The 144,179-nt window shown below is 33.7% G+C and overlaps 5 protein-coding genes across 6 annotated transcripts in view; 2 read left to right on the forward strand and 3 right to left on the reverse strand.

The window, feature by feature from the left end:
* Window positions 1–2,901, reverse strand: part of LOC123671513 — a 7,267-nt gene extending 4,366 nt beyond the window's left edge. Inside the window, exon 1 of the mRNA XM_045605395.1 lies at window positions 2,676–2,901. Within this exon, the coding sequence (XP_045461351.1) occupies window positions 2,676–2,820 (145 nt within the window). The 5' untranslated portion in view covers window positions 2,821–2,901. The remainder of the gene's footprint in view (window positions 1–2,675) is intronic.
* A 16,537-nt stretch (window positions 2,902–19,438) lies between these two features.
* On the reverse strand, window positions 19,439–24,832 carry LOC123671514. The gene is made up of 2 exons (XM_045605397.1): window positions 24,563–24,832; window positions 19,439–20,375 (listed from the first exon to the last, which is right to left on the reverse strand). Exons 1-2 carry the CDS (start codon window positions 24,705–24,707, stop codon window positions 19,810–19,812), a joined length of 711 nt encoding a protein of 236 aa, XP_045461353.1. The 5' UTR covers window positions 24,708–24,832; the 3' UTR covers window positions 19,439–19,809.
* An 18,206-nt stretch (window positions 24,833–43,038) lies between these two features.
* On the forward strand, window positions 43,039–100,302 carry LOC123671515 (putative phosphatidate phosphatase). Of its 2 annotated transcripts, none has more exons than XM_045605398.1 (6): window positions 43,039–43,410; window positions 57,392–57,543; window positions 74,194–74,507; window positions 78,390–78,447; window positions 78,507–78,683; window positions 97,793–100,302. In XM_045605398.1, exons 1-6 carry the CDS (start codon window positions 43,341–43,343, stop codon window positions 97,901–97,903), a joined length of 882 nt encoding a protein of 293 aa, XP_045461354.1. In that variant the 5' UTR covers window positions 43,039–43,340; the 3' UTR covers window positions 97,904–100,302. The 2 variants fall into 2 exon arrangements, with proteins under 2 accessions (XP_045461354.1, XP_045461355.1); XM_045605399.1 differs by lacking the exon at window positions 97,793–100,302 and adding an exon at window positions 90,598–90,749.
* A 12,424-nt stretch (window positions 100,303–112,726) lies between these two features.
* On the reverse strand, window positions 112,727–114,056 carry LOC123670654. The gene has a single exon (XM_045604166.1). It carries the CDS (start codon window positions 113,852–113,854, stop codon window positions 113,216–113,218), a length of 639 nt encoding a protein of 212 aa, XP_045460122.1. The 5' UTR covers window positions 113,855–114,056; the 3' UTR covers window positions 112,727–113,215.
* An 8,429-nt stretch (window positions 114,057–122,485) lies between these two features.
* Window positions 122,486–122,752, forward strand: LOC123686100 (60S acidic ribosomal protein P2-like). The gene has a single exon (XM_045626117.1). The coding sequence runs from the start codon at window positions 122,486–122,488 to the stop codon at window positions 122,750–122,752; it is 267 nt and encodes an 88-aa protein (XP_045482073.1).
* Window positions 122,753–144,179: the final 21,427 nt, after the last annotated feature.

The following is a 144,179-nucleotide window of genomic DNA, read 5'->3' on the forward strand; positions in this document are numbered from 1 at the left end:
TGAACTTTGCACTGTTACTCAAAGGGCTCAAATGAGTTATGTTTATACAAAGGTACGGTGTACAGGGTGGGCAAATAAGCGACGTAAGCTGCTATACTCTGGATCCACTACTCATCGTAGAGACTTGCGGTAAACATTTTTACCACTGAAATGTACAAGAAAACACACTGGAAATTGTTTTGAAGTTCATACCTCTACCGCTAGTGGGCGTAATAGCTATCGTTGAGTAGAAAAAAGAATTTTACTCGAAAATGTTTCATATAGAGTTGAAGAAAAAAAATCATCACTGTAATCCTTGGAAAATTCTCTATCTTTTTGAATTGTCACTTTCGATTCAACGACATCAAATAAGGGTAGGGGAAAGGGAGAAATCTGACTGATTGAAATGCCTGTACCTTCAGTTTGGATTAACATTTTTGAGCGAATTAGATCTCCTCTAAGAGACAATATCTTGTTGATTGAGGACGAAATATACTCATGATAAATTTGTTTTTGCTGCTTTCGATAGGGGGCACTAAGTCAGAAGTTCATTGTTTTGTTCATTTTACTTCGAAATTTCAAATGTAATGATAGGATTTGCTTAACAGAAACAGAAATTCCATCAAATTTGCTTGAAAAAACCTACAGGTCACAAAGCGATAGTTTCAGGCGTTCTGAAGTTATGGCCGAAAGAAGATATTTTTCAACTGATGCACAGCGAAAAACCAAATTGTATCTTTAAGTTCTGACATAAACAGAAATCCCATCAAATTTGTATGGAAAACCCAAAAGGTCGCAAAGCAATAGCTTCAGGCGTTCTGGAGTTATGGCCGAAAAAAGATATTCTTCAACTGATGCACTGAAAAACTAAATTGTGTCTTCTTTCGGCCTTAACTCCAGAACGCCTGAAGCTATCGCTTTGCGACCTTCTGGTTTTTTCATACAAATTTGATGAGATTTCTGTTTTTGTCAGAACCTAAAGACACAATATGGTTTTTCGCAGTGCATCAGTTGAAGAATTTCTTCTTTCGGTCATAACTCCAGAACGCCTGAAACTATCGCTTTGCGACCTTCAGGTTTTTTCATGCAAATTTGATGGAACTTCTGTTTCTGTTAAGAAAATCCTATTATTACATTTGAAATTTCGGAGTAAAATGAACAAAACAATGAACTTCTGACTGAGTGCCCCCTATCGAAAGCAGCAAAAACAAATTTATCATGAGTATATTTTTTGCTTAATCAACAAGATATTGTCTCTTAGAGGAGATCTAATTCGCTCAAAAATGTTAATCCAAACTGAAGTTACAGGCATTTCAATCAGTCAGATTCCTTCCTTTCCCCTACCCTTATTTGATGTCGTGAAATCGAAAGTGACAATTCAAAAAGATAGAGAATTTTCCAAGGATTACAGTGATGATTTTTTTCTTCAACTTTATATGAAACATTTTCAAGTGAAATCCATTTTCTACTCTACTCGACGATAGCTATAACGCCCCCTAGCGGTAGATGTATGAACTTCAAAACAATTTCCAGTGTGTTATCTTGTACACTTTAGTGTTAAAATTTTTTACCGCAAGTCTCTACGATGAGTGGATCCTGAGATATAGCCGCTTACCTCGCTTATTTGCCCACCCTCTACATAGGTACACCGTCTAGTTTCTAGTTTCAATCTTCATCAGTACCTACTCACCAAGCTAAAATGTGGAAAAAGAATCGTCGTTTTCATAAGTGAATTGATATTTTGTGCGAATCAAGACTTTCAAGTTAATTTTTTATTTTAAATTTGAATTTCACTAAGTGGAGGTCGAATACCTCAACTTCAGGATAATAAGACATGATTGGCTGAAGGACTCAGGTCGATGGCCACAAATACATTTATTATTAAGACATGAGCTAAAAGCGCATCCACCAAAATATCTTCATTCATGTTCCTTTTTATGATATAATTATTGAAAATGATTGGTGGAGGTTGTAAGGAGTGACTTTTTGTACCAAAAATTAGATGTTGAGTATTTTATTTTCAAAAATAATGCCTGCGAGGCATACATAAAAAAATTCTTTTATATAAATTTTTATGAACTTGATGCCTGGTTAAAACTGGGCCATTACATAATAATTTCATTATATTTATATTTATCATTCCATATTTCAATAGTATATAATTTTAATATTGAAAGAATTGAATAATAAAACATTCTCCAACTTCGGAGGGTTTCTATTTTGCGATGAAAATAATCAATTACCTATATCTTTTTTAGAAAGCGATTCTCCTCGTTCTAAAGTCCCGCTAATTTTGTTCATGATATAAAAAATTTTCATGTCGAATTATTTCACTGGATTTAGAAAGGTATTTCGACATTAAATAGAATCCTCATTCAATTGGGTTGGGAGAACTGCAATTTATATAAAATTTTCGGCTGATGAAATGATAAGCAATACTGAGACACTTTCTGCATTTTTCTTTAAATTTGGTCAGTAATAGAAAAATCAGCACCCATCAGAAGATAGATAAATGTTCGAAATGTTGAGACTGTTTTAAACCTGTTAATAAATTAGGTATAGGGTATAGAATAGAGCTTTGATTTGATATTACTAACTACCACCAATGCATTGTTATCGAATGAAACTAAGAAACGCATTTCTCAAATATCAAACGAACGAAACGCCACGCTAACGAATAACGAATGGTAACTTACCGTTTATACCGGTTTCCTTTGCAACTTCATCCCATGCTCTTTCGGTTAAATCCTTGTCTGAATATTCCATAATATTGAAGTTGTACAAGCACGGTCTTGATTTCACGGACCTAATCAGTTTTATACACATTTTTTTATCATCCATGGTGTTGTGATAGTGAAAATTAGAAATATCGTAAACGATAACCGTACTAGTTGCAAGCCAGAACTGAGCTGTAAACTAGTCGAGCCTGCGCTGATGGGACTAGTTATTATTCGGGCAGCGTTGACAAATCGTTTCAGAATAGTTCGATAACGAGTTCAGTTCCATGGGCGTAGAATATGAGGAAAATAACGACTAATAAATGAAACTTCCTTCTGATTATCAATAGGACTTATCAATAAACTCATCAGGAGATAGCATATATGTATCTACCTCTTATTCAAAACTGGTCCCGAATTTAATAATGAAACGAATTTTAAAAATAAATATACCTTGCAAAATTATACTTAATTCTGTAATTATTGTAAAACTATTGATTTTATAATATTTTCTCTATTGGATTCTATATATTATAATATATAATATATAGAATATATATATATTATATATATATATATATATTATATATTATAATATATAATATATAGAATGAATCAAATTTCATTAATTAATTTTTCTTCTTTGAAATATGAATAAGCAATACAAATACTGCAAAGGATCAATGCGTATCAAGAGCTTATATTTGGTTCTAGTTCAATAAAATAGCTCCTTAAGTCCCAAAGGAAACCTTAGAAAGGCCAACGGTGATCAAGTAGATTTTTTATTAAATTTTTAGTTAATAACCTTTTTCAAAACATTTGCAGTAAGCAGTGCCCAAAATGAGTTGAAAATACAGATTAATATAAACCTTTAAATTATACTATCTTTATAATTCCTAAAAGAATGGATTGGAAAAATGGCTATACGTTTCACATATATGATTCATAGTGATTTAATTCATGTTCTTTTATACAATGAGTTAAATAAATAAAAGTGTTTTTTGCAAGGTTTTTTCTCACTTCATCATTTTTTTATTGATGTGACACTACACAATAAAACTGCTTGACTTGAAATCAAGTCAAGCTCAAGCCAAGTAGCTTGAAAATCAAGCCTAGCCGTAAATCCTTATTCATTTCAATATATTCGAATAATCAATCGATTTGTTTCATTATTATATACAGCTGGAGATGGAATATAAATGTTATCGGAACAAACTTAACACTCTCATAAGACGTGTTAAATCTGATTATTATCAGAATGCATTAACCAAGGCTGATGAAAATTATAAAAAGGTTTGGAAAATAATAACTGACATCACAGGTAAACGAAAACGTGGTGCAATAGAAAATGTCTTATTTAATAATGGAAAAAACCTTATGGTTGGTGTAATGAGGAAAAGGCAGACATTTTCAATAGGTATTTTGTTGAATTGGGTGTGGATATGGCTAAAAAGATTGATAAAAGTACTTTACCTGAGAATTTCCAGGAAGAAAATCCCAATTATACATCAATCTATTTAACACCATTAACAATTAGCGAAATTATAATTCTCATCTCAAATTTGAAAAACAACTGTACCCCTGGACCCGACGGAATATCATCTGAAATTATTCACAACTACATTGTTTCTCCATTAGTACATATAATCAACCTGTGTTTTTCACAAGGTTTTCCTAGCCAATGGAAAGAGTCTCTTGTCACTCCGGTTTTCAAAACAGGGGATCAAAGTCAAATGTATAATTACAGGCCTATTTCTGTTATAAACAATTTCGCGAAATTATTTGAACAATCCCTCAAGAATAGAATGTCAAAATTTTTCGATAAACATGATATAATTACTGACAGACAGTTTGGCTTCGTGAAAAACCTTAATGCGGAGGATGCTTTACTTGACTTTTTAGAGAAACCGATAAGAGCTATGGATAACTCAAAAAAATGCCTCGCGGTGTTCCTTGATCTAGCCAAGGCCTTTGATACTATTCCACATAATAAACTACTTCAAAGAGTGGAGGGCTGCGGAATTCATGGGATTGCCTTGGATCTCATCGGGGATTATCTGTCGGAGAGATCACAACGTGTTGCAATTGGACACGTGAAAAGTTCATATATGGTTGTAAAGGTTGAGGTACCACAGGGAACGGTCTTAGGACCACTGTTATTCCTTATTTATATGAATATAGCTAAAATAAAGAATTTAGGAGCTCATTTAGTCTGTTATGCTGATGACAAAGCTCTAACTTTCTGTGCTGAAACCTGGGATGAGATAAAAACCATGGCTGAATCTGGATTGAGAAGAATATATTTATGGTTGAACTACAATTTACTAACATTGAACTTAAATAAAACTAAATAAATTACTTTCTCCCCATCAATTGTAGACCAGCCAGTGATTGAACTGAAACTACACACGCCTATATTTGAGAATCCTGAGAGGTTTGCCTTCGTATAGTATAGATTTCTGGACTACCTGCATGTCCGGATGAGTCCTTCCTTACCTGCCGTCACTGCTTTCTCCACTTGTTTTGTTTTTTCCAATTTTCGTCTTATTGCCAATTGTTAACGTATATGTGCATTTCGAGGAACATAAGGGAGTGCAATGGTAGAAACAGCCATTTTGTCTAGGTACTGTTGCACATCTCTCGATGTTTTCAAATGTAATGAATAAGAACTGTGAAAATAATGAACTTTAAATGTGAGAATAAATTTTGAATTTGAATTTATTATCGATAATAAATCGTTCGATTCTTGTGTGAATCACAATTGAGATATTGTAGAGTCATTCGTGAAAGTTTTCGCTTTAGATAAGAGTGCTGTGAGATGTTATCCTAGCATATCTCGCTATTAAGATTATTTAATTATGCATTGATTAAAATCAACATAATGAAAAAAAAAACTTTGAATACTATATTATAATTTATTTTATACAAACAAATAGACATAGAAGATATTCCTAAATTAAAGGTACCAACGACTATGAAAAATGATAAAATGATTGATTTTAAATGCAAATCTACAGGGTGATATTTTTTCACAATGTGTGCTTCTTTCCGCTAGAACTTATTTCTGGTACGCCACTGATAGTTTTAAAAGAAACGCGTACTACACAGTACTACACTTTTCAATATCTTGTAGTTCTATCGTATCTGCCACAGATTTCTAGGAAAAATTCTTTCGTGCCAAATCAAATGATCTAATGTTCCGTTCATGTTCAGCATGAAATCAGCCTTTTGGGCCAAAATAACACGAACAAATCGAATATTATTCATTTTATATCCAATATACATATAATGGTGTCTGCTGAAATTGATTTTTCTTGTCCACATCTATGTAATTCTCTATTAGCATCACTGAGATTAAGTCAGATTCTTCTTCGGTTATCGAGGTCCTTCCAGCAAAATAATGTAAAACACCGAAACCATATACCTATATCAGTACTATTTACATATGCTCCTAACCTAAGTAGTTTCTTTACCAATTCTGTCTCACCATCCTTTATTGCTAAATGTAACAAGGTGCGTCCAAAACGGTCTTTTCTATCGATATGGGCTCCACAAAGAACTAACTGTTCCAAACACTCGATTTTTTTTGGGCAAACCCTTATCCCTATTCCGTTCAACAAATCAGCAAAAATACTTGTTTGCCATCATCGAAAACCATCCAGAATCATTGTGAAATGCACATTTTCAATGAAAAATAACAAAAAAGTGAAAAATACGAGGGGGCGTTAAAGTAAAGAATTACCTATTTTTCTTATTTCTTTCAACAACGTGGTGTCAGTTTGGAATATATAGTTATCAGTCATCATAGAAATAACGTTGACGTAATATGTTTTGTTCTCGATGTCAATTTCGTGTTGTCATTTTATTGGTGGGAAATTAAAATTTGAATTTGCTGTTCCAGTTAGATAATAATAACAGCAATAATAGATAATAATAACAACAAATTCAAATTTTAATTTCCCACCAATAAAATGACAACACGAAATTGACATCGAGAACAAAACATATTACGTCAACGTTATTTCTATGATGACTGATAACTATATATTCCAAACTGACACCACGTTGCTGAAAGAAATAAGAAAAATAAAATAAAATAATACAATTCTGTGTTGTAAATGTACACCGAAAGCTCATCTATTCTATGTGTGACATGCGCAGCATGCTACTTCTAATTTTATGTATCTGTGCTTCTCATTCTGGAAGCTCTCAGTTCAGTTTTAACTCGTTGTCGTCGTTGTGTTCACAGTTTACTTTTTCTCTTTTCCTTTCGAATAAACCGTTATAAACTCTGCAAGTGTTTTATTAAATATAAAAAACAACAGGTTATGGACACCAGATCGCTTACACCGCGTGTGAACCTAGTTTAAAGTTTTTCAGTTCGGGATAGTTAACAAAAAGTCGTTTTAAACAGTGATACACGTGTTTTCTCACAAAAGCAAAATGACCGCCAATTACTTGATGAGTGTCCCCAAGCTTTTAGGACGTGAGAATTACGACGAGTGGGCTTTCGCAGTCGAGAATGTGTTTGTGCTTGAAGGACTAAGTAAATGCATCGACGGTAGCGAAACGGATCTTCCCACAATTGCTAAAGCCAAAGCAAAGTTGGTATTAACAATTGACCCTTCTTTGTTCCCACACGTGAAGGACGCCAAAAGTGCTCAAGAATTATGGACCAGTCTCAGAAACTTATATGATGACAGTGGTTTCATGCGAAAAATTGGGCTTTTACGGACATTAATATCGGCCAGGCTTGAAAACCACAATAGCATGGAATCTTACATAAATCAGATCATCGAGACTTCTCAAAAACTACGACGAACAGGTTTTAAAATCGATGAAGAGTGGATTGGTTCCTTGTTGCTAGCAGGTCTTCCTGAAAAGTATAGTCCGATGATAATGGCCGTGGAACATTCGGGATTAGCAATCACCACAGATTCAATCAAAACCAGATTACTAGACATGCAGATAGATGGAGGTAACAGTGGCAACAATGGTGCGTTCGCAGCGAACAGGAACACCAGATCAGGTTACAGAAAACTTTGGAGAGATGGCGCTAGCAAAGCAAGAGAGAATTCTGCAACCAGTGCGGCCGGTAAAACGTCAAATTCAAACCGACAGGCAAGTCAAAACAAAAAGGACCTCAATAATATTATTTGTTTCAAGTGCAAGAAAAGCGGACATTATATGTCTAAATGTCCAAACAAATCTGGATCTGAAGGAGGTTTTAGTGCTGTATTCACAACCGGTAATTTCAAAGAGACAGATTGGTATGTGGATAGTGGAGCCAGTGTTCACTTAACAGCATCTAAACAATGGTTAATGAACACAAGAAATCCTGATTTATCAGAGATAGTTGTTGCGAACAAATCCACAATTAAGGTTGACTGTGCAGGTGATGTCGAGATCAGAACAGTAACTGACAAAAACCATCGCATAATTTTAGAAAATGTTCAATATGTTCCAGGATTGACAACAAATTTACTTTCTGTTTGTCAGCTAATCAAAAATGGAAATAAGGTATCATTCAGTGAAAATGGTTGTGACATTTACAATCGCCATAATATTTTAGTGGCAACTGCTAGCTTGAGCAACAATGTGTACAAATTGAACGTGCATGAAGAGAAGCCAGTGTGCTATCAAGCAGTTAGCAAGAATACTTGGCATCAACGTTTGGGCCACATCAACGATTTATATTTGAAGAAAACATCGAAGTTGGTAGATGGCCTTGTGTACCAAGAGAAAAACATTGGAAATTGCGAGGTATGCTGCAGGGGTAAACAAGCTCGTTTACCATTTCCAAAAGAAGGCAGTCGAGCAGAAAAACTTCTGGAAATAATCCACAGTGACATATGCGGTCCAATGGAAAGCACATCATTAGGTGGAGCTAAATACTTCATCACTTTCACTGACGATTACAGCCGTATGTGTTTCGTATTCTTCTTAAAAACCAAAGATGAAGCATATGATAAATTCTTAGAATATAAAAACCTAGCTGAGAATCAACTTGACACAAAAATCAAAGTTCTGAGGAGTGATAATGGAGGAGAGTTTTGCAATCGAGAATTCAGCATGTTTTTAAAGAAAGCTGGAATTGTACACCAGACATCAAACAGCCACACACCTCAGCAAAACGGAATGGCTGAACGAATAAATCGAACACTGGTAGAGAAGGCAAGGTGCTTACTGTTTGAGGAAGGACTGAGTAAGACTTTATGGGCCGAAGCTTGCAAAACAGCGTGCTATTTGAGGAATCGTTCAGCATGCTCGAAGATAGAGAAGACACCATACGAAATGTGGACTGGTAGAAAACCCGATGTCAGTCACCTTCGTGTATATGGAAGTACAGTCATGGTGCATGTGCCAAAGGCCAACAGAAAGAAGTGGGATCAAAAATCAACAAAGCATATTCTAGTGGGCTATGATGAAACTACAAAGGGCTATAGGTGCTTCAACCCTAGTACGAAGAGTGTCATCACAAGTCGTGATGTGACGGTATTTGAAAAACCACCCGTAGTATCTCTTACTGAAGATCCAGAGGAAGATCTGGATTCAGTGGGGGATGAAAGTGAACCATTGTCTTTAAGTTCTGATGAATTAATCAATAATGAGTTTTCAGATAATGACTACGTTCCAGATATTCAAATAAGTCCACCAGACACGACACAGGTTCCAAGAAGGTCGCAAAGGAATGCTAAGAATAAGGCATTTGATGATTATGTCACCTACTTCAATGGTGCCCCTTCACCGAACATGCAACAAGTTCCAAAGTCTGTAGCAGAGGCGCTCTCCAGTGCAGACCGGCAGGAGTGGCAGCGTGCCATGGAGGAGGAGATTGAGTCCTTCTACGAGAATGAAACATGGGAACTTGTAGATCCACCTGAAGCGGCCACCATAGTTCAGTGTAAGTGGGTTTTCAAAGTGAAGTGCGGGAGTGAAAATGAAAACAAGTATAGAGCGCGTCTTGTAGCTAAAGGTTACACTCAGAGAGAAGGTATTGACTATAGTGAAACCTTTGCTCCGGTAGTGAGACATTCCACTCTGAGACTATTGATAGGATTAGCTGTAAAATTAGATTTAAGGATTCTGCATTTAGATGTAAAAACAGCATTTCTAAATGGCATCTTGAGGGAAAATGTTTTTATGCATCAACCCGAAGGCTTTATTTCTGATCAAAGCAAAAACAAAGTTTTCAAGTTAAAAAAGGCTGTGTACGGCTTGAAGCAGTCAAGTCGTGCATGGAATGAAAGAGTTGATGAAGTGTTATCAGATATAGGCTATAGAAAATCTAAATTTGAGCCGTGTTTGTACGTTAAAAATAATCAAGGCAAATTAACGATTGTTGCTCTTTATGTTGATGATTTTTTTGTTTTTTCGGCAGACACGAAAGAGACAAAATTTTTGGAAAGTCATTTAAGCTCTAAATTTAAAATAAAAAATCTTGGAGAAGCTAAACACTGCTTGGGCTTGAGAATCAATCGAGATAAAAGTAGTATAACTATTGATCAGGAGCAATATATAAATGATCTATTGATTAAGTTTAATATGATTGACTGTAAAACTGTGTGTACCCCTTTAGAAATCAATGTTAAACTCAATGTTATTGAAGGGGAAGAAACTTGTAGTCTAGAAATTCCCTATCAGGAACTTATAGGAAGCCTCATGTATTTGGCATTGATGACACGACCTGATATTGCACATGCAGTGAGTTCATTAAGTCAATACAATAATTGTTACACGAGACTGCACTGGCAGTGTGCAAAACGTGTCTTGCGATATTTAAAGGGAACAAAGAATTATTCCATGAAATTTTGTAATGATAACTCTAGTATAGTTGGCTTTGCTGATGCTGATTGGGGATCAGACAGGCTAGATAGGAAATCTTTTTCGGGATATGTTTTTAAGTTTTGTGGTGGATCTATATCGTGGAAAAGTTGTAAACAGCGGACAGTTGCTTTATCAACAACCGAAGCTGAGTATATGGCTTTAAGTGATGCCACAAAGGAAGCTATTTATCTGAGAAATCTTTTATTTGAGCTCACTGGAAGATTGGATTGTATTGAAATTTATAATGATAATCAGAGTGCCCAAAAGTTGGCAAACAATCCAATTTTCCATGACAGATCGAAGCACATCGATATCAGGTACCATTTTTTGAGAGATGCAGTTTTGGAAAATAAAATCAGTTTGAAGTATTTGTCCACTGAAGAAATGGTGGCTGATATACTAACTAAGCCATTGCAAAATGTAAAAAACAAGAAGTTCCTGGGTTATTTAGGTTTAAGTACTTAAGTTGGTAGCGAAGATGTGAACTTTCGTTGAGTGGGGGTGTTGTAAATGTACACCGAAAGCTCATCTATTCTATGTGTGACATGCGCAGCATGCTACTTCTAATTTTATGTATCTGTGCTTCTCATTCTGGAAGCTCTCAGTTCAGTTTTAACTCGTTGTCGTCGTTGTGTTCACAGTTTACTTTTTCTCTTTTCCTTTCGAATAAACCGTTATAAACTCTGCAAGTGTTTTATTAAATATAAAAAACAACATTCTGTTGATGAAACTCAATAAAACTAGAGTAATGATATTTAATGAAGCACTTTTTAATCCATTTTGACTTCTATACGACAGTAAGTTGCATACTCTTAACTTAACCCTAAATATTCCATTTCGAATACATAAGTTATTCATAGCAGGTTAGAATATTATAAAATTGTGTACTTTCAGCTTGTCTGAAGATGGAATAGAAATGTTCCGAAATCGATAACCTAAGATTAATAAATAATAGTATATTATTGTGTGTTTCCCTATGAATTATGATTGATTCCTTTCAAACAAGAACATACTATGGAAGAATTTATAACTCATATAAAATTTTAATTTTCAATATGACAATTGGAAAATTCGAAAAAACAACTGTCATTACTTATTACACAGATTGAAGTTTTCACTTCTTTCCTACTAAACGGCTGACATATGTTTTTCTTCCGATAAATTCATTATTTCAGTATAAATGACGAAATTGAATGAAAATTTTTTAATTCACTACATTTATTTTTGGAAATCATCTATGCAGAGAAAGTCAGATTGCAGTTCATTAAGCAGAGTTTATTTCGAATAGTCATTACTTCTATAATGAGAATACTGTTAATGGACTAATCATAAGTCTAAATACGTTCTATCTGATGGCTATTCAATATAATTCCCACATCTTCATTCAGGAATAGGTTAAATCAATTAAAAAAGAGTGAAACAACCCAATTAGTCTAGTCAAAAAAGACGAAAAAAAAGTATTAATTTGCATTTAGTTTCAAGAAGTTGGATTTTTGTACAGGGTGGGCAAATTTCGATGTTTTAGCACTACAACTTTTGAACCAGAGCAGATAGACCAAATCTCAATCCCCTTCTGGGTCTCTTTTTCTGAGAAACTAACAAGGGTAGGGGAGACCGAGGCTAGTTGGTACATTTTTCACATCGAAGCCTCCCAATTTTTTCAATTCATAAACTGAGTAAAAATATTTTGGAAGTTTTGATTATTGATGTTTTGGTGACCTCATTCTCAAATTAGGCTATGCTTGGACATAAATTAAATTCAGAATCTTTCTTTCCAAAGCTGCAAGTGTACCAAGCAACCCCGCATCCAGGTTTGGTTAGTAAGAGCAAAAACAATAGTAATTTACGTGACAAGTCCGGAAAATAGGGTTTTTTTGGACGAATAGACAAAATTCCAGGACGAGCATAAGCGAGTCCTGGAAGTCTGTGAGTCCAAAAAAACCATTTTCGGGCGTGTTGCGTACAATGTTTTTTCGGCAACCGTGTAGAATAACACTAAAGCCGCTGCTTTCCATATTTTATTGCGATTGCGATCAAAAAACATGTTTTTTGACAACTAATTTCATTTGAACTGTCAGCCGTTATCTCGGTTGCTATAGTAATGATCAACTGCATTTATTAAAAATATACCTACCAAGATTTTCATATTCACAACGACACGAACGACGTGAATCTTTTCCGGCCTAGTCTGGGAAGTATGTACTTTCCAGACTAGGCCGGGAAATGCTACTTTCAAAGAGAAAAAGCGTCCGGTAAGTGAGCACTTCCCGTACGGTTTTTTATTAATGGTTTTATTATATTACTTTTGAAATAGTCTAAACAAAATTATACAAAACAAACATTGTTGAAAATGTGTTCGATAATAATGATCTAATCTAGTCACACCCATCCGAATCGCAATTATGACATACATAGAACAAACTTGCATCTGCACATTTCTCATGTGACCACATTTTGCATTGGGTGCACTGGATCCATTTCTCGTTTGGCAAACTATTTGACCAAGGTTCAACGCAAATTAAGCAAAAGGTTTCTTCATCACTGCTCGAATCGCACAGGTGGCACAGTATTTCCTGTAGCTGAAACAGCACACGCCAAAGTTACAAGAGTACCACGTTCTGCCGAAGTTACTCTTCCCACTTGCTTGGCACACTTTTGGTCACCTTCTTTTGTTTTCGCATTTTAAGCGAAAATTCGAAAAATGGCGATATCGAAAAACATTCATAACTCCGTTAATACTGATGATAGAGCTCTGAAATTGACACATCATACAGGCACTTTTTTACGTAGAATCCAGTTTGACACAAAGTTATGTTTTTTCGAATGGGAACACTAGATTTCTGTGCCATTTTTTGAAAGCTTAATTTTTCCTGATTTCAAAAATATATAACATCGTATGGTTTACATCAATATAAATTATAGAAAAAGAAATGGTCGAAAACATTTTTTACCTAAGAGGCTCAATATTTCTATGGTTTCAACTGTTGACGAGCACAGAACAATTGAGCTTCCTATAACAAGAGAAATGTCCTTCCGTCAATCCGATTATTTCTATGATTTTTACTAATTTCTACAAAATTCGAATCTAGATATATTTTATAAAAATAGTTGCGAAAATATAAATGAACTCGTAGAAAATCCTCTAGGTTGCTTGAACACAGTTTCACATATACATCTATTAAATTCGGTGCGAAATATCGAGACTGTGCATTGTGCAATTGTTGTTATTATTAGGTTAAATATTATTTCTTGTGTCTTCCCTTCGCTATTTGAAATGGTGGTAATTATCACCCCCCACCCCCCCAATATTTCCAAAATATAAAATTTCTGAATTCTCGCAAAGACGAAAAACGAAAATTTTTCCATAAAAAGAACAAATCATCATTTTTTATTCCTCTGAAATCGACACGGAGTACAAAATCGGACCCTTTGACGGTTAATGAGTTCATTATCGCTTTCAAGATGAGTACTTTTTCTGCACTACGAGCACATCTATGTCCGAGGTTTATTATTTTCCTTTATCTATCCGCTTTGCCGGTGACAGATTTCTCGGATCATTTTGAGAAAAAAGTTCTATAACATGAATCTGCAAACGCTTTTGTTTTGAGATACCGGTGTCAAAGATTTTTTTCTTATAGTACCTTCCATTCACAAGATTTTTAACTTGAATTGACATAGATCTTCCAATTTAAAGTTTTCATCTTGTGATATGCGTATATATCTTAATGATCTAGGTAACATAATCCAAGATAATGAAGGTAGCATGGTCAATTTCGTTGATGACACAAATTTATTAACTGGTGCAGAAGAATTTGAAGAACAAACAAGACGAGAAAACCAACTTTTCTTAAAATCAAAGACATGATTTGACCAAAACAATTTGAATCCTCAATGAAAATAAAACTAAACTTATTCTCTTTGACACAAACAGATCACAGAAACAAAAGTCAGATTCTGTAACCTTATCGAATAATAATTTTCAACTGTCGGAATATGTCAAGTTTCTTGGCGTTTACATCGATCAATTTCTGAATTGTCGTCAACACACAGAAATAATATCAAAAAGATTAAGCAAAAATTGTTATGCACTGAGATCAATCACCGAGTATATGAATGAGAACACCTTAAGAGTAGTATATTTTGGGAACTTTGAAGCCACCTACAAGTATGGAATCATTTTCTGGGGAACAAATGAGAATCTGGAAAGAATATTTTTACTACAGAAGAGAGCAATTCGGATTATATACAAATTGGGATTTAGGGAATCATGCAGAGGAAAATTTAGATAAAAAAATATTCTAACCGTGTATGGTCTTTACTTATTCGAATGTTTAATGTTTTCACATAAAAATAGAAGCAGATTCACAAGCGAAAATATAAATTCATATAATACAAGAACTTTAGACATAACTTTCCCAACACATAGATTAACATTAACTGAAAAAAGTCCAACCTACATGAGTATAAGAGCTTTCAATAAACTACCAAACGAGATAAAAAGCATTTCACAATATAAAAAATTCCAAATCAAAGTGAAAATTCTACTTATTCAATTAGAACCTTATAGTCTCCAGGAATATTTTGAAAGAGCAATGTAAAACTTGAATTGTGACGTCATTTCACTTAATTTTTATAGTTTATGTTATGTAACTACAAATCATTTGAAATAAAGAAATATTATTATTATTATTATTTCGTATGCAAATCTACAGGGTGATATTTTTTTCTGGAAGGGCACCTGCTTCTTTCCACCAGCACTATTTTTTGGTGAAGCACTGGTTCTATAGAAAAATGTGAAAATAAACTCTGGTGTAGTACAACACTTTTTGGTTTGTTGTAGTTTTGTCGTATCTGCTATCGATTTCGTAAAAAAAATTCAAACAGCTCTCTGGTAATCCTCAGGAAAATCCAAATTATTATAAAAATCCAGTTAGTAAGCTGTGATGAATAAATTAATCATAACTTATGGTACTTATCAACAAATTCTCTAGCGAAGATTAATAAAAATTCGATAAACTAATAAACATAAGCATCACTGAAAAGTATGACTATACAAGAAACACCCTGTATCTCGAAAACAAAGCGTTTGCGGGCTCAAGTTTATGGAATTCTTTTTCCTTAAAATTATCCAAGGAATATTTTCCTTCGTAACTCCGTTTAAGGAAAACCCAGTTTGAGGCGAGAACAATCGAATTGGTAATGAAAAAAAATATTTTGAGTAATTAAGTTCCAACTTCGTTATCGAACCTCTTTTTCTCACATTACAGATATGGGTAAAAGTTGTTGTAAAAAAATTTTTTTTTCGGGGCAAGTGCCACCTTTGCCACGCCCTAGAGCACTGGTGAGAAGATTGCAATCTTTTATAATTTATATTTTTAAACGAATTCTAGGAAACGAAGGAATCTTCACAAATTCGAATAAAATTCGTTAAATTGTGGAGTCCATAATGCATGTTTAGAATTGATAGAAAATATGCCTACTATTTACTTACTAATATACAGTGCGCGTCAAAATTATGGAACAAATTCATTTTCTCAGAAGAAAAATATTTGGCAACAAAATTCTGAAACAGGTCAATTTTTGTTCCACTTTTACCAAATTTTTATGCATTTTGAAGGATGTGCCATCCCCATCGACCAACTAAATTTTTTGAATAGGGAAAGTGAGTCATGTGGTACTTTTTTGGTGAAGTCTTTGTATCTTCTTCATAGGCGTGCAGAAATTTTCAAGAAAAAAATTTTTTTTTTGAAAAATTAGTCAGTTCAAACAGGTGTTCAGTATGAGCACTTCGTCATGGCTCATATACTTTGAGACGATGGTACCTGATGAAATTTGTCACCGAATAAAAGTCGACCATTACAGTTTTGTTCATGCACAACTTTCAACCCCCTCACGTGAAAAATTAGAATCAGCAAGATCTTGCTGAGTCTCTTGATGACGGAGGTCAGATAGATGTCATCTATACAGATTTTTCACGTGCTTTTGATACTATAGATCACGTATTGCTTTTGAGAAAACTTGGATCATTTGGCTTAGCTCCTTCTTTTCTGTTTCTCATGCGTTCTTATCTGAAGGAGAGGATGAATTACGTATTTTATAATGGCTTCAAATCTTATGAGTATGAGCTCAAAACTGGCGTTCCTCAAGGATCTAATCTAGGTCCATTATTGTTTGTCATCTTCATAAACGATCTTCTGTGCTTTCTTAGTTGCAGGGCTTTGGCCTATGCGGATGATTTGAAGCTTTATTTGAGAATATGTCGAACTGCTGATGTTTTGCGTCATCAATCTAGTCTGGAGTTTGTCCATGGATGGTGCTTGCGGAATGGGATTATTTTGAATTTGAAAAAGTGCTTTAAAGTTACTTACACGAGAAAAATGCAGTCGCTCACTTTTAATTATCATATTGGAGACCACCTGATTGCTACTGGAAGCCGCTTTCGTGACCTGGGAGTCCTATTTGACAGCGATTTGAGTTTTGTCCCACACATTGAAGAGATATGTGCCTCTTCTTGTAGGTCATTGGGATTCCTCTTCAGAAGCTTTAGGGAGTTTGATGATTTGTCTGCTCTTAGAAGCGTTTACTTCTCGCTTGTTGTTAGTAAGTTGGGATATGCTAATTTGATATGGTTTCCAATATATGCAACTCATCTCACTCCGGTTGAGCGAATCCAGAGGAAATTTCTTAAGTATATCATGTTCAGGAGGACGGGTAGGTATCCTGAGCGTGGTGCTGATCTTTCGGGTATCATGGAGGAAATGGGAATTTCAAGTTTCCTTACACGTCAGACCATACAGTGCGCAAGATTCGCACAGAAGCTCCTTAGCGGAAGAATAGACTGCCCTTTCCTGCTTTCCCGAGTCAACATCCTGGTGCCGAGAGTGGTGACCAGACATCCGCTGGCGTTTGGCCTGCCTACCCCTCGGACCAACATACTTCGACGAGCCCCTGTGTATCGGTTTTGTGAAAGTTCTAATAAACTAAGTTTTGATGTGTTTTTATAGTTATAGTATTGTAGTTAATTTTTATATTTGTAGAAAATTTTGAGTTTTGATTTGGGATATCTTTTTATTATTTATGAAATACTTATTTATTTGTACCCTCTAATTGGGAACTCTCCTGTTGGGTATAATAAAGAAATTATTATTATTATTATTTTTATTATTGCATCCAAAACGAAGGTGGTCTTTTTGAAAATTTAATTTGACTTATCTTGTAATGCACAATGATTCTCCGGGTGTTACTTCAATGCCGAAATAAATTTCCAATGTCACTCCATTTTTTTTCTCCATTAAAAGGTTCGTAGGGGTTGATAGTTGTGCATGAACAAAACTGTAATGGTCGACTTTCATTCGGTGATAAATTTCATAAGGACCATCGTCTCAAAGTAAAAGAGCCATGACAAAGTGCACATACTGAAAACCTCTTTGAACTAACTTATTTTTTTTTTCATAATAATTTTTTTTTGAACCAACAATAGACCAGATATATTACTAGTCGATAAACATCAAAAGACAGCATTACTCGTTGACGTAGCAATACCAAATAACAACAACCTGCGTCAAAAGGAGGTCGAAAAAATTTCAAAATATAGGGACTTCGAATTTCAGATGAAGCGCCAGTGGGGAATGATATCAACGAAAACTATTCCAATTATCATCTCAACAACTGGAATAGTGCCCAAAAATCTCAAGAGGAATATCAAGCAACTGGGACTTAGTGAGTATATATGTAATATAATGCAAAAAGCTGTTCTTTTAGGTACTGCAAGGACGGTGAGAAAATTCCTAGGAAGCGAAGGACAGGTCCAAGGATCACGTGTAAGAGGACCAGAAGTTCGACGAGAACCAGGGGAACCACAAGGACCGGACACGACCGAGCTCTACCCTTCTGATATTTTAAATATCTGGGATTGAGTGAATGTTCCTCTTAGCGAGGAGTGAGAAGCCGACGGCGAGGAGAAATCCTACGCGTATAGTCAAAAGTCGGGGATAATAATAATAATATACCGCTGTTTCAGAATAGCCCAGGGCCGGCGTTAGGGGTGAAACAGTGGAGCGACCGTTTCAGGCGCCTCTATTTGAAGGATGCAATTTGGGCTAGTTTTCTTGCCACATTTTCATATTTCGTCCTTGATTCTTAAGAACAACATAAGGTTGTTCCGCTCCGCTGCGTTTGTTAACATTCCCTGCACTAAAAAGCTCTAAACCTCTTTTACTAAGCTGCCTGTATAATTAATAGCACCTGGCAGCCCAACAGAATTCCCTATAACCCTCATTGAAAGAGGGATACAATCATTATGTATTTCACAAATACGAAAAACAACACTACATTCGCCTTCGAATTGTTTGGGAGCAGATGCTTATACATTCGAATTTAGTTACTGTTAAATTCCAAATTTTTTCAGCGGAACACATGTTTGTTAGCCCAATTAGTTTTCAAAGCAATACTGATACATTGCATGCCCTACCGCCATTTGCTTCTTGTGGTGTAATAGAGAATTATTCTTCGATCGTTCGCGGTAACCTGTGGGTGTGAAAATCAGATATATGTAGTCATATTTTTATTGATGCTTTTTCAGCAGGGTCCCTCAAATATTCTTTGTTTCAGGCGCTAAAATTACTCACGCCGGCTCTGGAATAGGTACTGAAATACTAAATATGTATAAAATTGGTTAAAAAATCGGTCGCTATAACTTATTGGTTCTCCTGGCCATAACGGAGGATTCGATTTTAAAAACTTGCAATATATCCCATTATACTGAATATAATATTACTTTTCCTCCAGAGTTATGTGTTTAACCCCGCTGAGTAATATACAGAGTTCTTATCTACGATGACATTCGAGGAAATAATAGGTAAGTTAGTAGGATTTTTCCATTGAATATGGTACACCTGTAACAGTGACACAAGAAATGACTAGAGAATTTTTTATTTCCTAGTATCAAATTGAAGATGAACTTTTTATAACTTCAATCATAATTTTCATAATTTAACTTAATTATTTCTCGTCATGATTGAAAAATTTCGGTCTTTTCAGCTGTGTTCAAGTAGGTTTTTCACCTGACGATTCACCTACTACTACGGTAAGCATCATCAGATATTAATTCTAGGATATAACTAGACGCTAGATTTCTCAGAACTCGAAAAACTTGGGATTCATCCACCGTCGAGTTACAATCTACGCCTTAGAAACTTCTTATGATGCTTACCGCAGTAGTGCGCGAAGCAAAATTGGTCACAATTTTGTTGAACAATGCGACTGTGAAAACCTTGAGCATTATAAATCAATTGTTGTTTTGATGGCCATCTAATATTTCTTCTACAACTTCTGAAATTCGTTTCTTGAACCTGCGGGACTGCTGGTTATTCATCAAAAAAAAATCGGGAAGTAAACTCATGAGGAAAGCAGTTTTTGCTTCTTCTTCCTGTTTCCTTCTTTTGCAGTCAAACTGAGGAGGGATCTCTTCTTGCCTTTGTCTTTTTATCGAAGTCTTTTCGGTACATATTGGCATCGTTGAGGAATCAATTTCTTTTTCAGTTGAAATATCATTACAACCAAATACATAAGAATCATCTTTGTTCACGTCTTCACCAATCTCAATGGGTTCAATCTTGATTTCTGAATAATTTTCAATACTTTCTGAATTATCTAATTCTTCTTCTGCAGACGACGTATAAACGATTTGTATATCGTTAGAGATTTGACCGTCATCATTTCCTAAGTCTAGGTATCTCATGAATGGTATCAGAAATTTCAAATTGTCATATAAATGATACTTAGTGTTACTCTTCTTGAAGTGTCGTGTGAAGACGGTTCTTAGGTTTCTCCATTTATCCTTGCATATTGCAACTGAAAAAAAAAAGAAGAATTTAACGAGATCACAAGTGGTTAATACTGTTCTCATAAAAACAGAGAGAAAAATGATGGAATAAGTATATAGTGAATATTAAATTAATTAGGTGCTATAAAATTGCTCATATACATTTTTTCCGATTTTTCTCATCATAAATATTTTGATCAATTATGTGTTTTAGTTAATGATTCATTCAGATGTGTCGAATGTGAATCGTCGGTTGAATTACACAGGCCAACACACATTTTGGTGCCTGCGATTTTTTAACTGTTCCTGAGTAATTTTTGGATGCAGAATGTAAAAAAGTTCTCAGATTTTGTCTATCAGATCTAGTTTTTGAGATTTTTCAAAAAATTGTGTATATAATTTACGTTATGACTGTTATAATATATAATATTACTATTGACAGTTAAAAAAAACAAAGACACATGGATTTAAGTATTTATTGCAAAAACTTAATTTACATAATTACATTAGTCACTAATCACATAAAAATTTTCTTTTATACGATTTTCTAGAATGGAGTTTACTAGGGCAGTCTCGCTGAAGGCTCCAGCAGTAGTCCGCCATCATGTGGCTATCCCATCGTCCTTGATAACGATCTTCCATAGTTTTAATATCCTGGTGGAATCTTTTCCCCTGTTCTTCACTACAATCACCTAAGTTTTCTGGAAAACGATCTAGGTGGCTGTGGAGGTAGTGATCTTTTATACTCATGTTACAGCCGAGAATATTAAAATTTGAAAGCATAGTTTCCACTAATTCTACGTAATTCTCTGCTTTATGATTGCCAAGAAAATTTTGTACTATTTGAACAAATGAACTCCAAGCGTTAGATTCAGTCTCTTTCATTGATGTGGTGAATTGTGGATCTTTAACAAGTTGCCTTATTTGAGGACAATCAAATATACCAGCTTTTAGTTTTTCCGTGCTAATGCCAGGAAATTTACGTGACAAATACCCAAAACAATTTCCATCTCGATTTAAGGCCTTCACAAATTGCTTCATTAGGCCTAGCTTGATATGCAAGGGCGGAAGTAAGATTTTTTCTCTTGAAACCAAAGGTTCGTTGATCACGTTTTGTATTCCTTGAATCATGACATCTCTTGAAGGCCAATTTTTGTTAACCCAGTGCTCATTTTTAGCTCTGCTGTCCCAAAGGCACAAAAAACAAGGATATTTTGTATAACCACTCTGCTGTCCAAGGAGGAAGTTAACCATTTTTAAATCAACACAAAATGACCACTGATGTTCTTCGTATTTAATTTTTCTCAAAACTAATGCTATTGTTTCATATTCTTCCTTCATGGTAGTAGAATGACCAATAGGAATTGAGCCATATTTGTTACCGTTATGTAAAAGAACACATTTTAAACTACGTTTTGAACTGTCAATAAAAAGGCGCCAATCATCTGGAGTGTATTCAGGCAAACCCATTTTTTCTAAGAGCCCTTTTATATTGTTACAGAATACCAAGTCATTTTCCTGAGTGAAAAAAGGCAGCAGATCCTTATCTCTTTTAAGATAAAATGTAATATTAGTACCTCGACAAAGTAGATCTTTTTCTTTTAATCTGGATGCAAGTAATTCAGCGGATTCCTTCGAAAGATTCAGGTCTCTTATAAGATCGTTTAGTTCTTCTTGATTGAAACACTGCGGAGTTGCTAAATCTGCTTCAAAATCGCTGTCGTTTTCTGATTGAATTCTTTTAACTTCGTCAGATGTTGATGTTTCTGTATCATCTTCTGTCAGTTCGGGTAGACTGCTGAATGATGGAACGGGTATTTCTTCCGAATGCACTACAGGCCTTCTTGCAGAATCTAGATCAGGATATGTCCACTTGTGTCTATTGTTTCTATTTATGCCTTTAATATTAACGAGACAAAAATAGCAGTCGTCATGATGGTTCCGCGGTTCTCTCCAAACCATTGGTACACCAAACTTTAGGCACTTCCTCTTTCCAGTTGTCCACTGTCGCAAATGTTCAACACATGTTTTACATATGAAATGTGGGGCCCAAGATTCATCTTGATCTCCTAAATGAACGCCAAAATAGGCAAAATAAGCTCTTTTCACAAAGTCAGAAATCGTTTTTCTGCTCTCTTTCAAAGTGTATTCACCACACACATAACACAACAAAAAACATCGGGATGATTTACACAGGTACGTCTGCTTGTGGATGCCATTGTTTCAGTTTAGTGTCTTGATACTACAAAACGACCAAAATTTACACAAAATGATAGCACAACTTTACTTGGGAAAACTCAGTAATATACTAAATTAAGTACAGCCAAGCAGGTATAGAAGGATCGGGTCATAGGCAATTACAGGTATAAAAGTAATTAAGAGCGCATTGTATTGAGGAGTTTCTAGTATAGGAACATTGGGTCAGGGACAATTCCAGGTATCCATTTGGCTAATTAGATTCTGGGAAATTTCTATTTTGACGATTAAGTACATATTTATCTCTTTATTTGTTGTCCTTTATCAGAAAAAAATATATCATTTAACCTGTAACGTGTATCTCAAAAACTAGAGCTGATCTGGTGGCATTTTTGGAATCAGCACATTAAAATCATCTAAAATCAGATTTCTGGCACCAAATTTTTTTTTTTTTCATTTTGTTGGCCTGTGTTATAGTATGTCTATTATTTTATATGAAGGAAGTGTCACATTTCATGAAGAGCCTGTGCTTATCCGCCGAACGTATAGTGAGGCGGATAATTGAAGGCGAGCCATGAAAAATCACTTCCCCGAATAAAATATGAGTTTCTTTTCCAATGTTTTAAAATTCATAAAAATTTGTAGACCCAACTTTAAATGAGATTTATAGTAACGATCGTTATAATTGGTCGATCAATGAAATATATTCCTAGTTTCGGTTGTCATGCTTAATCAATTTTGAGAGATATGAAGTATAATAGTTGATAGTTATCATTTCTAGGCCACACTTCTCCCTCCTGCGGATAGAAAAGTAATTCATCGTTGACATAGCAATTAAAAGTCAAAATATAACGTTATTGTAAGTTTGAAATAGTTATTTTCCTACAACTGCTATGAAAAGTAGCGTATTCTTCTTAGCTTACTCAATTTCAAAACTACGTATTGCTCATACTGTAGGAAATATTATTTCTTACGGCACTTTGCCCACACCTTGCTTGGTAGACCAATGAAATTGGGCTTTTGAGTCGTTTCTATGGAAATGCAATAAATTAGCACATACTGTCAACAAAGGTAATTTTGATTTGAATCAAGCCTATTACTTGAATTATTGAAATTTGTGCAGTTATAGGAAAAGTATAGTATGCAACATGTGGAGAAAGTCCTTTTCTCGCTCGTATGCTTACGGCACACTCGTGAGAAAAGTTGGACTTTACCCACTTGTTGCACAATATACTATTTCCTGACAAGTGTGGAAAGTGATATTTTTTCGCAAGTTAACCGAACGACGCGCAGCGGAGTTTGGTCAAGATGTCGAGTGCGGAAAAGGTACTTTCCACATGAGTTAAGAACAATATTTTTCCAACTAGCGTAAATGAAACACTTTCACGGACAGTTTTCGTCTTGATACCGGCTGACATTTATAAGAAATTATATTTTTGTGCGCTTAGCCGCATGAGAAACGATTGAATTTTATGATTGGCACATAGAGGCATGCCAAAATTTTATGATTGAGGCGACTTTTTAATATTTGCGTGCGGAAAAAACCCCTTGCACTTTGTGCATGCATATGCGTGCGGAAAGTGAATAGCAGTGCTTTTTTCCGCACGAATTTGGAAAAGTACTACTTTTCCGCATGAAAATGCCGGATACGTTCACTAAGTATTTTGTTTGCTTCATAACGAGGATGTTATATAGTAATAACCATCCTGATTCGAACATTTAACGTTTGGAATCCTAGGTCCTAGGGAAATATCGAGAACCTATATGTATAACTTACTTATCGGTTCATTATTTCTTATTGAATTGAACAATTAGGACTATTCATCCCCAAAGAGTGAGTAAAATGAAATTAAATAGAATTAAAACCATTAGATATTTAAATTCGTCCAAAACTACCTAGTGACATAGTATAAGGAATTATACTATGCTAGTGACTATATATATGAAAATAGGACACGCAACGCCACCTAAGTGACACAGTATAGAAGCAACAGAATAATAAACTTGGAAGAAATCTCACCTTCTTTTCCGGTTTCATTTGCAACTTCCAACCAGTTCTTCTCTGATATATCCTTTTTTCCGTATTCCTTCAAATTGTAGTTGTATAAGGAAGGTCGTGCTTCAATCGCTTCAATTAATTTCAAATAAAATTCTCTTCCAGTCATAACAAATCGGACAAATGGGATATAGGATTGATTATACGACTCACATATAACGTTTTCTATCGTTCTCGATTGCAGTTGCGACAGTTGTAAACTAGTCGAGTATGCGCCAACAGCCGAAGGCACAACTGAACGGTGTTGCCGCTTTCGTTGGCAACTCCCAACGGGCAACTCCGGTAGGCTATCTTGCAAGGGCGTAGTCAAAAACATTTCATAGGTGATTCAGAGATTTTCAAAATTAGCGGACTTAGCTTGAATGTTCTGAGAGGATATTCAAATGTAGGAGAGGATAACCTCAACGTGAAAATAATTAACCTAGAAATATGCAGGGCAATTCTTCATTACCAAAAATACCTATCAAGTGACCCCTACTTGGCGTTAGAAGCTTTTGAGCTATCGTTCATTCATTTCGCCGTTGGAAACCACAGAAATATAGGAAATATTTAAATTTGGTTTATTTTGATGTAATTCTTATCGCCTATTTGAACTGGTTTTTTATGGTTCTAATGACGAGATGAATTAGGAATTGTGCATGAAGCATGAAATTGTTATTTGATATTTACACGCGAAGTTTCAACGCTTTCGCATATATTGTCACGGAAATATTTGCCTTATAATTCAATTTATACCGGTTTAGTTAAGGTAGGAGGAACATTTCTGTGAACAGTAAGGTGAGTATGCAACCAGTTATTCAAATGAATGTTTTACATGTAGCCTAGCCTATAATATAAAGTAGAAATGGACGGAGTTTCATCAGCTTTGCCATGAGATTTTCAAATTTGGAAAACACATACATATGAAAATTGTCTTCCCGCAAGCGCAAATCTACTATTATAATAAAAATATTCCAAAAAAATTATCTCGAAGAACATGATTTTTTGAAGATAGTTTCATTTTTTATAGGGACAATAGGCAACCTACAATTCAACAACGGGTATTAAGAATTGCGCACCCTGAGTTTCTAGTTTCAATCTTTTTATGATCTTAGATAATCAACCAATATCATCATAGGCGTAACGAGGGGGGTATTGATAAGAAGAAATTTAAAAAAATTGTTAGTTACAATTGAAGAATGTGTTGCTAATGCAGCACATTCGTCATCAGTAGTTAAACCTTATTGTTTTTGAGTTTGGGACCATTTTCGGCTCAAAAATACTGACATTGTGATAAATGATGTAACGCTCTGTTTGTCCAACGAGTACTGAAAAACCAGACACTGACTTGAAATTAGAAGATTTAAAGCTGTTCAAATAATTATTTTTCGTATTTTTCTCCAGAAATTTCACATGAATCTTCAAATTCTTTTTTAAAATAGAAAAATACGAAAAATAATTATTTGAACAACAGCTTCGAATAAAATACCAAGAACCAATGACATTTATCACTTGTTTGTATTAATTGAAATGCATTAAATTCAGTTAATGCTTGGAATTTTCGATTTGTTCATTTCGATATAGGTCAAAGTATATCCTGGACTGTCAGGCAAGTAGCTGGTTTCGTTGGTTGTTGTAGGCCATAAGATCTGCCTACTGAAACCTCAAATGCGCGGTTGGCTTCTGTTGTTGACTCCGTTTGTTTGTTGTTTCCCACCAAATGTTGCTCATCCCAACACTTTTTCAACGTACTGATGATGAAGGCCGAAAGCCCGAAAAGCGTGTCTATGTTTACCGCTCCCCCTTGAGGGATATTTACTTATATATTACCCTTGCTTGTAAACAATTCCCCTCATTATTCCTCTCATACAGTTATATCCTGTTATAATGATGTCATGATTTTCCACGTGTTTTTGATACTATCGATCACGTATTGATTTTGAGAAAACTTGCATCATTTGGTTTAGCTCCTCCTTTTCTGATTCTTAATCGTTCCTATTTGAAGGGAAAGATGAATTATGTATTTTATAATAGCTTCAAATCTTACGGGTATGACCACAAAACCGGCGTTCCTCAAGGATCTAATCTAGGTACATTATTGTTTGCCATCTTTATAAACGATTTTCAGTTCTCTCTCAGTTGCAAGGTTTTGACCTATGCGGATGAATTGAAGCTTTATTGGAGATGGTGTCGAACTGCTGTTGTTTTGCGCCTCAATCGAGTCTGGAGTTTGTCCACGGATGGTGCTTGCGGAATGAAATTATTTTGAATTTGAAAAAGTGCTTCAAAGTTACTTACAAGAGAAAAACGCAGCCGCTCACTTTTAGCTATCATATTGAAGACCACCTGATTGCTGCTGGAAGCCGCTTTCGTGACCTGAGAGTCCTATTTGACAGTGATTTGAGTTTTGTCCCACACGTTGAAGAGATATGTGCCTCTTCTTGTAGGTCATTGGGATTCCTCTTTAGAAGCTTCAAGGAATTTGATGATTTGTCTGCTCTCAGGAGCGTTTACTTCTCGCCTGTTGTTAGTAAGTCGGAATATGCTAATTTGATATGGTTTACAATATATGCAACTAATCTCACTCCGGTTGAGCGAATCCAGAGGAAATTTGTCAAATATGTCATGTTCAGCAGGACAGGGAGGTATCCTGAGCGTGGTGTTGATCTTTTACGGTATCATGGAGGAATTGAGAATTTCAACTTTCCTTACCGTCAGATCCTGCAATGTGCAAAATTCGCACAGAAGCTTCTTAGCGGAAGGATAGACTACCCTTTCCTGATCTCCTGAGTCAACATCCTGGTGCTGAGAGTGGTTAACAGGCGCCCGCTTGCGTTTGGCCTGCCGACTCCTCGGACTAACATTCTTCGACGAACACCTGTGTATCGGTTTTGTGAGAGTGCTAATAAGCTAAGTTTCGATGTGTTTCTATAGTTATAGTTTTGTAATTAATTTTTATAATTTCGAGTTTTTAATTTTTAGGATGTCTTTTTCTTGTTTATGAAATGCTTTTTATTTGTACCCCCTTATTGGGAACTCTCCTGTTGGGTATAATGAAGATTTATTAGTATTATTATTATAATATATCACCATCAAATTATTGATAATAGCTCTCAACAATATTCTCCATTCAAATTGGTCTATCTCGGATGTAATCCATCTTTTCAATGAAAATTTAAAAAAATTCTGCATTTGATAGTGTCTTCTTGTTTCTAGGCATGTCTTCGACTCTTCTAAAAATAATCGAAAAACCCTGTTCTTCTGAAAATATTAACTGTTTCATAGAAATATTACTTCAGAACAGCTCAAAACTCAGAAACTCAATTATCGGATTTTTATAGATGAACTTTATAAGTCTTTTCACAAAATTTCAGTGATATCTCGTGAATAAATTCTGAGATATCGAAATTTTGAGAAATTTTTCTTTAATCTTTCTATTATACAACCGTTACAGTTTCTAATTCTGTATGACCTTATATGCCTCGATAAATGAAGAACTGAAAAGGGGCCGAAGATGGCACTGCTGTCCATCTTTGATTGGAAATGATCGAACGAAAATAATTTGAACCTTTTTGTAAAATAAAAATATAGGAAATAAAATGAGGTTGAATGGATTATTGTGTATAGTTATTGAGTATTTAAATAGATAGATACTCGATGGTATAGTGAAACTGATTTCAGTTCTATAATGAATTCCTTGTTATTTTGTTGATCACAGTAAGATATTAGATATGTATTTGATAGTTCCTTTTATTCTTCTACCATTGAAAATCACATATTGAATTTATATGGCTTATTTTATAGAATCATTGATAACAATAAAACGTATTCAGTTATGATACCACATCGTTTCTATCAATACTTATTTCACTATAATATTCAATATTCTCCAATCAATCGATTTTTTTCATGGGAACACTGTTTAGACAAAACAGACACCAAATTGTTATGACTATAAGATCAATTGGTTGAATCATGAAATAAATAATATTATTACCTTTGCAATGAGTATCGATAACTGATACCAGAGACATAATATTATTCTATTCTTGTGAATGAGAGCACTCTCCATTCGTTTTTATTTTTATTTTAGATATTTATAACAATCTTCAATGCTGACATCAAAAAATAATTTCCTGTACCTAATAGTTGGAATAGTTTTTAACATTTTCAAGCGAATCCAAGATCAAGCCGAGAAAACTCGAATGTGAGCATTATGATGATGGGTTATACATAATTTCACAATCATCGATAACTTTCGAATACTTCTAGAGAGTACCTCTTGAGGAATTTTCTCAGGTCACCACTTTCCTACAGAGATAAGTAAAAGGGAAGCAAGGGCGGATTTACGGGGGGGGTAATGGGGGAAATTACCCCCCATGAATATCGAAACCCTGAAAAAAAGTTACCTATATAATGGTGCACATAAAATATTTCATGCAATAATTTCAAATTGGTAATTTCCCAAATATTGCAAATTATTGGTTTTGAATCGTTACTTACCGCCCCCCCCCCATGAAAAATAGCTATATCCACCCTTGAAGGGAAGTAGATTAGCAGCTAGAAAAGACAATGACAAAATAACTCCAGAAAAAGCCTTATCAAAATATCAAAGAAATGCAGTTTGGAGTGATTCAAGATAATCTTTCGCAAGAGAAACATATTATCCTTGAAGAACAAGACTGGTCTAGAACAGGACACGGAATAGAAACCCAAATTTATAATAACGATAGCCGATTGGAAAATAGCAGAGAAAAAAAAAAACGCAACCGCAGTCACATTTTAAGTTTTAAGACAATGCTAAAGCCTCGACAAGGTCTGGCACGAAATACTCAAACACCAAATACTAGAAAAAATCCGATAGCGTAAGTAAAGCTGATATCTTCATACCACAAAAATCGATCAAAGAAAGTATGTTAAGAAAGGAAACGATTTTGACAGGAGTGCCCAAGGGATCGCTACTAGGACCTTTACTATTCTCAATATATACGAGTGACATATAGAAGAGGCAGAACACTAACCTAGAACTGTACCCCGATATCACAGAAATGCTTGCCTCCCGAAGAACGAAAGGATATTGATCAACTGCAAAAACAGCTGGATGAAATAACCAATAGATCAAAAAGTGAAAAAATACAAGTAAACCAAGAGAAAAGGAAACCAATCATAAAGACGAAAAAAACCTACGAAAAAGTTAAGATAACTGGCAAAACTGAAATTCGACAGGGAACTGAAGTTCAATAAACCCGTCAAGGTAAAGGGAAACAACAAAGTAGGAAAACTCAAAGGGTACCACAACCATCTTATCGATAAAAAGAACAGTAAGCTCAATAACGAGCTCAAAGTCAGGATATACAAATCCATAGATTTGTTATGATCTACCTCAGTTAAATATTCATCATGAACAGGACAAAACTGCCAGCGTTAAAAACAATTCACAGCAATTACAAAAGCAAAGCAACCATTGAAAGATAACCATGTATGACTCTGACAGGAACAGAAAAAAAATAAAGGGTTGAAGACAATCCGAAAAAAATAGTACTTCCGAAAAATCAAATAACCTTCAAAACAAGGTGTCACTGAACCCTCCTTCCCATTTGAGATTTTAGGGATTGCTGTGATCACGCTCACAGGGTTGATACAAATTTATTGGAACTAACCGTATAAAATGTCCCCCTTTTTGATTTTTTTCTGATTTTGCATATGGCCGAGATGAAGAAGGGTAGTACCTTTACAAATTGACTACCTCTATATTGAAAGAATTCCAAAAATTGTGTCAGTATCTTCGTAGAATGGAAATTGTCCTTCATTCGCACTGAAAGCATCCAGGTACACCTTGTATATACCCCATCTTCTACGGTGTGATCTATTTTTTCTTATTTGTCAGTATTGTCCCAGAATTTCATTTTAATCCTCCGATTGTTCTCAGAGCTGAAAATAGAACTGAGTATTTGCCGAAAAAATAATTAACGACTCGGGACCAGATAAGAAATAGCATCTTTGACATTACTGTCTCTCAATATCGCAATATTTGTCAAGAAATTAATACCGATAAATTCCATATTTTTGTCATTTAATTACCGAGTCAACGAGCCGTGAAATCAATGTCAGTCGTTCGTTGTAAATCAAGCCTGGGAAAAAGAGGTTAACGTCCCAACAGCAACTGAACAGTACTTAAGTAATTTGAGAGGTTCTTATCTGTAGCGCCGACATTATAATTCATAAACCGACTGTGATTCGGTTTCTTGTAGCTTTCTTTCACCATTTCTCAGAAGGCTGAATATGCCTAAGCATTTAATTTTTAGGAGACCAAAGCGACAACGACTTGGAGGAATCAATGAATCACTGTTTTTTCCATTTTTTTTTCATATAAATACGGATCGACTCTGTGAAATCGTGTAGACAAAAAGTTTGATGCCTATTAAATTATGTCAGGACTTCCGTTTGTGCTTTGAAGACGATTTCACAATTGAGATAAGAAATTTGGAAATAACACACGATGTCAAGTTGAACAACAATATTTCCACTAACTTTTCATGAAGAATGTTGATATGAATATTCGATTCAGAATTGTTTCTATTTATTTTTTATTTGAAGCCGAAGATAATGTTTGGATCACCAAGAATACGATAAATGAAAGAATCATTGCAAAAATGTCTGCACTTCTGGTTCAAGTTAAAATTCCACATTGATCCACAAATCACAATCACAAATCTGGCGCTCCTGCGATGACCAAACTTTGTACGGTGTATGAAGTTGTACCGGGTTTTTCACCATAATTTGACCCCCCTTTAACTTTGTTACTAGAAGAGGTACAAAAAAATGTTTTCTACAAAAGTTTCACGAATTCGACTAGTGTTTTTTAAAATGATTTCACAAAACGAAATATATACAGAGTGGGCAACATATTGATAGCAACTTCATTTTTTCAAATGGAACACCCTGTATATTTTTCTATATTTGACTAGCTCTTTTTCCCCTGATTTGGAATATATAACATATGTTTGGCCTATCTCTCTTATTCTGAGTACCACAGAGGTTCAAATTCTAAGAACCACCTGTCAAAAGTAATCAATTTTCAAGTGGAAGGCTGCGATAACTCAAAATGCCCTTTTTGAGTTATCTCGTTGGCAACGATATGACATACGTTTTTCACTATAAATTGGAATTGGATCATTTGGATGCAACTCCATATATTCTCTCCTTGTAGCTTTCTTATTTTATGTTCTCCACATAAAGCGAAAATATTTCAAATTTCTCCGCTTCTGTGTAGTGCATATTCGATGAATAGTTCTATTCAATGACAAACGTATGTTATATATCGTAGCCAACGAGATAACTCAAAAAAGGGCATTTTGAATATCGCAGCCTTCTAAGTGAAAACAATTACTCAGCTTGCCAGGTGGTTCTTAGAATTTGAAACTCTGTGGTACTCAGAATAAGAGAGGTAGGCCAAACATATGTTATATATTCAAAAATAGGGGAAAAAGAGGTAGTCAAATATAGAAAAATATACAGGGTGTTCCATTTGAAAAACTGAAGTTGCTATCAATATGTTGCCCACTCTGTATATATTTCGTTTTGTGAAATCATTTTAAAAAACACTAGTCGATTTCGTGAAACTTTTGTAGAAAACATTTTTTTGTACCTCTTTTAGTAACAAAGTTAAAGGGGGGGTCAAAGTATGGTGAAAAACCCGGTACATTCACCTTATGTTCTTTATCTTTTCGAAGCAAATAAGTAGAGGACAGCACTGTACGACTGTCGATTTTTTTTGCATGAAATTGATGTTTTACCGCTTTTTTAATGATTTTTAGTACTTAAGTGCTTTGTACCGGGTTTTTCACCATAATTTGACCCCCCCCTTTAACTTTGTTACTTAAAGGGGTACAGAAAAATGTTTCATACAAGTTTCACGAAATCGCCTAGTGTCTTTCAAAATGATTTCACAAAATGAAATATATACATAGTGTCCAACATATTGATTGCAACTTCATTTTTTATAATGGAACACCCTGTATATTTTTCTATATTTGACTAGCTCTTTTTCCCTGATTACGAATATATAACATATGTTTGGTCTATCTCTCTTATTCTGGGTACCACAGTGTCTCAAATTTTAAGAACCACCTGGCATGCTCAGTAATAAGTTTTCAAGTGGTAGGCTTGCAACCTACCGCTTGAGTTATTGCATAACTCAAAATGCCCTTTTTTGAGTTATCTCGTTAGAAACGATATGACATACGTTTTTCACTATAAATTTGAATTGGATGATTAGGATGCAACTCCAAATATTCTCTCCTTGTAGCGTTCTTATTTTTATTGTTCTTCACATAAAGTGAAAATATTTCAAATTTTTCCGCTGCTGTGCAGTGCATATTCGATGAACAGTTTCATTCATTCAAAAAAGGGCATTTTGAATTATCGCAGCCTTCCACTTGAAAACTGATTACTTAGCTTGCCAGGTATTTGAAACTCTGTGGTACTCAGAATAAGAGAGATAGACCAAACATATGTTATATATTCGTAATCAGGGGAAGAACTAGCCAAATTTAGAAAAATATACAGGGTGTTCTATTTGAAAAAATGAAGTTGTTATCAATATGTTGCCCACTCTGTATATATTTGGATGCTAAACATTCTTGTGAGAGCTCAGTTTTGTATATGTGCAATGATTGGTTGAGAGAGATTGATAGAAATAAAATAATTTCAGCTGTATTCATTGATTTCAAGAGAGCCTTCGAGACAGTAGACCGTAAATTACTGTTGAAAAAGTTGGAAAGGATGGGAATTAGAGATTTAGTTCTTGATTGGTTCAAATCGTATTTGAGTAAAAGGACACAAAAAGTTAAATTTAACGGTGTAATATCTTCCGGTATTGAAAATGAATACGGTGTTCCCCAGGGAACAACTTTGGGAAATTTGTTATTTCTAATATATATAAATGACATTATAAAAAATAAGAAACATTGTAAAATATTAGCATTTGCGGATGATACCATGTTATATATTACGGGAGAGAATAGTGATAATATGGTTAGTATTATGAATGAAGATCTAGAAATAATAAATGACTGGATGGGAGATAATAGAGATAGTGAATTGAAATAAATCGCAATATATGTTTTTTGGTAGCGAAATTAGATTAAAGGAAATTAATAAAGAAAATATAAAAGTGTCAATAAACAAAAATATATTGAAAGAAGCAACATCAATTAAATACTTGGGAGTAAAAATGGATCAAAATTTGAATTTTAAATTACATGTTGAGTATATTGTGGGGAAGATGGCACAAAAAATTCAGTTCATAAATAGAATTAGTGACAAAATAGATATAAAGACTAGATCGTTGTTATTTAGGGCAATAGTTTTACCTCATTTGGACTTTTGCGCGTCATTATTTTTCAACTTGAAATCGAATAGCATGGATAAGCTGCAGAAAATATTGAATCGTGGTATGAGAATGGTCTTGAGGTGTAATAGAAGAACTCCAATTAGGTTGATGTTAGAAGCGTTGAATTTGATGAATGTAAGACAAAGGATTAAATTCAGAACATTAGAAATGATATATAAGATTGAACATAAAATGCTGCCAAACTGTTTATCTGAAAATATTAAGTATATATCTGAAGTGCATGAGTATAATACAAGAAATAGAAATAACTTTTATGTAGATTCTTTTCGTACCTGTTCGGCCTCAGGGTCAACACTTGTAAAAGGATTAACTTTATATAATGAATTGCCAAATGAAATAAAAAATTGTGATAATTATAGGAATTTTAGAAAATTATTGATTTCTTACATTAAGGAGCATTATGATTGAATTATTGTATTTCTGTAATTTCATTGTTTGTAAATAGTATATTTTGCTAATAAAGGGTATTATTATTATTATTATTATTATTATTTCGTTTTGTAAAATCATTCTAGAAAACACTAGTCGATTTCGTGAAACTTTGGTAGGAAACATTTTTTAGTACCCCTTCTAGTAACAATGTTAAAGGAAGGGGAAATTATGGTAAAAAACCCTGTACATTTCAACGATTCTGTTGCGAAAAACAAAAGTTATAAAAAATTCACTTTCTACAATGTAAATTATTATTTGAGGAAATTATGTGAAAATCCCATCAAAATCGGTGATTCGTAAGAGGAAATTTCTCTAATTTCGTCATTAACTGAACAGCCACGTAGAGGTGTTCCCTCTTAAGGCCGTATTTCACTGAGGCAGATCCAGCTCGGCAGAGCGGTTGAGCGGGTACAAACTTCTCAACTAGCTTTCTGTGTGCATATTACTTTAAAATTTGAAGATTTTAAAGCAATATGCACACATTTAGCTTGTACAGACGGACGGCACCGGCCGAGCTGAACCAGCCTCAGCGTCCAGCGAACTAAGGCCTTCATACTGTACAGTGCATCCCATTTTGGGTGAGACAGCCAGGTTTCTCGCTTGTTATTTAAGATAGAGGCTTGCGATTTTCACGTTCCTGTCCTACTTTTTCGTGAAACTCAAGTTGGCCTAATCAGATTTTGCATAACTGTTCCCGTTCAAAAGATACAGGGTGATTTTGGAAATTGATACTTTTCGGACCCCTCCTTTATCTCCGAAGTTATTAGAAATAATGCTGAGCTATAAACTACGTCTGAATCAAAATTCTGCGTAGAATCCAGTGGCGTACTCAAATTTTTTTTTCGGGTTATGGTTTTGAAGATTCAACACAAACCTATATTTTCTTCAATGGAACACCCTGTATATTATTACTTCGTTGGATTCGTAATTTTTTTTCCTTCAAAATGATGTATGATACTATGTAGATAGGATGTTCAGAAATTTAAAAAAAACACTAAAACATCAAATAATGATGGTTTTTTTGTTAATGGGCAATGGATTTCTCATTTAAAAAAAGAATCAATAATAATAATAATAATTCATTGCGATGGCAGCTAGATCAGATTGGTTTTTTCTTTCCAATCTTACTTGATAAAACAATGCTGCCAAATGCATAGTAGCCATAATAACAACAAGAATGTTTGTATCATCAATGACCTACTACTTTTTAAATATCAAAAGTAATAATCCTCTTATTGAAACTTGGGAAATTCATGACCCATTAACAAAAAAACAATCATTATTTGATGTTTTAGTGTTTTTTTATATTTCTGGAAAATGTTATCGCAAACATCCATTAGTGGATATGCATTGGAAGAAGAAGAAGAAGATGAAAGTCCTACCTACATAGTATCATACATCATTTTGAAGGAAAAAAAATACGAATCCAACGAAGTAATAATATACAGGGCGTTCCATTAAAAAAATATAGGTTTGTGTTGAATCTTCAAAACCATACCCCGAAAAAAACAATTGAGTACGCCACTGGATTCTACGCAGAATTCTGATTCAGATGTAGTTTTTACCTCAGCATTATTTCTACTTCGGAGATAAAGGAGGGGTCCGAAAAGTATCAATTTCCAAAATCACCCTGTATCTCTTGAACGGAAACAGTTATGCAAAATCTGATTAGACCAACTTGAGTTTCACGAAAAAGTAGGACAGGAACGTGAAAACCGCAAGGCTCTATCTTAAATAACAAGCGAGAAACCTGGCTGTCTCACCCAAAATGGGATGCACTGTACTGGAATCGTACGGTTTTCACTGATAAAACAGTTCCTTGAAACAGACTAGATATTAATCGACAAAATAAAATAATAATAATAGATTTTTGACCAAAATCAACAAAAAATCAATATGATTTCACTTCCATATAATTCATGAATATTAATAAAAACGGCGTTGTTTACTTCAGGATGGTCAGGTTGAAGATTCCTTGCCCCCACCGAGAGCACTTGGTCTCGGTGTGATGAATGATGATGTCCCTACCTGATTATGGTCCATTATTTGAAAATCATGATACGTGGGATTGCCATTATATCAGGAAATCGAAGACTGTTCTATTCGATATAATTATTTTTATTAATCACAAGTCCAAGTTCAATCAAAATAACCATTAGACACGTTTCCATGTTTCAATGGGAACTGATAAGTATATAGGTCATCTCGCGTGACCAAGCAAGTTCATTGATCATTGATGATATTGAAAAATAAAATTCTGTATTGATATATGAAAAAATAATCCAAAGAAATTTTTAATTCAATTTCTGTTTATCAGTGATATAACAATGATTCTGGTGTTGGATTCTCAATGTATACATTAATAATGATCATTTTTACCGAAACGTAGGATTCAATTATTTCCGTAATTCATATCAAGAATGCTAAAATGTAGGTTGGTCCAGTGGACAGAACTCTGTACTCCTAAACCGTTGGTCGACAGTTGGAACGCAGGCCGGAAAATAAATTTTCTGGTTACGAAGAACCGTCCAACCATTTGCTGTTGTTAAAATATTGATAGCTTTGTGCTTAACCTAAATTTGCGTTGGCAAATGTGGGAAAATGTACCATAACTCGTACATCTGAGCTTTTTAGAGATATTTAACAGACACTGGAGAGTCTGGATAGAAAAAATTGAAATTATGAACAATCAATGTTGAACTTAATCATGATAGTGGTTATTTGTATCCACTTGTCTTATTAGTGCTTTCAGTTACGTTTGAATTATGGTCAATAGAAAATCTGCTCATTAAAAAAAGAAATTATTCGTCGATTGAACATCTAATTAGAATTATTAGACAACTGATAGGTATCGAAATGGAAACTATGGTGAACGAGAAGAGAAAGATGTATAATTATAATGAATACTTATATGTTTATTGAAAACTTCTTGTACTGGATAATAAGTGAGCTCCTATTATTGAGAATAAAGAAAAGGTTGAGTGGAAAAATGTATTCATAGTAGAAATATCAAAATGCTTGAATTAGAAATTTCTAGGGTTTTCAGGTGTAGTCTTTCAGCTGGCATTTCGTATTTTCAGAAATATATCAGTCGCAGATTGTGTCTGAATCGACGCGATTTTCGAATTTATGAGTCTGTTTAGTTTAGTTATTATAAGTATACTATACCTCTCAGAGCTTCTGAAAGGTCTCAAATAGACCTAGGAGAACCGGGATACATGGGCGCCCGCAGAAATTTTTCTCAGGGGGGGCAAAAAATGAAAATTATTGAAAATTGATAAGGCGTTCGTGATTGTCGTAAGCGATATTAGTATTCCGTTTCTTTTTATTTCTATATTTATATTCATAAGTGGGAGTAGGACCGTGCAAAATAAAAATTATGAAGTTTTCCACTTCAACATTTTTTTTAAACATCAACAACATAGGGTGATGTAAAATAATACGGTAACTCTTTTCAATGGAACAATTTACAAAAAAATAAATATAAAAATATGGAGAACGAAATGAAATAATTATTATAATTGCTGGTAAATAAAGAAAAAACAACGAGTAATAACGAAATAAAAAATATATACATATATGCTCGATAAAACTATGTTCATAAAAATAATAAAAGAATAATAATAAATCTTGAAATATATAGTGAATGACGCAAACAATGGAGTTTAAAACATTATACTAAAATATGATTCAAAATAGCACTCCAGAATGTAAAAACAACAAACAAGTATATTATCAAAATTAACAAATCATAAATTGCAAAAAACAACTCATAAAAACAATATTAATTCTGAAGACAAAATACTTAATCGCTATACAACAGAGTAGGCATATTTATTCTGATCTAAAATTTAATTCTGCGCTGAAACTACGCTCTATAGTACGAGTAGTACATGGAAATGTAAGGAGAAGAATAAGGCATTCTTTGACAGCAGGAGAAAATTTACATTGTCCGATAAGATCTTCAATTTTTATGTTTTCATCCATTTGTGATTTAGAGAAATACTCATTCCAAATGTTCAATTCACTTTCTAAATTTTCAATGTTATACATATTGCCGACCTTAGATGCGAAAGATTCAATATCTAGTAATTTTGAATTCTTTGGCAAAAAATTGAAGAAAGAAAAAAGCATTACATGTTCTTTCGAGAATCTCGTTTCAAGGGCTGAAATCAAATGATCTCCATATGGAATGAATATAGATTTTTCGAAGTAATCTTCAGCTGAATCTGCTTCATAATTAGATCTGTATATTTTTCTACCGCAAATTCGTGGTTTTGCAATATCTATATTGATACTCTGAGCAGCAGTTGATGCTTTGGAAAAAATTTCTGTGAAGCATGCATCATCTGAGCGATTTTTTCCACATATTTCTATAATTAAATTTATATGACGGTGAAAATCTACAAAATTAATAGAAACACCTTGTAGTGTATTTGCTATTGGTTCCAATATATTTGAATATTTACTTGCTTCAAACAAATAACAAAAGTGAAAGAGTTTATTGCAGCCCATAACTGAGCAGCTCTTTTTGTTGATGAAGAATTCATTGAGATTTCTCCAGATTTTATACCAAAAAGAGTTTTGAATATTGTATTGAAGTTTTCAGCGAAAACTCGCAAAGATTTATATTTAGCTGACCAACGAGTTTCACAAAACAAAGGAATATTTGGAATGCCAATGCTATTACGAATCTCAGTTATGTTGAATTTCAAAAGATCACTAAAATTTCCAGAGTTCTTGTTGCTCTCTCGTATAGGCATATCTTGAGTTCCGCAAAAAACTATTGTTTTTATAATCTGTAATTTTTTTTCTATTTTCTCCAATACTTTTTTTCTTACCTTCATCTATTAAAGACAATAGGAGAGTATATATAAGATGGATTTTTTTTAAATTGACACGCATGGATTGCGTTCGGTTTCACGATTTGTCTTCATCCAAGAAGTGCTCAAAGCGTCTAAAAAAGTTTTCAATTCAAAAAATTTAATGCCGATTATGGATATGTGTATAGTATATTATGGATGTATTTATAGTAATTCCATTGAAAACTGAAAAAATTGTTGTGAATCCATTACTTTCCTTCTTTCCTTGCCCTTTGGATTGAGAAAGTAATATTGAGGGTGTTGTGCTGAAAAATGAGGTAATCAAAATCTAAGGGGGGGCCATGGCCCCCCTGGCCTCCCCCTGCGGGCGCCCATGCCGGGATATAAACATGGAACATTGAGCAAAACATCTCCTAAAACTGTGTATTCTAATGACATATGATAATAATTATTATGCACTACTTGCTTAAAAATTTCGGCATTTTACTAGATTTAAAATTGAAAAATGCTCAAGAAAAAATATGCAGCGTTTTAACTATGCTCATAGACGGTTTTTGCCTTTTATTTCCAAGATTTTTTGAAGTTACATTACCAAGATTGAAAGCCTAGAGAATCTTAAAATTTTACTCGTTTTCCTCCATCGTTTCATTCATATCTTGAAGATGCAGCTTTTCGAAATATACATTTATACGAAGTTTTTAGTGTGAAATGTCCATATACTATGTCCATAGAAATAGAATACACAGGGTGCTTCATGATATTTGCGCAGGACATGGATACAGGATGTTGACATTGAAAAACAAATCGTTTTTTGCGAATATTTCCGGAACCATTTATCATTTAGAGGGTAAATTAATAAAAAAAATACATATAATAGATACTTATCTATGCGAATACAGTTGATAGTAGCGATATTTGGGAACTTTATGAATGAGCGTCAATTGCCAAAGTCCATACCTGAAATGCATAACAGACAATTTACCAATCAAAGAAGCCATTCAAATCAATATCAGAGAAGCGCAGATCCGCATACCACAAGTGTTCAACTTAGAACTTCGATCACGGCACGAAATCAAGATTCGATCATGAAAGAAATAGTAAAACTTTATTTTTTGCAATATCGAAATAATAGTGACTAATATTGATTCTGTTAGTTATCTATGGGTACATTTTATATAAAAATAGGGTTCGTTACATGTTACATTCGTAACATAACTAAGAAGTTACCGAATAACAGATTATTTATCAAAACATCGAAAATCCACGGAAAAATAATATGAAATGAAAAAAGTCGAGCAGAATATCGAAAAAAAAAGGAATTGACGTGAAGTCAGTTGCACCATTGGATACCACTGAACTCTATATAACACTATATTGCAATTGGCGTGCGAATGAACGAGAGTTCGAAAGCTCCTGACTTAACGTCGTACAGTACTCTCCTCATGTTTTTTTTTTTTAATTCTGTTTGAATTTTCTGGGTTCTGAATACGACTTCGACACGAAATTTTGCACGAAGCTTGAAATTATTTTGTATTATATATACCAACGCGAAAAATCTCAACCCGATTCGAAAGCTCAGAGCTTGACAATCTTATTTCATTCAGAAATCCGTCGGATGTGTAGCAACGGAAAAATTAGCTAATTTTTTTCGACATTCTTCTTGAATTTTCTCTCAATATGAAAATTCGCATGGAGCTTGGAATTATTATTCCACGTCTAATTTCTATATTTCATTTCGATTGAATATGAAGTTTACATTTTCTTAGGACAACTAAATTTCGAATAGACATATTTTAGGTTAAAACCCGGTATTTGGCTTTGTATAACTTTTGAATTAGTAATAAATTCTATATTTCCAATAGATTCATTATTGAAAGTTTTATTATAGAATAAATATTATATATTTATATTTTAGTTGAATAAAGGCTTTCAAAAAAATATTTTTATGATTATTTATTACAGTTTGAAGATTACAAATAAATGTAAAATATTTTTTTCAATTTGATACATGTTTTTTGAAGGTGTTTCAGGTGTACTTAGATGTCATAAAATTTGGTTGAATTTTTCGTTGGCATGTTATGAAGATCATCTATTCCTCTCAAAATTTGAATGGTGGAGCAACTATCCATATCTATAGGCGTCTATCCCAAAAAACATAATCCACACAAGGCAAAATTTTGTAAAATCTACAATTTCGAGGTCGAAAAAAACCATATTTAATTATCTAAAATGATAAGACTAGCTACAGTCATAGAAATTATTTATTAGAAATCAATATTCTCAAAATTATGAGGCAATTTCAGTGAACTCAGATTTTGCTCATTAACGAACTCAACTGCTGCATAAGATATCCGAATCTACCCAGAAAAGTTTAAGTTTTCAGGTCTTTCCTTTCGACAGTTATCGGTTTTACGGAAAGACGGACGGACAGACAGAATCAGATTTGATGATGGATTCGTCGTCAGTGAATGGAAATTCATGGTTCGAGAACAGAATTTGAAAATTACATAAATTGTGACGCAATGTGTGTTTGCTCAGGAAACGAGAGCTAAAGAAACACCCTGAGGGTGTCATCAATCTGGCTACCTCGGGTTGCGTAATTTCATGTGACAATAGAAATCAGGATAGGTAAGTAATAAATAAGGTTCTTCTTCTCAAACAGACCAATCTCCAGCCAGTATTTCCCCGAAAACCCATACCACAAAATTAATTAAAATTTTGACTAGTAGAAGGTGAAATATTGACGTTGTGAGACGTTTCGCTATGTGCCTTAACGTTAACCGAAAGAGCTGAAATTTCCAACTCTTTTCATATATCCATAACAATTTTCATCGACATCGAACAAGTAAAATGCGAGATTTGAAAATACCGGGAATTTCACGTTTACGCATGCTCAGCGAGTACCTTAATTCGAAAAAGCTGAATATCCACACCAAATTTCATTAATGTCGGATAAGAATCGTGAAAATGAAGGCAGTTACATGAAAGTGTAGATCCACAGACCGACCGACAGACAGACGCGAAACCAAAAAGTAATATCACTGATGTCACAATGCTCCTACTAAAATTTTCCTAATTTTTATTGTACCTAATTCAAGGATATCGATCACATTTAATTGTGAAGTGTGAACTATATTACTGAAATGTTGTGAAATTTTGTCAGGACAGTTCGATGCTGGAGATTAATGAGATGAATGTAGACTATTTTCCTCGTCTCAATTTCCACCAATCACAAAAACGCGCAGTATTGAATTACAAATAGTTTCTAGATGGAAAAGCTGTATACAGTATGACAGCACCTGTCAGCAGTTTTTTGAATTTACCACCGGCCAAATTTGATAGCTGTTGTCCCAAAAATTTCAATATCTTTGGTTAATACGTACATATTTATTATGTATGCATTTATAATAAGTAGTAAGTTTTGTAAGCTATGTGTATCTGTTACTCATGAAAAAGTCTTGTCGAATACCATTCGAGCATCTAATTTTTCCTGTATAAAGAATTGAAAAACCCAATGCAAGGTAATATTTTTCAACAAAAAGCATTCGAGCAGGTGCTAAAATCCTCCGACTCTGGTTTTTGTTGCCACCAGTACTCATACTTCTGGTTAAAATATTACTTGGCAACGTATTTTTTCGTTTTTTTTCTGAAAAATTCGATGCCTTTATGAAAATAAATTTAAAATAAGTTTATATTTTTATTTCAGAGTAACGTTTCTGAAGCAATGATCTTGAGTTGCAGTAAATGCAACGCCTACCGCTCACTTTCATTCAACAAGATCTCGGCAAGTACACTGAATTAGTTCCCGCTGATCAGCGGTGTAGTTCAAACGTTGTGTATTCCTAGTGGTTTTATGACAGCTGTGCCACTCTGCGGGATAAAGTGTCACATCAAGAGCGATCATAACTCTTGCATATATTGAGTTGTTGGGAATATTGGATAATTGCCGTCTCTATTTGCGAATAACATCGTGTCCCTTGATTTATGTTCGTTATGATGACTTCCTAGGGTTCAGAGCTGTTGACATCAAATGAAATCTGTTTGCCCTTTCTATTAATTTATTGAATGACATGAATTAAAATTAATTGGACTTATGGCTTCCGTCAATTCGGTGGAGGTGCCTGTGACCAAGGTGCTTCTGGATGTGGTTTTATTGTTATGCGGTAAGTGAAGGTAGTGGTTAGAATTGCGAAATGCGAGGTTAGGATTTTGTTACGTGAGATTCCGGGCCAAGAATTGGGTCACTCGTGTTTTGTAGGCACTTTTTTGATTTAATTGGTTTTGCCATTGTAAAGTATTTGATTTATTGTAGAAAAAGGCTCTTATAAACGAATACTTCAAACCTATATGCAAAATATATCCACAGGTATCTACGATTCTTTCAGGAAGAGTAATGATTCAATGATTTTTTAAATAGGTATTTGTTGATCTATTTTCACTTTCTCTGATCATTATTTCGAATGCTATCTCTTCAAATTTTTTTCACCAAATGAATGTTTTTCTATAATTATCATTATCTAGATACAATCGTACCCAAAACTTTCAGGAAACGTTATGTTTTCGACGACAAATGCCATTTATCTTCGAAAGAATGAAGCCAAAATTCAAGAATTGGTAGATCTACAAGGAAGCCGAATTTTCACTGCATTCTTCAGATTCAAAACATTCCAAATTTGTAATATCTTCATTACTTAAGCATTAAGAGTTAGAGGACACTAACCTATTTCCTCAAGAAAGAAAGTAAATTCAGATTCCACGGAAAAAACTTTTTTTCCTATTCCTATATATTTGCGTAATTTATAAATGATGCGAGAAATGATGTATTCTTACGTGTCATAATCCGCACATTATTTTGAAGAAAGCAGAAATTTGGAATGTAGGTATTCACATCAATAAATTAAATCTATAACATAGATGAAAAAGTAGGTCTTTCAAAACAGGAAATGATTATGTGTTCATTTTTTGAGCTTTATGTATTTTCTCATTGCTACTAGGAAGTAGTAAAATCTACACTACAAAATTGTCAGATATGTCGATAATGTTGTTGTTGAATTTCAAACTTGAAATAGGTCACATTACCTACACTATTGAAATGAAAATTTCTGATTTTTATCTAAAAATATCCTATATCCCTCAATATAGTTTACTACCTTTCTCCTCAAATCTTTCACTAGATAATCAATTTCGATTTCTTTCCTGTGAAATGACCTCAATGGAATAATTAATTCAAACCTAGTTCAAGATTACAGCTCTGGTATTCACTAATCAAGTTCTTTTATTGATTGTTGATCATTTAAAACTAATGTGCATCACGGAATAGAAATCGATGAGGCCAGAATAACTAATTCGATAACTTCTCTCTGTGTATTTAGCATGCTGAACAAATATGTTTCAGGTTGTTAGCACAAATGCGAGCTATCGGCTTTTACTACCTGTAACACGAAAAGTGAGCAAACAAGTTTGTATATTCAATTCGGGCTGAAAGAAGTCGATTACACAAAAGGCATTGTTGTTTTGCGATTAGGTACTTCTAAAGCAACTACGTGCTTATTCCTTTAAGTAAATTCTTTAGTTTTTATCTGAGACTGTTCGTGGATTTCTTCCGGATTAGAAAACCATTAAATATTTTTTATGTCATTTTCAATCGTACATTATCTGAATATTTATTTTTATGGATTTATTTTTGCGTTTGGTTTGAGAAGAACAGCGGCTCTGCCCAAATGTATCAACGCCTGTTTGCACCGATTTTTTTTTAAGGGCCAGTTAGGCCTATGGTCCCTTAAATCGCACTTATGCCCACCACTCACGAGGCGTTTCTTCAAGCGTTTGGTAGCAAGCGTCGAAGAGATTCCAGTCGGGCAGTCAAGTTCATACTCTGATTTACAGTCGTACGGCCGTGTCCCGAGGTGTCTGACTGGAATCTCTTCGACGCTTGCTACCAAACGCTTGAAGAAACGCTTCGTGAGTGGCGGGCATTAGCAATCAATGCAATATTCTTAGAGCCCCCATTGAACTATCCTCAGCTAACTGACCAAATTTCGACCCTCAAACCATCTTCAGTGATTCCCTAACCTTGAATATCGAAGATCATATAAAACCTAGTCGGCTGATTCAGATGTGCACACGTTTTAATTTGTAATCAGAAAGGGGAAGATTCGTATTTTTGAAGATGGAACTTTTTGACGAGGTCCTGGTGGATGAGTTATTTGAAGATGATTTAGAGATTTTACAAAATGACTTGAAAAACTGCGATAAGTTATTGATAAAAGATAAAAAAAAGATCATTTGAAAAGAAAATTTTATTCTTCATTAATGATGAAACCATAGCCCTTAAAATAAAATAAAAAATATTTTATAAATATATCAGGTTGAACGGACAACTTTTCCAGTGGTTTTTTCCCTACCTATTTTGACATCCAGTTTGAGAGATTATGCCTTTTATGCTTGCTTCTCCTCAGCATGCATTTTCTCCTCGATTTTCTCTCATTGAAACTTTTTTATTGTCTTATCAGGGATGAATAGTTTTTATCAGCCAAATATCCATATTTTTCCGCTAATGTATTACCGCCCAAGGTTCTCACCACTACTGTAGCAGTTGGTCTCCTTCAATCTTTTCAGAATTCGGTATTGCATTTGTCTGCTTGTTTTCTAATATATTTTTGATATTTTTATATTGGAGTGCTATTCCCAAGAAATGTGTCACCTCCCTTGCATCCTTTTTTTTTCTTTCGCGTATATATTTTGAATATTGAATATTTTTCAGACTAAATGTTTGCCTTGGATGTAAAAAAAGTGTGTTTAATCTCGGTCCTGCAATATTTAGTTTTTGTAATATCTTTGAACACCCCGAATGGAAGATGGAGAGCACAACACAAGTTGCTACTTAGGTGCGTCCATCCTCACATGAGGGGTATATAATTTCAGATTGTATGATTGAAATTGTATTTATATTTCTAAGGAATAAAAAATTTGATTTGAATTTGACCCCAAGCAGCACCACTAGATAAAAAATATTCACAATTTACTTCTCTGTCAACTGTTTGAATGTTTGCGGATTTCCAATCACCTTTATTATAGTGAGAAAATGAAAGGACCTCTCTTTAGGATTTAGGTTGATGTTATCATGTTTTCTCAATAAAATTAGTAAACCAACAAAAAATGCAATGTTGAATCAGTCAGTGCAATTGTCTTGTACAGTTGTGGACTGATATTCGGGTTTTTGAGATTTGTGACCTTGAAATAAGTTCAATTTCAATATACATATTTTTGGATCCACAACTGGCTTTCGTGCTACAATCTAGTTTTGTGAAACCCGCCATGAGAATGAGAAATCGAAGGGTGAAATTTGAAAGAAAGCTCTTCAGTAAGTTATTCATAATAATCCATGAAACTCCCCTCATTCCTTCACATAACAGTTTTTTTTATATGTATACGTTATCATTATGAATGTACTACATATGTAACGCTTCGACTGTTAACTGCTTTGTCCCTTCAAACCGGACATAACAAGACTGGCTTTATGAAGAGGACAAAGGAAAACGAAAGGGAAAATGAGCATGAATGGATTAAAGAAATTTGAATTAGTTACAGGTATTAGGGTGACCATATTTATTGACCCCTATATAGCATGTATGAAAATAACTGTCGTTCCCATCGCACGAACTGTGTGTAGATATAGATCGAATTCGGATGAGAGAACTGAGTAGAAATGAAATTCTGAATATTTATACCGTCGAAATGAGACATTCAAACTTATCATACATATTTCGTGAAGAATCTCTGATTGACTATATCGCCTGATTTTTTGATCTCCAAATGCTATAAAGAAATTAATACGCTCTCGAAATATCTGATTTTTCACACAAATACATAACTTCACACCAATTTTTATTAAAAATTCATGTAAAGCATTGAATTAAAATTATCTGTTTTCTTCAGTTAAAACAATACACTTCGTCTGGTTCTCACTTATTTGTGTTGTTGTTTGTTTCATGGTATTCGAGAGCTTGGAGAGCTCAAATAATGTTTTATGAGAGTCACCCTCTATATAGGCGTAGTTGGTGTTAAAAGCTTATTGGAAGAACTGAATAACTGTTCTTCTGGATAATTTATATTGTTTTAAATATTCATTCCCGAAAACTTGAATGCGTTCGAATCATCTTCAAAAAAAAAACCATATAAAGGGTGTTCTTCTGGATAATTGAATGAATGGAGAAATATTCATATTTTTTAGACTTGAAAATTCCCTCGAAAATTCCTCATGTTGATTTTGAGTTTCAACCCATTTAATTCGGAGCTATTCGAAGTATATTTTGGAGCGGTCTTTTATCGGATAGATTACTCTACCTATATTAAATCCCGAAATATAGGATGATTAAAATTGACGGGTGTTTTTCTTCGAGGTATATAACTTTAAGTTGGGATTACTGTTCAAGATGGCGACCGATTTAACAGCTGTCAAGTGATTTATTCTCAGTTTGGTTAGGCAATTCATCATGAATAGACTCACGCCTGAACAACGCTTGCAAATAGTGCAATTTTATTTCGAAAATAATGGTTCTGTGCGGAATACGTATCGCGCACTACGTCCATTTTATTTTGTTTAGCGATGAAGCGCACTTCTGGTTGAATGGCTACGTCAACGAACAAAACTGCCGCATTTAGAGTGAAGCTAATCCTCAAATGTATGTCGAAACACCGTTACATCCAGAAAAACTGGCTGTTTGGTGCGCTTTATGGGCTGGTGAAATCATTGGTCCGTACTTCTTCAAAAACGATGATGGCCAGAACGTTACAGTCAATGGTGATCGGTATAGAGCCATGATTACTAACTTTTTCATTCCTGAATTGAACAACTATGATGTCCAGGAGCTGTGGTTCCAACAAGACGGCGCAACATGTCACACAGCTCGTGCCACAATCGATTTATCGAAAGACACGTTGACCGCCTAATTTCACGTTTTGGACCTGCGAATTGGCCTCCAATTTCTTGTGATTTAACACCGCTAGACTACTTTCTGTGGGGCTATGTAAAGTCATTGGTCTATGCGGATAAGCCACAAACCCTTGACCATTTGGAAGACAACATTCGCCGTGTTATTGCCGATATACGGCCACAAATGTTGGAAAAAGTCATCGAAAATTGGACGTCCAGATTGGACTACATCCGAGCCAGCCGTGGCGGTCATATGCCAGAAATCATATTTGAAATGTGATGCCACAAGATTATCTTGCGGACAAATAAAATTCATGTCAATCGAGTCGTTGTTTTATTGCAATTTAAAGTTCTATAGCTCTAAAAAAAAACACCCTTTACTTTGACAAACTTCAGCAGGTAATTCCTCACAATATTTATTTTATATGAATTTTCCAATATATATATATATATATATGACCGGAAATGCTTCGTTTTCGGGATGAAAGGTGTTACAGTTTCATTTTTATTATCTTTTTTTCTTTAATAACTTTCGAGGAAACAGTAATAGAATGAGCGGAATAGTCCAAATATCTAGAAAACCATTATGAATATTGAAGAAAGATGTATTCTTATTTCGATCGGAAAATAATTAGGACTTCAATTGAAAAATTGAATAGTTTTCGACGATAACGAATAATATTTGCATTGATAAATGCATGAATATGTAAAAATGCACCAATTAGGCGAAAAACCTGATCTAGAATAACTGAAACATGGCCAAATATTTTCGCATATATGAATAACAACTGAAATATCTGATATCGATAAAATATTTTCCTTCGATCTCATTATTTAAACATATTTTTTATTTCTACTACGATTATTTTGAAATGTTTTGTGAAATTTTATAACTTAATCATGAAAGAAATTAAAATCTTACGGGAATAATTTCCCGAATATCTCAGTATGATATTTTTAGAACTTTCAAAGTATTGTTTGCGTACTACTCGAAATGCCTTTCTTTTAAAAGTAATGTATGATATCGAAAAAAATAGGTATCTATACTATCTAAACTGTTTTCTAAAATATAATTTCGAAATTGCATTCTTGATTTTATTGGCTATGATTGATTTTCAAGCCTTTGAACCGCCCAATTTCTCAATCTCTAGTGTTTACTCATTTTAATCGTTCTATCTTGGTAAAAACGTATTCCCATTATATAACTGATAAAAATTGTGTATAGTTTGATCTTATCCGTATTTTATGATGAACCAAAATTATCAAAGGCATGTGATAATATTTATCTGTTTCAGCACTTGCTGGTTGAGTTAACACTATAACCATTGTATAGACTAATCAATTCAATGCATTGTATACCCATAGTTTCTTACTGAATTAGATGATGAAAATGATGATCTCCGCGGTTCTTAATTTATAGTTAATTTCATTTTATACCATTAGTGAATGAGGAAGGAATACAAAATAATGGAGAGCTAGTACAAAATTATCTTTTTATCATGAGCAAATAAAAAAATCTTTGTAATATTATGATAAAGTATAAAAATTAGAATGGGATAAACCTCAGAGTAAAAAACATAGATACAGGGAGCATACGTCATTTTCAGTAAGCAAATTTTGTCCCCAACATGAACTATCAAATTTGAAATGAAGCGCGCGGAAATTAAAACATATCAGTGATACGTTATTTCATTCAATTCGCGAGTTTCTCCACAAAGAACGCACTTCTTATGTCTCATTGTTAATCAACGTTTAATATCAACTCAAAATATATTGAAATATATCAGAAATCCAGAAAACAACTTCAAGCGCTCCAAACGACGTGAAACAACCGATGACACTAGGACAGCAAAAGTTGCTAAACCTTGGATATCAGCTGATAGATACAGAAAATAATAAATATCATGAAAATCTGCATTGAACTCTTCATTGTCATTATACATCTACTTGGGAAATTTCAACTCGGTCGGATCTGATATTCTACTTGAATTTTCCAAGGATTTTCTATGGTTTTGACGATGCATGAACATGAAATTTTGTGCGAAGTTTAAAATTGATATTTTACATGTAAACGAAGAATGTCATTTCCATCGAATTTGTAGTTTTGAAATTCTCATGCAGTACCATAATTTATTTTCTGCGAAGAATTGAGAATGAAATAATATCAAGTTTTTTGTAAGGAACATGAGGAATGGTCATTGTGAATCATAAAACATGAGTATGTTTCTCCGAAGCTGAAATAAATATTCAGGTGAGGCCATTTAAAGCTGATCATTCGAAAACAAACGAAAAATTCATCTTTGTCACTGCGGTGATTTAGTTGAATTTTTTTGTGGTCAAGTTACCCAGGTAGCGCATTCATTCTGGTGACGGTCCAAAATTCCATTATTTCAAGCGATTTTTTTTTATATGAACCTGTTGGTCTCGAGGATGTAATGTGGCCTTGATGTGGGAAGGATCCTGAAATTCATAGCGTGTTGAAATTCGTGGTTCTTTGACCAAAGAGAAACCTTTTTTGAATATTATTCCACAAGAAGAGGATATAATCTGGGATACGAATTATACATACGACAGCAGTCGAATGGAATATAAACTAATTTCCGATTAATTTCATATTTCATAGTGATTTTTTATTCTTCATCCCAATATAATAGAATTTTTTATGGTCTGTCTTTTTTATGTTATACTATTTAATATCTATCTTGTGAAATTACATATTTCATTCAAAATTGTTTGTTTCACGTAGATCACTATCAAAATCTTCGTATACTTTAAGCTGAATAATTATCACAGTGAATAGTGATTTAGTAAATCTTTTTGTTTCTTCACTAGCCTTCTCAAACAACACATAGAAGGAGTATAAGATCAATAATACCAACTCAAGGAGATCAGAATCCAAAAAATATTGTACCTAATACTTTTGTTTTATTCACATAGATAAGTATTGTTTAACAACTATAATAATGGTAGAAATTTCAATAAAACTACTAGGTTCATCTTTCATTATCACTTTCAAATAAACATATGTTTTGCATTCTCAGTAATCCTATCCTATTGCTTTCCTTTTTTTGTGCAATTGATGTCATCGTATGACGTTAACTTGTCTCCTACATTGTTCCTTGAGAACTTCTGTGATGATACAGTACAAGAAACGTTGGGAGTATTTCAACATTTTCTAATGTGGTCGTTATTTCGAATATGAGATGTTCTCTGTGGATGTTTAAACTTATTTCTCCTAAGGTTTGTGGTCTCCAAGTTGGAAAGTGAATTTTCTGTTTGAAAGAATGAACATCCCTCTGGATAGTCAATTTATTTTAAACGTCAGATTTTGGCTGCTGTTTCTAGGAATTGCAGGATATCATTTTGTAGGATTTGGTGTAGTGTATATAGACATTGTTCTCAAACCATTGGATTCGTTAAATTCTTGATGAAAAATTCGAGATCTCAAAATCTATCTGTCTAATTCAATTGAAATTTGTGGGCATAATAAGTTCATTGTTGAAAAGAGTTATCTGAGAATTCGGTTATATTAAGTATCTTTCACACAGGAAAAATTTGAAGACCCTATGAACCATAGAATATCTTTCGGAGAACAAACTAATTTGTGTCGAATATTTCGCATATTTGCAGTAAGGATCGAAAAAATTCCAAGATGTGAGAAGATACAAGAAGGACGACATTCTCGTGGTATGTTGATTTCATGGAAATATGAAGCATTTTGGTGTCTCCACAAAATTTGTCAATGTCAATAAAACGACCCTAAATATGCAAATTTGAACGCAATTTTTTTTTCGATCATTTCGTAGAAATACAAGGTGACTAGCGACGTAAGGGACAATGGCTCAGAGCAGATAAAGGACCTCGAACTGAATGAGGATTGGAGGTTAAAATATCCCGTATCGAAAGATTTCAATTTGCGTGTCAGGGGAAATATCACTTGGTATATGATATGAAAAAAATTGTCATGAGCTTTTCAGCGCTTGTTCTTTCATGAGCCAATTACGTCATTGGAAAACACATATCACCAACTGTATACAGGGTGTTTCGAATTAAGTCTGCACCATTGCTAACTACGTTATTATTGATGCTACGATGTCGGTTGAATGGGAAAACTAGTAGCATTTTTAGTGGTCTTCTCGATGCCAAGAACAAAAAAAAAATTGACAGTCGCGTTGTCATAATATTTCATAAAATGATATTTTTTTCAATGGAACACTCTATATTTTTTCATGCATTTCGGTTCGTAATGACATTCTCAACAACAAAGCTCATATCATCTTCCTTCCTTAAGTGGAAAATGAGCGATTTATTTTGAAATATTTAGATATTTTTTTCAGTAGTACAAAATATTTATTTGTTTTGGCGAATAAACCTCATGATTGTCCAAACAACCATTTTTTGTACTTATACGAATGACAATATTTTGTTACTAATAGAAAAATAAGACAGTAAAAAGAAAAAAGTGCGCTGGGATGTGAACTCGTGAAACCCGTGATCATCATGTAGCACCACTCAATCGATACCACTAAGCTATTTGATATTAATAGACAAAACGATAATTTCATCTTAAAGCCATTCCGCTAGCCGCATTAATTTTGTGAATCAATAGTGTCAAAAGAAGGGCCCAAATATGTCTTCAACAAGAAGGCGGTGTTTTTGAACATTTTATAGCGCTTTATCAAATCAGTTTATAATAAATGTTCCCTACTGTCTTATTTTCACCTTTACGAAAAAAAGTCAAATGAGCTTTGTTGTTGAGAATGTTATAACGAATCGAAATGCATGACAAAATATAGGGTGTTCCATTGAAAAAAATATCATTTTATGAAATATTATGACAACGCGACTGTCAATTTTTTTTTGTTCTCGGCATCGAGAAGACCACTAAAAATGCTACTAGTTTGCCCATTTAACCGACATCGTAGCATCAATAATAACGGAGTTAGCAATGGTGCCGACTTAATTTGAAACACTCTGTATACATATGAGGTCTTTAAATGTGCAATTAGCGAATGAATGAACGAGCACTCGAATGATCGTGTCTTTACATCAGTGCTTACCTCATTTTTCATGAAAATGCTAATGTTTACTGCTAAATACAATACAATACAATGATTATAACAGAATCCGTTGTTACTCATTAGACCTAGAGTGTGAAGACTGAAAAACGTCTCCAACTCAGATTTTGAAAGGGTATAATGTCGGGTATAAGCAGGTTTCTTTCTTAAATAGAAGACTATGTGTGTTGTTGAAAATTTGTTTGAGCTATTCATTATGCCTATAGAGTGTGAAGAATGACGAAATTCCATCAACTCAGCGATTTTGATAGTGGCAGGTTTGGGGAAGGCCGGTTTTTTTGTTTTAGAGAAATTACATGTTTTCGAGAACATTAAATTACAAAACGTGAAAATCGTCTAAGACTTTTGACTATGACTGTGGGACCGCATTTTGATTCCATAAAAATGATTGTGACCTGCTATGGTTCACACAAGGTTATTCGAGTTTATTGTTACATCTGACTCTTGATTACCGAATTAATCAAATACTGGTAATCAGAAGTTGGGTTTAAATAATTGTCCGTAATGATAGTCCGTAATCTCTGGGATGGCTGGTTGGTGGATAGAAATGAAAAGGTGATGTAGCAAACAATAATTGATCCTCAATGTTCTGTGGACTGATACTAATTGTATCACACCATTGGTGTTTGCTCCCACAAGAATAATGTTATTCATATATGTATATGAAGTAATGTTATCATATATCCTAACATGAAGGCACCTCTTCAATTCGCTTCCCTAAAAGGAAAAAAAATTAGATCTCTCTCTCATTGTAATGAGTGCAACCAAGAATTCAACAAAACATCATCTTCAGTTGAATATACCTTAAAAAGAAATGAATTTATCGTTACAATATATCCATAGCTTATGCTTGGTTTCATATTTTCAACTAAATTATTGTCCGACATATAATAATAATAATGTTTATTCAAAATAAACATAGCAGAAATTGAATTTCATATCACAAAGTTTTGATTTGTAATTATACTCTCCGATTATGACGGGTTTCATAAAACTTTTATTGACCGATCAACTCGTTGATTGTAGTTCGAAATCAATGGAAGTGTCAAAAATGGATTGATATTGGACCCAGACATGATTTGATCGATGAAATCACCACGATCAAAGTTAGTATACCATTAGTATAACGGGTATTTTTTTCGAGGTATATAACTTTAAGTTGGCATTACTGTTCAAGATGGCAACCGATTTAACAGCTGTCAAGTGATTTATTCTCAGTTTGGTTTGGCAATTCATACGTATCGCGCACTACGTCCATTAGCGATGAAGCGCACTTCTGGTTGAATGGCTACGTTAACAAACAAAACTGCCGAATTTGGAGTGAAGCTAATCCTCAAGTGTATGTCGAAACACCGTTACATCCAGAAAAACTGACTGTTTAGTGCGCTTTATGGGCTGGTGGAATCATTGGTCCGTACTACTTCAAAAACGATGATGGCCAGAACGTTACAGTCAATGGTGATCGGTATAGAGCCATGATTACTAACATTTTCATTCCTGAATTGAACAACCATGATGTCCAGGAGCTGTGGTTCCAACAAGACGGCGCAACATGTCACACAGCTCGTGCCACAATCGATTTATTGAAAGACACGTTTGGTGACCGCCTAATTTCACTTTTTGGACCTGTGAATTGGTCTCCAAGATCTTGTGATTTAACACCGCTAGACTACTTTCTGTGGGGCTATGTAAAGTCATTGCGGATAAGCCACAAACCCTTGACCATTTGGAAGACAACTTTCGCTGTGTTTTTGCCGATATACGGCCACAAATATTGGAAAAAGTAATCGAAAATTGGAATCCAGATTGGACTACATCCGAGCCAGCCGTGGCGGTCATATGCCAAAAATCATATTTAAAATGTAATGCCACAAGATTATCTTACGGATAAATAAAATTCATGTCAATCGAATAATCCATCGTTGTTTTATTGCAATTTAAAGTTCTATAGCTCTGAAAAAAACACCCTTTACTATTAATTTCACTTTTTTCTATTCGATGGCATAGTTTTCGCCCTTTCCTTCGATTCTGAGCCTTAGTGTAAAGATCTGTCTAATGAGTCATCTTCGAGAAAACAAATTTTCAAACTGGAATTACAAAAATTGAAGTTGTTGATAGGATAAAGTTACCAAAGTATTATACGTTGATTGTGGTTCGACGAATACGAAATGCAATCAAAAGTGATTGCATGGTTTCCAGTACAATATTAGTAACTATTACGTGAATATATTTAAAAATGAAGGGATTCATACTTAGTCATGGACTATGATTCTATGCTTATGAGTGTATTACTTCCATTCTCGATAGGTCAGTTTTTCTGATATGATTTTATGATTGTATACTTACTATACTTGTTTCAATTTCAATTTTTTTCGATTCTCAGAATTTAATCTATCGTTTGTCAAACAGACCGAACGCCATATGTCTACATACATTTTCCCCCTACATGTTACATTTGAATTTATTGTTCGTTATGTTAATTACACCAAGGCGATATAATCTATTTACTCAGTCATTTTTTATGTGCCATCCAGAAGCCGGCTGACGGCAGCCTTGATCTTTGTTTTGTTTCGGATGTTAATGTAACTTTTGATTTATGACGAGGAAGTTATATCTGCGTTACATGTTTTCTTGTTTGTTTGGGAAATAAAGTTTTACAAATTCCCAATTAATATCCTTAAAGATAATTGATAATTTACATTTTCGAATGTGCAATCAAACGATAATGTTTGTTATTTTATTGTGGTCAGTTGCATTTGATATTAAAAGTAGCTTTTAAGCAATATTTAGGAAGAACTTCAAATATTCCAATTCTAAATGGAGGGGGAAATTTTCACAGACGCATGGTATAAATAAAAATAGAACCCTCATAAAATAACTATAAAATGAATTCGGAATTTACACTTTTTAGGGGAACTTCTGTCACATGTTTTCTATTTATAGGAACTTTTTCATGTGAAATATAAGAAGTTTTGAAATAAAAAATATATATAGCGTGCCATAACGAAAAGTTTTTTTTCCGTCCACGGTTTATACATATATTCTCACTCAGTTTTTCATATTTCAATATTATCTTCACTTTCCTAGAAAATGTTCCTTTTTTTCAGAAGAGTTGAAATACTTTCATCGATCACAAATTTGATTATATAGAACATTTCATCGCATTTTCGTAATTTTGCCTAGCGAGTTCTGAATGCTGAATAGAAACTGAATTAAACCTCTAGTTTATGTTTCTACATAATCTATTTTGCATTTGTCAACGTACAAATAGTTGGAGATGCTGATTGTTGGATTCTTCAGCTGCATATTCCAAAACAAAATTTTTTTAATTTCCAGTAAGGATTGAGAATCTTCATCGATTTCAAAGGTTCATTTTTAAAACTTATTCTTTTATGTAAAAAATAGTATATTCTAAAACAAGTTGCAGAATGGACTTCTATTCCAACACGAATGCGAAATTAGAGAACGATCGACGAAGGAGCGAGTTTTCGAACGCATAAGTTTTGTGAAATATTGTCGAAATTCAATGAAAAATTCAGATAATACATCCTAGTGACTTTTGCATTCTATCTTGGCAGTTTGACTTTTGTGTTGTATCTTGACAGTACTGTGGAATTTGAATTTGAATCTTACGTTTTGAATTTTGAAATAATTTATAATTACGCAATAGATTCGTGAATTATGTCTGACAAAATCGATTCACGTAACACTTAATCAAAATCAAGAGAAATTGCGAATAATGTTGCAAATCATTTCATCATATCCAAACTATATCATATTGACAATTGACGTGTGTTTGAATTTTATAGGATCAAAAGTCAGTGTAGACAACCACAAAATTACAAATATAACTGAAATGAACTCATTACTGAAATAGAGAAAATATTTTCAATACATATTCCCACCTCTGGTTCTAGAAAAAATTTATTTAGTAAACGGAAACAAATAAATCATACAGCATTATTTTTGTCGAGATTTCGACTGACATAAGAAAAAGTCATGATCAAATCCATCATTCGAACGCAATTAATTTTAAATCTGCCTTCATAAACTCAGGAACTCTGCATGCTCTTGCATGCTTCTCTTTAGTGGAAATATAGAATTATTATTCAGTCATCAACTTTTTTCCAGTTGGATTTCCAATTCTGTTCCTATACCTGTGGGGCACTGCGTACCAAAGAGGATTCTTCTGTGATGATGAAAGCTTACGACACCCTTATTATCCTTCAACAGTACCTAGTTCTTATCTCTATATAATTGGCATCGGAATGAACTGTATAGTGGTGAGTCCTTTTTTTTACTATTTTTTCGAGGTCAAATAACCTGTCTCTCTTCTTATCTTACAACTTGTTCCGAAAACAACTATAATTCTTCTTCTGGAATGGGCTAGTAAGTACTTTTTATCTATCAGAATTCTCTGAGTCAGAGCAAGGTTGGGTGGGCATTATTGGGGATGGTTTGAGATGAATAAGTTTTATCGTAATCAACTAACGATGACATTATTTCAGCGAACTACTTGTTATGTTGTTTTCTCAGATAATAATAGATAACATATAACGTAACGAAATTTTCCAAATTCGATATAAGATAGTGGAATTGCGATTACTAGCTTTAAGTACCTACCTTGCCGTAATCAAGTGCATGTGATTTTTTTTTCTATTTATTGTTGTTATGTGAATTCTATTCTTAGTTGTCGGTGACTTCAACTCAAACAAATTAGATTCCAATATTTATTGATCATGAATAGGTTCAATCTAGAAGTATAAGACAATCTTCAGCTCAACATTCAGATAAAACAAGCGCGCAAAAAATAACATGAAGAAGTCTTCATATTTGAGTTGTAACAGAGAGAGAGAGAGAGATGATTGAAATAGGTCACCATATTGAAAGAAGTTCTAAAGAAAGTTATGTATACGAAGGAAGCACGAACGATATAATTAGGAAAGTCCAATAACCAAACCGCAAAACACGTCGAAAGATTAGGATTTTGCGGTTCAAATTACTAGATGATGTGATAGATATAAAAAGGAGCCGCTGCCTTATCTAATAATGGGATTATAAAAAAAAATGAGGAAAGCACTGACTTGAAGGCAGGAGCTATTGAGCGCATTTTTTTTTTGTTAGTAACAGCAGTAACAGTGGTTTCAGTACACTGAAAAAATTTGTTCATTGTATTAAATAATGTTAATAATTAACTTGATTTCAGTGATACGATGTACTTTTTCCTCAATATGTATAATGAAATTTCAATCTTTAACGTATATCTCCTATTCCTCGCTCTTATGAATCCTTTTACATCAATATCTGAATCTCGATTCTGAAATTGATGTTTATTGTTCATTGCTCCGATGAAATATTCATTGGATAGAGGAACTTCATTCATTAGCTGTATAAAAATCTATATTTACTTCTTCGGACAATTTGTATGAACAATAATATCTATATTATTTAAACAAAGTACAAATGATCGAATAATGAACCGTCATAATGAATAATGAAGATTATATCGGTTTAAGGTTTTTCCTAGGTACGATATAATGAACGACTTTTCATTATATTAATGTTTTTCGGCAACCGTCTGGGAAGTGCTCACTTCCCGGACGCTTTTTCTCTGAGAAAGTAGCATTTCCCGGCCTAGTCCGGAAAGTACGTACTTCCCGGACTAGGCCGGAAAAGAATCATAGAATCCATAGCAACCGAGATAACGGCTGACAGTTCATATGAAATTAGTTGTCAAAAATTTGCATGTTTTTTTATCGCAATCGCAATAAAATATGGAAAGCAGCAGCGATAGTGTTATTTTACATGGTTGCCGAAAAAATGTTTTACGCAACACGCCCGAAAATGGTTTTTTTGGACTCACAGACCTCCAGGACTCGCTTACGCTCGTCCTGGAATTTTGTCTATTCGTCCAAAAAAACCCTAATTTCCGGACTTGTTACGTAAATTACTATTTTGTTCATCGATGGATATTTGAATTCTACAATACAATCAACCTTTTCATGGAATTCATGTACACGTTTGGTTCGGTGTATAAATTGGAATTAATTTAAAGAGCTTTGCCATTCAAAACACTAATTTCTCGTTCAACAACAGTACCATACGAAGTGCTGTGCTCAAAATGAAGATATCGTAATGAAGAAAATGTTCTGAAAAAGTGAGGCAATATCTGAGTGTTCGTAAATTTTCTCGTCTGTTAACGAATTACTCCATAAGGTGTTCTGAATAAAACATTAATTTTTTTTGTTCACACCTGTGGGGAGTAAATGAGAATGACATCCGAACAGTTATGTTCTCGAGGAATCAAGCCACAATTCAAAAGAATAATTGCTAAAATCGGCTAAAGGTTTCAAGAGAAAATGAACAACAAACTTCGTTTAGATTTTGTCCGGTATCTTTATTTCACCGGTGTATAATACAGGGTGTACATATATTCATAGTTGTCAAAAAATAGGGTGTATCTTCCGTATTAAAACCTTTTTTTTTCAGGACCGCCCTGCTTAGTTACAACACCCTAAAGAGGACGCTGGAAAAGTAGTTTTTAGTTTTTCTCTTGAACACAAAAAAATTTACAAAAATGAAATTAAGCTGAAATTTTATGCGGGGCATTCAATAATTTTTTTACTGGTGTTGCTCTATGATTCCAAGGGGTGAAAAAGGCACCCATCAAACTTGTTTCGCAATAACTTCTTCTCTATTCATATTTTACTATGAGAAAATTAATTTAGGATAGACTGATTTATTCTTGATAAATAAGGTCTCTTGTAATTTTCTGCTAAAATTCATAGTTTTCGAGAAAAAAAATTATATACAGATAATACGCCTGAGTTGTGGAGGCTGCTAATATTTTGGACCTTAAATTTATCAAATAGGCGGATGTCAAAACTATATTTTCATGGTGAACTGGTGCATAGGGTGGGTCTTTCATATAAGCTTTTTTTGGAGCCCCCTCCTCTACTTTGTTACAGCCCCCGTAAGATGGTAAAGTGGTTCATAATTTTTTCCTAGAAAATCAAAAAATTCACAAAAATAAAATTAGGGTAAATTTTCAATAAATTTTTTGGTGGTGTTCCTCTATTTTTATCGAGAACTGGTGCATAGGGTGGGTCTTTCATATTAGTTTTTTTTTTGAGCCCCCTACCTCTACTCAGATATAGCCCCCTAAAGATGGCGCTTGAAACGTAGTTCTTAATTTTTTCTTGAAAATCAAAAAATTCACAAAAATAAAATGAGGCTAAATTTTTGGGTGTTGTTCCTCTATGATTCCAAGGGGTAAAAAAGCAAATAATTTTGCAATAACTTTTTTTATATTCATATTTTACAATGAGACCATTTATTTTGGGTAGACCGATCAATTCTTAACAAATGAGGTCTCTTGTAAATTTATGCTAAAATTCATGGTTTCTGAGAAAAAAATTATCTACAGATAATACGCCAGAGTTGTGAAGGCTGGCATTATTTTCGACCCTAAATTTATCAAATAGGTAGATGTCGAAATGTTTTTTTATTGAGAACTGGTACAAATATAAAATAAATGACACAAAAAACTATTATAAATTTTTCACAAATTCAAAACTATTTTTCGGGCGCCATATTTAGGGGGTTGTAAATAAGCAGGGGGTGACCCAAAAAAGAAAGTTTATATGAAGGATCCACCCTATTTTTTGACAAGGAATCGCATCATAATTTTTTCGCAACTATTCATATCATTTCAATTTCGAGGAAAATGAATATTGGAATTCCTGAACTTTAAGTTCAACTAACTTTTTGATTGTGGTTTCGCCTTCAAATACTCTTTCTAAACATATATGATTTATTCATAAAATAAAACAAAGTAATTTCCTCTAAACGTATATCCATTAAACATGAGTTATTGTTATTGCGACTGATTAATAACAAAAATTATTGAACTGCTAATAACAAAATTAGCTTTCTATAGTTTAACGATGAATTCTTGTTGTAACTTCGTTTTAAAAAAGCGTTGCCAAGTGTATCCGTGGAAAAGGCACGCACGATATCGCTGACGAAACTTGTTGCATTGTTTGCGAATAAAACAATGTTTTTTTCGGGGAATTAAGGGATCAGGTTCTCGGTCATATTTCTTAAACTAACTGGCGTCTACACTCATGTTGGAAGAGGTGTTAACGAACTCTTATTGAGGATTGTTGGCGCCATATCCAACATTGCTTTGATTCTTCGATTGTTCGTTTTGTTTTTTTTTGTCGACTAATCGTTGGGATCTAATTGATTCAGTAATTTAACGATGATATAAGTGTACCTCGAGATGATTCGTAGATATTCTTGAGGAAATGATCTCATTTGAGCGTTCGTTCCCCAAACAGAGGGCTGAATAAGTTCGTCAAGATGTATGTAGTTTTCGAATTTTGCGCCGGGGGTGGTCTCAAACGATAATGTTGAACTCACTGATGACGAATTTGTGTTCAACCTCATTTATGTGAATTTGTTATAAAAATCGATTGCTCTATTGTTCAAACAAATATTATCCCGATTTCTTTACGTTAAGAAGCGTACACTGGTTTGGATATGAATCAATAATTTTTTATATAAAATTCTCAAGTATTATGAAATCTTAATCTTAATGAAATAATCTGAAAAATTTCATTCTGGGAAAATGAGGAATCTTTACCTAATTGCGTAATCATATATTGTTTCAAATATTTCTTATCGCTAAGTTTTACTGTATGTGTGATTAATTGTATGCTCTAAGGTTCAAACACAGCTGAATAATATTTATTTTTAGCTTTTTTCAAATTAATAGTTTCAAGGCGTAAAAGTTATAGATCCTTTTGTATACGTAATTGCCGAGTTTCTGTTTCGAAATATTTTGTATTAGATAATTTTAAATTTACAGAATAATCAATAATCATTAAAGAATTAGATATAGGATTGCATACTCTATGAACTATGAACTTATGGGAACGAAGTATTCTTTCAATTTTTTTGAAGACGTATCTAATTTGTAAAATCCGATAAAGTGTTGAATGTCTCTGTAGCCAAGTACTGTACTAAGTAGAAAGAGGGTCATTGTCTTTTTTATGTGTGTAATTACCGCAATTCTTTTGTACCCATTCTTATACAAGTTGTCTCATAACAAAAAGTGTATGTGCAAAGAAGCGAATAAAAAAAATTTGAACAATTTGTTGACAAATAATTATTAATAAATTAAGCAATTTGTCATAGGAATTTGGACAGGAATCATGGACGTGAATAGTACAGAATAATTATTAATTATAAAAGTACATTATTCGGGAATTTATTTCTTGAAAATAAGGTCATCCAACAATCTACCCGCGTTCGCGACACTCATTCAATCTAACACTAAAACTTCTGGTTAAGGCTTAGCAAGTTTGCTACGTGATGGCTACGTGGCGAATATTTTGTTCTAAGTGGAATGTTGGTTTATAAACGTAAATTAACGATTTGAGGAAACTCCACAGGTAAAAGTCCATAAGCGTCAACCTCTCCTGGAGAATTATTTGCTTAAAAATTGCATGAACTGTCACCGTCAACCAGCGTCGCCGTCAAGTTGTGTTAGTATGTTTCCCTGTAGGGGAATCAGTGCTACAGATTTTCGTGCATAACGTCAGACTGCTCTGCTTAGACTAACTATGTTTCTGCCTTAAATCGCCAGTTTCGAATACAAAGTACAAAAGGCGAATTTCTTGAAATTGATGATGATTATAAATATAGAACCTGTCAATTCGATACTTTAGAAGAAATAACATTTTTGTTGATCGTAATTGAACTACCAAATATCTATATGATTATTTTTATCGCTGTTTATTCGAAGTGTAGTTACTCTTGTTTTACATGATAACACGACCCTGTCATTCATCTACTATTATCAATCTGTTCTAACGCTTCACAGCACGTGTAACATCGTTATTATAACATGTCAACAAATGCACATGTGTGAACAAGAACTCACGAATCTAGCTCATATTACGATATTTTATTTTCCGATATAATTAACATTATGCAATTGAACCTGATAGCTACCGCAGGCGATAACGATTTTTAATAGCAAGGTCGACCTTTATTTCATTGGCCTGAGCTTTGACAAGTCTATAATTACGACTGGATGCAGGGTGTTAGTAAATCAGTGCGACAAACTTCAAGAAATGATTCCGGAAGAAAAAATAATGTCAATTTGCTATATAACTTTTTTCGCAAATGATTTGTATTTCGAGATACGGGTGTTTTTCTTTAAATTGTATATTTATTGCCCTCAATTTTACAAAAGAAAAAAATGTTACGCCACTGAGATATTTCAAACTCTTTCATGGTTTTTTTTCATATGTTCGTTTTTACGCGAAAAATAATAGTATATTATTCAACGAGCGGTAATGTGGGTCATAACTCACGCTGATGAAGTTTGCAGCAGGAGCCGCAGGCGAGTGCTGTAATTCATCAAGTTGACATGTCTCAACATGTTGAGACAAACTGAAGTTATAAATATTTGAATCAGTCAGATTTCTCCCTTTCCGCTACCCTTATTTGATGTCGTAAAATCGAAAAAGATAATTTTAAAATACACAGAATTTTTCAAGGATGACAGTGATAATATTTTTTCAACTTAATATGAAACATTTTCGAGTAAAATGCATTTTTCTACTCCACAATAGCAATTACGCCCCCTAGCGGTAGAGGTATGAACTTCTAAACAATTTCCAGTGTGATTTCTTGTATACTTTTGTGGTAAAATTTTTTACCGCAAGTCTCTACGATGAGTGGATCCTGAGATATAGCCGCTTACCTCGCTTATTTACCCACCCTGTACATATTATTGGGAATAAAAAATGAAAAAGGCAGTGTTTGTGTCGTTTCTTCCCAAAATTTCGTATCAAAAAATGACCACTATTCATGAATTATTCAAATTCCAAATTTTGAAGGGAGTAGATTGCATAAATCTATACATTATACAACCAAATTCAGTTTGCTGAACACAAATCTTCACATTAATATCATGATGTGTATGATTCACAAAACATTATATTGTTTTGAATATTGACTCCGGAAGACTTGACTCGTATTCTTAACAAATGCGTTCGAATCATCTGTAACAAAACCTTAAACAAGGTGTTGTTATGTTATATGTAAAAAAAAACGATTAAAAATAAACAGTTTGTCGGAAAAATGGTCATTAATTATGAAAATACACCATTTGGGACTTTATTTATTGGAAATAATGTCGTCTAAATGTCTGCCTTTTCGTTCATACTAAAATTATCAAATTAATTTGCCTGGAAAATGGCATCTTGGGGTTTCAATTCTTGCACCAATTGAATTTCATAGAGTCAGTTTTGGTCATTATGCAAAATGCGGTGTAACAATAATCCATGCCCATTCGAAGTATTTGCACGCTTCCAAATGGATAGGTCGGGACAATCACGAACAGTCTGATTAACCCGTTCCACGTTCTCTTCCAGTTTCATTAACCTTCGGAGCCTGAGTTTTGGTTTATCTAGTGTTGAACAATCGAACCGGTATCCTCGAACTTTTTACTAATTTCCGAACAAGAGGAATGCCTGGCACACCATTTAAGTGACGGAATCGCAGAATTAACATTTTTGTAAAATGCCTGCCCCTCCCTTGCGATTACAGAATGAACGGGCTTTCTATAGCTTCTGAATTCAAGTCAGTTCTTTCCTCTTCTTTTGTAGTTACATACACTTCGTCATGCTTCGAGTTTGCTTAGGGATTCACGATTTGACTTGATATTTAAACTACTTGACTTGGGCTTGACTTGAAATTAACTACTTGACTTGAATTTGAGTTGATTTCAAGTCAAGCCCAAGTCAGGTAGCTTGAATATCAAGGCAAGCCGTAAATCCCCATGTTTATTGGTAATATATGTATTCTCCTGTCTAGAATTTCCTCATTGCATTCTAAAAACCTGCTGAATAAATAAATGTCTTCCATTAAGAACCCTCTCATTATGCTGGGATACCTACTTATTCTTATTCCTGAATTATCTTACATTCGCAAGAAACTACTTCGCTGTTTTTCCTACAGCATTCATATATTACCATCAACCCAAACTACATGTAACGTCCGCAATCGGATGGCTTTCTGTCTTGGGAATCTTATTTATAACTGACATCTGAATAGTGATTTCGCTTAGCGCCAAGAAATCCTGATTCATCAGATCTAAAAGGGGAAAATTGAAGAAAAAGAAAAGTCGGAGATCATTCTCTAATCTCACTTTCATGTTTGTTTTCGTTGTTGGGTGGAAATCATGTTTTATAATTACAGAGTTGTGTTTTTGTATTTTTCTTTATATCCAGATCTGATACGGTCAAGACACATATTGGTTAAAAATAAGATTGAATATCTATATTATATTTGTTTTTCAATTCAGAAAAAGATCATAAAATTATAGATTTGATTTCCAGCAGTTGAAATGTGCTAAAAAGGATAGAATTGTCATGTCCAAAGGAGGTTGATCTTGCAATATCATGTATCGATTTTGGTATTCAAGATTATTAGTTTTCAATATTCATCATTTAATTTTCTTGAAAGAAGGCGAAGTTGGCTGAACCATTCAACATTTCCAAGGCGAATCGTAATGGTTGAAGATTTATATTAAACATACTTCGATGAAAACAAATAATGTGAAATAATTGGAAAATATTGAATTCTATATGCTTCACTAACTTTCGATTATAAATTTACTATTGTATGCTATGTAATAAATATTTATAACAGGCAAAATAAATTTTCTTTGGGAATTTTACCGAGGGTAATTCAAGGAATGCAAAAAAATAATGATTTCTTTATTTATAATAGATTCTCAAAAGAATTTGAATATTGCGAATTGAGAAGCATTTCATACATACATTACCCAATATTTCCGTGACTGCAAAAGCTAAGGAGTTGGGCAGAATATTATGCTGATCATATCATCAAATTCGAGAATAATATTAAAACAGAAATATTCAATAATTCCGTTATATCAGATACAGATGGGTTGAAACATATATAAAAAATTCTTTTCAAGCTTTGTGCAAAATTTTGCGAGGAGAACGTTATCGAAGCCAAAGAAAAAATAAGCCAAATAGCGTTAAAAAAATTCCTAATATTTCAGTGACCGAGTAGAAATTTTTCATGTGTATGTATAGAATAACAATTTCAAGCTCCGTGTAGAATTTCGTAATGATAACGGCATCAAAACCATAGAAAATTCAAGCTGAATTTAGCTTGATTAATCTTTTTTATTATCATTGTTATACAGGGAGATTCACCGCGACTCCCTATTAGAAGCATATGGAAAACTTATCGAAATTTTGTGCTGAAAATTTGCATTTTGTGATTTGAGACATTGATTTTTCTTCTTGAAATATTTTCAGATTTTTACAACTTTACCGGAAATGGACTACTACTTTCTCATTTCAAAAGGCACATCCAGTATATTATTTGATCATTAGAAAGATTCATGAAATGTCGAATCTATTCATCAAAACATCGAATTTAATTTTTTTTCTGTGTTTTTCGGAAGTCGTCGACTACTCCACACAGAAATCGCGGTTTTTCCTCATTTAAAGTTCTTCCTCGATAACTTTTAAACTATTCATTTTAGGTATAGGGTTTGCTTAAGTAACCCCCTTCTTTTTTATATGTAGAATTGACTGAAATAATAATAAATATAGTTGCTCATTTGAAAATCTTGAGTTTTGATGAATTTGAATTGTTCAAGTTCATGATTTTCTGGTAAACACCCTGTAAATTTTTGGTTCTAACCGCGAACAGTCCTATAAAAGTACGTATATTTGCAGAATCGAAAATGAAAAAATATACTTCGAAAAAAACTTTTTCTGTAGAAATATTCGAAAAAAATGTCCTCGTCGCCATCATTGTTTTCATACAAATCCCCTCATGAACCGTTGAGTTTTTACCCAAGATATTGCTGAAATTGTCATAAAAAATGCTATCTAATGATACAATAATGTACTGGGTGTGCCATTTGAAATAAGGAAGTGTTAGTCTGTTTCCGCTATAACCGAAAGTTGTAGAGATCTGAAAATATCCTAGAAAGAAAGATAATTGTCTCAAACCCTGACATGCAAATTTTCATCACAAAATTATGATTAGTTTTCAATGAACATCTAATAGCCCATCGAAATGAAGATAAAGATATTATTCCTTCTGGGTGTAAAATTCCCAATCTCACTAAGTATATTTCGAACTTTATGCTATTCAATTCAAAAGCCAACTTCTGATCGACAAAAAATTAACATATGAAGTTTGCGACATACATAATTCATCACCAATTTCTTATTTCGATCTCATTTTTGTACGTGAGGTATTTTCAATTAGCAAAAAAAAATTTAGTTCAATATTGATTTTGATTTTATATCATCAATATCATATTTAATATAATTTAAACTTTATACCTATAATATGATATTTTTACTGCTTGTAAATATGTTAAAATTAAATTGCAATTGAAATGACTTGTGTGATTTTGTGTCCACAAGGTTATAGTTATTCGAATAACGGATATCTATTGGTTTTGCCAATAACTCATTCAAAATTTCATAACTCTCAAAGCATATTGTCAAAATAGTAAAATTTGATTCCGTTCAATTCTGGACATGAATGTCTGATAGAAATTGAATATTCTATTGAGTTATTTTCTGGAATTGGTGAAGCTTGGTGAATAAACTCCTTTTCCTATCCATGATAAAACGAAATAAATAACAGTTGGGTTTTTTTCAACTGTGAGACATCACGTTGATGTTTATGTATAAAAACGAGCGATGTTCGTGTTGGAAACGAATCAATTTTTCACAGGTATTGATTTCGAAAGAATTCGATTCGAGGCAATTTATGATAACCGCTTTCAGAATTTTCCACATATCCAGACACTCAACAAGTTGCCGCCCATCAGAACTGAATAATGGTTGATATCTCAGAATCTCTACCAGAAGTATTTTTCTTTTTATTGCGAACTGAAATGTGTATGATTATCGCAATACCTTCTTGACTGAAAATAACACCTATTAACAATTTTCACGAGTCTGCCCCCATGAGATCCTGTATTTACACGGTCGATTGCTTATAATTTAGTAGACTGTTCTTTATTCATAGTGAGGAGGTTTGCTCTGATCTTCCACGAAGAAATAACTCGGTGTTGTTGACTTCGCGAGGCAACTTTTATAGTTCGATGCTTAAATAATGTGGAATTTTAAACAATAGGTGATTATAACTTTTCTCTCATGATAATCTCATGGGTGATCACCTGATCTAGAAAAAAATGTAGTTATAAATAGGTATTACACATGGACAGTGGTGTACCCAGACATAAGCATTGTGGGGGGGGGATAAAGAAAAAAAAATTAATTAGTTTTCCATAGTTTCAGGCGTTCTGAAGTAATGGTCGACAGAAGATATTCTTCAACTGATGCACTGCGAAAAACCAAATTGTGTCTTTAAGTTCTGACAGAAACAGAAACCCCATCAAATTTGTATGAAAAAGCCAAAAGGTCGCAAAGCCATAGCTTCAGGCGTTCTGACTCAATTTAGTTTTTCAGTGCGTCAGTTGAAGAATATCTTATTTCGGCCATAACTCCAGAACGCCTGATGCTATCGCTTTGCGACCTTTTGGTTTTTTTCTCGGTTTTTTTCATACAAATTTGATGGGATTTCTATTTTTGTCAGAATTTAAAGACACAATTTGGTTTTTCGCAGTGCATCAGTTGAAGAATATCTTCTTTGCATCGATCGTATATACGTTCTTGATTTCATGATCTTGTGGTTTACAAGAAATCGATCTTTCTCTCGATCTTTTTGAATGTCCTTCTATTTAGTTTTTTTCAATTTCACAAATTATATTTCAAGCTAAAATAAATAATTCTGCATATAACCTTTATGAAATGTATTAAACTAGTATTGATAGTTTTTTAAATACATTGAAATACTTACAAATTTATTTTATCCAAGAAAATAATATACAATATAAAATTATTGTGTTCATTAATTGGAATCATATTATTTACTTTACTAGACCGATGAAAAAATGAAAACTTGCAGGATTTTTATATAATTATGGTCTACTATGCACTATAACGTGAAGTCAGAAGCTTTTAAGCGCTTCTTCATTCATGTTCAATTGGACCCTTGGATACCATATAAGTGTATATAGGTTCATTCGATATATACCATATTCGAGATGAAGTATGGCACAAGAAAAACAAGAATTTATTAATTATAGAAATTATATGGAGACTCGACTTTATTAATCATTAGAATTATCAAAATATATTTTTGTTGGTTTCGCCATATTCTGTTCTACCTCATCCACATTATTTTTATTTTAAATGAAAAATTTTTATTTCATGTATGTTCATCCCTATTGGTATTATCACTTTGTTTCCGAATAACCATTATTACATGGTTGAGATCCAAAACAACCCCATCCTCCCAAAAAAACTTCCTGGGTGTGCCAGTAACTTGCAACAACTTTACAGATAATACCAACATTTTATCGGAATTGAAGTATGAATTTTTAGTGTATCCTACTTACTGGAAAACATTGATAAGATGATGTAGGTACTTCTAATCATGATGTTGACCATGTTGTTTATGTGAAAAATATTTCATCATGAGATATTAATAGATAGATTAACAACTGTGGAAACGATTCATTGAGGCAATTCTGAATAATTTCACTTTGAATCTTCTCATTACCTCCTTATCAGATTCTATCAATTCGATTGGAGCATTAGTAGTGAAGGAATTAAGTCCCTATTTCCAATGCAAATTCACATCATAACAAGAAATATATCGCTCAAATATTATTCCTTTATCCACTGTTTCACCTTCTGCCAAGAAAGCAACACCGGGAACATTCTCATCTTCAGTTTCAATCGACTTTGACGTGCTTATTTTGGTTTTTGATCATATCCAATAGCCACATGTAGGTATTCATCGTCTTTGGGGTTGAGTGGAGTAGCTTAAGCTAGACTTCACCCCTATATCATGTATTATTATTTTGTTTGCAATAAAGGCACTATTATTATTGTTACGGTAATTCTTAAGTGGAGAGAAAAAATGGACTGTATGATTCAAAAAAAAAATAGATAGAAAAAGAGATTTGCACTGGAGCACTCACCTCGAAGTCTTCTGCCGAATTCCAAAGAGCATTCTCGTAGGTGGTTCCAAAAGAAGTATTATAATCTTCGTCAAATGACAAAATATAGGTTTGTTCACAAAACAAAAGTCTAAATATCTCAAAACAAGATATATCAATTGCGGCAAAAATTATATAGGAAATAGCGATTCAAAAAAGATAGCGTTTTTCAACCAAAGTCAAAACCATAAGTGTTAATTGTCAATTTTCACGTTTTTGGAAAATTCAAAGAATAACGGCGCAATCGCGCACATTAGTCGTGCTGCAACACACGATCTAGGGGTGCTCTCTAGTGCATATATGAAAGTAAAGGACATATTCAAAGATTTAGAAATTACTTAGATATTACAATTATTATGTAAAATTTCCAGAGCTTGGTACCCAAAATTGATAATATCCTTTAATAAATGTATTTACTCATTGTAAAATTCCCAAAATTTAGATTAATTGACAGATTGGATTGAAATGAACAAATTGAATGACATATAACGCTTTTACGTACAAATGAACCTGTCAGCAACTTTTTGAACCTACTTAGAGTCTATTTCTATTTCAGAATAGACATTTCAAGGTTTGAATTTTTTAATTGACGATGAAGGTTCTTACACGTTTATTGTTAGAAACCAGTCGGTAAATATTATCTGTACGTCTGTAACAAACAAAATTACTTCAGTTATGTAATTCCAATTTCATATACTCTTCATTGAATCTTCCAAGCTTTCATGCGCTAACGAACAAGCGCTCAAACTGACTTCTCATAGGGCTGCCACCAGACATTTTGACAACCCTGCAGGGTCCCCTGATTTGCCTGATTCACCTATTAGCTTTAAAAAAAATTGACGGCTGCAATTTTTTATTTTACTGCGTAGATTGGTATAGTATATCCAAAGTCACTTAGAGGAAGCTGAATATTTTGATTATACAAGGGTTATCCAAGTTTCCACAAATTCCTTTGGGGCCCATGAATTTTTTGCCTTAAAATACTTTCAAATAAACCTCGGTATTTAGCGGATCCCGGTATCCACTTCAATGGGACATCTATGGCCAAGCGCTTTTATGGACTAGTTCAAGTGACTTTGGATATACTATACCTACTTTCACTAAGAAATTTTCTTTGTATCAAGAGTATGTCTTATTTTATTAACTGAATTTGCGCTTCTACAATTTGGCGCCCCAGCAAAATGTGCGCTAAGAAGGTCCTGGTAGCGGCCCTGACATAACGCGGTAAATTTTTAGAATTTTTTGTCTGCTAAGCGCCCCAATACATCATCTAGAACCAATACATGAATATTTTCTTTCGAAGCGATTTATCACGTTTGAAATGTCATTCTTTATCTCCTAAAAAACTTCCCATTATGCTATTCACTTCTATCTTCAAATTATAATAAAACGTGAATTTCAACAGTTGTTTCGTAAATATCCATTGGCTCATGATTTCGTTCTCTTTATGATAATGTGATGTCATGTGGTCTTTCCGAAAATAAAGTATTGCCTGACACGTTTACGTTCGATCTTTTAATATATTCAATAACGTGGGAGTACCTCCTATACTGATTTGTCAGTGGACAACTCTAATCCCATCTTCAGGTGTAATATACGTATCTTTGCTTACGGTTATTTGTGGGTCGTTCATTTTGTAAGGTGATGAGGTTTCTCCTTGTTTAGACATGATTCAATTTTGCTTATCATATGAGAAACCACCCTTTCTAATGAGCTTGAGATATACGTGAATGATTCAAATATAGGTAGGACTTTAATGAGGATAATCCAGGGTGTGGCAATTTACATCACTTCCTTGTTCTCAAAACGAAATAAAGCCTATTTTCTCACGTTACTACCTTATGATGATATTGGAAAACTAATATTAGGATATTGTAGGTACACAATATTTTTTGACCCCAAAATGATTGTCCTAATAGATTCAGTAACAGAGATAAACTCAAATTGAAAAGCATCTGCGACTGCGAAGCAGTGGACGGAAACAGTTAACGATTGATGCAGACGATAAGACAAAAATTTCGTTTAATTTAATAAAGTGGTTGGACTAATTGGAATAACTATTTTATTTCGGAACGCTTGTTCCAGGAAAAAGAGCACGTTATTTTTATGCTCTAATGTATGTATGTAATTTTCGAAAGACCAGACTAAATTGATTAGCGGCACTGATGAACCAATTATGTCTTTGCGCCCATAAACAAGAGAATTAGGAAATATGTATATATGTAAGAAAATATCTAGCGTTTTCTTCAATCAAGATTTCAATTCCGAACGTGATGGTTTGAGCTTGTCAATTGGTCAAATTTGTCCAACAGATTCGAAATAGTATATTCTAAAACAAGTTACTGAGTGGGCTCCTTATTCCAGCACGAGTGCGAAATTGGAAAACGAGCGACGAAGGAGCGAGTGTTGGAATTGCCTCCTGCAACGAGTATTCTCTAATTCAGTCAAGTTTTGTGAAAAATTTCGTAATACAATGAAAAATTCAGATTATACATCCTAGTCAGTTTTGTATTGTATTACGGCAGTTGGTGTGACTGTTATAAAAATTGACAGATTACGGAATTTGAATCGTACTTGTCGAATTTTGAAATAATTTATAATTACGCATTGAATTCGTAAATTATGTCTGACGAAATCGATTTAACACCACCAGAATCAATAGAAATTGCGAATAATGTTGCAAATCATTTCACTATATCCAAATTATTATATTGGCAATTGACGCGTGTTGAAATTTGATAGGATATACTATGTTGACAACCACAGAACGAAAAATATAACTGAAAACAATGCTGTAATGAGTTCATTACAGCACTGTTTTAAGTACTGTAATGAACCCATTACGATACTGAAATAGAGTAATATACCTATGCATATTCTCGTCGATTAGCAGATTATAAATCGACCAATAAATTGTAAACGTGTGCTTCTACTATCAATTATATTTGAATGACAGTATCGTACAAGTCTGCCGATTTGGAATTTTTTAGCACCTGTTTTGTGGATAGATTGTTCTATCATTCTATCAGTTGGTTTGTAATTTTGAAGCCGGAAATAGTCTCAAACGAGGTTCCACTCACAGATGACGAATTCGTCCTTAAATTCAATTATGTCTGTGAGTCTGGCCGTGAAGACGATAACTCTCGAGCAACTCTAAGAAAAGACCAGATCTCGAATGCCTCGGTTGTGTTCGTTGAGAGGGATTGACACCACGTGGTTTTTCGCGTATCAGTCAAACTTTGGTACCCATACATTTCCCCTCTGACGCTCCTGCGATGACCAAACTTTGTACGGTGTACGAAGTTGTACATTCACTTCATCTTCTTTCTATTTGCGAAGCATAAAAGTATAGGGCAGCACTCTGCGACGGTCCATTATTTTTTTCACAAAATTAAGGTTTTACCTTTCTCTAATAATTTTTTGTGGGTTTTTTTTCACGAATATTTTAAAAATATATCAATGCTTTGTACATTGAACTTATCAACCATCTCTTTGCAAAAAATGAGAAGCTACCAACGTATATTTTTTCATTCGCAAATTGAAAATATTGCCATTCTTCAATGTAGATTATTGTTTAAAGAAATGATATCGAAACCCCACCAAAATCGGTGGCTGTAAGATAATCGAAATCAGATTGTGTATATAATGAAAAACAATTTTAAGCTTCGTGTAAAGTTTCATGTTGAAAGTAGATTCCACTGATTTACGATTTTGCAAATGAATTTAAAAATTCAAGCTTTGTGGAATTTGAGTTTGACGCTGATGTATCTTTTTTTTGCAGATGGTACTCACAGAATACTTCAACTGTCCCAAAACGAATAAGGAAGTGAGATTCTTGGGAAAAATCATACCGAACTGGCTTGTAAACACCTACTGTGTCCTTGGTGTCTTCGCTTTCGGCATGGCTTGTTCCCAATTGACGACAGACATTATCAAATACACAGTAGGAAGACTGAGACCACACTTCTATACGGTTTGCTTGCCAAGTGTCAACTGCACGAATGATTTTTTGGGCCATAACCATACATATCATACGGTTTTCACTTGCACAAACGAATTGTATAGGCACAATAAGCATATTATGAAGGAATTGAGGTGAGTTATAATTTAAATTCTTTCGTTTTCATCACTTAAATGATGCGAACGATTATTCTCTGTTTTCTGATTTGGAAACATTGACTTTTTAATTATTTCACGAAAATGTTTCTGTACGAGAATCAGTACCGTATCTAGGGTGTGGCAAAGATGGCACTTACCACGGGCGCAAGGCCCACAGGGGCGCCCAAAAATATCAAAAGAAAAAAATATTGGAGCTCCAGGCGAAAGAATACGAAAGATCACAATTCGGTTTTCATGTTATACCTATATACGCCTCGCAACGAGCGATGCCGAGAAATCTGGAAACATTTAAAATATTGATAGCCTTCCATAGAATTTGCCCAAAATGATCTCAAGAGCAACAAAACTTTAATTTAAGGGAAGAAATAATATAAATATGGCTATGTTCAAGCGTGCCGTAATGTAGTCATAAATATATCTGTTGAGCGTCGGTATGTTCAAAGGTGCCGCATTCAGATCATAAATATTGGGGTCGAGCTTCGACGTTATTACCCCTATTTTAACGAGTTTTTTGCGTTTTATCAAACTTGTCGGTATTTCTTCGACAAACGGTACCATCTATTTTTGAAGTGCGGCGGCTTCTTTTTTTCATACAATTTTATAAGGATCAGTTTTTTAGATCTTCAGGAGTTATCTCTTTATAGTCTTTATATGTAACTATATGAATATCAATGGTTTCAATAAAAATGAGTAAATATACAGGGTGTTTATGATTAGGTGCGAAAAAATCAGGGGGAAATTCAAATAATAGGCTGGGTCTTTCAAATAAACTTTTATTGAGCTCTCTTCCGCTTAGTGGAAAAAGTAGTTTTTAATTTGTGAAAAGTTGATAAATGTTTTTTTGTTACATTCATTTTATATTTGTAACAGTTCTCAAAAAAATATCGTTTTGACATCATTTTTCTCTTGAAAACCAAAAAATTCACAAAAATAAAGTTGAGCTGACATTTCATGCGAGCGAGATGTCATTCGAAAAAATTGTTGGTGGTGTTTCTCTATGATTCCAAGGGGTAGAAAAAGCCACCCTCCAAACTTGTTTCGCGATAACTTTTTCTTTATTCATATTTTACAATTAGTAAATCAATTTTGGATAGACTAATATATTCTTAACAAACGAGGTCTCTTGTAATTTTTTGCTTTTATTCACAGTTTTGTAGAAAAAAAAACATCAACAAATAATACGTCTGAGTTTCGGAGGTTGGAATTATTTTCGACCTCAAATTTATCCAATAGGCGGATGTCAAAACGATGATTTTATCGAGAAATGGTACAAATATAAAATGAATGAAACAAAAAAAAAACAACAATTATAAACTTCTCACAAATTGAAAACTACTTTTTGGGAGCCATCTTTTGGGGGCTACAGCTAAGGAGATAGAGGCGCAAAAAAAAAAGTTTATATGAAAAACCCACCCTATTTTTTGACAAGTAATTTCTCCTTGAATTTTTTTGCAACTATATCATAAACAACCTGTATAATATTGGTTATTATTTCAAAACTTCAACGAAAGCATATGACTCAAATTATGAATAAAAAAATATTATAAGAAAATATAATGGGTGAAAAAAAAATCATCGAAAATGGGGGGCGATGTCTAACATATTGCCACAGGCGCAATTATACCTAGATACGGCTCTGACGAGAATACATCACTCAATAAGTCCGGAGTTCAACCTGTTCAGTTTGACTATGGTTTTTATCGATTTATGACAGGAGCATTGTTTTGGTTAAACATAATTTTTCTCTTTCTACATTTGAGGGCGTTTTTTTAATTTCTGCACTCAATCACTCGATTCACTGTGGATTCACCTTGTCAAGATAGTCAATGAACAATATACCATGCTTGATATTTTGATCACTATGAACGGGTTTGCCGACTGCTTTCCTCTGAGCTGACGTTCTCTTTGTCTCAGGAGTGTAGAGAAATATTCGTGTTTCATCCACTATCACATATCAACGCAAAACACAGGGTTTTATCGTTGCACCGAACTCGTTTTCATTTATTTTTCAAACAACAACAAATGTAGACTCGATATCTCGATCTATTCTTAACTCTATGTTCCGTGGTACGGCACTGACGGTGACATTTATTTGCCAGGTTCAGTGACGTGGTAGGTACGATTACATGAGATTATTGTTGGTTGGTAACTTTTTTAGAAAAAAAAAATCTCTATACCTATCGGAATATATGTTTTCCTTGAACAAGTTCACGGAGGAGATGTGAATTATTCTGCGTTTTATTTTTTTGGCGTTTCACTTTCGATTACTTTTAATGAAAACGCTTCAATAGCGTTACAAAATGTAATTTCTTTTCACAGTTTATGTGATGGAATATAAATACAAAAAATTTGAATGAAGTTCTCAGAGGGTTCTATTTATATGAAATTCGATTAAAAATAGATTTCCTCAAATTTTTCCGCCTAACATTAAACATCAAGGAATAAAATTAAATATATTCATGTCTCGAAAGTCATGAAATGTGAGATTGAAAATATTTATTGGTACTTCTGAATACTTCTGAAGAATATAAATCAGCTATCTTCACGATAATATTGAATACAATGCTTTTCACTACAAACTATAAGCGTTATAAGTCAGGGATATTTGGACAAAAAGAAGGTTCAGTTTTACTATATTAGTTTTATTTTTACACTCTTTTGGTTTTTGGTTTTCGAACAGATATTTTGAGATTGCGGCAATAATTTTGCCCAGATTTTGTTTGACTTTGTAAAGGTTCAAAAGATTCAAAGAGATTGATGAAAATCATCGAAATTTGTATCCCAAAATTAATAATTTGATATCAATAATCGTGTAATTACACGTGTCATGTATATGAACTATAGAAAAGTTATCTCAACTTCACTTGCAGCACATTAATTCTTGATTAAATTGTGATAACCTATAATCCCTCTCATTTGGTTTATTATTTTCAATAATAAATCTGTGGAGGTGAAAAAGTATGACTAATTCTCAAATTTTCGAAGCTTACGTTTTGCAATTTGTGAAATCCAAAAATGGAATAGAAAAATCTGTCCGTTCGGAGCCGAAAGTTTTTCTGAGAAACTATAGAAATACCCCATAGCTCGAGAATATGATCCATTAATTTTCCAGTTAAAAATCAAGAAAACAAATTTTGAAATTTCATGTGTCTCGAAAATGCAACAAAATATAATTTACGAATTGTTGATATAAAATTTCATGATCATCATAAGCACTCAATTGCAGCCTATAAGAAGTCGAAGCTCAGAGGTTAGCGTTTTTTTCATTTTGGTAACTGATTTTGATGATAAGAGATATTTTACGGAGAAATTTGTATTTGCAGAATTTTTAATTGTTTTGAATGATTCTGCATATAGTTTTTGAATAATGAACAATTTTGTAGAATTGATAATGTGGAACTATGCAAAAAACGAATGAACTATTTATATCAGGAATCTTCGTATCTTTTCTGTTTTGATAACGTCCATATTTGATGATATAAAATGAAATTCTATAATTCTATTTAAGGAAGAAGAATTTTGATGGACTTGTGAATATCAAATATTAACGTCAAAAGCATAACTGCTTCAGTGCCGATTTAGTTAGTAATTTTTATTATTTTAACGATTTTCATTGAAACCGAATTGTGTTTATTTAGTTACCTACCATAAAAATTCATTAAGGCAATTACTGCAGTTATTAGTTTATCTTCAACTAACATGTAATGTAATAAATGAATTATGTTACTAAATAAAAAATGTACGTTATACAGCACACTGATGTGCCAGTTATAATCAATTAGTAATAAGTAAAAGGTGAAGCAATTAATTATGGGATAATGATTAATGATTTGATCAAATTTGATGTCTTCTTTTCAGGTTATCCTTCCCATCCGGACATTCTTCATTTTCCATGTTTACAATGACATATTTTGCGGTAAGTAAACAGGAAAATTCAAAACTTCTTTCTCTGACGAACGGTGTTTTAATATTCAGATCTATCTGCACAAACGAATGACCTGGGATGGTTCTAAATTATTGAGACACACCTTACAGTTTCTGGCTGTATTGGCGGCTATCTTCACGGGAATGACCAGGATATCCGACTACAAACACCACTGGAGCGACGTATTGGCAGGACTCAGTTTAGGGTGTGCTATAGCAATAATCACGGTGAGTATTGATTATATTGAAGGCTGCCCTTGCAGTTGATTGTAGGTATGCACCAGTCCATAAAATGACATTTCACGACTCATTTAAACATGCATATACAGGGTGGCCACTTTTTCAATGGGTTTGTATTGGTAACTTTTAAACCATAAGAGTTACAAGGTCGGTCAAATGGAGAAAAAGTTGCATGCATAGAAGCATTATCAAGCAGTTCAAACAAATCGAGATTATCAGGGCCGGTTATTGAGATATCATAAGAAAAGTAAATTATGTCATTTTGATTCTTCTTTTTTTCCCACTTTATTTCGAATATTATCAAAAAATGTTACAGGAATTTTTTATTCTCAATTTGACGTAATCAGATTTCGTATCCAACGTTTCGTGCTCTCTGGGCCACCCTCAACCTCATTTTTTTCATTACGGACCTGTATACTTTATTACACTTTTCGAAATAACTTTTAACGCTGAATTCAACGATATATCATACAATGTCATTCAAAGTTGATTTTCAGGAGATTTTGACCCTTATCCAATTTTCTTTGGGTCGGATCTGTAGTGAATGCAATTTATCAAAAACTGCTGTTAATAAAATAGTCAAGAGACGCGAATACAATGATTTTAAATTTGAATACCAAGCCTTGCACAAATTATATCGTAATGATATCAAAATAAAGTCGATTCTGTAATTTGTTTCAACGGAACAAATGACAAATCCAACAATAGTGATTTCTCGCGAGAAGATTGAGAATGTATTGAAAGGTATTCAAGAAGACGGAATGAGCAAATGTATAAGTATGGGTTCCAGAACCGTTAAGTGCATTTTACAAAATGGTGGACATTTCGAACACTTACTTCATTCATTTTCATTTACTTTCGAATAATCATTCGATTTTTCTTTCATTAAATGATAATTCGTTCAATTATTATGAATTGAAATATGTAAATAATTATTACTTGTTTCTTGATTTGATTCTGATATGTTCCATTTAGTTCAAGATGAGTAAGTTGATTTTCTCATCGAAATGTATTGCATGTTGTTAATTAAACTAAAGGTACCTGAATGTAATACAGATCCGAACCAAAGAAATTTGGAAAAGGGTCAAATCAACTTTGAATGACATTGTATGATATATCGTTGAATTCAGCGTTAAAAGTTATTTCGAGAAGCGTCATAAAATATACAGGTCCGTATTGAAAAAAATGAGGTTGAGGGTGGCCCAGAGAGCACGAAACGTTGGATACGAAATCTGATTACGTCAAACTGAGAACAATTTAGTGTCGAATAAAAAATTCCTGTAAAATTTTTTGATAATAATTGAAATAAAGTGGGGAAAAAAGAAAAATCATAATGACAGAATTTACTTTTCTTATGATATCTCAATAACCGGCCCTGATAATTTCGATTTGTTTCAACTGCTTGATAATGCTTCTATGGATGCAACTTTTTCTCCATTTGACCGACCTTCTAACTCTTATGGTTTGAAAGTTACCAATACAATGCCATTGAAAAAGTGGCCACCCTCTATAATGAATTCGTCCGAGCTTTGTCTGACTATTTTTTGAAAAATATTTCATCTAATGTGACCGTTTATCACCCAATAGTCTGTATACCTGTAACATTTATTGAAATGAAAAACAGGAAATATCCAATTACATAGAAAATTTCTCTCGCGCATTGTTTTAACCTATTGAAAAAACTATGTTAATCATAAATGAAACAATAGAACGGTCGAATTAAAAATATTCGTCGCTTAGTTATTATGTTTTATTTCTTAAGGATGACGCAATAATAATACTCTCTAAAAAAAGATAATTCTTTATTTTCAACCCATCTTATTTAGATCTACTATTTCATGGATATAAGGTAAAACAAAAAAAAAATGACAAAAATTTATTTGATTATATATATATATCATGTTTTGATGACCTGAAAGAATCCGTAAATTTCCCATAGTTACGGCGTATTGATAAGAGAATTTACACCTTGACGACATGGTATAATCGTTTTGGTTTTTCGCCTCGTGCCATATTGGGATCATTTCCATAGTAATATTCTTGGACGTTCGCCAAAAAAATAAAAGTCAAGCTCAGTGAAATGTCATTGAATTGTCAAAATGCAGTGCTTTGGTGATGGTTATTGAAATTATTCTTTATATAAACGTAACTCGAGCATAGACAATATATTTCGATTATACGAACCTCTTCACTCGACGTAATTCGCGTAGATGACATCAAAAGTATCATTTTTGCCTTATGACATATACCTCGTTTTCGAAGCATAAGCGAAATGCAGGGTGTTCAAAGTCATTTTCGAGCAATATTCTATTGAGTGTGCTCAGTTCTGTATAACCTTTGAAGTTAAGATTTCTGGTCACATCAGAGTACTATTCAGAATAGTTGGAGAACCCTGAAGCAAATATTTCAAAATGGAATGTTTAGGAGGGGGGTCATGGTTGTTATTGACTCTTTTTCAGCAGATCTGCCAAAACATTTTTTGCTTCAGGCGCTAAAATTACTCGCGCCAGTCCTGATCTGAAACTCGGTCTGAAATGACCAGAAATCGTAACTTCAAAGGTTATACATAATTGACCGCACTCAATAGAATATTGTTCAGAAATCACGTTGAACACCCTGTAAATGGATTAACTATATTGTCACAAATACATATTCGAAACATAAATAAATACGAAGCTATATTTTTGCGTAGCTGTCATTTGCATAAAAACACTTAATTTTCGAATGTTGAGTCAAAAATGGTCTCAAACGATTGGGTTCGAGGATAATTCGAGATTTTGTTGGTCCGTTCGGCAGCCGTGTATACGATAACTCTCGAACGGAATGTACTAGGAATATTTGGGTCCAATTTGGGCAAAATCTGTTCGATAATTTAGGACTTATGAATTTTTGTAATTTCAATATTCGAAAAATATGCATCCAATCGCATTTAAAAGTAGAAATCTGTTGCAAAATATAAAAATTGATTAATTAATAACTAACATTTAGGTGTAATTTTGTGAAGATCGTATTATTGGAAGATCATTTTTTTGTTTCAAATTTTTTAATCCTTGAAATCTAACCATAGGAAATTGTTTGTGTATATGGAGTTCATGGATGAGATGACTAGTACAAAAATTGAACTGACTAAATATATTCTGACTTTAAGAACCGTTTGAACCGAGGTTTGAACCATAGAATGTCTTTCAGACAACAAACTGATTTGTTTCGATTTTTTTTCGGTTATTTGCAGGAAGTATCGATGAAAAACCGAGAAGGAAGGAGATATAAGGACGATGAAATTTTCGTGGGGTGTCGAGTTCATGGCATGGAGACGCAGTATTTATTTTTGAAGAATTTGTAAATTTCAATAAAAAAAATCGATTCTCTTCAAAAAAGACAAAATTTAATGCAGAATGTTCTTTCATCATTTGCATTTGCATAATAGCCTAAATCGAAAGAATAAAGCCTTCCGAGCATGCATTTTCTATTGTTATATGCGTTTTCGTTTTGTGATGAAAATTGTTCAAGATTTATCACGTTTTTGTGATAAATGTTGTTTTGTTGTTTTCTATGTATTTATGGCAAGTTCCAGATTGAAGAATTTTTCACATTAGATTATTGTTTAGAAACCTTAAGTACCTAGGCATATAAAAGCAAAGATATACACGCGAAATTTGGTGAAAAATTACTTGAATATAGATTTGCTTATCATTTTTCAGTAGAAAAACCGTTTCATATTCCGAAATTATTCTTGCTTATATTTTTCGGATTCCGGATAATTTAGCAGTGTATTTTTTTTACTGTATTTTAAAATTGAGGTTGTTTTCGATCCGAAAATCTAATAAAGATAAGGAATTCACGCTTTTTTTAATAAATCAAAATGTTTAATGTTTCAATTATTTTTGTATCCCCACATCATAGAGCTCTCTGTAAAGAAAATTAATTAATTAATAAAAATAAGAATAGATCATATAATCGACATAGGGCTTAGCATATGCGAAAGAGACTTATAGGCAATTATGAGGAATATAGAGAACCATTTAAAAATAGGCATTTTCCCTTAATAAAATTGTTAAACTATCCATTTTCTGTTTTTCTTCGAATTCGTCTCTCGATTACCTAGTAAATTCATCAATTCGCCAAAAAACAAATCATTGTTCGAGGCGTGGTGAATTTCAATACGTATATATAGGTACCAACATGACATAATAATAATAATTTATATTTTATGAGTGTTGTCTACAGGACTAAAAGTCACAAAGAATCCAAAAGTTATTCAGGTAATTCCGTAAAAATCTCAGATGATCATTAGGGAAAACCACGCATTCCATTTCTGGTGGAAATACCTGCCACATAATGAAAATTTTCTTATCAGAAAAACATGAGTTTTCAGGAAATAAGTTGATAATAGGTTTCCATTGAAATGGAATTACATTGAGAATTCTATCATAGCCTCATGACTATTTATGAATCAAAAATAAAGAGAAAAAAGTGATTTTCATGTCATTCTTTGTCAAACTTGCGCTTTACATTAGATTTAGTGATTCTAGTGCTAATAGACATGAAAATATCACTTGGCTTCTAATATATTACTTAGCTGGGATCTAGGATTTATAGTATTTGTGAAAGACATACAACGTATTTGAATCAATTCGATATGTTCACACACTTTCTTTTTTTAACAATTAAATTTTGTCCGGCCATGCATAAACACGATATCTCTCGAATAGAAATAAATTCCGACACTGGATTCTGAAATTCTTTCATATTGAAAGGATTCAAACTGATGTTATTTTCTCTAATTCTGTGGTTATTCCGTTCATTCTTCCACATCTTCCACAAAATCGTGCGAGAATATATCAGAAACGCACAGTTTTCATGGTTATATTTCATTATTCTATGTTGGTATTCCGAACTTTCCGCCACGGCTTTATCTGTCAATTCATCAATTTGCCTTAAAGAAATCAGTTCTGCCAACCAACATTTTTCAATGCAAAAATCACTAAATTATATTTATGGAAATATTTCATTAATTTCAATGAAAATGCAATGTATTAGAGAAAATAATGTATAATACTCGTACAGAAGGCTCATTCTACCACTCGTTCATTCCAAAACTCGCCACTTCGTGGCTCGTTTTTGAATTTTGAACTCGTGGAAGAATATCAATGCCTTCTGCACTTGTATTATAAATAACTATTATTGAGTAGCACATATCATACATTTTCAGTTTCTTTACCAAAGTGTAGTTTGAACCGAGGTTTGAACTCACATAACAGATTTTCTACTATTTTACATAGGCGTACAACTTTGCTTCCGCCGTATTGTCCATCGCTGGCCACTACTTTCTCCCATTTTTCGGGCAGCGTACGCATCCCGTGTTGAAAAAACTGGTCATCTTTTGAAGCGATCAACGAATCGATCCAATTTTTTACTTCTTCATGAGACCGGAAGTGCTGGTCAGCCAGGCCGTGTGCTATTGATCGAAACAAGTGATAGTGCGAGGGAGCAACGTTTGGAGAATACGAAGGGTGGGGTAGGATTTCCCAATTCAACGTTTTACAAGTATGTCTTGAACACTTTCACAACATGGGGTCGAGCATTGTCATGTTGTAAAATCACTTTACCATGTCTCTCGTTGTCTTTCAATGCACGGACCAAACGCAATAATTGCGTTCGATAACAATCACCTGCGATTGTTTCAGTCGGTTTTAACACCTCATAACACACTACGTCGAGCTGGTCCCACCAAATACTGAGCATGACCTTGGAACCGTGAATATTCGGTTTGGCCGTCGACGTGGAAGCATGGCCGGGTTATCCCTAGGATTTTCTGCGCTTGGGATTATCGTAATGAACCCATTTTTCGTGCCCAGTCACAATGCGATGCAAAAAATCCCTTTCGTCATTGCCTTACAAGCAGCTGTTCACAAGCAAACAAACGCCGTTCAACATATCTCGGCTTCAACTCGTACGACACCCAATTTCCTTGTTTCTGCATCATTCCCATGACTTTCAGGCGTTTGGAAATGGCTTGTTACGTTACTCCCAATGATCCTGCCAATTCTTGTTGCGTTTGACACAATTCTTCATAAAGTAATGCCTCCATCTTCGAAAACCTTCTCTCTTCGATGTCAAAATCACCGTTCTTGAAGCGTGGAAACCACTCTCGGCACGTTCTTTCACTATTAGCTGCCTCGCCATAGGTATTTGAGAGCATTCGATGAGCCTCCGCCTCAGATTTCTTCATATTAAAGCAAAAAATTAAAAAATTAAAAAGCAAATTACGAGGATTTGACACGTAAGCTGACATGTTTAATCGAGAATAACTTTATGATGCAGACACAAATCGACTAATATTTCGATGGCCTTATGTTAACAAATACCTAAGATTATTGTATGACATCTACGATATATTTATTTCGACTACAGTTATCCATTGCAAAACGGCGGAAGCAAAGTTGCACACCTCATATAAACAAGGTGATATTCTTTAAAATATTGAAAATATCAAGTTAGGTCGTGGAAATTAATAATTTCATGAATACGTGACAATTCAACTGACAATTGGAAATCACCTCAACTCGAATGAATATAGGGTATTTTTGGAACAGACTAAATGTTCTCTACTTCTGTATTTCATCAGGAATTGCCCTGTTCATATTAGAAAATTATTAAATCTAATAGGTCTGACAATAAATACGATATTTCTCGTAGGGGGTTTGGAGTAAACCACTAATTTTGATTTGTTTGTAAAGAATCAATTACATAATATATTGTTTTGCCTTTTCAATCCATCCTCCTACGCATTCAATACCTCTGACAAAGGTGTATATCTAGAACAATTTTTTTTCACTCCTACATTCTTTTTCTTTATAATCCCTTTATCTCCGCCAACCTTTTCATATTACGTCACTCAAACTGGAACGAACGTAATGATTATAATACCACTTTTGTCAACAAACTACGAACTGACAACAATGAATTGGGTTTGAATCTTTATAGCAGTAGCATGGGAATTATGTTAGGAAATGTGCTACCTGGGGGTCTAAATCTTTCATACAAGGGGTCTTACTTTTACAGCAGCACATATCTGTCTAGCAATAAAAGTTTTTTAAGGCGGGTAACATCTACAGGTGAAATAAATCCCTTCGCAGGTTATTTTAGGAGATTAGGTTCGAGATTTGTTCTAGAGATTACGAGAATAAGATGCACATTATAGAAGTTCCGCCCAAAATAGTGCTTTAATCGAGATGAACATATCGATATTTCAATCAGTGATGTTCATTTTGTGTCTCGAAAACAAACATGGGTACCTGTCAACTGGCTTGAACATAATCACCTGGGGGAACCTACCTATATGATTTTTGTGTTTCTTTAATTACTTTCTTTATGCAGTTGTCATCAGATTATACCTTAGATGATGATGCAGATATTTCGTTCCTAAGAATCCATCAATTCTGACTGGCATAACCGAATCGCTCAGAGGAAGACAAAATAATGTATTATTCATGAATTTTTTTTAGTAGACATAATATTATAGGACTTCAGTATCTTTTGTTCGTCCAAAATTATTTTTCGCCTCATGAAAAATTGTTTGATTCTAGCAAATAATTGATCATGGAATTTTCTAAACTCAAAAATCAATTTTAGTATACCGGGTGAATTTTTTAAGTTGAATCGGTTAATGATCTCGAGAAGGAGACAATTTATGGAACGAAAAAAAGTTGATGGTTTTGAGGAAAAAGTCCACTGCTACAAAGTCTTTCATTTTCTTATCCTTGTGGAGGGGGGTTAACTTCGGAACCCGTTCTTTATAGCAGATCCATATTCTACGGAAAAAAAAAGAAAAATTTTGTATGAACAATTTTTCACGATTCGTCAAAGATGATAATGTATCCGTTCCATTAATCACATGAAATTTTACTCCTTTTAAATTGTTCAACCATTCGTTAAAACAATGGAAAACGTTCTGCTCATAATTTCTCTCATTTCTAAAGATTCCAAATAATAGAGATCCATTTCGATATTTTTTTTTATTGATTTATTCTTTTTAATCAGTAGTTTTTGGGGTATCGCGTTCTCTCGGGAGGATTAATAAAATACTGATGGAGGACAGCGAGAACTTTATTGTGTCACAGCACTTGGAAACATCCTTGAACACTCTACTAACTCAACTGGTCATCACCTCGTAACTTGCTCTCTGAACTCTCATTTTCCCAGTTTTATACCTGGATTACCAACAAGAAATCATATTGTAAACCGTGAATTTCCTCTTCCTTTTCTTATTCTCTATGTTGTATGCCTGCGCAATGGTATCATGGTACCTGCACACTAATTCGGGTAGGAGAAAGATATTCCCTATTGTATCGTTTTGAGAACCTTATGAATGAGAAAGTATGCTCAAGTACTACGAAAGATCATTGTTACACTAATGCAAGTACATTTATATCAAGTATTGTGACGACAAATTCGGCTAGACACAAACATTATATCCAATTGCTTGATATTGCCACAAGTATTTCGAACCATAAACACCAAGAACAATTAATTCCACCATTTTCAAATGATCAATGACTGTACATGTACTGAAAACAAACAGTTCAGCAAGAAACGTCTGAATTTCATCTGAATGATCAATTAACAGGTACGTTAAGGTAATTCAGACGCAAATTCAAATTCGAATGCAGAGCCACCTGTGACGAATCCTGAAAAATTGTTGCTACAAAACTTTGTTTTTTTGTTTTTTGCCGTAACACGCAATAAAAAACAGGAATTTTCATTTGAAATCTCAAAGTGCACCCGCGTACCTTTCCCAAGGGCGAAGTGAAAGGTTGAGGTTTCAGCATGAGGAGAAGGAAGCTTCGTGTTCATGGTCACGAGATCCGATGATACAATGATCCGAAAATGCAATCTATTCGTTGGATTATTTCCCGCCATAATTTATTTGAGATAAAATCAACCAATACCGAAAATAGCACTTTCGTATCATCTTTTCGTCGGATATCGTAACTATGAATAGGAAGCTCAAGTAGACTTCCCTTTCAAAACAATCAATATTTCATTCGAAATGTTTTTCCCTTTCAATTTGACTGATTCAACTTAAAAAAATATACCCGTTATACTCGCTGTGAACTATCTTTTATGACTTCAATGCACTGAAAGCGGGTGATTCAACTGATAATTTGAATTTCGACTGGAGAAGAAAGTCGAGCTAGTCATATCTAGAGAGTTCATTCGATAAGATTGCATGAGATTTCAGAAGTAAATTCGCTCCTAGTATTTCATCATCGATTTCTTTTATGCTCTCTCAAACGCCGCATACCGGTAAAATAATATTTCATTATTCGCAATTCGCAACATCAAGATTACTTAAAAACCATAAACATCACGGTCTTTATTGATCGACATTTTCTGTTTCGGCCAAATTGATATGCGCTATTCCAAAACTTGTTTTCAAGTGAATTTCGAAATCCAAATTCTCATCTAATTTCGTGATTGACTCGTTGTACCATGCCTTCAACGACCCTCCGTCTTTTATTATTTTGTTTGGTAACGTTTTTCGTCTTCAAACAATTCATTTTAGACAACGGTTTTTATTTTCCTTATGTACGGTAAAGTGGTGTGACTTTGCCAACGGAGGTAACTTTGTCGAACTGCCTAATATTTTAAGTTTCACTTTGTTTTCGTAAAGTTGGCAACATCTTACAGAAATCACGAATCGCAACCTTTAACCACACTATACATGTTGCAACCGTCGCAGTTGTCTGGCGTACTTTGAATGGTTTGCTACGGTATGTTATGTGAAATATATTTAGCAGCTTATTTTACATTAATTTAACGTCACCTTAAAAAAAACTGAAAACATTTGGTTTAGAGGATTTCGACATTTCGGGAAATTTTTCTATTGTGGCCCTTTGGCGGGAGACATTGCTACATGCCAAATTTGTTTTTATTTTGAGGCACAATTATGGGTCGTCGATACAAAAAGAAATTGGATGCAAGGAAATATAGTAATTATACGCAAAAACAATAATCCGAGCAATCAATGCAGTTTGAAATGAAAACATTTCAATACAGACAGCTTCCGAAGGGTACAACAGTCCCAGAAGATCTCTTTGGAATAAAATTAACAAAAGTTATATGGGCGAACCCGGAGGCATTAGTGCACTAACATATACCGCCAGCACTTCATTAAATTGCCAAAAAACGCATTTTTGTGGCATTTGCAAACTCGCGCCGATTTGCGGGTCACTTTGCCAAATTTTTAAAAATGAAAAAAAAAAGTGTGCACCTTCTCATCTGATTCTAACCACAGCAGTCGACGACTGAAATGTTCAAATAAGACATACTTGCACAGGACTCATTTCACAAAAAAAAACGAAAAAGTTACACCAAGAAAACTATAAAAAGTGGTGCAAAGTCACACCGCTCTACGGTACTTACATTGAGTAGATCTGGGTCGTTGAGGCTCTGTTAGCCTTCCGAGAACTGCGTCCAAATTGATCTCTCGTTCTTCACCCTACCTCTTCATACAAATCAAAGGAGACCGTCGATACTGTTAACGAAGCCGACGACATTCTTAGAAGCCTTGGCTTTTACTTCATTAGTATCCAGAACTGACATTCTTATATGATTGGTTCTCAGACCAGTCAACCCCGGACATTTGAATATGATGTGCATAATATTCAAATTCATGTTGCACCGACAGTGTCTTGTTTATAGTTCCACCATTATCCGAAGCTCGGCTCTTGGTAGCTTCAATTGCTTCCTGGTATAGTTCGGTGAAAGCACTAGAAATTTCTTTCCCTGAGCAAGACCAGGAGTGTTCCTCCTGAGGGGTTTTCTATTTCCCACTCCCATTGTTGAACCAACAGGTGTGTTAACCTTGATTCTCCTTTCGCAAGTTCATCGGCTTTTTAGTTTCCTTTGATAAATACTCCCTGTAGCCATAGTAGAGTTACTTAAGTACCTTTGGTCTGTTGCTTCACAGTATTACGGCACTCCCATGTCAGCAGATACACCTGGCTATATTATTCCAGGGACCTCAGCGTGTCCTCGCTGTCCCTGGTGATGTAAGTACGCTCCCCTTCGATGTTTCTTTTAAGACACTCTTGAGTACACATATGAGCTCTCGGTCTCTTTTTGCAAGATAGAGGTCCCATTTCACGAATTCCTTATTTTTTTGAGGTCCTCATTTAGGCCAATAGCTGTGCCTCTCTCTGATTTTGATCGGTCATCAATGACCGTTTCAAAGGATACTTGGAAATCGAAGATTGTTGGCATCACATCCGAGGGTTTTGCCAAAAGATTTGAATCTTATTGATTCATTATCCCATCCAGTCTCCCAGCCGGAGATTCCCACTGCGGGATATTCTTATTGCTTTCAGCAAGCTACATTTCCCCACATGTAGAGGCAGATCAAGTATAGCCTCAAGCGCTGCTTGTATAGCTCCCTTATCACCAATACGATCAACAATCTGTCACCATATTTAGACCCCAATTGTTTGAAAGAAATTTGCAATGCGAAATTTCAGACAAATTCTTCGATAATCTTCACTTTGTAAAAATGGAAAAATACACTTGAGAAGAACGGACAAAATGAAGCTTTGAAAAGCAAACTAGATAAAGATAGGTCACGCTCAAATTCCGCTTCAGAATGAAATACAGTTTCGGACAATTGACGATAAAAAGAATAGCAATCATCACATCTTACTGTTGTTTCAAATGATTAACTCTCAACTTTGTATTGGCTTTTATGAACACAAATGAATTACAAAATCTTCATTTTGGTTGAGTGTTCCAAAAGGGACTTGACTTTATGACATCCTCATTAATCTAATAAATTCATAAGCATGCATCATATCATTGTTATACTTAAAATCTCACAACATTTTTCTAATAAAGCTGCATGTTTCAGGGTCGCTTCATTGACACACGCCATCCATTCACTGCCTTTTTCTTCAAGGGCAATCATCCTAACTACAAAACAATTCCTCAAACCTATTGATTTTGTTATTAATGTATTTCGTTAAAGAGTTCTTGAAATTTTCAATAAAAAATTATATTGAACAATGTTTTTTATTGATAACGATAAATTAACATCAAGTTTTTTTTCAATTCCAAAGAATACTTGGAATATCTATTCCAAAATTTATTTTTTCTACGACTACTAAGAAATATCGCCATTTTATTATAAATTACTTACTGTTGTATCACATCCACACTATGTCATGGATCGCCTACGTTGGATGAATTACTTACATTGAAAACTCACGATTCTGCTTGATATTTGCAAAACTTATGAAGTTTTAAACTGGAAAATTGAAATCCCATCGAAATGATCTCTCACTCCTGAGTAAAATGATTCCACACGGTTATAAACAAATGAAATCGAGGAACTACTAATATAGTACCTATGGAAACGCAGAAAATGCACACTGTCAACGACAGAACATTTCCAAAATAAATCAATTTAACTTGAACTTTAACTTTGCATGGCTTGATGTGTCCAAAGCTCGTAAAATATAAGCCGAAAATACTGATGGAAGGACAGAATCGTATTTGAAAACGGATTCACTATCAGTGTGTCGAATCAATTGAGACCAGTATTGGTGCAAAATTCGAAAATTACAGACATTGTGAAGAATGATAGAGCGCTTCAAAACGCGCAATAACTCACATTATCTCTACTGGTGAGTTCTCATAAACCTATTTTTTCACGAGAAAATCAAGGTGCTTATACTCACGTCAAATAGTCAGTTTTCCTAGAATTAGTCGAGTTCGAAATCTTCAATTCAGACTCTGGAGTATTAATTCCGATTTTCATCGTTAGGTTAAATCGACAGTTATGGACTGACAGGTCCGTAAAATATGCTATAATAATATCATTCAGTTTTCTTGCGAAAATTATTCTCTCTGAGTGTTGTACTTCTAGTATCGCTGAAGATTGTAATAAGATTACACATGAAATATTTCTTTTCGCCCACAAAAGAGGTTTTCTAGTAACTTTAATTTGATCTTACCATAAATGACCTCAATGAGTAGTATATTAATTCATAATGAACATTATTGTTCTGTACTTTATGAAATTGAAAATTGTGCAACATATAACAATTATAGCTGGTAGAATTTATTAGAAGTAAACGATTCATTAACCAAATTAGTGTAATTGTAATGTGCGGAATGCATTTAAACAATAAAGAAAATATAATGTAAACAGAGACCCTAGAAACGCATTACCCAGATGGTTTCAGTTCTTCATCTTTTTATTTCAAATATGTATGAAACAAAAACATTAGAAAAATGTAATTAAAATGTGAATGTAGAAACTTGTGTGTTGCCATGCTACACAACGCAATCAACACGTCAGTTACATAATCAAGATCTATTTATCCATGTCCACTCTAGATTTTCATGGGGTTGTGTTGTAAAACACCGCTTAAAATCTGTGAATCGTACAGAAATGTATGTCCAACCCAAGAGATAGTTCATGTATTGAAAAGAAAAGTATGCAACTACAACAGATGTATTAGGAAAAGTCATGAATATGACGAAGTTCTTTCAAAGGTATCATTGACAAAAATAATAATTAAACTGTCAGATAGTTCCTCAGGCATAAATATATGACATGGAAAAGGAAATTGTTACTTGTTTAATCAAAGTAATAACAAAAAGTTTTTGGGAATAATTTTACTCTCCTCAAGAAAACAGCTTGTCTCTCTTTTGTTCCTTTTTATTTTGGAACATCCCCTAATGAATTATGCAATAGGGACTTCAAACTGCGCTGAATCATTCTATGTGTATATGTAATTTATCCTTAGGTATATTTAGATTTTTTCCAAAAATTCACCAAGCTGTGAACTGTTTCAAATTCTCTGAATTCTACTAATATAATCCAGTCAACTTGTGCTCACAAGGGGTACTTTTGATTCCTTCGATTATAGAAAGAAAAAAATGCAAAAAAGTTAAAAAAATTTTTTGGCGGTTTTTAGGATATTACTAGGAAATAATACAAAACTTGAAAACCTACAAATTCATTGCATTAAGTTTTTTTTTCCGATATTAAACTGTTCTGGATCGAACTATAGTTGAAAATTGACATATTTTATCTGTCTTTGCAAAAACCCACTTTTTTGGATAGTTTTGATTTCTTCGAATTCATGTGTAATTTGTAGGACTGAATCCAAATCTGAGGTTTGTCACTTCATGACGGAACTCCGAATAAAATGCAAAAAAAAAGTAACAAATTTTATGTTTTAGCGTTTTTTTTTGTGTAAAACTCGGAAAATATATATTTTTCGTGGATGACCTTCCTATACAAAAGTTTGAATATGATTACTCTATTGTGTGAATAGTACGACGTTATTTTTTCCTTAATATATTAATTGAAATTTAAATTTCAAAAATTGATTTCAAAAATGCTTTTTTCGGCAACCGTCCGGGAAGTTCTCACTTCCCGGACGCTTTTTCTCTGAGAAAGTAGCATTTCCCGGCCTAGTCCGGAAGGTACGTACTTCCCGGACTAGGGAAAAGAATTACGTCGTTTGTGACATTGTGAATATAAAAATCTTGGCAGGTATATTTTTAATAAATGCAATTGATCATTACCATAGCAACCGAGAAAACGGCTGACAGTTCATATGAAATTAGTTGTCAACAATTTGTATGTTTTTTGATCGCAATCGTAATAAAATATGGAAAGCAGCAGCGATAGTGTTATTCTACACGGTTGCCGAAAAAATATTGTACGCAACACGCCCGAAAATGGTTTTTTTGGACTCACAGACTTCCAGGACTCGCTTACGCTCGTCCTGGAAGTCTGTCTATTTTTGTCTATTCGTCCAAAAAAACTTTATTTTCCGGACTTGTTACGTAAATTACTATTTCTGAAAAAAATGATGGCTTTATAGTTCAAACCCATTAGGATTGTATTGTAAGAAGAAATTATTCAGTAAAAGATTGTTCAATATTCTGTACACTGAAATATTTAATTCAAACTCAATTATTGGGACCAGAACATTGAATTTTATTCTTGAGTTGGAAATACAGGGTTTTAGTGAATTAGTGCGACAAACTTCAGGGGGCGATTCAGCGAGAAAAAATAACAACAGTTTGCTATTTAACTTATTATTGTTCGAAAATGCTTTGTATTTTGAGATGCGGGGTGATCTTCTTAAAAACTGACCATTCATTTATTTTTCTAAATTTTTTCAATTGCTCGAAGTGACAAAAATCTAATGCTTTTTTATGCGAAAAAGAATAAAACATCTTAACTTTAATACATTATCGAAATAAGAAATATGCGTCTTGATGTTTTACTTTTTCACACCTTGCCATTTATCTACTACATTTTTACAATTTTTTCTTACGCTTTATAGCAAGTGAAATGTTGATAGGCATGAGAGAATTTTTGTCACAAATTGAACGAGAAATTCAAAAATTATTTTCAACTTGAAATATCTTAGTTGCGTACCATTGAGAAAGAAAGAGATCATTCCCATTATTGGCGCCAATGGTGAACATAAAATTGTTAATTGCATGGCAATAAATGCACAATAACCTGCTCTTGGAACCTATCAAATTTCAAATGAATAGATCGACCGGTTTCAGAGCAATAAATATATGGTCAGTTTTCAGGAAAAACTTTTTAACACCCAGTGATCTTTTTAACACCCAGAATGTTCTTGATGGCACCGTAGCTGATTCAACTCCTCGTACAAGCCTGAGCTTCGTAAAAATGGATTGATGTCTCCTCTTCTTGTAGCACCTATTTTCAGGCAAATTTAACTTCGTGTATGAACATCGCCGTTCAAGAGTCTATAGTGCAGACTACAGAGTTTATTAACTCTTATATATCACATATATTCGATGGGATTTGAATCCGGGAACAGAGTGGTCACAATATTACAATAGCCATTCATGTTTGAATAAAGCTAATAGTTCGACGAACAATATGGTTAGACTATAATGTGGTTAGTAGGACCATAGTTAGGAAAGGATAGTAACCCAACCGCCGTTTGACGGCAAGGAAATAGTCACCAGGGGTCGCTACTGTAGTTGGATTTGGATTTGGAGAAGTAACTCGATAATAGATAGCGCTGAATCATGAGCTATAGATGGCGCAGAAATAATACGATAATTCATTCAGTGGCGTGGTTGAAAAGGGATCGCATGACATTGCCAACAATTTTGATGTTATTATTAAGTTATCACAAATACACGCCACTGGCGTAAATGCTTATTACAGACCAAAAAAAATATCAAAATATAGAAATCTTCTGACCACTCTATTTCAAATATTTTAGTTCTTCAAAATAACACCGATTTTTTCAGAGGGCTCCACTTTACGGACCAATTTTTGACAGTAAAATTCGAGTAAAACGTGAGTATAACTAGATGGCACTCAACATCAACAAAATCGAAAAAAGCACTACACTGGCTTACTATCCTTTCCTTATACTATGTTGGACATAACACGTAAATGTGACAAGTTTCTTCAGAAAGCAATTAATTGATGAAACATTTCTACTCGCTATCTATCTGAAATTCAACCATTTCGATAATAGAGGTCAATGTGAAGTCTTACTTCCCTGTTGTGAAATTTGAGACCAATAACCACCAGAATGGAATTCAGGGTGAAGGTTATACAATTCCAATATCCAGAGGAAGTTTTTAACTAAAGCGAAACGTATAAGCCTAACAGCGAAATGTGCTCATGTGTCATTGATTTTTCATTTATAAAAGATTTTTTTTAATAATTCTACATTTTCAATATTTATAATTAAGAATACAGAAACTTAACATTTTTATTATCTCAAACTCGCAGTTGGTATAACAAACAGAATAGAAATTGCACTTTGGAAGTATCTTCCGCTAACGTTTTGACGTGGGTGAAAACCATACAGCTAAAACAATGAACCAACCATTAAAATGGAACAGGAAGAATTCAAAAAAATCGAGAACAATTCAAATATATCTCTTTCATGCTATGATTTGTATAACGTTGTCAACCATACATGGCTTATAGACTAATTGCTTCCGTGAAATGATTATTGCATTTGAGGTATGAAAGTTTATTGCACCCTCGTAATATAAATGTAATGTTTATCGACTTCATTGATTCAACGTACCAACATTAGGAATGTCAATAATTCACTCGAATACATGTGTGCCTACCTGCAGTTGTTAATATGAATGAAGTAAGTACGGTCTACTGTTTTTACGTGTTTAATGTCCACATATTATTCTTGAATCAACACAATTGTGGTCCGTCCTATTATGTATTTGAATGAGGAAGTTTAAGTTTGAAGGCAATCATAGTGGGCAGAAATAATAGAGTGGAAAACGGATATGAGAAATCCAGGAAATTTAGTAGTGTACATTCATATCAGAAACCGTGAACTGCAATTACTCCAAGAAAAGCACTGACTTGGTCTTAGTAGATTCTAGCGTTCGTCATTTATGTGCATATTGGGCACCAAAAAACTATTGTAATTATATTATATGAAATGTGATTTGTTATAAAGTCATTGTTTTGATTGATTATTATTCATCTAGACGAGGAGATTGAAACGATTTTCCTGATAATGGAGTTTGGCAAGAACATTCTACTGATGATCTCATATACAAAATAAATTGCTTCTCTTTTTCAATATTCTACTGGAATTTTCTGTAGTTCTCATGGCACGATCAAAATAAAATTTTGAATCAAACTTGAAATTGTTATTATATCTTATAGGCAGAAAATCAAATCGGTCGAATGTCTCTGATATATTAGTGTTTTATACTTATTATATTTTAATATTCTAGAGTTTTGATGAAGCGATCAACATAACATTCTGCACGAAGCTTAAAATTGTTATTTACTATCACGCGAAATATCCCGACATAATCGAATCTGTTGTGATTGAGATATTTTGTTATCAGGAAAACAAAATTTCGGAAAAATCATAATATAAATAGTTACAGAACATCTAGTCGGATTCTGTCAAAAAAAAGCGGCACCCTAACCTCAAAACTTTCTAGGAAATTGTTACAAAGCAAAACTGAATTTTGGATCCAATTGAACCACCATAATGCGCCAAAAAATAATTAAAATCGGTTCTGCTCTTCAGGAGCCGTTAACTTTTGTATAAATGTACTGTAGAATAATATAGTTATATACAAGATTCTGTAAATAAATAAATAAATTGCTCAATATATATACATATACATATGAGATATATCTATCAATAGCAATAACATATGCCTTCAGTATTATAATAATATAGTCATCTTCGGGGTTTATAACAAATGAAAAAGCTGATTGAACTTAATCAAAAATCGAAAGAATTTAGATGATATTCTGGGTGGTCGAGATTTCAGTACAATAACTTTGGCATCGGATAGAACAACTCTTTTCATTGAAAAACATTCCTACATATATCATAACAAGATTCGTTTTCGAGATACAGTTTGAAAAAAATCGGTTTTTTTACTTATAGTATTATTACATTCACTGTTTTAATTTTTAGGTACTGAAGTCTTGATAATGTAATGTTTCAAATTAGGTAAGTGTCTCCTGCCAAACTTATCCAGTGGCGTAGATATAGTGGTGCGATGATCCTTTTCTTATTGAAAATCGACACCTCTGTCTTTTTTCGAATGATTGGTTCATTTCTGAAATCAATAGAGCTTCATTAAAAAAAAAGGAGACACTCACCTTATTCGAGACATTAGATTATCATGACTTCAATACCTAAAAATCAGAACAAAAAACGATTAATGTAAGAATATTCGAGTTACAAATAAACTGATTTTTTTTATAACTTTAACACCCTCGAAAACGAAGCTTGTTAGGATATATGTTTATAGGAATGTTTTTCATGATGAGATTTGTTATATCCGACCCCCAATTTATTGCACTTACATGTGGACCACCTTGTGTATGCATAGACTTGAATATTTTTTCGAGTGAACTATCAAAAAATCTCTCAATATTTATAGATGAAAATTCAGGTTATTCCAACGTATTGATTCTTTTGTTCTTAATCTCACAAGAATTTGTTCTATTTCACAACAATTCTATACTACATATTTGTTGAGCTATCGTCATACAATCATTTTTTTTGCAGGCAACTTGTTTTTCGACACTCTTCCCTAAAAGAGATGAAGAGTCCCTTCTGGAAAATGATTCTTCAGAATTGTCAAACCTGAATGGAAACAGGGCAGCTGCTAGAGTATGAATATATTGGTAAAAGTTTTTTGAGCTTTGATAAGAATACTCTTCATCTATGTATTATTATTATTTACTACAATATAGGTAAAAAAGTTTACTGTATTCCATTCTGAATAGAATGACTGGAAAGTATTATCAGTATACCTATAAAACTGTTGAATCGAAATTTTTCTAGATGTATTATAATTCGTACTATTTGAATTGTTTAAAGCAGCTATAGATGGGGTATTTAAAGGACCGATGCTTTTATATCGATAAGATTGCTTTCGAAAATGTCTGATAGTGTTGGTGAATTGTATTGTTTCGTTTTTTTTTCAATGAAAATCAGAAATTATGAGCGATATATGACAACGACATCTTCTGCCGGTAGGAATGGCTTCTATCAATTAAGATAATTTGATATAGGTCTTCGCAATTTGATCGATTAATATATCGTTAGTGCCAAATCTTTTATATAATCTTTTTTCCTTTAATTGAAATTCCTTCATTAGAATATATCGGAAAAAAAAATTTCAATTTGAAAATAATCTTCATATTTGAATATATGAACTAATAACTGTAAATTATATGTATAATAAAACTTTTTTCAAAAATAATATATTTATCAAATATTTATAAATTGAAAGACAACTTATGGAATCAAACTCATGAAAATCAATCTTCGATTCGAATGAACAAAATTATCTGTCGAAGAAAAGCAGCTTTATCTAACCTTTTTTGAAGACAAAGACGTTATTCGTTTCATAATTTAATAGAAAGATTGTTAAACAACATGATTGTACCTATTTTGGTATAGAATCGATAGAAATAACCGTTAATTTTCATTTTATTCATGAAGTTTTTGTTTTTTTCAACACTAATTCTGGATTTGTTACTATTTTGTTAGGACGGATTCATAATTATTGGGATAAATGATTATGGGACCTATGTATATATATTGAGTGAATTCTCACAGGGTTCTAGGTCGAGGATTTTTCTCACAAAACCAGCTTTTGGAAAAAAGGCCAACTAGTTTCAACTTTATTTTAAAGTCTCCATCAGGGCTCTGAATGTACAACATGAACTACAATAATAACTTAGATGTCTAAAAATTTTAGGATTACAGAATTATTTTGAATATTTAAAAACTTCTTTACATAGACAAAATAATATACATGAACCACAATAAAAATTCAGATGTTTGAAACTTGAACATAACAACACTGTTTGGAAAATTATTAAAAAGTCTTATTTATTGATTTATTCATTTAATTATTTATTTTTGTGTTTGAATACATCGATCAATAAGTGAGGAAGCAGGCTTGAAATCTATTGTAATAAAAACAAAAATTTTATTCGTACATTTCAGAGCCTTATTAAAAAGACTTTAAAATAAATAGTTGGCCTTCTTTCCAAAAGCTTCTTTTATGAGAAAAATCCTTGACCTAGAAACCTGTGAAATTTACTCAATATATTTATTGGGATCAGATTATGAGTTGTTGTTTGAGAATACACATTTGCCTCAATTTGTAGTTTCATATTTGAAAGGTTTTTAGGAATATTCTTCATATCTAAATATCCCATGGAAGTTATCAGGAAAATAAGTACTTGGAGTGCAAAAACTCTCAACATTCAGTATTTTCAATGTGTGACACAAAATTCAATTAACCCTTAATATTGTTCTGCAATATTCGAAGTACGATTAAAAAAGTAATTTATTGAAACAACAATAGGTTGATTACATCTCTAAATAGAAACATTCGTTTGTTGTTCTGAATAAACAATTATAGTACCTACAATGTTATAAACTATTTTTCCTCGATTAAAATGATTTTGCTTCATGGGTGGACATGATATATAAATACATATTATCAATTCCTTGGAAACGTTCTTGTATTTATTTGCCAATTGTTTCACGTTATCTTCAATCAAATCGTTTGACCTTTCTTTATAAACTTACATATTAAATTAATAGTTCAAACAATGTAGCATACAATATTATGTTATTTAGTTTCTGTACTTTGATTCAATTTGCAACGACGAATAATTCGATAATTATTTTCATTGATTTAGGAAATTGATTAATTTTAATCGGATTATATTGCAAGTCTTCTCTGCTCATTTCTAACAACATAAATTTCTCGTTTTAATTTATTGGAGAATCATCCTGTAATTTTAATGTACATATGTAACCATTGAGATTATGTCTGAAACAAATTTATTTTTTTTTTGTATTTTTGAATTGCTTTTTTTTCTGTAGCTGTTAAATTGACAAAAATCCGTACTATATTTATATAATTCCGAATTTTAAATATTCAGTTATTTGAATGTGGAATACCATTTGTGATATCAATTTTGTTCACTATTTGTGATTCTTTTAGTTTATGTTATTTATTGAAATAAATGAAAAATTCGAAATTTCTTGAATATATGAGTTTCATTCCTAAATTTATTCAACCCTATTATAGTGGATATTGTAATACCAAGTTAGGTAAGTATCTATATATTTTGCGTGCTTGTTCCAGGAACAACAGCCCAAATGTAATTTTCGAATTTTGAATCGAGGTTGGTCTTAAACGATTTGGCTTGACTCACTGATGAAGAATTCGGAATCAAAATTGAATCATCCTTCGTGTAAACGACAACTCTCGAACAGAATATGCTAGAGACTTCAAATTTTCAGGGTAGGCAGAAGATAATGACGGCTTAACTTGAAATCAAGTCAAGTATTAGTTTTCACTGTCAGGTCAAGTACTTGTTTACCAAATTTGTATTATAACTTAAAATCTAATTGCAATGAAAAACAATTAATTCCAGCAATGGCTTCTACTGAAAAAAGTGCATGTATAATGTTTTTGTTTATAGCACCAGTGGAAGTATCAAAGAAGTTGTGAGAACTTTTCATATCACGCCATTTTCCTATTTTCTCTTATAGCTTGAAAACAGTTGAATTTTTGAGGTTGTGATTTTAAATTAATTCTCTCAAAAATTGAGCTCAAAAATGTGCCATCCACATGTGCCGATACATAAGTATCAATGAAAAATGATTGAATGAGAAGGAACCTTGCAAAAGACATTTTAATTCATAAAACTTATTGTTTGGAAGAACCTGAAAGATCAAATATTTTGAAATGGAAGCACAAATCGAATCACTTTGAAACAAAACAAAATAAAGCATATAAAAAAAAATGTGATAGAGTATCTCGATATTGAGAAACCTCCAAGCACTGTTTGATTACATGAATTATGGATTCATTGATATTAGAATACTCCAATATTGAGCTCAATGCCACAACGCTGTTATTGTAAACAGACATTTGAATCAAGAATTCGACAATTAATGAATCGGAACTTATAGACCAATCTCATATCCTCCTAGATCGCCGGACCTATCATCAATACTACATCAAACTATATATACGATAGAAGAATTTTTACAGTGAATTATATTTTGTTTGTAAAGCTGTCATATAAGTGTTATATTAATGTGTCTTTGTTTTTACTTTTGAATGTACATTTTGAATGATGACAAGTCATGTAATATTTTTTGATGACGCTTTTATATATATATATATATATATATATATATATATATATATATATATATATATATATATATATATATATATATATATATATTTATGTTTTATATCTTCATGTATACCAGGATATGAATGAAATAAATATTATATGATGATGATGATGATGATGAATAGATTACTTTTTGTGGGGCACCACAATATAAATACAAAACTGTCTATTAATTTACAAATAGCAAACGCATGCTCCAATGTAATCCCTAATATTCTGACAAAAGTAACTTGAAACGAAATAAAGAAAATATATAATTTATATTTCGTTTGTTATCATATTTTTTCAAATATAATAATAGAGAAATAGTTTGTAACAATAGTTTGTTCCTCGATTTCAATAAACAAAATGATACCTGTCTCCAAGTCAAGGCAATCTGCCACAATACAGAAAAAAATAGATGGAATAGAATTATGAGGGGTCCATGTATACAGTTTCAGCGAACATCAGTTCAAAAATTGGAATGCTTTATTTTACGCATAAGACCATCGATTTATATGAGGTTTTCACTGATTTTCGTTTCAAAAATATCGTCATTGCGGAAAGTTCTTATAATTTTTTTGGAATGGAAAAAACAGGATTAGATGATTTTTTTTTGGAAAATATATGCATGGTTTAACTTTTCCAAGATACATTAATTTCTCAATGAATTTCCATATGACAATATTAAACAAAAAGTCTTGTCGAAGGTTGAAAATGCGTTTTTTCTAAAATTAAAAACAAAGACGTAATAACGTAGGTAGTTTGAGTTAGACTGTAAATCAGAGAAACGATTGAGATTGCTTTACTCAACCTGAAAAGTGGTGAGATCTCAAAAACGCTGTGGAGATAGGAGTAGTGGAACTTTGGCAATCACGAAAAAGTCACGTGGTATAAACACTCCGCTGCAGATCGCTAACGGTTTAAAAGGAAAAAAATGGTAGTTGGAAAATAGATTAGGATATAATCATCATCTTTCGAATGGCTTAATAAAAATGTATGTTCCTAATATGGGACACCCTATATTTCTTGAAGCTGTTATTCAGCCGCAGGTTATTCGAAAAACATCCCGTTATCAGTTTTTCACCTTTTTTTATGGAACACCTTATATATAAATAAATTTATTTCGAAATTTGATTCATTTTGTGTTTATTGTATAATTGTTATCTATTTATATAGGGTATCCCATTCAATTAGAAATAAAAGATCTTTTTAGAGATAAAGAGAAGAGTTGGTGTTTTTTGAATAGGACAGACTATATATTACTTGATTACAATTATACATTGGACACAAAATTAATCAAATCTCGAAAGAAATGAAAACTATTCATATCTAAGGTGTCCCATATAAAAAAAGGCTAAACACTCGATATCTTTGAAATTTTTCAAAAACTGATAATGGAATAATTTTCGACTAACCTGCGGCTATAATACGCCGTTGAAAAATGTAGGGTGTACCATTTTAAGAACACCAACCCTCTTAGATATCTCTGAAACGATAATTAATGTATATGATGTGTTATGAGTATCCTATAAACTATAAAAATTGCTGAAAAAGTTTTAGAATTATTCGAATATCTCGAACAGGAACCAATATATAGCGAATTATTTGAAACAGAGTCATTGTTCAGAATTTAACACCACAACGAATTAAGATAACTCTGATATGCTACCTAAATGATGACAAGAAGAAGGATTTAAAAAAAAGTCTTCCTAATCATCAGTACAAATTTTCACCTACTTATACCTATGACTGCCTTATTACAGAAATATTTTACTTCGTGATTGTATTTCAATTCAATATTCGAATGTCGAGTTCAATGTTATCTGGCTCAAGGCCAAATCTGTTCTTCGAGATGATTACCATCAAGAAACAATCGGAGGTGCAACGACACCGCCGAAAGAGATTCTTCAACAAGGAGTTGCGTTGATAAAAGATAAATAAATAGTCTTTTGAAGGGGATAAACGACTCTTATAAATCATTTTCTCGACCTCACGTTGTGCAACACAATACCACCAGTAAGGCCCATCGGATCTAATAAATGTTTATTATTACTATTTCCCACGTCGTTAGTAAAATTTAACACTGAGTAGCAGCTGTCTCCACCCTACTTTCTGAATGATATTCTTTTATTCGGTGATCGGAAAAGGATTCGGAGTTCTCAGTTAATGGTGTGGTGTGATGCAACATTGTAAAGAAAACCCGAAAAGGAATCACTGAAATAACCTTTTACTCATCGGTTTCGCTGAGTCAGAGAAGTCATTCGATCGTGGGGTGAATTGCATGTGATGTTGCCATATCGGGGTATCGTAATAAGAGTACAATGTTCATTCACACGCGAATTGTTTGATGGTTATCTGGCTTTGTTAATTCGGTTACTCCCGATTGGCGAATTCTGCTGAATACTACTGGATACTAAATTTGTACCTACAACTCATTCTCACAAAATGAGAAAAATAAAACAATCTTAAAAAATATATTGGAAATTATGGAATATTTTTAAAATATGTGTTGATAAGACGATATTCAACAAAAAATGAATGTTAGAACTTGAATTCAAATTGACCTATTACTCTCTATACTGGGTGCTCCACACTCCACCACTGATGTGACGCTCTATTACGATTAAGCGCTGAATTTTCTAAATATTTTTTGAAACAATTACGCTCCTATTCTCAAATTGTTTGGAGATAAACCGGAAGTACCAAAAAAGGGTAAATGATCAAACATATGTTTTGTCTTATGGAACACCCTATATTTTATTGAATTTTCGGATTGCTTGGAATAAATGAAACCAAGTTTGTTTGAAGTTTTATATGCTTAAAACTTACCGTCTTTGAAAAAACTTAACGACTTAATGAATTTTTTTTCTATGAGTGAAACTGGAAGAATGGATATAGGTACTATTTTTTTGATAATCATTGAGAACTCTACTGGGTGTTCCAAATAAGACAATTCATTGATGACTTATTCAAAGGTTAATATCGGGCTTATTTCAAATGGCACATTCTGTATTCAATTTGTTTTTTTAGGTAGCAGATCTTTGAAAAATTCTCTACCAAATGACATAGAAATATAGGGTGAGCCATTTTGAATGAACCCGATATTAACATTTCAATGATTCATCAATGAATCATTTCTCTATGATTATTATCAAAAAGTTAGTACCTACCTCCATTCTTCCAGTTTCCATTGCAAAATCTCATTTAAAAAATAATTCATTACGTATTACGTCATTAGGTTTTTCCAAAGACTCACCAATTTATGAAAACCTCTCTAAATCTCTAAAACGGGAAGTTTTAAGCGGATGAAACTTAGGTTGATTTATTCCATGCAATCTGAAAATTCAATAAAAAACAGGATTTTGATTGAAAAAAAATGAAGAATTTTGGCCATTCACATGTGATTTCCAAACAATTTGAGATGAATGTAGGTCTAATGAAGCCTAACGATAATACTATATGACGAACAGCGCTTAACGAATCATTCTAAATTATTTTGACAAATATGAATTATTTATTCTTACTTTGTTCGTAGATGGGAGCTTGACATCGAATCTGAATGAACTGAATTTTCTAAAAATTTCTATGAATAAAAATTTTCATAAATCGAACAAAAGAAAATGATCGTTAGGGGTGTACACTACCTTTCTCCCTTGGTTCTTCAGTGCAGATTCATTTTGATTCAGTGCGGAAATCGCTTGATCGATTCTTCTAATTTCTGGAAGAAACGTTCGTATGGCAGTTTAGAATAAACTCACTGATTTTTTTCACAAAAATTTTATAGTTCTTGTTTTATTTTATATAATTTTGAAAATGATAAATTTCAACATTTTTTCATTATCATGCAATTACCAATTTTTCTAAAACACGCCTATGATCCAATTGTCTATTATCGCTTTTCTATTCAATAATATTTTCATTCATTGATATTCCGAATTTTCAATTGAAATACATGAGAACGTATAATTTTTTTTCGAAAAACTTTAAATGGCTTGTTTTTTAGTTTTATCAGAATGTACCTATATAAATTTTGAAAATATTGAAATTCATTATTGAAATAATTTATATAAACTTTTCAAATTATCACGCACAAAGCACCTACCCGGTGAATTGATACCAATCTATATATGAAAAGTTGATGATCTCTTTAATAAAAACTTTTATTTGCTGAAATCTACTAAAATGACAATTGTATGAATTAAAATGAAAAATTAAATCTCTAAATTGACATACTAACAAAAACTATTGCAAAACAACTATGATGAAACATTTTTCAACGCACATATCAAAACCATGCATTTTTCCTGAAAAAAATCAGTGAGTTTATTCTAAACTGCAATACCATAGTATAAGGAATTCTTTATACTATGGCAATACTAAGGTTTCTTACAAAAATTGGACGAATCGATCAAACACGATCCGCACAGAATCAAAACGAATTTGTGCTGAAGAACCTAGTGAGAAAGGTGGTGATACAACGAAAAAAAATTTCTATTTTGTATATAGAGATTTAGTGGGAAATATCAAATAGGTAGCTAATAATAGTTAAGGACAATTAAGTCACCAAAAAAAGGGACAGTACCGTTCAAAACGGGAGCTGAGGAAGCTTCCTCTCGATTCTCGAATAATATCGTTCTCATCTGTTTCGAAATCTCTAACACCAATATGGGGTGTTAAATCTTTTTTAATGACCTTACACATAAGGCAATTATATAGATACTTGAGGGGAATCAACTGAAGTTACACAAACATATAAAACATATGTGATTCATTTATAAACCCATTCACTTTTTACAGAACACTTGAGATGTAATCGTCGTCATTGTAGGAAATATCAACGAATGGAAGTATGGTTTTCATCAAACCACTCTTTATTCCAATTGATATAACTTTTTACATACTGTCATACTGCAAGTAATGCAACATGTTTCTAATTATCTCGATTTCACTACGATATTTTATTCTTTTCCTACGCTAAATGGAGTGTAACAAACAAGATTATAATCAAGCTATGTGTTTTCGTGAGTTTTGTAGATAGTTCGTATCGTCCTTGATGTCGAACCTTCAGATCTCTGATAATTTCTGTCAAATATTTTTCAGGAATTTAAAAAAAATGATCTTTGTGTGATCATGTGATTATTATCTGCTTTCGAAATAAATACTTTTTGTTCTAATGCTTAGGTGTTTATTTTTCAGATAATTTGATCTCTTTTTGAAAGGAATTGCTAAGAAAATCGGGAATATATCCGAATTGGATAAGGGATGTAGGTACAACTTTTAAGTTTGAGTCTATGGATTGTTCAATATAGGAGCACCCGATTCTTTATGACATTTGTCTTTATTGTGAGTTCACAATAGCAATCTCGAAATATCAATCCGTACAAGTATACAAAAGAGCTATTGCTTTGGCAAAAGCTTTTATGAAATTCCCTAAAACGGCAATCTCCAAATAGGATTCTCGATTCTGGAAAGGGTCTGTTCACCTAAAAGTAAGCATATACGCTGCCTGGAGTTTGTTTTACCATGTTTTTCCTTCAGACCGTTCATCGTTGAGCAAAAAAAATATGGTTTTCATTTTTGATATGCCTAACTGATTCTTCCACTGTACCTTTATCTTGACTTGGTACTGGTCGGTAAGTTCGTAAACATTATTTTGCAACATTTTTAATGTAACCCCACTATAGTTTCATAATACTTTCTCCGTTACACATTCAAGCAAGACTCGTCTAACATGTTACTTACCAGGGTAGTTGGTTTACATAACTTTAGAGCTTAGTTTGAAAAAAGCCCACAGGTAAAATAAACGTTCATAGGAATCCAGAATGGAGGGGATGTTGTCATGAATGTCACCTCTCATGGACATTTTACGCTCTACCTTTACCTCTGAATGGCACCAATTGAGCTTTATAGAGGTGCAGCTTAAGCAAAATGCGGTGTAGCGATAATCTATGCACATTCGAACCATTTGCATGCTAGATGGTTCGGGATCATCACGAACAGATCAATTAACCCATTCCACGTTCTCTTCTGTTCTCAACAACTATGAGCGCCCGGCCCTTGTTTTGGTTTATCTACAGGGCCGTTAAAAATAATTCTAACGTCTGAAGCAAAGAATTTTTCGGCGACCTTCCTAAAGAAGCATTAATAATAAAAATGACCTCCCTTACGAGGGACATATCATAATGATCTTATTCTACTTTCAATGAGGGTAATAAGGGATTCTGTTTATATTGCTTGGGCTGTCATGTGTTATTCATCATACAGGCGGCTTAGTGAGGGCCATTCGGAGATTTTTATTGTAGGGAATATTGACAAACGCAGCGGAACGGAATAAATGTATGTTATTTTTGAGAACCAAGAATGAAATATGAAAAGAAGTCCAGCGAACTGGGCAGGATTCGCGCCCTCAAATAGAGGTGTCTGAAACGGTCGCTTCACTGTTTCACCCCTTACGCCGCCCCTGTTTATCTTTTTGCCCATTTCCGAATGATAATAATACTTTTCGCATTATGTAACTGACGTAAAAGTCGTAGAATTACCTACTATTTTCATAAAATTCACCTACCCACAACTCGCGTTCCCAAAAGCCATTTCACCAATTGAAATATTCCTCGCGCGAATCTTGACGTTCACGCAGTACTTTAAAGTACTTCAAAGAGTAAAGTTTTTACAAAAATTAATTGATGGTTCCACATAACCACTGACCTAAGTAACAAATTATTTGACAATTCTGACACCAGCCTACTTGTTAAACAAAAAATGAAAAGGAAGTTTAAATTTGCGTAGCTATACTTATCGACTCGATATTTTTGTAGAGTGTGATACATTTGATAGTCACCGTATAAGGACCACAACCCACAGTGGATTTCGTAATTTTTTCTTTATCAACTCATAAGGAGAACCAATATGGCGTCTATAAGAAGAAAAAATGACTATCGTGTCTATAGAACAATGAAAAACAGAAGGAATCTAACGACACCATTAGAATCTCTATGTTGGATAATGGCTACAAACCGAATTTCATGAAGTTATCTCCAGAAACAAATTAGGTATACAGAAAAGAAGAAAATCGATTTTTAGTTTTTTTGAGATATTTTGGGAACCATTGGAGATACTTTAGATCTGTTCACACCAACACACTCATCTCTAAATAACGTAACCATCTGTAATTTAAGTCACCCTGTATTTCTAACGGTTTTCGATATCCCTGTAGTGCCCCTCTAATAAGTTCTAACCCTGTATATTGAATTATTCCTGAAACAGATTTTTTTCAAAAACATTGACAGCTGTGATGATATCAAACTTCCCATTATGAAAGCGAATTGTCCACAACACGGGGGGGGAACTGGGGGAACGTTCCCCCTCCAAATGACCCAGGCACCTCTTAAATATTGCCGTCCCTCCTAGAATTTGACATACTTAGGCTCAAATAATTACAATATCAGCAAAAATTTCACCTTCAATACTTTTTGGGAAGATCCATATCTATGAACGGCAAAAAAAATGACGTCCCAAAATGGCGAAAGTGTCTGGGGTCCACATTTTCAGTATTTTGAGTATCTAAAAGTTCCCCCCCCAAAAGTGGGGCCTGGATCCGCGCCTGGTCCACAAACAATGTGTAACTACTAACTATACATATAGCCATTGTTTAAGGAGAAGATAGTTAGTTACTTCGGTTCAAATATCATTGGAGGAAATTGGGCAATATCGTTAGAGGGCGCCACTCCGGAAGAGGCCCAACATGATGGGTTGCCTATGTGCAATGTTGAAAATTCAGACGAGTATTAATTTTTGGGTATGGTGAACAACAGATGTCTCTAGTGCGTTTCTTGTTCAATCTTTATTCATCTTTCTGTCGTCGAGCAGGCATCGGAAGAAATTCTCTTGGCCGCAATACATTTTTATTACCCTTGCCGCATGCCGGCTAGCTGCATGAAAAAGGGTATAGCCTCAGAGTAAGAAGTAAACTGTTTACTTCTTACTCTGAGGGTAGAGCTATTGTTCGAATCGTATTTTTGGTCATAATATTGTTTTAAAAGCTTCGTCGCCCTACCTTCAGACTGAAATAAAAAAAAAATTTGGCACGGGAAAAAAATTAGACATTCTATCTCTGTTGACCGGTAACAAAATATAACTTTCTCGAAATTACTTTTTTTCCCGGGAAAAAAGTGAGTGTAAAGATTATACATATATCCGGGAGAAAAGTATAGTCACTTTTTTGCCGGATAAATTTCGTGAAAAGTTTTAATAATATTGTTAATTTAACTAATAAAGAATGTTATGCGTTATTTAATGAGCACACACGAAACTATTGTATTTTGTCCACCCTGTACCACTTTTAATGATCTTTTGAAATTGAGAGTAGACGCTGGTGATAAATATAAATACAGAAATAGAAAGAAACGGAATACTGATGTTGCCTACGACAATCATGGACGCCTGGTCGTTTTTCAATAATTTTCATTTTGCCCCCCCTGAGAAAAATTTCTGCGGGCGCCCATGCCTCAGTTACGTCTAAAACCCCTAAGTGATACTAGATGGTCAAGTAGAATCGATGCTAAAGTTTCATTTTATTCAAACATGTGATAGCCTTTTAGAAATAACAGAAAATGATACTTTCAACATAAAAACTAGACATAAAGCAAGTTCTCTTTTATTAAATATTCATTCTTTTAAATTTATTTGAAGTATCATAATTTCTTATGACGTTTCATTCCAGATTAATATTGTAAGCAACATGATGCAAAGTGTAGCGATTGACATTAAAGTGTGCCAAAACCATTTGAAGAATTTAGTTGATCATTTCAAAAATTGTAGGGATGATAATGTTCTCGAGGAAAAACTTGCGGGAGCTGGAAAACTAGCGGCTGTTCTTGAGATAGCTCAAGATTTTTTTCCATTATATACTGTAAGACGAAAGTATAACCCAAAATTGTTCGATTATGAACAGACGGAAGATCCAAAAATCGCTTTTAAAATAAATTTCTTTTAGAAAATAATGGATCAAACACTTAGTTCCTTAAATAGTAGATAACGTTAACGTTTTTTGTTTTATTTGTGATATTCTTAAATTAAATGACAAATATCTATTGAAATGCTGTCATGCTCTTCAACAAAAGTTAACTGATGACATGAAAAAAAGAGACTGAAATGAAAGAAAATGATTTATTCAACGAGATAAGAGCCCTAGGATTGTTTTCATTATCTGAAGCGAAAATCCTCTTGAAATTCTCCAATATATTTTTGAAAATAATCTAACTTCTTCTCTACCGAATCTAAGTATTGCCTCAAGAATCCTTCTCACTTTACCTATGTCCTTTGTCTGTTGCTTCTGGTGAGAGATCATTCACTGAATTAAAAATTTTTAAAAACTATTTGAAGTCTACCATGTCTCAAGAAAGATTTTCTGGATTAGCAATCTTAGATATAGAGCAAGAGATACTCGATAAAATTGATTGATTGATAATATAAAAGAATTTGCAGCAGCCAAATCTAGAAAAACATCCATTCAATTTCTGGATTGATCCTAATTAAATGTTTATGCCTTTATGAATAATTTATAGAAGAATACAGCTTAAGTTTTGAAACACATTTGAAATGTATTATGTTACAAATAACACCATAAAGTTCTTAAGACAATGAAGGTTGCTGATAGATTTTCAACCATTCTATACTAAATTCTCAACAAAACTTCAAAAAAAAAATTTCCGATTATACAGTAGTACTTTTCTCCACCTCCCCCTTCGAGGGGCGCCAAAATATGTTCCGCACGCGGGCGTTGATGTCCCTTGCGGGGGCCCTGAGCAATATTATTCAATGCTTAACGCCGATCTGAGAGGGGAAACTTATATGGAATTTTATAATTTTATTTTTCATGAAAAATCTCTTTGCAAACCAAAATTCGATATAATTTGAATCAAGTATTCAGCTGAAAAAGTCTTATATGTATATTCATAAATTAAACATTCACGTCCTATCACAAAACAAATGAGATTTTCACAAAAAAGAGAATAGTTTTTTTAAATCAAATTTTCTTTTTCGTTTGTCAGTATTCCAATATTTTAGTTACCTATTTGAGGTAGATAACCTTGACATGAAACTATTCACTGATAACAATTTTACATAATCAATTAATTAAATTTAAAATTCTCTTTTCGAAAAACTAAAAAATAGTCTTATACTTATTTTTCTCCAATCACAGTAATTCTTTTCAAACGCAAATCAGATCATACATTCCCTTCACGATTTTCATTTCAGATAATCCGGTCCAGAGATATCGTGATCACCGCAAAATTGGTTTTTTTTGCGGAGCTCTAGGAGATCGGCGATAGCAACATTCGCGAAGATTATTTTGACAAATAAAAAATATGTTAATATATTATAAGGTTATTATAATATGTACACCAATTTTCAAATTAATAAATTGAATAGTCTGCGCGAAAAAAATTCTTGAAAATCCGTCTTTTTGAAGCCTTCTAACTGTATGTAAGAATGAGCGAAATCCGATAACAAAAACAAACCCCGTTACGACCAAAGCAATAAAATCCCAAGCTCGAAACCTGGGTCATAAACATCGAAGTGTTTCTACTTTACTTGGCTCCGATTATTTACTCTTCACGTCAAGTTTTGTACCCAATGTAGAAACCTCTTTACCGACAAATGATTATAGAAATAGCCGCCTAGAGGGCGCATTAGGATGGACCCCAAAAATTCTGAGTTTGCCACATAATTCTAATAGGTACCGCCACATACGCACATCCAATGCCCTTTGCAGGGCGAGTAACCAACTATCTTCTCCTTAAACAATGATATAGCTATGAAGATGCTTCAAAACCTTCAATAGGCCTTCATTAATGAATAGTAGCGTTACATATTATTGAAATAAATTTGAAACTTGTCTCAAAATCGTTCAGAATTTTGTTTCTCACTGTTGCTGGTTAATTCGTGGAATTACATATTATGGCGGATGCGCATTTGAATGCTTGGGAAATATTCATGAAATGGATGGATGGATACATTGAAAATTCATCGAAAAATCGGATGAACTTAGTGAATACATTGAACTCTTCAATAACTGGTTATAGGCCGAGGTTGAGCAAGCCTTTAACCACAAATACAACCCAAACAACCATAACTTCATCTGGAAAACATGTTCTAGAAAATTGTTCATAAAATATCTCCTCTCCAGTTTTTCATTTCAATAATTGTCAAAATACAATAGAAGTATCATTAGGAAGTAGGTTTGAGATATGTGTTGTCATTCCTTAATAACAATAAATAAACAATAACAAAACTTTATTCTCAGAATCATTGTTAATAAGGTAATTATAATAAGCCTGCATTTCCAACAGGTAATGGTACCCAATTACAGTAAATCAAAAACAACAATCAATATAAAATCAATACTAATTCTGATAAACTTATTCTTTTTTACAGTTTATAGTGTTTATACTGTTTCTAGTTCCAACAGTCATGGGGGAAATTTAGGTACTCTGTTACTTGGCTACAATGAATATTCTATGCTCCTGATTCCTCGCATCAAATTTTCATTCTAACCTTGATACATAATATCCAATTTATTCTGCTATAAAAAAAAACTTATCTAAGACAATGTACATTTAATATTCATCTTCTTCTTCAATGTGCCCTGTCAGGTCCCCCTGACGTTGGCAATCACGATGGCGAGTTGATCTCTGCTTTCAGCCACTTTAAACATTTAATATTATATTATCTAAATTAATATTTCAACATTTAAATCTAATTCACATTAAGATTTTTCCAAGTCTTTTTTCAACAGTTGTAATTGCAGTGATTTTATTGAATTATCCAACAATAAATTGTTCTTTTTTAGTAAAAGTAGCTCAGCTTTCGACTTTTTTATTTCCATCTCTAACTGAAACAACTCAGTGTCTTGGGCAGCCTTCGACTTTTCAATTTCCATCTCCAGTTGAAACAACTCACTATCTTGAGCAGCCTTTGATTTCTTCATTTCTATCTCCAATTGAAACAATTCAACGTCTTGGGCAGCCTTTGAGTTTTTCATTTCCATCTCCATTTCCAATTGAAACAACTCACTGTCGTGGGCAGGATCCGATATTAACTGTGATTTTTTTTCCTCAATTTTGAACAATTCCATCTTTCCATTAGCTCTCTCCTTTCTTTTGGTTTTCTTGATATTTTCATAAAATTTTTTTAGGGATTCTTTTTTACGCGGAATACCTTCTGGTGTTTGTGCATTAAATTCTACACAAATTTTCTTCCATGCTGCCTCTTTGTCTCTCCAAGTGATGGAATTAGTTTTCTTATTTTCAATAATGTGTTTTGATTTAGTTATTAATGTCAATAACAGAAATTTCTCCCGACTTGTGTAATTAGTACTTCGACTACGCTTCTTAAGAACTTCCATTGTTTATACCTTGTCAACACAATACTCACAACAAAACACCAAATTCACAACTACATAATATTACCAAGTAGAACTCAATATTTCGAGTCATCTTCTTACTTCAAATATTTCAAACTACCTTTATTTGAAATAATCCAATAATTGAAATAATCAAAACATTTCAAATCCAAATATTATGATTGAGAATAAGAGGTTAGGATTGTATTCATAGAAGAGGATATTTCATCTGTTTCAATGATTGATTATTGTTAAAAATTACCCTACTACAGTCCATTCAGGAATTATTGACATCGAAGTAGGCCATGAACGTTTAGTCGCGGCTTTATTTCTGGTTACAAAAATATCACTAAAAATTGCTATGGTTCATCATAGAAATAACCAGTTTAAATTATTTTCATCATTTTTGTATCCGAAAGATCCTGAATTTTCGAAATTACGATTATTACGAAGGACCGCATACAGTCATGATTTCATAAATTGAAATTCAGATTATATAACGTAAAAATATAGAGAAATGCTATCTCATTTCAAGGAAATCCAATGAAGAGATATCTATTCATTTAAGAGTCGCCCATGAAAGATTCCATTGAAGATCATTAAAATATGCATATTCCTTTTCACCAAAGGCTCTTCAAAAATTGTTGCATTACTGATGGACACTAGATACCAACCTGCTTGCAAAATTCTTATCAAATAACTCTTATGGATCATTTTAACTGTGGTGTCTAAACTGGTGAAGAAAACAGAAAAAACTGGTTGATAAATTTAAATAGTGTAGCTTAGTGAATGGAAGAGCCATATCATAATAAGACAGGAATAAAATTCAAAGAATCCATTTAGTATATGAAAAATTTTGACATCACAGTTGTACTGTAACTTTCAAAATTGGAACCAATTTATGAGCCGATGTGTAAATTACTATTCTAAAGTCACTATTTATTGAAACTGTTCATGACATGAATGATTGATTAAACTTGTATGAAAAATATGGGTACTATTTGTACTCGAGTTTTCTGTTTTTTATTGAAATGCTTTTATACTAGTTTCTATTAAATTACATGAATTATTTTGCCCATAACAGCTTTAACTCACTCACTAAAAGCATTTTTGCATGATATTATTTTTAATTTGTGAATTTTAAAATTTTTTTGCATTCTGTTATTATCTTCAAGTGGGTAAGAGGTGAAGAAATTCTTGAAGTTACTCTTCCGAATATATTTTTCGATTAAATACTCAGTAAAAATTCTATAAAGCAATTGGAATTTATTAGATTTTTGGATTACTCATTGAAGAACAAAAAACAGATATAACAATACTCAATTTCAATATAGAATATAAATAAACTATAGATGCAATGCCAAGACTTTGTTTAGCAATCCAATTAAAAAATAATTCTCTCTTCATAGATTTATATAATCCTCATGATCACCACTGTCAAAACAAAACATCCAAGTAAAAATCCAAATATCCAGCATTCAAAATAGTGCTCCTTCTACTTTTACCCTTGAATATACTTGAAAAACATTTTGTTTTCTTTTTAGAGTCCACTGTCGAATAATGGCATTTTCAAATAACCAAGTTTCCTCCAGATAAATGAATTTCACATTTTGTTGCAAATATTCTCTGTATTCACCATAAAATCGTACTCAACTTATTATATTTTTCTGTTTATCAATAAGAATTTTCCTTTTATTGACTGTTTTGAACTTGTAACCAATAAAGTTTACGTAATGTTGTCTTTGATTGATTAAAATCCAGATGCTTTTTGGTCAAATTTCATCCAGGCTGATATATTGGTTGCTTTTGGCTCGGCTTCTGGTAACAATCAAATCATTCAATGATTCTTTGAAGGTGAAATCGTATTGCACAGGTTTTCTTCCACTAATAATCCAGGTTGTAATGACTTGCCTTCTTCTTTTTTCAAACAGTACTGTGAGAAATACTCAAATAAACTAATCAATGTGTGTTTGAAATTGATACAACTTTTAAGTTTCAAAATTTCTTCGATCAAAACAAACTGAAATCTAACCTCCTGTCAATGACATTTCCAATGCCAACCCGAAATCTGCAATTCAAAATGTTTCTGAATGAGCCAGTACCAACTTAATTTCGATTTTCCAAAGCCACCCGGGATGTCAATAATTCCTGAATGGACTGTAGATACAAATGTTAACAAATGGGACAACGGAAACATGAACTTTTCTATATATAATCAATACAAGAAATTTGAACATTCCCTTCTTTGAAAAACCACTAGAGAGAGCTAGTCGATTTATTCAGAAAAAAGCATATAGATAATATGTTACGGAAATCAATAAATTTTTTCGATAAAAATATTCCTAGTGATCTGTTATTAACATAGACATATAATAACATTATTCTTTGTCTATGCAACGACCTTTAGATCTATGGTCATGAATGATTACAGCGCCATCTAACATTTACTAGTTAATACTCAGGTACCCATAACAGATTTCTGGTTAAACTTTTCTGGTTCTCCATTCAACCAATATGTGGCTGAAGATAACTTTAGTAGTAGGTACAGAAGATGTGCCTTAGGATGGCAGTAGCTGTACGAATTCCTGTTCAACTAACTAGCTTTCATTTAAATTTGTGGGCAAAAGTGCTGTGGAGAAATTAGAGTTGATTTTCTGTTAAATCAAGTAGCGCTTAGCTTGTACCATATCACATACATTTGTTTACTTACTTCGAATCTGGAAAGTAACTAACGAATTTGTGGTCCAGAGTGCTGTGAAGAAATTTGAGTGGATTTTTCTGTGGGCAAAATCCGACCAAATTTTTTTCCTGATAATTTTGAAGATAAGAATTCAATTGTGGTGAAAATCTCCATTTTTGCGTTTCATTGAAATTTTAAGCCAGAAATACTTCTGATGAACACCACTTACGAATTTGAAACTCAAAAGTGATTACTGATTATATCCCCAAATATAATTTTGAGAAAATCAATACAGTAAATATTTCATTGAAAATTTCAGAAAATATTTCTGCATTCATGTTTTTTCTTAAATTAGAGGACATAATCTATGAAAAGAGATGTGTACAGAGTGTTCTTCAAGCTTTATGACAAACTAGGTCCGATAAGTTTTCGTTAATAAGCAAAAGACTATAAAATAATAAATTTCCTCTAAATATGTGACAAATTCGTTCATTTCGCCATACCTAATAAAACAAAATTGTGCAGGAATTTTTAAATTTCACACAGATTTCATGTTTATATATTATTATATGTTGGTTCTCGGAAATCTCCTGTCACGGATTTATCTAACGAGATTTCATTAAAATTCGTGGTCAAGAGTGATATGAAGAAATTAGAGTTGATTTGCTGTGATTACAAGGAGCGCTTACCTTGTACCATATTCTTCCCAGATTCGAAGTATGTAAAGTAAACAAATGTTAGGGATATGGTACGAGATGAGCGCTACTCGTAGTCACAGAAAATCAACTCTAATTTCTCCACAGGACTAGCTCTTGACCACAAATTTGAATGAACGCTCGTTATTATCTGTCCAATGTGTATTGCCAACCAACATTTATCCATGCAAAAATCACAAAATGATATTCATGGGAAAATTACATTGATTTCAATAAAAATCAAGTGAATTGGAGTGAATAATATAACGCGGATGTTAAAAAATAACGTTTCAATATTTTGGGAGTTAATTCTAGATCTCAAAATAACTGAAAAGTTTCACATGAGCACGAGTCCGAAATGAGGGGTTTTGGAGATATGATCAATTTACTTTTTCAAAAATATTTTATAAACCAAATATTCATCCACTGATTTGAAGGTATTACATTTTAATTTCATTTAAATTCAGAAAACAAGACATATGAAAGATGAAAATAAATCTAATATCGTATTTGGTTGCGTAAATAGCTAATTTGAAAACCGAAAATCGTTTAAATCTCCAAAAAGGCTAATTTGCGGACTCATATTCATATGAAATTTTTTGCTTATTCTGAGATCTATAATCATCTCCCAAAATATACTCTGATTGTGCTGAAAACCAACACTTTCTGCTACAATAAATAGATATTTCATAGAATTCGGGAGTACTGATCCTCTTAAACGAGCTATTCTTCATAGACTGAAGACATCGAAAAAACTCTCACATATTCTGCACATAATGAACAAAGAGAAAATTCGAACATTTTTTTCGAATGACCAGAACCTCGAATCATCTTATTGCCTACTGTGCAGCCTCCACAATATCAGCAGTGTTCGGCGTGAAGCCATAACCTAGAAGTGAGTAACCAGCCCAGAAAAAACACCATGACAAACCACACTGGCAAAAAAGGCTAGAAGCAAAAATACTAGGAGCCTCTGACAAGATGAACGAAGGTTAACACAATTTCCAAAAGGTTCTTCGTCGAGAAAACTACAAAAGATAGTAGATGTAATTATGGATCGCCATAAGCGACATGCAATCTATTAGGCCAATTGAAAAGTGCTAGTATTAAATCCTTATGATTTTCAGTTAGTAGCAACCTACAAACGATACGTGTCAAAATTTGACAGCATTTGACGACATATTAGCAATTTGCATATTAGTTTGTGAGATATTGCGTTCTGAGTGTAGCTACTTTTGTTTTTTGAAAAAAGATGGGAAAAAAATAATTTCGTGTGCTGATAAAATATTGCTTTTTGAAGGAAAAAGTACAGTTGAAGCAAAATCTTGGCTTGATGAAGAAGTTCCGGGGTCTGCACCAGGAAAATCAATCATCATTGATTGGTATGCTAAGTTTAAACGTGGTGAAATGAGCAGCGAAGACGGCGAACGCAGTGGACGCTCAAAAGAGGCTGTCACCGACGAAAAAATAAGAAAAGTTCACGATATAATTTTGAATGACCCCGAAGTGAAGTTGATCGACATAGCAGACATTATGAAGATATCATATGAACATGTACATCATATCACTCACGACTATTTGTACATGAGAAAGCTGTGTGCAAAATGGCTGCCGCGCGAGCTCACAATCGATCAAAAGTAACAACGTGTTAATGATTCTGAGCAGTGTTTGAAGCTGTTTATGTGCAATAAACCTGAATTTTTGCATCGATATGTGACAATGGATGAAATATGGCTCCATCATTTTACTCCGGAGTCCAACCGACAGTCAGCTGAGTGGACTGCACACAATGAGCTGAATCCAAAGCGAGGAAAAACATAACAGTCAGCTGGCAAGGTTATGGCATCAGTATTCTGGGATGCGCAAGGTATAATATTCATTGATTACGTCCAAAAGGGCCAGACCATCAACAGCGATTATTATATAGCGTTATTGGATCGTCTAAAGGATGGAATCGTTAAAAAACGGCCCCATTTGAAGAAAAAAGGTGCTGCTCCATCAAGACAATGCGCCGTGTCACAAATCAAAGAAAACAATGGCAAAATTGCATGAATTGGGCTTCAAATTGCTTCTGCATCCACAGTATTCGACAGATTTGGCCCCCAACGACTTTTTCCTGTTCTCAGATCTCAAAAGAATGCTTGCTGGAAAGAAATTTAGCGCAAATGAAGAAGTAATCGCCGAAACTGAGGCCTATTTTGAAGCGAAAGACAAATCGTACTACAAAAATGGTATCGAAAAGTTGGAAGATCGCTATAATCGCTGTATCGCCCTCGAAGGCAACTATGTTGAATAATAAAATCGAATTTCGCCAAAAAAATGTGTTTTACTTTAGTAGATCGGGGACTTTTCAATTGGCCTGTCATGACGCCAACAATAAAAGTGCTCAAGACAATTTAGACACAATCAAACAAAAATTGAGTGTATACTCTGGACGACTGAGAAGAAACGGGAGCAAAAATAAAAATATGACAATATAATAATGTTTATTCAGAATAAATATAAAAGATTACAGAGGTATTTATTTCTGCACCATTTAAATAACTATTCATGTGAATGAATTGAAACACACAATCTAAAATTTATAACTTAGATACCGAATTCGAAAAGCAATTACACTTTTTACGGATGTGGAAGTATGTAGGTACATCATCAACCCTCTACTTGACATTTTCATGGAAAGATGGAATAGATCGAGCGGCTTGCTCAGAACAAATGATGTGGGAACTATGATACCTCTCTGTGAATCAGAACAACTGGTCAATGACTATTGCGATGAATGGGGATAAACGGTGACATAAGCGAGTGCAAATAGTTCAGATCTGCTGGGCGCGATTTAATCCAGCCCTGCGGATTAGCCGCATTGTTCGTCCCATCGTAGTTTATTAAACTGTTCCGCACACACATTAGCCTTTCCAGGGAAGCTAAGGCTAAGCCAGGGGCGCCGAAAGATTTCGGATGAAAGGTTGTGATTGCAACTAGACATCTTATTTCAAACAATATTTGCAACGATGTTTGTGAAGACTATGATGTACGACTAGCGGGCTTGATTTTCAAGCTACTTGGCTTGAGATTGACTCGATTTCGAGTCAACCTCAAGTCAAATAGTAGTTTTTCAATTTCAAGTCAAGTTATCAAGTGCTTGAATCATATAAAGCTACTTGATTTGTGCGACTTTTATTGTGTAGTGTCAGATTAAAGGAAAAATGATGAAATGAGAAGAAACCTTGCAAAAAAACATTTTTTTCGGCAACCGTCCGGGAAGTGCTCACTTCCCGGATGCTTTTTCTCTGAGAAAGTAGCATTTTCCGGCCTAGTCCGGAAAGTACGTACTTCCCGGACTAGGCCGGAAAAGAATCACGTCGACGTTATTTGCTGACAATGGTGGAAACATCACAAATTTGAAGAGACACGGTGGCTGGAAGTTTTATTATTGTGGCTGAAGGATATATATGTAGATAATTCAATTGACAACAAAATTAAAATTGCCAAAACCATTCAAAAATCATCAGGAAGAAAACAATCGATGTGAAACGGAAACTTTGCCGTTTTGTACCGGCTTCAACAAAAGGAATTCAAAGATATCAGGCATTTCAAACAAATTGAATCCTTTCAATATTAGTAATTACTCGAATTTTAATATAAATATTAATATAAATAATGTTTCTGCTAAAATTTGGTATTTTCTGTTCTGTTTAATTTAAATAAGAATTAAAATGTATATAAAAGGAATGTGTCGTCTCTTTGATTTGTTATTCTACACCGTTGCCGAAAAAATATAATATTGTACGCAACAAGCCCGAAAATGGTTTTTTTAGACTTCCAGGACGAGAGTAAGCGTCTATTCGTCCAATATATTTTCCGGACTTGTTACGTAATAGTAATTTACGTAACAAGACCGGAAAATAGGGTTTTTTTGGACGAATAGACAAAATTCCAGGACGAGCGTAAGCGAGTCCTGAAAGTCTGTGAGTCCAAAAAAACCATTTTCGGGCATGTTGCGTACAATATTTTTTCGGCAACCGTATAGAATAACTCTATCGCTGCTGCTTTCCATATTTTATTGCGATTGCGATAAAAAAACATGCACATTTTTGTGACAACTAATTTTATATAAACTGTCGGCCGTTATCTCGGTTGCTATGGTAATGATCAACTGCATTCATTAAAAATATACCTACCAAGATTTTCATATTCACAATGACACGAACGACGTGATTCTTTTCCGGCCTAGTCCGGGAAGTACGTACTTTCCGAACTAGGCCGGGAAATGCTACTTTCTCAGAGAAAAAGCGTCCGGGAAGTGAGCACCTCTGGACGGTTGCCGAAAAATTACTATTATTTATAAAACTTTTATAAATCAACTTTTTCGAAATAGAAACATAAATTTAATTACTATAAATTATATATGTCCAACGTATAGTCATTTTTCCAATCCATTCTTCAAGGAATTCCGATTTCTTGGAAAAAATAGAAAATGCCACTCTCCATATTTGCCGCCCCTCTAGAGCCTACAGAGCCCTACAGCTTCAAGTCCTTCTGATGCTGAGTTGAGATTTTATAAAACGCTTGAACAGTTTGTTTTTTCTTTAAGATGATTGAGTAAAACAATCGGAAGATGCGGATGAACCATTATTTTTGATTCGAATGCGCCCACGCCCAACCCTAGTCAATATGATATAAAAAATCATCTGTGAAATTAAATGAATTTATTCAATACATAGGTACTTCTAGGAATTCTCCAAAATTTGCCGCATCGGCGAACTTCGTTTTGTTTTTTCCTGAGAAAAAATTCCATTGTTTTCAGTTTTTTATATAATTACATATATGAAAGAGTGTTATATTTTTTCAATGAATTCTATATATTTTTTAGTTTTTAATAATTCCAATCATAAATGCCTAGGGTCTGCAAACTCAAGTTTGTCGATACTGTCGACTCCCAAACGTTCAGTCCTATTCTGTAACTTCAAATCGAATAGAAATGGTATGGATCGAATAGAAATTCACCGGTATTGTTACAAATTGGTATTCTGTAACTCAAGTAGAATTAATATAGACATCAATTACGATTTACGAATTACATTGGGTGATAGAAGAAGAATTGAATACAGAATACCGCGATAGAGTGAAACATTTCGATTTCTCAGATTACGATCTGTTTCGTTCGTTTCTATTCGAGTTACAGAATAGGTCTGATTATTCCATTCTATTTCATCTCTCGATTGCAGTTGTACTCGTTTCGGGTCGAACGGTTTTTAAATGCATTATGTGGCAGCTTACCTTTTGGCACTTATGGTGGAAAAATTAATGCATTTGCTTCAGATTTGGATATTGAGCTCTGTTGGTATTGAATGCGACCAAAGTAAGATCAAAAAAATTATTGTAGAGCAGAATGGAAAGGACCTTGTTGAAGTAATTGCCCATGGGCTGTGTAAACTAACGAGTGTACCTTCCGGTGGTACTGTTGCTGCAGCTCTAGCTGCTGAAGAAAAGAAAGAAGGAAAGAAGATGGAAGAATCTGCATAATTCGAGTCTCTTCGAATAAGCTTAAGAACAATTAGGTTTTCAAGATTTTAAATAAAAAAATATTGAACCAATAGCATTAGTAAAATGATTATCACCCAGGTACTTCAAAGGTTTATTGCAGTGGTCAGAAATTAATCAGTTTTATAGGAATATCTATATGATTTATGGAATACAAAAATAGTATATAACATTACTAGCAAGGTAAGAGGGTTTTTACTGGCGAATGGAGGATATAATTGACGAGCCGCAGGCGAGTCAGTTACCTCCTTGAGCCAGTAAAACCCGTTACCTTGCGTGTATTGTTTTATATTTTATTTGTTTCTCATTTGTAAAAAGGTTAGATAAATTCCAAAAAAAATCTCAATAATTTGTCTCAAATGTCGTAAGCTATCATAGACATATATTTATATAAGTCTATGTAAGCTATGAAAGCGTTGCCATGAACATGTTTATTTTTCTTTACATTTGTTTTGGCGAAAGGGAGAATGAATGTACCAAAAGAAATTATTGAGGCAGCCAGTAGTGTAGCTTCAAGTTTATTACCTGCAAAATCAGCTTCAAGGTACGAGCGAGAATACGACGACTTCAAAAAGTGGCAAAACAAAAATAGTGTGATTGGGGTAACTGAAGATGTTTGTTGGTCTACTTGAATCAACTATCAGCTAGATTCAGCCCTAATACATTATGGGCAAAATGGTCTATGCCTATGCTGAAAAGCTGCTTGGAAATGAAAGAAAATGCCCCTGTTCGCAGGTTTGTTTTACTTAAAAAATTTATTGAAAAATATGACGTTTAGTTGTCATTTGCAGATTTCAAAAGATAATAGCGTTTCTGAAACGAAAAAATGAGCGTTATACGCCAAAAAAGGCCAAGGTATTAAGTAAAGAAGAGGCTGAACAATTTCTTTTACATGCTTCTGATGACCAGTGGTTGCTGGCGAAAATTGTAACAATATTTGGAATTTTTGGATGTTGTCGATGTGACGAAATTCTCTCCTTAAACATGAATGATGTAGAAGATATGGGAAAATACGTTATATGACGATAAAACGAAATTTTCTAATGTAAATAATACTACTAACTTGTAAAAATTTTGCAAGTTAACTGTCAGTTTTACAAGTTAGTGACTTGATAAAATAAACTTTCTTGATTGATATTGTGTTTTTGGAAACTGACGTTTACAAATGAAAAACAAATAAACACCTTATCAATTCTGTTCAATCATAAATAAAAAATATCGAATATTCAGTGAAGAAAAAAAGATAAATACAAGATGCATTCAGAATTGCTTGATTATAACAAGTAGATAATCATATTACGTCGTTTCCCCAAAGACTATGTAAGCAAATTTAGTGTGCCATATATATAAGCAGAGATGTGGTCAAGTCCTTGAAGGCTTTCTCTAAAGTGATATCATTTGATGGAGAAGTTCATTGTAGATACTTTTTGCATTATGCATGTCATCGATCTTCCCTGCAAGTAAATAAAAAAAACAGTTCATTCCCTGAAAAATATTCAAGGTGCAGAGAGCTATTAGATAAGATACATACAAAATATCAAAATTCTACAAAATTAAATTCTCACGAAATTTTGCATGAACATTCGTTTCACTATGTGGCATAGTTGAATTACCGGAAAGGAGTTTCCGAAAAATTGATTCAAATAAATGCTACTCATTCGGATATAGTTATCGCATATTATTATCAACACTCTACACGTACGCCACTGGTGCAGCACATCTTGTTCGCCATGCCGAAATGTAGATGTAGGTTCGCATGGTGAGATGATGAGATTCCTGGTTGTCAATTGAATCAGTCTTCCCTTTTATCTCCCTCAATTCGTTTAACTATTCAGAAGAGGGAATATCAATTCACTGGCACTGCCCGAAGGCCTTTATTGAAATTTCGCCCGTTTCATTAACTTTATTGTTTGGCTTTTTCTTAATAGCTTGGGGATATTCGATTGAAATCGAGGAACTTGTAGATTGATCACCCATTTCATTCTCTAGTAGATGGGTTGACTGCAATGATATAAATTTTTCGTTCTTTAAATAAAACCGTATTTGACCAATGATAAAAAGAGTTAGTTCTACCTGTTTGTTAATCATTTTCAATGAAACAATATACAACGCGCGTCAAAATTATGGAACAAAATCATTTTCTCAGAAGAAAAATATTTGACAACAAAATCCTGAAACAAGTAAATTTTTGTTTAATTTTACCATATTTTTATGCATTTTTGAAGGAATTTTGGTGCGCCCTGTGTCATCCCCATCAACCCTCTAAATTTTATGAATAGGGAAAGTGGGTAATGTGGTATTTTTCGGCAAGGTCTTTGTTTTTTCTTTACAGGTGTGCAGAAATTTTCAAGAAAAAAATTTATTTTTGGAAAATTAGTTAGTTTAAAGAGGTTTTTATGTGCACTTCGTCATGGCTCATTTACTTTGAGACGATGGTACCTGATAAAATTTGAATCAATGAAAGTCGGCCATTAGAGTTTTGTTCATGCACAACTTTCAACCCCCTCACGTGAAAAATTAGAATGTGTGAAACACTGCGCTTTAGTTATGATTTAGTAGGTATGTTTATTATTACGTTTCTACTGAAGTTGATACTTTTCGATAAAATGTCTCAATTCAAAGAAAGATTTCTGACAACGCAATGTCATCAATGTTATGAATGTGTTTTTCATGCTCATGGCTGAAGAAATTCATACGATGAATGTCTTACTTTCAGAAAATTTGAATTCAAGTTGCAAGTTCGAAAGTGGTAAAACACGATACCACCCTGTTTTTAAATTAGATTGCTCAATTTTTATATCATAATCTCTTCATGAAATTCAGATTTCGAAATACCTAATCCACTTTTCATCATTTATATCCGGTATTTTTTGACGTAGGCCACTTTTTTCGAAAAATTTTATGGTGATAATGGTTTAAACTGAAAATCATTTATCTTGAAAACCGTTCGAAATTCAAATAACCACTTTCATGAATCGTATTCAGCTGATTGGCGTGATATGTAGTCGATTTCTGAAATTTCGTTTGAAATATGCTATTTCTTTTGTTTATTAATGATTTGTATGGTAAATTTGATATGTTTTCAGCACATTTGGTGGGTTTTGTTGATGATACGAATATCTTGATTGGGGGTGATTCAGTTCAGGGGTAGTTGATAATGCTTCTGATACATAGTAAAATCAAGGAGTGGTTGACTATGAATAAACTAATCCTCAACACTAATAAATCAACAGCTATTTCATTCACAACTAATTGGAGTTAGAAAGGAAAACTCAGCCAAATCGATATTGGAAAGGAAAAAATTGTTCTTGAAAAATGTACAAAATTTTTAGGTATATTTATTGATTAATTCCAGAATTCCTGAAGTGATCACATCATATAGAGTGGATCACTAAAAAGTTGAGTTCCGTTTGTTTTGGAATAAGAATCCTAGTTAACTAAGTTGGAAGATAATGTTATACAAATGTTTATTTTGCAAACCTTGAGTCACTAGTTCGGTTGGCAGAATATTCTGGGGGGCTAATTCAGGTGAGACAATTTTCTGTTATAATATATATTTTAATTTTCAAGTTTGACTAGGTGAAATTTAGTTTGTATACGTAAAATCTAGATAGACTAAGTAACCGACAATAATGACATAATGATAAATCATTTATGATATATCTAGAAAACAAGTTAATCTGTTAACCGCTCATTAATTGAAAGACTGCAAATTAATATCTGTGATTACTTTAAAAAACGATCGAATTCAAATAAATTTGCAAAAGAACTTCAAAAAGCTCAATACGAACATCAATAGATGCATAAGTTTCTGTAACCGACGAAGGGAACCCTCATCTGTGCTGAATTGCAATCAGATCCCCTCTGATGAAACTGTTTGGCACAAAATTAAATAAAGATCCTCTTAACTCGATCCGAGTGTCACGAAAGCTATTCACCCTCCACTCAATTTGATGCTATTGAATTTTAAACGTCAGAAATTCGAACTGCTCCCATTTGTTAGCGGATGGAAAGAGACTTTCTGCTAGAAAAATTTTAAATACGCTTGATGGTATGAAATGGTAATGGATCAGAAAGCCATTGTTTAAAATTTTTTGTATTGCTTAATTTTTTATCCTGAATATTCTAAATCTCCTTACGTGACCTCTTGAACAATTCAGTCATCTTATTTGAAATTATTTCGAAATTTGAAATACTCAGCTTTCAACACATATAAACTTGTATTTTGACATCCTAAAAATTTTCTCGAAACCTTCATGTCTATGATAAGGTGCACGCGAAAATGGAAATTTAAAGCCAAAGGTAGCAAAAATTGATTTTTCGCACATTTTGCTATTTGTATTCTGTCAATATTGAAGTAGAAAATTAAAATTCCTACAACTTTTGCTTCGACAGTCTTTTATACTTTTTTTTTATAGTTAGGTACATTAGTCACATCGAAAGTTATTTTTCAACAGGCAAAACACTTATTTATGCGAACAGTGTATTAAGCGACTGTTTTTGAGCGCTTGTTCTCCAGAAAGACTGCTCAATTATTTCGCCACAATGTCTGTATTTCAGAATTTATAGCCGGAAGACCAGAAAGTTTGGCCAAAAACACGTTAACTCCCGAACGCAGACTAGAATCTTCAAATTTTCAGGGTAGGTTCGGAACTCGAATTTCGCAGTTAAGTTCATGAAGAGGGAATACCACCACGTGGCTGCTCAGTTGCAGAGAGTAAATATTTTCAATTTACGAATTAAAAAAATCTTTTTTCGGTAATTTCTCGTTTTTCCCAAAATAATTGATGATATGTAGAATGTACTGATGTAAGAAATGGGAACACCAGAACACCAGGCGTCTAGCATCACAGAAATGACAAAAATCATAGACAGGCTGTCTTCAATTAGTTAAAGCTATGACTTAAAAGTAAATAAATCGAAGAGTGAAATAATGATAATAAATAGATAAGATAGCAATAAATAAAGGAAATCGCGAACTATGAGGTGGTAAATAGCTATCTATATTGGTTTCTTGATCACCAACATCTGGAAATGCGAGAAAGAAATACGCTATATCTCTCTCAAACTATAACAAGGATTTTCAGTTATTTTCTTCAGTGGTGACCCCAATGTGGGGCAAAAAGCAGCGGCGTTGAAGCGCTTAGGCGACTCAACGTCACGGCTTCTAGCGTGTTCATCGGACACAAGAGCCGCTGGCACGCTGAGTCTTGTTGTCAGCCCTCACAGATTGCATTCGCTTTCTACACCGTCCACCCCCAAGTATACCTGCGCACCTCCTCCTCTGGTAAATCGTTGGTGCTGGGGGGGTGTATGTTGTGACTCTGCCCGAGAGGTGGCGTTGTGGGTGTCGCACCAAACACCAGTGCGGCCTGGTAGGTTTATGAGGGTCGCCGCGTTGTAGCAGAGTCACCTCTCTTCGAAGGTGTGAGAGGGTCTCTTGGGCATAGATCGCTGGATTGCCCAACTGCTGTTTCCACCAGCGATCTTGGGACAAAACACCATGATCTCTAGAGATAGGGCGCACCTATAAAATTTGGCTCGAAAAAGACTCGCCTAAACATGTTGCGAACTTTGCTGAAATAAATGAACTACCTATATTGATGTTAAGGTGTGTGAATAAGTCTTTCCCGTTTTTTGTAAGAGATGGCGCCACCAATACTGTGCGAGTATTTAATGGTTACATATGTCATAATCAAAGCTTATTCATCTGTCAACAATTCCACACTAACACATTAGTTGAAATTTTTTCGCATCATAAATTTTTGAAATCGTGAAAATGTCGAAATTTGAGCCGAGTCGACGTCATTTGCGGGAAGTTTCACTTTATTGGTTCAATTTGAAGAAATCTGCTGCCGAGGCGCATCGGTTGCTTCAGGAAGCTTATGGAGAAGGTTGTGTCGATGATTCAAGTGTTCGCGGATGGTTTCGACGCTTCAAAAGTGGCGATTTCGACGTGGAAGACAAGGAGCGTTCCGGGCGGCCGCAAATCTTTGAAGATCAAGAATTGGCAACTTTGCTTGATGAAGATTCGTGTCAAACGCAAGAAGAACTTGCTGAAGCATTGGGAGTTGACCGAACAATCATTTCCAAGCGTTTGAAAGCCATGGGAATGATCCAAAAGCAAGGAAATTGGGTGCCGTACGAACTGAAGCTGAGAGACGTCGAACGGCGTTTTTTCACTTGCGAACAGCTGCTTCAGCGACATAAAAGAAAGGGTTTTCTGCATCGTATCGTGACTGGCGATGAAAAGTGGATCCGTTACGATAATCAGAAGCGAAGAAAATCATGGGGACTACCCGGCCATGCATCATCATCGACGGCCAAGCCAAATATTCATGGCGCCAAGCTCATGCTCTGTATATGGTGGGACCAGCTAGGTGTGGTTTACTATGAGATTCTGAAACCGAATGAAAGGATCACAGGCGAGGTCTATCGACGACAATTGATGCGTTTGAGCCGAGCACTGCGAGAAAAACGGCCACAATACTCCGACAGGCACGACAAAGTTATTTTGCAACATGACAATGCTCGCCCACATGTTGCACAGCCGGTGAAAACATACTTAGAAACGCTCAAATGGGAAGTCCTACCCCACCCGCCGTATAGTCCAGACATTGCTCCGTCTGATTACCATCTCTTCAGATCGATGACGCATGGCCTGGCTGACCAGCACTTCCATTCCTACGAGGAAGCCAAAAAATGGGTGGATGACTGGATAGAGGCTAAACCGGTCGAATTTTTTCGCAACGGGATTCGTATGTTGCCAGAAAGATTGGGAAAAGTTGTAGCTAGCGATGGCCAATACTTTCAATAATTCATTTGTAACCATTTTTTCACAATAAAGGCTCAAAATTTGAAAAAAAACGGGAAAGACTTATTCACACACATGTTAATAATAGAACAGACTTTTGAATGATGAATCCAAATTTTCATTCGATATTTTTGTAAAGATTGAAAACTTACTAAACAAATCTTGTGATAAATTGACAAATTGAAGCAATGAAGAGCACGAGGACGTTCAAAATTCATATAGGATAGAGGACAGTTATGACCATTGAAAAAACTTTCGGAGAATTTGAAAATTGAAAGTAAACGTCATCCATATCAATATATAATGTAGTTCAATTCCGGCCATAAAAAAATTATGATTCTTCACTTCACTAACTTGTCTCAACAACTCAAATTTTCTACCTGTTTCACTACTGCTGGCCGAGAAGGTACTTCAAGACGACCTAAAAGATATTTAGTTTTGCTTACTATCATTGAAGAATTTTCACCATATTGTAGTGAATTTTAAGATTTGAAATGAATTGTTGAAGTATGTATCGTTTCATTGTTAGTAATGGCGTCGTTTTTGCTTGTCAAATTTCAAAAGATGACAGCTTCAAGAGTGACAGCTGTAATTGCAATGAAATGTTTTATTTGAGAACCCTGTAGATTGTAAAGTTTTAAGAATTGAAAAAGGGTTTCAATCAATGGATAAATTCTAAATTCTGATGATCTGTTAAGGGAAATAGTGAACCAAACATAACACTGCTCGACTAACTTGGCTATAGATGAAATATCTTGAGCATGCGAATACCGAAATTTATATTCTGATTCAGTACAGGCAAAATTTTCATCATTTTTAGAGAATTATAAAAATAAATTTAATGCGTTGTTGAAGCATGTTTTGTTTCGTTTTTAGTAATGAATGGCGTAGTTTCTGCTTGTCAAATGTCCAAATATAAGAGCTTCAACAGTGAAAATCTGTATTTAAAATGAAACATCTTATTGAAAACACTGTAGATTGTAAAATTTTAAGAAATGAAAAAAGGTTCCAATCAATAGATAAATTCTAAATTCTAATGATCTGCTAATTGAAATAGTGAACCAAACATAACACTTCTCGACTTACCTGATTGTAGACAAAATATCTTGAGCATGCGAATACCGAAAATAATATTCAGAACCACTAGAGGTAAAATTTTCAACATTTTTTAGTGAATTTCAATGATAATTTCAATGCGTTGCTGAAGTGCGTATTGTTTCGTTTTTAGTAATGGCGTAGTTTTGCTTGTCGAATGTCAAAATATACCTAACAGCTTCAACAGTGAGAAGCTGTATTTAAAATGAAACGTCTTATTGAAAGTCCTATAGATTGTAAAGTTTCAAAAATCGAAAAAAGGTTCCAATCCATGGAGAAAATCTAAATTCTAATGATCTGCTAATGGAAATAGTGAATCAAATATAACTGCCCGACTAACCTGGTTATAGACAAAATATCTTGAGCATGAAATTAATATTCAGAACCACTAGAGGCAAAATATTTAGCATTTTGTTGTGAATTTCAATAATAATTTCAATGCGTTGCTGAAGTGTGTATTGTTTCGTTTTTAGTAATGGCGTAGTTTTGCTTGTCGAATGTCAAAATATACCTAACAGCTTCAACAGTGAGAAGCTGTATTTAAAATGAAACGTCTTATTGAAAGTCCTATAGATTGTAAAGTTTCAAAAATCGAAAAAAGGTTCCAATCCATGGAGAAAATCTAAATTCTAATGATCTGCTAATGGAAATAGTGAATCAAATATAACTGCCCGACTAACCTGGTTATAGACAAAATATCTTGAGCATGAAATTAATATTCAGAACCACTAGAGGCAAAATATTTAGCATTTTGTTGTGAATTTCAATAATAATTTCAATGCGTTGCTGAAGTGCGTATTGTTTCGTTTTTAGTAATGGCGTAGTTTTGCTTGTCGAATGTCAAAATATACCTAACAGCTTCAACAGTGAGAAGCTGTATTTAAAATGAAACGTCTTATTGAAAGTCCTATAGATTGTAAAGTTTCAAGAATCGAAAAAAGGTTCCAATCCATGGAGAAATTCTAAATTCTAATGATCTGCTAATGGAAATAATGAATCAAATATAACACTGCCCGACTAACCTGGTTATAGACAAAATATCTTCAACATAAAATTAATATTCAGAACCACTAGAGGCAAAATTTTTAGCATTTTGTATTGAATTTCAAAAATTATTTCAATGCGTTGCTGAAGTGTGTATTGTTTCGTTTTTAGTAATGGCGTAGTTTTGCTTGTCAAATATCAAAATATAACAGCTTCAACAGTGAGAAACTGTATTTAAAATGGAACGTCTTATTGAAAGCCCTATAGATTGTAAAGTTTCAAAAATCGAAAAAAGGTTCCAATCCATGGAGAAATTCTAAATTCTAATGATCTGCTAATGGAAATAATGAATCAAATATAACACTGCCCGACTAACCTGGTTATAGACAAAATATCTTCAGCATAAAATTAATATTCAGAACCACTAGAGGCAAAATTTTTAGCATTTTGTATTGAATTTCAAAAATTATTTCAATGCGTTGCTGAAGTGTGTATTGTTTCGTTTTTAGTAATGGCGTAGTTTTGCTTGTCAAATATCAAAATATAACAGCTTCAACAGTGAGAAACTGTATTTAAAATGGAACGTCTTATTGAAAGCCCTATAGATTGTAAAGTTTCAAAAATCGAAAAAAGATTCCAATCCATGGAGAAATTCTAAATTCTAATGATCTGCTAATGGAAATAATGAATCAAATATAACACTGCCCGACTAACCTGGTTATAGACAAAATATCTTCAGCATAAAATTAATATTCAGAACCACTAGAGGCAAAATTTTTAGCATTTTGTATTGAATTTCAAAAATTATTTCAATGCGTTGCTGAAGTGTGTATTGTTTCGTTTTTAGTAATGGCGTAGTTTTGCTTGTCAAATATCAAAATATAACAGCTTCAACAGTGAGAAACTGTATTTAAAATGGAACGTCTTATTGAAAGCCCTATAGATTGTAAAGTTTCAAAAATCGAAAAAAGGTTCCAATCCATGGAGAAATTCTAAATTCTAATGATCTGCTAATGGAAATAATGAATCAAATATAACACTGCCCGACTAACCTGGTTATAGACAAAATATCTTCAGCATAAAATTAATATTCAGAACCACTAGAGGCAAAATATTTAGCATTTTGTATTGAATTTCAAAAATTATTTCAATGCGTTGCTGAAGCGTGCATTGTTTCGTTTTTAGTAATGGCGTAGTTTTTGCTTGTCAAATAACAAAAGATAACAGCTTCAAAGTGACAACCTGTATTTATAATGAAAAACGTCTTATTGAAAACCCTGTGGATTGTAAAGTTTCAAGAATTGAAAAAAGGTTCCAATCCATGGAGAAATTCTAAATTCATATGATTTGCTAATGGAAATAGTGAACCAAACATAACACTGCTCGATTAACCTGATTATAGACAAAATATTTGAGAATGCGAATACCGAAATTAATATTCAGATCCACTACAACCAACGTGAGTGGCAAAATATATTATTTCGCGAAATCGATAGGCATGCTTGGCATTCCCTTATCAATGTCAACATAATAAGAACCGGACTAAAGACGTAGAGAAAGACAAATATGAAACACAAATATGCGAGGAGTTCGCAGATGGAATACTCGAAGCTCCGGAACATGCATTCTACCGGGGGTTGAGTGGAACTTTATTCGTTTCCCCGGAATCGAAGGAGGCCGCTTATGACGTGTTATAAGAATCCAAACAGACGACCCGGATTGAAATATTGAACGCCGGAGTATAAATCTTATTACTGTACAGAAAGAGACGGAGTCAACATCGGTTTGACAGTCAGAAGCGCGGCCATGCTTAAATTAAATATTGCGGCAAACTGGAGGCCTGGTGGAGTTTGGGGTTGCGTCACATTTCCTATGGATTTTCCGGTGGTGTTTAACGATTTAACGTTTTTCTGTTTTTGTGTTCGGTTCAGGATTGATGAATTCGTCTTTGTGAAACAGATTTTCATGCTATCGATCATGAAGAATGTGGAAGAAAAGACTATAGCCCAACTATATTTTATTCCATTTTGACGTTTGAAAATGGCATTATTTTGTAGAAAATCATCACTTCTTGTGGTCATTAGAGAAGCGGCTTTCTACTGATAAGGGGAGATTATTTTTTTAAGTTGTTTATTGATTCTTTCTCCTTTAAAGAGGGAGAGAATGTGGTTTAAGCTAGTCGCAGAACAGACATAAATTATTTTGGGAATCAATCTAGCATAGAATAGAAGTTATAAGTTGAGCTTTCAAAACAAAAACAAAAAGATAATAATCTTCGAGAACTTGGTTGTTCTGTTTGTGATATACAGGGTGTCCCGGGAAGAATGCGACAAACGAATACCATGAATTAAAGTCATCAAGGAGGACCCGTATCAAGATGTTCCAATCGCCTGAGTGTCTTCGTTTGGGATATACAGGGTGATGTTCATCTTATGAGTGAAATTTCACTGTTGAATAAATCTTCAACAAGTCCACCGAATAATTTAAATTTTTGAAGTTTTGTCGCCCTTTACTATCGCCTTCCTTCAATATTTCTGAAATCGAGTAAATCAGATCCGGACTAGGAAAATTTAAGACCTTTTCTATTTTCTTGAATATTGAATCACCCTGTATGTTGATATCATAATTTTTTTTCGTTTTCGTAATCACAAAGAATTCATTCATAATAAAAATTTCAAATCTCTGCTTGGCGTCATTATTCAGGGTGATCAATAAACATTTCTTCATGAAAGAAATTTCATAGTTCAAGATATATTGAATTTATCGGTAGAATTATCTCGAAAATTTAAATTATTTCACCCTTCACGAATGTCTCACCTAAATTTTCCTCAAATTATTCAGGAGAACAAAAACAGCAAATAAATTGAAAATATTTGATTTTGAAAACAATTAATCAAAAATAAAATATTTTCAGTTCAGCAGATATTGTTCAAAATGATATTACTCCATTTTAAAGCATTCTTGAGCACGTTGATATGATATAGTTGTTTCACAGATTTCGCTATCTTATTCGGTTGAATCGGTTGTACTTCTTTCATGAGTTCTTCTTTCATTGGTCACCCTGTATGACGGTGGCAAGCTGAGTTTTAGAATATTGATTATGAATTAATTCGTTGTGGTTACGAAAACGAAAAAAATTATGATATTGACGTACAGAGTGATCCAATATTCAAGAAAATAGAAAAAGTCTAAAATTTTGTTAGTCCGGATCTGATTTATTCGATTTCAGAAATATTGAAGGAAGGCGATAGTAAAGGGCGACAAAACTTCAAAAATTGAAATAATTCAGTGGACTTGTTGAAGAGTTATTGAACTAAAAAAATTTCACTCATAAGGGAATGTTTATTGATCACCCTGTATGACCGTGCCAAGCAGAGATTTAGAATTTTTATGATGAATTGGTTCTTTGTGATTCCGAAAATGGGAAAAAATCAGAATGTTCACGTACAGGGTGATCCAATATTCACGAAAATAGGAAAAGTCTGAAATTTTCCTAGTCCGGATCTGATTTACTCGAATTCAGAAATATTGAAGGAAGCCGATAGGAAAGGGCGACAAAACTTCAAAATTTGAAATTATTCGGTCGATTAGGTAAAGAGTTATTGAACTGTAAAATTTCACTCATAAGATGAACATCACCATGTATATCCCCAACGAAGGCACTCAGGCGATTGAAACATCTTGATAAGGGTCCTCCATGATGACCTTAATTTATGGTATTCGTTTGTCGCATTCTTCCCGGGACACCCTGTATATTTCCTTACATTGGGGTACGAAAATTTCTGTTTCCCAAATAAGTCTCAGACCAAAAAGCAAAACAAAAAAATGGTTAATTCTTTAAGATTTACCTCGCTTCCCTCAATGTTTAATCCTCCATCGATCCTACCGTCAATCCATTAGAGGACAAAAAATATAACTCGAAATTACAACAGAAAATTAACAGCATTTAAGATGTGACTCAATCACTTTTGGATCACTACCTTTATAATAACTATTATAATAAACCATTCCTACCGAGGAATAAGGCAGGCAGGGGTTTGCAAGACATAATGGAACATGCTCATGGGCAAATAGAATGCCTACGAACATATTTCAAAGACAAAGTAAGTAGATCAGAGATCTAACAAACATTGTGTGAAGCAAACGAATCAACAACTTTACAATGGACTGGTTTAGTGATGTTGATAATACTATATTTGACACGATAGAATTAAAATATAGAGCAAAACTGATAAATCAGTGAAACATTTTTGGAAATCCATCAATAAATGACTGAGGAATAGATTATTTAAATTTACGTATTTTAACGCGGAACGTCTTTGGTCTGTGACGTCACGGCACTTGCCGGTGATCGCTACACCATAAATTACGTTTAAATACTTAGCCGCGCCAAGGCTCTCGCGCCAAGGTTTGTAGTTGTACAGTGTAGTTTTAACTCGAGTTTTGTTTTTATGTCACCATAATGGAAGAAGGCTTCGTGAAAGGACAAAGTGACAATTTGCCTAAAATAGATATATTCGCAGTGATGGAGTTTTTTTCTTCAAATTCATCTTATGTCAGTGCTGAAATAAAAGGAGTTTAACTTTTCAAGTAAGTATCTACTTTTGAGTTTGCTTCATCATGGTTCAACTTATAACGATGATTTATTTAAAAAACGTTTCATAAACAGTTTGTAGTTGAGTACTGGTTGTTGAAGTATATCAATGGCAAAACATATTTATGTGAGGAGTAAAAAGTAAAAAGAGAACAAAGTAATTTATATGTATGTATATAGTAAGTTATTTCAGCCATCGTGTAACGAACAAAACACGACACGAACGGCACAAGTGATTGTACACCAATGAATTCGTAAGCACTCTGCGAATACCAGTCGTCTAGTGTGTGACGTCACGACACTTACACGTACTATGAAATTATTCTTCCAAGCGCAACTTCAAAGTCCCATAACTTTTTCATTTCTAGAGATATTTCAATGATTCTTCCACATTTTTGTTTCATTTTACTTAAATTTTTAGATGTAATCTTTAACAAAAAAATGAAAATTAGTCCATTGCACAAGGAACAATTTTCATACAACCACCAGACAATCCTAGAAAAACTACCAAGATGGAGAGAGAAGTCCCAACAGGTTCAATGAGGTAAACCAGGATCATCAACATTTTAGCGTCGAACACTTGGATCACATCAGGTGGAATGTATCCAGAAATGGAGGGATTTCCCTTTGACATTTAAGATAAAATGATTGCAGGAAATGAATATAAAGGAAGACACGATGCAGTAGGGAAGATACTTCTCTAAGAGTTGGCAACCATATAGGAGCAGACGCTGAACCCCGATTATCCAATATTAATATAATAAGTTTATTTACCATAAACTACATACATCCACAGAGTCATTTCGACTGTACGTGGTAGGAATTCGTTTACAGGTTGCAAACTTAAAACTAAATGATCTATTCTGACAAAACATCACTTTGTGTAAAAAAAAAAAAAAAAAAAAACAAGATTTTCTATTTAAGTCGTAATCGGTTTAGAAAGTCACAATCGGTATAAAAAGTCATAATCGGTTCAACAAGTCGCAATTGGTGTAATAAAAAGTCACAATCAGTACATAAGGTCACAATCGGAACAAAACATTGAAAAAATTACATACTACTCAGGTTAATGATTCCGTGAATAGTTTTTTTATCTGTATTCAATATCCATTGTTTAGCACTTTTTTTGAATTTCACATAGTTCTTAATTAACATGAGTTCTCCCGGAATGAGATCCATCAATCTTGGGGCAATATGTGCGTAGTACCGCTGCCCAATTTTTTTTTTGCTCCTAGGCCTGCCATATCTATTTTCTCCTCTTGTGTTGTAGTGATGCTGTAATGTATCCATGGGAAGTTTTTTCTTGTATATATCGCATACAATTTTGAGAGTGTATATTTGCCGGGCGTCCAAAACTTTTGACAATTCATATATCAGGTGGCTGGGGTAAGTAATTTCTTTTTGATACATTATTTTCAAAATGCGTTTCTGCAATATGTTGACTTTTTTCAGTTGATTATCATAGAGCCCACCCCATCCCAAAATTCCATATGATATTTGCGAGCTCACCAAACCATCGTATAATATATGCAAGTTTTTTCTGTCCTCCACATATCTTGTAACATATTTAAATCTATACAGCAATCCTCTCAGTTTTCTGTTTATATATTTCACGTGCTCATCCCACTTCAAATGTCGGTCTATAACAATGCCGAGATATTTTATAGAGGCTGTTTCTGGAATAGATACTGTAGATGAAATATTCAGTTCTTTGAAATTTGGTAATCCTGGGGTGTATGACGTGAACGGCAGGTATCTGGTCTTTTCTACATTTAAAGTGAGCAAATTATATTGAAGCCATTGCATAATTTCCGAAAAGTCTACCTCGCTTATGTGTTTGAGATTTTCCCAAGTTTCACCTTGATGGAATACGGCAACATCGTCAGCAAACCCAACCATTTCCCCTCTAGTCCGTAGCTCGAATAGGCTATTCACATATATCAAAAATAATAGTGGTCCAAGAACAGTTCCTTGAGGAACTCCATAAGTAACCACACGCTCTCCACTTCTATGTCCGTTAATTTCCACTATTTGTTTTCGGTTAGACAGGTAACTCTTCATCAAATTATATGCGACACCACGAAAACCATATGCATAGAGTTTATCTAAAAGTTTATCATGAGATACCGTATCAAATGCTTTCGAAAGATCTATAAAAATTCCCAAGCAAGGTTGTTGTTCATCCATACAATTATAGATCTTTCCTATCAGAGCCTTCAGCGCATCCTCTGTAGATTTACCTTCCCTAAACCCAAATTGATTTTTTGAAAGAATCTCATATTTCCCCAGAAATTTCACCATTCTTACCTTCAATATTCTTTCAACTACCTTAGCTAAGGTGCTCAGCAGTGTTATGGGTCTGTAGTTGTTTATTCTGGATTTATCTCCATTTTTATAAATCGGTCTTATAATACCGATTTTAAGTATGTCCGGAAAGATTCCCTCAGATATATAAAGATTCACCAGATGTGACAGAGGTTGTGCAATTTCTCTTCTTATCCGTTTTAAGGTTTCTGCTCGCAATCCATCAAATCCCACTGCCTTTTTCGATTTCAACTCAGCAATTATTTTTTCCACCTCAGTAGGATCAGTCGGGGAAATGAAGAACGAATGCGACAAAAATGGTATTTCAGGAGGGATTTTTTTTGGCGATTGAATTTTCTCAGCGTAAGACCTGCCCAATGAAGTGTAGTAATTATTGAATTTCTCAGCAACATCAGTACTATCAGAGATTTCATCATCAAGAAGCTCAGCAAACTGAACATCTGGTTCGGGTTTCCTGTCATTACATAAATCTTTCACTTGGGCCCAAAGTGCCTTCGAGTCAGACTGTTCATTATATATATATTCTTGCAAGTATTTTTTCTTTGCTCCAATTATTTCATACTTCAATCTGTTTCTGACCGATACATATTCCTGCTGAAGAGATTCATTGAGTGGTGTTCTTCTCAGCCTCATGTACAGTGAATTTTTCTTATTTATCAACTTGAGCAAAGCAGGTGTCATCCATTTCTTCCGTCCGACCTTCTTGTTATTGAATTGAATTGTCTTGGTGTTGTCTTCTATATATTTTTTTAAAATGTTAATAAATTTTTCCGTTTTATAATGCACATCTCCTTCCCCATAGATCTCTTTCCATTCCTCATTCAGCAGACCTTCCCTCAAACCTTCATAATTGGTGTATTGTTTACACTTTCTCTTACACATTTTCTCGGATTTCTTAGAGATTTTCAAATCAGCACACATAATGACTGGAAAGTGGTCAGTTATCAAATATTCCAGGACAAGTCCGTTAAGCTTATTGTGTTGTGTATTCACTCCTTTAACAAATATGTGGTCAATGCAGCTACCGGTTTTCGGACGGGTGCATCTGTTTATTATCGATTCGAACCCATAAGTGTACATATTATTCAAATATTCCTCAACGACAATTTCATCCGATAAAAGATTAATATTGATATCACCTGCTATAATATGTTTATTGCATTTTTCCGTTTTATGAAGGTAGTTAGAGATTTCTTCGTTGAAAATTTCGATTTTTATCTGGGGAGATTTATAAATAGATGTTATCTTTACTTTTTGATCTTTTTCCCCCACGTCCGTTTCGATCGCAGCTATTTCCCCAATCATCACTATTCGGCTAGAATGTTTAATATCCTCCCTAACGTAAACCACTATTCCATCATTTCTATTGTACTTTCCTTCATTATAAATACAGTTGTAGCCACTCAAATGAAAAAGTTCTAATTCGTCTATTTGAAAAGTTTCCGTGAGAATGAGTATATCAAATTTATGTGTTGAGTGCTCTAAAAAGAGAGTAAACTCTGCAAAGTTCATCAGTATGCTCCGGATGTTCATCTGTAATATTGTGAAATCTTTATCAATGGCATATTTTTTTAAATCCTCAGCATCTCCGATGACTTCGGTTACGAAATTTTCGTTCTGATATTCCCTTACGTATGAGTTCATTCTGGCAGATCGAAAAACCAATCAGATCTCCAATGCTATTCAGATAGTTCGAACGTAAAATATTGTATACATATATGAGTAATAAAAACAAGGCCAAAAACCCACTCCCAAATCTCCCCAACAAAAACAAAAAATAAAGCAATACAACAGTCCCAAATATAATAGCAATCTACCACTAGAATTAAAGAGTTAACCCCACTCAGCAGCAATAAAAATAGTGAAATTTAGTCCAGCTGAAAAGTATTTCACAGTTTTCACTACACTTAGGACAACACTTACTGTTTAGCCGGGTTATTTCTCAATTTCATTCCACGCGTGACTGGTAGCCCTGGGGAAGCTCTATTCAGGTACAGTAAATTTTTGGCATGGGTCTTTAGAGTGGGTGTTTTATTTGATGCCTGTGCAACAGCTGATGGCTCATTTAGAATAATTTCTTCATGGCTATGCTCAATCTCGGTTGCATTATCTACTCTAATTGGGGTTTCAGGGGCGCTATTCGGTCTCTTTGTAATTTCTTGCTGTTCCAGCTCATCCAAAGTATATACTTCTTCTCCTATCACCAGAGTTCTTCCTTTAATGTAAGATATGCAAGAATAATTGGCCCTTGCTTCAGTTAGATGCTTCTTGAGTTTTCCGAGGTCATCCCGCTGTTGAGAAGTCAAATCACTTTTTATGGAAATTCCAGTGCCTTTTAGTTTCTTAGCATTACTCAAGATTGCCCTCTTTGTGGAATAAGACACGAGCTCCACCTTTAAAGGACTTTCATCAGATCGTCCTAATGGATAGAAGTCACTAACATCTTCTCCCTTGATCTTAATATCTAGCAAGTTTGATAGCTTCTGACAAAGGTTATCCGCAGTTATATCAGTCGTCTTTCCCCCGATGCCAAAAATTATTAAGTTTTTCTTATTTGATGATCTCTCTACTCTCTCCAATCTTACTCTTAAGGTTTCGTTTTCCCTTTCCAAATGACTAACTTTGCTCTTAAGTTCCGTAATTTCGAGAAGCAATCTAGTTTCGCTGGCCGAAATGCTATTCCTCAGTTCGTTTTTGGTTGATATAATTTCATTTTTTGCCGATATAATTTCATCGAAAACATTTTCCAGCGTTATACTCCTTCCTTGTTCTGACATCATCAATCAAATATGTCAGGCTATGTTCACCTTTAGTTATTGCGACGAATATCAACAACTTCTTGAATGGAATCGAAAATAACACTATTATTTCTTTTCCTTTATTTTCTGGGACCGCCTACAGTTAACTGAACCAAAAATCTTTACTTAATAACCTTCTCTTCAACTTATAGTAAAATTCAAATTTAGATTCTGTAAAAACCGTATTATTTTCGCTGTTATTAGTCAGAGATATCACAATGCAACCGCTTTTGATCGAGTATACACGAGTATTAGTTTTTAGCATTCTATTAGGGCGGCAAAATAGGTCTCTGCCTATGGCGGCAGTTTTGCTAGCGACGGCCCTATATATAAGTAGTAGGTAGGTAATAAAAAAAGCTGTGAGGCCCAAAGACCACTGGAATTTCGAGGACGAAGACCAGAGAAACAACGAAGACGAATACCTTCTGATATTTTAAATATCTGGGATTGAGTGAATATGCTCTTCAGTGGGGAGTGAGAAAGCTGACTGCGAGGGGAATTTCCCCTCTTACTCGAACTGAGTTCTTGAGTTTTTTTTTGCCTAAACTCACGCCAGTGACTCCTTTCCTGAGTTCATTCTTTCTGATGCTACCGATGGTTGTATCGTACCCTCGAAAAAATGTTATGGGTTTCTTAGTTGCCAAGTTTTTTTTCTCACCCCTCGAATGTTTCCCATATCTCTATGAACTTCGAATAATTAATTATCTAACACCCAGTTACCTGTGACTATAACTGTGTGTGTATAACTAAGTTATCAACTTTCCCGAAATCGATATGCCCATCCTTTTGTCCAGAATCCCATAAAAATTAAACTATTAAATTGCTTCTATAGTGTCCAAGTGTCTTTCAGTGTCTGGCCTGCGTATATTTTTTTTTCGAAAAAGCTCCCGTTGAATTGGGAATGACTGCAAGACAAAATAATTGAGAATCTATGATTCTTGATATCTAACACGGGTATGAAGACGCTTATGTACTCAGTGAATTGAAAAAATTTTCAATTCACTAGCGAATTGAACACTCTCTTCATATCTAAATGGTTTTGTATCATAAACCTGAACAACCGATTTTCCACATCATCCATACTATCATGTTCACAAACTCTCCAATTTTAAACCTCTACCAACGTCCAACACCCATAATAAAATCTACTTTATCAAAAAATACTGCTCATCTGTAGCGGTATCGGAATTTCAACTCTTCTCTTGTGAATACCTTTGACTTCTTTGTTATATATTCTTTGAAATGTTGCTTCAAAAAGCTAGTGACTAGGTAAAATAACTTTACATCTATAATTCTTTCAGAACCAATATTTCTCAAATTAGGTACGAGTATAGGAATTAAGATTTAACTTCCTTGAATCGCAGGGAAATATGCGCCAAAATACGGAAATATACCTGCAAAAAGCCATATATTTTAGATTTCACAGGTATATGTATAACAACAAACTTGTCACCACCATTCATCATTTTTTCGAAAACTAATATTTTTTTAACATTGCTAACAATCAACGACCTCAGTGCCATAGCAACTATAAATTGTTGCAATACTTTTGAGCTCATTTCATATTTTTTTTTCTTAGAATCTTCATAAAAAAGATTTAAATTTAAAATGCAAAACGTGAGTGATGAATGTTTATTCATTCCAAGGAATTATCGACCTACTCTCCCTTAGGGCTCAGGAATTAAACATATTATTATTCACTGAATCGGGGTCGTTGCAGCTCTGTTAGCCGTCTGAGAACTGCGACCAAGTTGATCTTTTGTTCTTAACCCTACCTATTCATACAAACTCAGGGAGGCCGTCGATACGGTTAACGAAACTCAGATTATCCTAAGGAGTCTTAGTTATTACTTCGTGAATATCCAGAACTGACTTTTCCCATTCTTAGGCCAGTCAGCCCCGGACATTTGCACATGTGTTCGGCTGTTTCCACCTCCTTTCTTCAGAGCCTGCAGCTCTTATCTTCTGACTCACCCATGCGGTACAAAAATTTCTATCACCGACAGTGTCCTACCAGTAGCCACACGATTACCCGAAGCTCAGCTCGTGGTAGCTCAAGGAGCGTCCTGATATAGGTGAAAGCACCCACAAATTTCTTTGCCTGAGCAAAACCCGGAGTGTTCCTTCAGAGGGTTTTTCTATTGTCCCACTCCCATTGTTGGACCTCTACCTTATATTGGTCTTCTTCAAGCTCACAGAAGGGCTCAGGACGTTTCCTTCAATACTACAATGCTTCGGTACCCATAGTAGAGTTACTTTATTCCCTCTTGTCCGTTGCTTTATGTTATTACGGCACTTCCATCATGTCAGAAGTCACCCCTGTCTATATGATTCCAGGGATCTCAGCGTGGCCTGGCCGAAATTAAGCTTTCTTCGCATGATTAAATATTTATTCAACTCTCTTGTATAAATAACTATTATGTACCTGAAATTTGCGAATCAATAAAACGTTATTAGGGATGAGAGAGAATTTTTTCCAAATTCATCCATAGATAGTCTCAAGTAAATTAATCTGGTTTTTCATTCAAGGGGATGTAGTCCAAGAGAAACAGCCTAAGTGACAACCTAAGCTTTGAAGATAGTTCCAGAAATATATTTTTGAAAAATTAATCATTTGAAATAATCCACCAATAATTTATAATAATAACAATTAACAAGTAACGTCACGAAGTATATCAGGTAACAAATTAAGGTTAAGAATCATTAATGAAAATAAGCAGAACAGCAAACAATAGCGATAGAACCTATTTCCAAAGCTACATGGATCTCAATTCTCCTCATTCTCACATGCACCTACCA

Source organism: Harmonia axyridis, chromosome 1 (assembly GCF_914767665.1).
Source record: "Harmonia axyridis chromosome 1, icHarAxyr1.1, whole genome shotgun sequence".
In the NCBI taxonomy this organism is placed as follows: domain Eukaryota; kingdom Metazoa; phylum Arthropoda; class Insecta; order Coleoptera; family Coccinellidae; genus Harmonia; species Harmonia axyridis.

What these genes read in the sequence shown, in the direction of transcription:
- LOC123671514 (XM_045605397.1), bottom strand. Translation starts at nt 24,707, where the DNA reads ATGACTGGAAGAGAATTTTATTTGAAATTAATTGAAGCGATTGAAGCA. An exon ending in AAATGAAACCGGAAAAGAAG is followed by an intron (nt 20,376 to 24,562) that starts GTGAGATTTCTT and finishes TTTTTTTTTCAG; the next exon opens with TTGCAATATGCAAGGATAAA.
- LOC123671515 (XM_045605398.1), top strand. Translation starts at nt 43,341, where the DNA reads ATGGCTTCCGTCAATTCGGTGGAGGTGCCTGTGACCAAGGTGCTTCTG. An exon ending in TGTGGTTTTATTGTTATGCG is followed by an intron (nt 43,411 to 57,391) that starts GTAAGTGAAGGT and finishes ACTTTTTTCCAG; the next exon opens with TTGGATTTCCAATTCTGTTC. An exon ending in TTACAATGACATATTTTGCG is followed by an intron (nt 78,448 to 78,506) that starts GTAAGTAAACAG and finishes TTTAATATTCAG; the next exon opens with ATCTATCTGCACAAACGAAT.
- LOC123670654 (XM_045604166.1), bottom strand. Translation starts at nt 113,854, where the DNA reads ATGGAAGTTCTTAAGAAGCGTAGTCGAAGTACTAATTACACAAGTCGG.
- LOC123686100 (XM_045626117.1), top strand. Translation starts at nt 122,486, where the DNA reads ATGCATTATGTGGCAGCTTACCTTTTGGCACTTATGGTGGAAAAATTA.